We start from the raw sequence: 121,896 nt of genomic DNA, 5'->3' as shown, positions 1-121,896 counted from the left end.
GCTCAGACATATGTGCAGGAAAAACACTCATACACATTAAAAAAAAAAAGTTCAATTATCAGCAACCACGCGGTGGCTCACAACCATCTATAATGAGATCTGGTGCCCTCCTCTGATATGCAGGTATACATGGAGGCAGAATATTGTATACATAATAAATAAATATTTTTTTAAAAAAAAAGTCTAGCCTCCTGTATTTGAAGTCTGCTTTGCTTTACTTTTGCCTTCAGAATAAAGTTGAGGTTTCTCATAATGATATGTGAAGCTTTTAATGGCATGGCATCTTCCTTGTCAAGCATAAACTCTGGTTATATACTACATCCATGCTCAACCATTTGATGCCCCCCCCCCCCAAGAAATTAAGTGTTCTCAAACCTAACAGATAGTAATGCAGCACTCACCGTAGGTTAACCACGTCATACAGATACGGTGCATTCAACAGTGGGCACAACACTGACTAGGAGGCTGTTCCTTTGTAAGCTATTTCACTTATGCTAAGTTCTGTAGGGAAAAAAAATGATTAGGAAGGTGCTAGAGAGAAAGTATAGTGGGAAGGCTAGGAAGGAGTTTTCTCTAGGAAATATGTCTTCCTTAAGGGAGCAATGGCTGAAGGTAAGAACAATACAAGGGTTCAGCCATGCTATGAGCTGAGGTTCATGTGGGAATATAGGTGTATCTTCTAAGACAAAGAAGGCAGGAAGCAAGCCAGTTTGACTATAGTAAAATGAATATGAGACCTTATAAAATGAGGTTGGGGTGGGCTAATACTTCTTTATGGTCCTAAAAATCAAACGAAGCTGAGCATACTCTGTAGTGACAGCACTGGGAGGCCGAGTTGTCACGTATGCTAAGTGCTCTGCATTCTTAGCACCTAATCACTCTTTACAATCTTGAATGTTTTTAAATCTTTAGTTCTTTGAGACAAGGCCTTGAGCTCTACATGTGGCAGAAGATGAGCTGGGTCCTTGACCCTTGATGCCGTCATCACCAGGCGACGTAGCCTGCACCTGCTGTTGGCGGTCTGGGGACCTCCACAGAGGAAACCTCGGCTTCCTCCTAAAAAGAATTCATGGAGAAGCCAATGAGTCAGAGTTGGAGTTTATCGTGTGCTTTTTTTTTTTTTAGATACACATGTAAGCTTGGGAGTTAAGAGAGGGGCTCCAAGAGAGGAAACGCCACCGGAGTCACACGTCGTGGTCTTAGCAATGACACTGACACTACTTTTAAAGGAATTTTGTCACAGGGTGCTCCTCAATTGTGCTTCTGTTTCCACTGTCAACACAAGCTAATAGTATTGCGATTTGCCACAGACCATACTTAAGTTCATATACACGCAGGCCCCGAGTCCGAATTGTTACTTTTAACACGCTTATTTGAAGATATTTCTATAAAAGAAACACTGTAAATGTTGGCAGCCTTCACTACTGATGTTAACTGCTGTAATTCTTGATTCTCAGGGACGAGAAGCCAGCGAGCGCTCCTTTTTCTTCCCTTAACCCCATGATTTTCTGTGTTTCTCTCCTGCTTCCTAGGTTCTGGGATTGGACATGCACCACACCAAATAATCCCTGAAAATATCTTCTTTCAGAGGAAAAAAAAATGAAGAAACGGGAGTTTCTTCTTCGCCTATCCCCATGTAAATAGTCTGTCTACTTTATACAAATATGTGACACTGCCCCGGGACAGACGAGTCTCACTTCCCTCACTTGACGACGTGACGTAAAGTCCGTTGCTTTTTCAACAGCGGCGTGGCACCTCACGTGGGTCCTGACCAGCTGTCAAGAGAGACTGTAACACCCCTCGAGCATGCGGGTGAAGGCGGAACCATCGCACAGTGGTGGCGAATAGTAGCGCTCGCCATGACATCAGTTTTCAGGGACCGATCGAAGGCTGAAGCCTTGTTGGGTGCGCTGTGATGACGCACAAAGTAGCGGGCCTTGACCCCAGCCGTCGTGGCGCGTGGAGCGGAGCGGAGCAGAGCGGAGCGAGAGCTGCTTTGGAGGACGCATACTTATGACGCACTGCGGTGTGCGCAGTGACGTCAGCCGTCGCGGCCTGCGGGGTGGGGCGAAGGCTGCGGTGGCTTAAGTCGCGCGCACACGTTGCATCTCCTTGCTTCCAGCTGGACCCTGGGTTTCGTGCGCGGGGAAGGCAGCCTGACGGGTAAGACCGCAGCCTTTGGGAGATGGCGGCGCTGTGCCTTACGGTGAACGCTGGAGATCCTCCGCTGGGTAAGGGCCGCGCCGCTGAGCTGCGCCGGTTGCATCATCCCGGGGGTGCGGGGCAGGTGCAGTGGCGGTCACGCCTAGGGAGACTCACGCCCCGGGACGGGCCTGCCCTGCGGGGAGCCTGGCCCCCGCGTGGTCCCAGCCTCTGTCCACGCGAGGTGTCGTCTCCGAGACCCGCCTTCCCGGGCGTGGAGGGACAGGACGAGAGCCCTGGCTGGGAGATGCTTGGCTTCTCCCAGACACGACTCCGTGGGGGTCCCACGCGGCTTTTAAAGTGGAATCGAAAACCTGCCTGTCGCATTGTCTCCCAGTTCTCATCGGCTACCTCCCATCCCTTCCTCGCCTCCCAGAGAAGATCTTAATTCGGTTGCCGCCCCCCCCCCCCCCCCCCCGTGCATGCGTTGTCGAGTTAAAGGGAACAAGGTAGACTTTCCTGTCAGCACTTGGAATTTTAATTGAGACTGCCTTTGCGATGGTTGAAGGTAGTAATTACGGAAAGCCGAAGGAACGCTGCTCACCGATGCGACCGGGTGGTTTACTACACACCCTGTGGACGTAGTGAAGGCTCAAGTAAATGTCATCTTAACGTTCCGTTCAGAGTTGATTTTACAAAGTGGCCAACGCTATTGCCATATAGTTTAAGATTTCTGCCTTTTCATTACTTTCTGAAATTACGCAAAACCATTTAACCATGATGTGCACGGTGCAGACTCCGAAGTACTTTCTGATGTTCCAAAACTCAGCCCTTTAAATACTATTGGCCGTGTGTGGCGGATGAAATTTCTTACGATCTCAACTTTGACAGCAGTCTGAGCTTATTAGGATGAAAAGACGTTTATTTATGTATTAACGTGCTGGGATAGAATGCACGGCACTTTGAATTTTAGGCAAGCAACACCCCCCCAACCCTAAAAATAGAATGTAGTAATCATTTTGGAATGTTTTAAAGTGATAGCATTTTAGGATATTAGTTCCAGTCCAGGCATGATAACCTGACAGCAAACGCATAAGCTCTAAAAGAAATAGATTCGAATTTTGGTTTGAAATGGCACTAGACGATGTTGGTTAATCCTGGAGGCCTGAGTTCAACCCTGGCTGCTGGCTGGGGTGAAGTTGACCGGTTCCTTGATTTGTTTTACCCTGTAAGGAAGGAGGAAACCCATCCAGTGCTGGTTGCCAGAATTGAGTGAGACTACAGGAAAAGTTCTTTCACACTGTAGATGTTCAGTACGTGTGTGTGTGTGTGTGTGTGTGTGTGTGTGTGTGTATAAACTGCCACTGCCTTGAAAATTACTGCAGGGGACCATTAACTAGGTCTGTGTCCTTAGACCTCAGAACCACATTCCCCTAGTATTCTGGAAGAGAGTCTTAAATTTTGTTTTCATTTTGAACTTAAGCCAGCTAGAGATATATAGTATTTTTCTGCTTGCACCTCTTTCCCTCATTTAAAATTTTTATGACTTATTCAAATCAGATATGTATTCTCTTTAAGCAATAAAATTGGATTAAATGTTTAGAAAAGATGGATTATTAGCTTGTCACATTGTGTATGTGTTCAAATGCTTTCGAACTTAAAGAGGTGCACATAGACCTTTCCCTCCATCCTGCTTAAGAGTGTATAGCAGATTTGGTGCTTTTTGCACCCAGAATGCTTGATATGGAGTCTCTCTGCCTGACTTCCTATAAGAGCCGTGCATGGATAGACTTCTTCTGCCTGCCTAAGGCACAGGGTCCACTGCTGTTAATTGTTCCAGTGGTGCCCAGCAACCAGGAAGGACCATGCTTTGTCTGCTTCTTCATGTCCTGTTTGCCTGGTTTCTTTGAATGTGCAATGATTTATTAGCTTTCCCTTCGTTTTAATAGCTTTGCCTTGTGAAGATGACAAGCCTCTTACTTGTGTTTCTCTTAATTGGGCTGTTAGATGGTTGGGTTTAGGCCGTCCATTCTAGGCAGGGATGGTAAACCTAACCCTGCTGTACATTACAGCCCAGCAGTTGGTGTGTAATTTAATTTTCCCGTTCTCGTCTCCATCACTGAAGGTGGTGCTGCCTGCCTAGCCCGTCTGTCCCGCACCCCACTCCTGGTAGAGCTTTCCTTTGCAACTAAAGTCATTTTAATCGAGAGAACTTGGAGCCGTGCAGACATTTCTTTTTTAATGTACTTACTGATTTCAGCTTCCATTAGTGCATCCTGTTTCGCTTGGTTATTAAAGTGTATGACCTTCCAATTTGACATTTCCTTTTACATTTATCAGCATTTTTCTCATTTTAAATTCATAACAAAATCAATGTGAAATATTCCATTTTCTATTTAAAATTAATTTTGAGAATTAGTTTGACCTGAAATTTGCATTTATCTAAGTTCACTGATACTAATTTAATTGTATGTTTTAATATGCAATGGCATATATGTACAGACATGTGACATATATATATATGTTATACATCCATAACCCATAACAATAATGCCAAATATTTCCATTACAAATAGTTTCCTCTGTCCCTGGCATCTGGTAGCCAGTGACCTGATTTTGTCATTTTGCTTTTGCTTTATCCTTAATACTTCATATACATTGACTCATACCATATGCATCTTTTTATGCACAGGATAGAGCTTTTGTGATTCATCTTGTTGCCTGTAGCAATAGGTCATTCTTTTTATATGCTAGGCAAGACTCCATTATGGATATACTAAAATGTATCTCATTTACTTGGATTGCCTTGATCTGTTCCTCCAATTTTTGTCTGTCTTTTTAAAATAGGCTACCTTTATGAAATCTCTTGTTGTCATAGTCAGTTTTGTGCAGATTTAAGGTGGTACCTCCAACAGGGTAATTTTTAATGGGCAGAAGTTTACTGACTTACAGCTCTGGAGGATGGAAAGTCCAAGACTCAGTGGGCCAGTTGTAGTGATGTCTTGCTGTTTCATAGATCTTTGAGGAATGGGGAGACAGCACAAACCCCCTTCACTGTGTTGCTCCCCTTCACCCTTTTCTTATTATTGAATCTAGGATCTCAGGCATCCTTGACAAGCCTTGGTCTTTAGGCTTTAGAAATGATCTTGTATATCCCAGGCTGGCTTTGACCTCCTGATGTTCCTGCCCCAGTCTCCAGGGTGCTGGGAGTAAATACAGGCATCACGCTTAACTCTATAGGGCACATTTCTTTTTTCTTTTTCTTTTCTTTTTTTTTTTTTTAAGACTTATTTATTTATTCTTTATACAATGCTCTGCTTGCATGTACCCCTGCACACCAGAAGAGGGCACTGATCTCATAGATGGTTGTGAGTCACAATGTGGTTGCTGGGAATTGAACTCAGGACCTTTGGAACAGCAGCTCTTAACCTCTGAGCCATCTCTCCAGCCCAGGACCCATTTCTTAATATTGTGACCGGCAACTAAATTTCATCATACATTTTAAGAGAGAGGCAGACCTACAGACCATAGTCAACATAACTTACAGAGGAGACGAACACCCAAATCAGTGCACTTGCTTTCTATTTTAACAAGCCTTGCAAGATTAATGTGCTTTCCTTGGGTGGGGCCCTGTTACCAGTGGAACATAGAATTTCCACAGAAGTGAGTGTTGGTGCTGGTTGTCCATCCTAGCCAAAGTAAGGGTCAGAGCACTGGTGGTGAATTTACTCACTGTGTTAGGTGCTAAAAGGCAGCATTACAAGCTGTTTTAGAATTTGAGATCTGAACCATTTGACCTGCATTCACATGCCGACTGCTGTGTTTAGCCAAGGGCGCTGGGCTGGCTGTGTGATCTCTGCAAGCCTCGGCTTCCTTTCTGTAAGGAGGTTGCTAGAGAGATGAAAAGTTGTGTAACGGTGAAGCACTCGGCACGATGCACAACACGTAGTATTCAGATACAGAAGCCACTGTTCTAATTTCTTCCCTTCTTCTAGGGGAGGAAAGGAATAGTTTTAGTGTCACTAGCTGGAAGCTGAACACAGTTACAAGCAATGGCTTTTGGTGTGCTGCTTCTCTAAGATCTAAGATTAAACTCTGTGCTGGGGGTTGGGGCACCACACCTTACAGGATTTAATACTGGGTTATTGATTCATCCTTACTGCTCTGTGACTCGGGTTATAAATACTACCTTGTTTTTAAAGAGAAACTTCCATGCTGTCATTTTTAGAAGCTCTGCTGGCAGTGGAACATGTGAAAGGTGATGTCAGCATTTCTGTGGAAGAAGGGAAAGAGAATCTTCTTCGGGTGTCTGAGTAAGTGCTTACTTGCATATGTGTTTTCTTTTCTGAACAGCATTTAAAACAGAGCACTGAATTTTTCTGGGCTTATTGTACATGCTAATTATGTGGGTTGTTCCTAGAAAGATGTTTCATTTTGTGTGTGTGTGTGTGTGTGTTTTAAGTACATGCGTGCGCACGTGTGTGTGTGTGTGTGTGTGTGTGTGTGTGTGTGTGTGCACATGCGTAGACTAGAGGTCTTCTTCCTTAGTATCCTGAATGCTAGAATTATAGGCCTGCACTACCGTGCCAGGTTGATCACTGTTCTTAATGTTAAAGGGGACGGGATATAGCTAAGTGGTGAGAGGGTACTTATATTTTGCTTGAGGCCCTTAGTTCTCTCTCAGCACCACAAAATCAATCAATCAATTAATTAGAGGCTTTTTTCAAATACCAGGTTAGACCTTCAGGCCCTCACAAGTTCTTGTGATTCTGGGTGGGAGACTAATGGTCTCAGTCTTGGTCCTGTTAGCTGTGAGCTGTATCAGCGGTGCTCTGTCCGCTGTTCATTTGGTGAACATGATGTCAGAATCCACAGTTCTTTCTCAGGTGGATGAAATTATCCAAAAAAGACTTTATATTTACTTACTAGAGGAGACATTTTCATTTATTTGGGAACGGGATGGAGTGGACAGGGGTGAGACATGATCTCCCTCAGTAACCCAGACTGACCTTGAACTCGCCACAGTCTTGCCCCCAGGTGTGGAGGTGATGAGCTTGAGCCTTCGCAGGGTGCTTTACTAAAATAGGTATTTGGGATGGCCAGCAGGGTCAGCCTTGTGGGCAGTGTGTGTTTATATGATGCCCAAGACAGCCGTCAGCCAAGGCTTCTCTGACATTAAAAGTTTAAATCTGCTTACTGCTCAGTTCCACCCACTATAGACTCTGTTTTCCCAGGCCTTGTAAAGTTTTTTATTTCTACCTTCTGAAATCTCCTTGCTATTACTTTTCCTTTTCCTTTTCCTTTTCTTTATGGTTTTGTATCTTGTAAAGAATTGTTTTTGCTAAAGGCTCCCTCACTCTCTCACTTTGCTATTTTACAGCAACGATTTCCTTCCTTCCTTTCTTTCTTTCTTTCTTTCTTTCTTTCTTTCTTTCTTTCTTTCTTTCTTTCTTTCTTTCACATGTTGGGTTGGCTGTGTTGCCCAGGCTGGCCTTGAAACTCCTGAATTCAAGCGTTCCTCCAGCCTCAGGTTTCTGGGTAGCTGGTCTTCAGGGGCTCGCCACTGTCTGGCTTTGTTAGCCTTTTGTTCTGATTTGACATGCTTCCTTCCCTTGAAAGTTGAGAAAACCAGGCCCTTAAACAGCAGTGCATCCCTGGCATCTTTGCATCCTGTATTTTACTCCATTATTCTAAATCCTGTTACATTTTTATCACCACTAATAATGGTGGTGCAGGCTCACTACTCTAGCCCCAGGCGGGAGGACCGTGAGTTCAAGGCTAGCCCAGGATGTATGAGACCCTGCCTTAAAAAAGCAGAACAGCCTGTGAGTTAGCTCCTGGCTGAGAGACTGTTGCCAAGCCTGGTGTGCTGAGTTCATTTCTCAGGACTCACGTGCGAAAAGGAGAGAACCAACTTGTCCTCTGACTCCATATGCAAGCTGAGGTACACTGGTACTCAAAATAAATGTGTATAATTAAAAATAAACACATTTGTACTCAAACATATAAATAAATACAATCAAACATACTAAAATAACAAAATCCTAAAGCATGAAGTGCGTCATAGAAAATCTGCTCTAAAGTAAATTAAATTTAAGTGGGGATTTTAGAACAGATTAGAATTTGAAGCCGGGCCTAGTAGCACACTTCTTTATTCTCAGCACTCGGGAGGCAGAAGCAGGCAGATCACTGTGAGTTCGAGGCCAGCCTGGTCTACAAAGCGAGTCTAAGACAGCCAAGGCTACACAGAGAAACCCTGTCTCAAAAAAACAAACAACAACAACAAAAGAATTTGATAGAAACAGAGTATGATCAAATTACCACTTTTTTTACTATGAAGGAAGAAAAACCTGGTAAATATGTTAAGGTTTCCATTTCCACATTCGTGACTCTTACAACTTTTGCTGTAGCAACTGTAATTTACATAATGCTTAAATTCTAGGAGTGTGGTGTTCACTGATATCAATTCAATATTGCGCTACTTGGCTAGAGTTGCAACCACATCTGGTCTGTATGGCACTAACCTGATGGAACACACTGAGGTAAGCAAGGCATATTTATTTTTCTGTGCATGTTTTGTCTTGTGCTTTCTGATGTAGGGGAGCAGTGTTGTCCTCCTGTGCACTGACCTGTGACATTAGTCCTTATAAGAGTATGAACAGAACTTAATCATGGCCCTGAGGTAAGGAATGTTTGTGCTTGGTTTGTGTCTTAAAGCAGAGACCAGTTCTTTTCTATGTGGTCCAGCTCAGCCTGTCAACTTACTATGGCCTGTGCTGGCCTAGAATTGGCGAACCTCCTGACTCCTGAGTGTATTGTAGCTGTGTCCCACCCTGCCTAGTTTTATTGCATGCTTGTTTTCAGAAAAAATGATCTGAAGCATCACTTGAGTAGGCTTTTTACGTTGTCGTGCACAGGGCCTTGGGTGGGATCCCCAGCACTACAAAGGAGCAGACTTTTCAGCTTTTAAGGTTCCCTGTCTCTGTCCAAACCAAGTCTATTCTGGGTATTAAGTGCTATCTTCACCTTCTTGATTTTCAAGAATTGCAAGGTTAGATTGTCCTGTCTAGCTCATGCCATTCAGTTTTGACATTTACAGGCCTACAAAAATGAAGAGATTTGTCTAGGGTCACATACATGTGGGAGCTCATTTTCTTAAGTTAATGATCAGTCACAGCAAAAACAGATCATTTTTCAGTGCCATTCTGCAGATGCAGTTTTTCTCCTGTGCGTGTTCTACTCTAATTTTTGTAAATATCACAGTTCAGGAATTAAATAATGCCTTTACATCGGGTGTGGTGGTGCACACATTTAATCCCAGTACTCAGGAGGCAGAGGCAGGTGGATCACTGAGTTCGAGGCCGGCCTGGTCTACAAAGTGAGTCCAGGACAGCCAAAGCTACACACAGAAACTCTGTCTTGGGGGGGGGGGGGCCTTTTCTTTTTAGGTTTCTTTGGATAAGGTCTGGCTGTGTAGCCCGCTGTGTCCAGCCTCAATCTTCTTACCCTGCCAGGTTACAGCCATGTGCCAACATGCAGGGCAGAAAATAGGCTTTAGTTATTGACTTTTAAATCCCTTGTCTGTCTAGGTAGCTTAATTAGCTAGTCCTTTCTACTGTCAGTTATCAAACATTTTTTTTTATTCGTTCTTGATATGTGACCTCCGTGGACCTGGTTTAAAAAAGAAAAAAAATCATAGGAAAATAAACTGCAGAGATGGCATTTATTTAGGTGACATTTTAGACCCAAATGACCAAAATTGAACCCATGAAAATCCAAAGCACAAATCAGAAAGAATTAACTTCTGATTTCACACCCTCAAAGTGGAAGTTACAGTAGCTGAAAAGACCCTGGAGAAAATGCATAAAAGCTTTGCGCTGGAATCTCCCTAAGTGCTGCCTTTGAATTGAACCCATGTAATGATAAGTTGTATAATTTCAGATGAGAAAAGTTTAGGCTGTTTTGTCGCTCCACTAACTGGCATTCTTAGTGTGATCACTTTTCTTTCAAGCCTTAACGCTGGCGTTCATTTTTCTACCTTTGCTCACAGATTGACCATTGGTTGGAGTTTAGTGCTACAAAGTTGTCTTCATGTGACTTGCTGACTTCTGCAGTTGACGAGCTTAATCATTGCCTGTCTCTGAGAACATACCTAGTCGGAAACTCCTTGACCTTAGCAGATTTATGTGTTTGGGCCACCCTAAAAGGTATCAATAACTCTTCTTAAAGTAGTGGGATTTTAGTTTTTAGGGTTTGTTGTTGTTTGGGGTAGGAAGGATTCGTTTTTGAAATGGGGCTGGTCACAAACTCTTAGGCTCAAGTAGCCTTCCTGCCCCAGTCTCCCAAGTGAGTAGGACTATAGGGATGCAGCACTTTGAACAACTTTCACTCTTTTTTGGTCACAAAATAGATGAAAAGTGAGCTTTTTAAAAAATATGTACATTGGTGTTTTGACTGCATGTATGTCTGTCTGAGGGTGTCAGTTCCCTTGGAGCAGCAGTCACAGGCAGGTGTGAGCTGCCATGTGGGTGCTGGGAATTGAACCTGGGTCCTCTGGAAGAGCAGTCAGTGCTCTTAACTGCTGAGCCATCTCACCAGCCCCGAAGTGAACATATTTGTGTGTGTGTGTGTGTGTGTGTGTGTGTGTGTGTGTGTGTGTGTGTGTAGAGTAACTGAGGGGTGGTTAATCTGGCTTTCTTGTTCATGGTCACAGGGATTCTGTGTCCTCTGTTGGCCGTGGAAGTCATCTCTCTCCCTGATTTCTCTCACCTTGGGAGGTGTCATTCCTGCTAAAGAGACCCTCATCCTACTTGGCACTCCAACTGCCTTACCTCCCACATTTGTCTCCAACTTGGGAATTCTTTTTGCTCAGTAGGATTGTAAAGGACAAATTGGTGAGGTATTTGGAGTGTAATTCTTTTGTGGGTCCCTTTTTTCCCTTTGTACAATTCATTTACAACAGATGTGATGGTGTTTACGACAACCTGGGAAACAGTTAACTTGAAAAAAAAAAAAAAGAAAAACTTGATGAGATTGATACCTGAAATCTGTACTTCAAATTTATAGTTTGAAATGTTTTGATATAATTTATAGCTGTAGTATTTTCATCACAATCAAGATTGAATGTTCACAACACAGAATGAGTAGAAAGCTACAGACTCTGGGAGTCTAATAGTTTCACCTAGAGTAGCAAGGAAGAGGCTGAAACCTCAGTCAACCGTGTACTTCACATGTCATGGAGGCAGATACAGAAGTTAGTCATTTTGGAGTAAAGTAGGTTTTTATGACACGAGGTCACTGAAGTCATAAGACTAAAAGTCAGCTTTTGAAAGTGTAATTCTGATTGTATAGCTTATATTGATTGCTGGTTTTATATATATGTATGTATATGTATATATATATGGTTTTTGGTTTTTTGTTTGTTTGTTTGTTTTTTGAGACAGGGTTTCTCTGTGTAGCCTTGGCTGTCCTGGACTCACTTGTAGACCAGGCTGGCCTCAAACTCACAGCGGTCCGCCTGCCTCTGCTTCCCTGAGCTCTGGGATTAAAGGTGTACATCATCACACCCGGCTGAGAGCTATAATTTTTAAAAGTGTACAATATATAAGAAAACAGATTGCTGAAGATTACTTAAGATGATGTAGGCAGACAACATGTTTTGTGGCAGCTTTGGACCTATTAAAAGCTTAAGATGCATGAATTGGCTGAAGAATTAGGAGTCTATGGCTTACTATGAACAAAATCATCAGTGTGTAGGTGACAGGGGCTGAACTGTGTCTCTGTATACTAACAAGGTTACAAAGTAGGAAAACAATGGAGTTGATGACCCCGTTTCTGCACAGATGATTTAGAGATTAACTGCTTCCTGGTTTCCTTAGCTTGTATTGTTTTGTCTGGTTGGTCTGCTGTGAAATGAAACATTGGTGGTGGGAGGACAGGGTCTAGCATTGGAATTGACTTAGTCCTCTTGGAAGGCGTTTAGCTTGTTTGTTCTGCTCTGTTTCTTAGAACTAGGTAGCCCACCCTGTGAGCCTGTGCCCCTCCCTTCTGCCTCAGCCTCCTGAGTGCTGGGAGGACAGGTTTCATTGCAGAAGCACAGCTGGAAGCTAATCTGTTCACATAGCTGTAACTGTATCTTTGCTTTACGATTTGCCTAGTTGATAAAGATTTAAACGAATACATTCACTTATAGGGAATGCTGCCTGGCAGGAACAGCTGAGACAGAACAAAACTCTGGTCCATGTGAAACGCTGGTTTGGCTTTCTTGAAGCACAGCAGGCCTTCCGCTCAGTCGGTACCAAGTGGGATGTTTCAGCAAGCAAAGCTAGAGCGGTAAGCCTTTAAAGCGTTTACATTTTTATTTATTTGTCTGTTTGTAGATGCCCACGAGCACGGCAAGGTCAGAGGACAGCTTAATGGGAATTAGGGCTCCTTCTCCCTGTGGGTCCCAGGGACTTACTGCCTATCTTCAAGCACGGTAGCAAGTGCTTTTACATGCTCAGCCATCTCACTGCCCCTAATTTTTCTTTTTTTTTAAAATGCTGATGTTTCAGCCTAAGTGAAACTCTAGATCTGAAAAAATTATTATTCTATAGAAAGCTTGCTTTCTGGGCATTGGAATGTAGTTCAGGGTCAGGGTGTTTGGTTGGCATGTTCAGAGCCTGGTGTTGGATCCATGACATTGCCTTTTTAAAAATTCAATAAAGGCTATTTCCATTTTAAAAAAAAGCTTAGATCCTATTTCTGTACAGTTTTAGTATGCCTTTAACTGTCCAACTACATAAACCATGAACTTATGTCTAGAAGATGACGTCCCAGGGCATGCTCTTCATCCAAACTCCGTACGATGAGTATCACATTTTGTATGCATTGTTCTTGTTTTGGGTGCTGGGGATGTGTCCTACTACCAAGTGATACCCCAGTCACCTGATTTATGATTGTACTTCTTCCTCCACGCTGAATCATCACTGAATCTGGATGAATTCCATAAGAGGATCTCATGTACATTTCAGCAGCAGAAGTCCTCTTCCCAGTGAAGGAACCAGCCCCCCTCCTTAAGGACCCCATTAAGACCAAAGTCTGGAGAAATGTAAAAGCTGGCCTACCCAGTCCTCCCTTAAGGACCCCCATTAAGACCAAAGTCTGGGGAAATGTAAAAGTTGGCCTACTCAGTCCTCCCTTAAGGACCCCCATTAAGGCCAAAGTCTGTAAATCTTATCTGCTTGGAGAGTCCATTTTGTCCCAGGGATAGCCCGCCTGTGCTCAGAGTCCAGTGTAACTCAAGGACAGCGAGTTTGTGTTACAGCTTGTGTTTAAAACTTCCACTTTCCCAGGAATGTACTTAACCCCTCCCAACTAAGAAAGTTCCCATCGGCCCTGTAACGGCTTCAACCAATCACATACTGCAAAACTCATTTCTTTGTCTAAAACCTATAAAAGGCCCATGCCTCTGCTTCTTGTGGTCTGCAGCTTGACAGCTGGAGAGACGCCGTCGTGTCCGCTCAATAAATTCCTATTCCTATGCGTTTGCATTGACAAAGGACTCCGTCTCTTAGTGGGGACTCCGGGAATAGACTAGAGGTCTCTCTAGAGGCCTCAGTCTTACACCAGATGACAGTATTCTGTTTTGATCTGCTTTGCTTACTGGATAGCCTTGTTGCATAGTTTGCCAACTTGACACAGCTGGAGTCAGTCTGAGAAGAGGGCACCGCAGGTGAGAAAATGCTTCCATCTGATTGGCCCATAGACAAGCCTCTGGGGCATTTTCTTAATTGATGATTGGTATGGAAGGTCCCCACCCCCTGTATGGTGCCATACTTTGGGAGTTGTGGGCAGGTTTTCTGGGGTTGTATAAGAAAGCAGCGGGGAACAAGCCGGTAAGCGGCAGCACTCCTCCATGGCTCCTGTGTCATCCCCTGCCTCCAGGTTCCTGCCTTAGCTCCTTCCTTGCCTCCCTGCAATGGACCATGACCTGGACATACAGGCCAAGCAGTCGTTTTCTCCCCAAGTTACCTTTGGTTATGGTCTATATCACAAAATAGGAACCAGAGTAAGACACGAGGCATAGTCAGATTTGACTCAGTGACGGTTTTCTGCTGTAATAAGGTTTATGAGCACCGCTAGTTTGGATGTAGAGGTCATGGTAGATTCAGTTGATTTCACTAAAAATCTTTACTCATCTTCATTTTTCCCCCCAAACAATCTATCTGCAAGTTCTATCTTATATTGAGAGAGTTTCTTACTATTGTTGATTTTACTGAGGCCCCAGTAGCTCCTGCTTTATTAAATACCATAATCTTTTTATATATAAAACATATTTTACTGGTATATGGGTGTTTCGTCTGCACAGCTGGCCTGGTGCCTGTAGACTGGAGTCACAGATGGCACGGTGGCATGAGCCTCCATGTGGATGCTAGGGATCAAACCCAGATGTCTGCAAAGGCAGCACCTGGTCAAGTCATTGCCACCAGGGACTTCCAAGCCATTAAACATCCCCTTGTGTTTTGGTTCCAATCCGTTTCAGCCTCTGTGCTCATGTACCCAGCACCTGTGGACTTTATACCACTTTTCTCTTACATGCCTTTCTGTCTTTCTCTTAAATGGCATTTCTACTTATTTTTCAAGATTCAGCTTGGGTTTTACATTCTGTTGTGATTTTTCCTGGGAACATAGATCCTGCTTCATAACTTTTAACAGAACACTCTGACAGCATCCTTTAAATGTCTCTGATAACTGATGTTTGTTTTATTCATGTTCCCCACTAGATTTTGAGTCATCAGACCGTGAGGGTGATCTATTCATCATTCTGCTTGTGACCAGTATTTGATAAATGAATGTATTCATAAGCATTTAGCCATGTAAGTTTTTGCTGTGTATGTTTTGTTTTAGGTACCTGACAGAAAACAAGATGTTGGGAAATTCGTTGAGCTTCCAGGTGCAGAGATGGGAAAGGTGACAGTCAGATTCCCTCCGGAGGCCAGTGGGTAAGGAGGCGCCACTTCCTCACAGCCAGCCACACCTAGTGACAAGCTTCTGCAGTTCTCATTACTTACTGCTCCTAGGCTCATCTAGAGGGATGTATACAATTTTAAGGGTAAATCTAAAAATCCTCAGTTTAATTATTTACAGCTTATGGTAGTTTGTAGTTTTAGTTTATTAAGGCAATAGGAGAGACAATGTCTAAATTTTATTAGGAATTTTTAAAACAAATAAGAAAATACCCATAAATAGAAAAATCTAAATATTAATAAGAAAGTGTCCATATATAGAAAAGCTTAGGTTTTGCTTGTATTTTGAGATTTTGGCAGCCTTTTCTCGGTAAGGATTTGTATTTATACATACTCAGTCTTTTCTATTTATAGTAGATGTTACAATAACATTTATTTTTCTAAAATAAAGGGAAGGGAAATTTGAAAAGCCTATTGAGTTCTTTCCATGAATTTCCAGGTTTTCCAAACCTATTAGGTCTTGACACACACAGAACATAGTATTTGAGTAACTCATAAGAGCCCGCTGGCCCTGACCTGCGTTTCCTCAGGCTGAGTGGAACCTCTGCCTTTGCCTGTCAGTCTTTCTGTTCTCCTTGCAGTGCCCTAGTCAGGCTTGTGATAGGATCCTTCCAAAGGTACTAATACAAAAGTAAATCTCCCCAGAGCAGGAGTGTTAGGAGAGCATTGCACTATCATTTTGTGAGATGTGTGGGCGCCTAAGTTTAATTTCAGACCTTGGATTTTAAAGTCAAATCTTGCCTTACTGGCAGGTAATAACTCCCTATTTTCTGTTTAATAGTTCTTTATTCACAATTTGTTGCTAATTCCAGCTTGAAATTTTACGTTGGGATGGTGGGGTGATGGTGAGACCAAGTCTGATGGAGCCAAAGTTTATCTTGCACTTACTATGTAGCAAGTCTGGCTTTGAACTCCTAACCTTGCTCCCACCTCCCGAGTGCTGGGATAACAGGCATATGCCTCCACCCCAGCCAGAATTCCACATTTTCTAAGTTTGTCAGTTCAGATTTTAAACTGAATTCTAGATAGAAGAAAATGAAAGTATTTGGAGAGATGGCTTTTCCAGAGGACCCATGTTCAATTCCCAGCAGTTGCGTGCCAGCTTACAACTGACTATAACTCAGTTCCAGGAGATCTCATGTCTTTATGTGACCTCTGCAGGTCCAGGCACATAGCCATACATGCTAGCAAAACACCCATATACATATAAGTAAATTTTATTTCATTAAAATTTTTTTATTGTATGTATATGTGTGTGTTTGTCTGTATGGTCCCATTGTTCAGGCAAGTGCCCAAGGCATTGTGGGTGCTGAGAATTGAACTTAGGTCCTTTGCAAGAACAGCAAGTAGTCTAGAAATAATTTTTAAAAATAGAAATGAAGGAGAAACAGTATCTAAAAAGATCTACAGATTTGATCAAGGGGTGATTGATTGATAGTTGACAAAGTGAAATTTGCCATGAATAACACCGTACATGGTTCAATTTCCATGTACTTTTAGATCCCTGGTATTTTGTTACTGTGTTCTGTGAGAGGGGGGGTCACAGTTGTAAGTAGTGACCTTAATAGCTTGGCAAAAGATACTTTTAAGATAAGATTGATAGCGATGCCATTTGTACTTTTATGTTCTTTACCCTGTCATTTATTAAAACCCTAAGTCCCTCGTAACTGACTTTCATGCTGCTCTACTTTCAGAGGCCGCTCTCTAATACAGAGTAGGACTTGGAGTGTGACCCAGGGTCCAGTTCTAATACAGAGTAGGACTTGGAGTGTGACCCAGGGTCCAGTTCGCTTAGCATTCTTGCTTTTGATCACATCCCCAGATGCTGTTAGAAAGCTGTTTAATTTCTTTTCTGTGAGCATGAACATCTTTGTTTTCTCTGTAGCTGTGGCTGTCCTGGACTCTCCTTGTAGACCAGGCTGGCCTTGAACTCACAGCCATCCGCCTGCCTCTGCTTCCCAAGTACTGGGATCACACACACAGGTGTGTGCTACCACACCCAGCTCAAGCATGAAAACTTTTCCTCCTTGCCTTTTGTTTATTTCTCTGATGTTTTTATTTTTGAGACAGGTCTCTTTATCTGAGGCCACCCTCAAACTGCTCTTGAGTGTACTGTGTTGCTGAGGATGACCTCATATTCCTAACTCTACGTTTACTTCCATAGAAATGGGATTATGGGCATGTGTCACTATACTCATTTCGTGCAGTGCTGGAATTGAACTCAGGGCTTCGTGCATGCTAGGCAAGCACTCTACCAACTGAGCTACAGCCCTAGCCCTTTTCTATGTTCCCCTGGCTGAGTTGGTAGTTACTATGTAGACAGCGTTAGTCTTGAATTCATAACAATCCTCCTGCTTCAGCCTCCCGAGTGTTGTGTAGCCCACAATTCTGCAGCTCTGTGAACAAAGGCACTGTTACTATCTGTTTTATACGTGGTTTCAGAAACTGCCTCACACCATGTGTTACTAATATGCCAGACTTAAATTTTTGGCATCTGTTTCTAGAGTCCTAGTAACTAAAAAGTGTCCCTGTGTGTGTGTGTGTGTGTAAGTGAGGGAGACAAAACTATGGCAGGATGTAATACAGATCACTGCCAAGTATGCATTGTAAATCTGTTTGAGAAAGTTAAATCTTGTGACTATTTTAAGAGTCCTGGTTGTTTTTATGATATTGTATTCTTAGGACTTCACCCACTGTTCCAGATTCCTGTCTTTAAAACATAAGAGTTTTTTCCTGTTTACTCCCTATAAGCAGGAGGTAGACCCTCAAATGTCGTGAATAAAGCGAAGTACATTAACTAATAATAGGTAATCAGTGATCATAAATAAAATAAATTTAAACATTACATTTATTTGCTTATTTGTCAAGTGTATGCATATGTAGGCACACATGTGCCACATGTGGAAGTCAGTGGACAGGTTGCAGGAGCCAATTCTCTCCTACCATGGGAGGTCTAGAAGTTGAACTGACGTTGTCAAGCTTAGTAGCAGGTGCCTTTACCCACTGAACCATCTCTGAGGCCCTATACACGTTTCTTTTCTGGACAACAGTCACAGCAGTGTTACTAAATGCAGCACACTCATGACGTCTTCATAGTGTCTTAGTTTCTTTCTGGGAATTCACAGCCCTTTTATGTTTTAAATTATATTTTAAATTTTATGTGTATGGATGTATGGGTGCTCTGCTTGCGAGTATACTTGTGCTCCACATGTATTTTATGTGTATGGGTGCTCTGCTTGCATGTATACCTGTGCTCCACATGTATTTTATGTGTATGGGTGCTCTGCTTGCATGTATACCTGTGCTCCACATGTATTTTATGTGTATGGGTGCTCTGCTTGCGTGTATACTTGTGTTCCACATGTATTTTATGTGTATGGGTGCTCTGCTTGCATGTATACCTGTGCTCCACATGTATTTTATGTGTATGGGTGCTCTGCTTGCGTGGATACCTGTGCTCCACATGTATTTTATGTGTATGGGTGCTCTGCTCGCGTGTATACCTGTGCTCCACATGTATTTTATGTGTATGGGTGCTCTGCTTGCGTGGATACCTGTGCTCCACATGTATTTTATGTGTATGGGTGCTCTGCTCGCGTGTATACCTGTGCTCCACATGTATTTTATGTGTATGGGTGCTCTGCTTGCATGTATACCTGTGCTCCACATGTATTTTATGTGTATGGGTGCTCTGCTTGCGTGGATACCTGTGCTCCACATGTATTTTATGTGTATGGGTGCTCTGCTTGCATGTATACCTGTGCTCCACATGTATTTTATGTGTATGGGTGCTCTGCTTGCGTGTATACCTGTGCTCCACATGTATTTTATGTGTATGGGTGCTCTGCTTGCGTGTATACCTGTGCTCCACATGTATTTCTCAGGTCCCCGTGGATACTAGAGGAATGTCAGATCCCCCTGGGACTGGAGTTACAAAGTTGTAAACCACCATCTGGGTGGTGGCAACAAACCTGGGTCCTCTGGAAGAGCAGACAGTACCTTTTAACTACTGAGCCATCTCTCTAGCCCAGACAAAAATAGCCCTTTATTTTACACAAATTAATTTTTATAGTAGTCTTAGATATATAGAAAGTTGCAAGAATAGAAAGTTTCATATATCTATATCTATCTATCTGTCTATCTATACACACACATAAACACACACACACACACACACAAAGTTTTACCTTTTTTAACATTTGCTTTTGTTTTTTTGAGGCAGGGTTTCTCTGTGTACCCCTGCCTGTTGTAGACTCACTTTGTAGACCAGGCTGGCCTCGAACTCACAGAGATCTGCCTGCCTCTGCCTCCCCATGTGCTGGGATTATAGGAATGTGCCACCAAGCCTGGCTGCAATTTTTCTTAATGTTACTAAACTCTATACATTTGGGGCTTTTAAATTTTCTTTCTTTTCTGATACATGAATATTGCCCAGGATACCCATACAGTTCTTTGGTTTATGTGGAGTTGACTCATCAGTCTGGAGTGCTGTGTGAGTGTAAAGAAAACGGTCTGATGTAGGTCTGGGATATGATTCAGTGAGGCAATGTCTGTTTGACACAGGCAAAACAGTGGGTTCAACCTCTAGCACCACAAAAAAGCTTGTTTGTTTTCTATGTAAAATAGTACAAAGACGTAAGAAAGGTTGGCACTTTCTCCTCCCATATTGGTATTAGTTGAGATCAAAGATGTGTTTTCAAACTTAAAGCATTCACTGCAGCTACCATAGAAACTAATAAACATTGGTGAGAGCTATTTAAACTTGCTTCATACAGGTTTATTCTTGCCTCATGCCTTGTTCTCTGCCTAGTTGACAGTATCCTTAGCAATAAGATCTCAGATGCATATTCTTAAGTCAGCGTTATGTGGCCCAGCCTGCTCTGGAATGTGGGATCCTCCTGTCTTCGTCTGCCAGTGCCTTACCACGCTTGACTCAAGGCGTTGCTTCCCACCATGGCATTGATGGAGGAGGTCACTGCTGTGCAGTTCTGTTGCTGTTTTTTTATTATTAGCTGCCTGACCATGGGAACAAATAGTATTAAGATTCTGGTTTGTGGAGTTTGGTGCTAGATTTGGACCTTTGAGATCATGTAGTTGAAATAGTTTCATTGGCCTCTGAGAAAGCTGAAACCAAGGAAAGTAGTCAAAACTCATGGCTTTTTCTTTGTCACACTAATTTTTATTCTAGTTCTCTGACTTAGCATCACAGTGACGGTTGTCTCTAGTGCATCTCTCATAGCGTCAGGTGGTTGTTCCCAGCAAATCTGAGAGGGACACTGCTGGGCTCCATCAATAACAGTTTCCTCTAAATGACCATTCCTCTTGGAGGAAAAAACAGATTGTTCTTAGGGTTGTAATATTTATAAATATTTATAATAGGGTTTACGTAAGGAGTTGTACCTCATGGTTACATTGTCCATGTTCTAGTCTGTTGTCTCTGTCAGCGTCATGTTTTCTATTACAGCATCTGTTAGGAGAAAGTAAAATGACTGGGGAGTATTGGACACTTTGTCTAGTTCTTAGCTCCTCAAAGAGGTTAAGGGTAAGAATCTAGTTAAGCATGTTAATGAGTTTCTCTGTGAAATGTTTTTGTTTTAGTTACTTACACATTGGGCATGCAAAAGCTGCTCTTCTGAACCAGCACTACCAGGTTAACTTTAAAGGGAAACTGATCATGAGATTTGATGACACAAATCCTGAAAAGGAAAAGGAAGATTTTGAGAAGGTAATTAAAAGTGTAGTGATGACCCTTTTCTCAGAAAAGTTGATTAAATTAGAATGTGATCCGATACCTTCATGGTACGAGAATAAATTTGGTTTCGTAGCTGCCTTTCCCCTCCTCATCTGTATATTTCCTGCCTGAGAGCTAAGCCAAAAAATAAATAAATAATTGACCCTACCATACCAAAAAACTTCAGTTTTTTTTTCTCCTGTTACTGTACCGTTTACTTAAATACTGCATTTTTCTTTGAATACCAGTTTAACTGGAAGCAGGATTCCTTTTTGTTGTAGTCTGAAGCTTATTAATGAAATAAAAACTGCACAGGTATTGTAAGGTGTGGTTTCTAGCCTCAAGACTTCTGTCTTTGAAGGATTGTAATATATGCACTGAGGGTGGTGGTGGCAATGTCACAGCAGAGCCAGCTCTCAGAGTAAACACAGCTCCACCTTGAGATCTGCTTTCGCAGTTAGAAATCTGGAAGCTGGTGCACTGAATAGCTTTCTTCTTTTTTGACCTAACATTGTGCATCATCTACAATCTTTTCAGCTATTTAAGACTGATGGTGTGTTATTACATTTGCTCAAAATAAGTATCATGGGTTGGTAGTGTATAACAAAATGGCAGATACAGTGATGGCTACTTTTATTTTTTACTGCAGGTTATCTTGGAAGATGTTGCAATGCTGCATATTAAGCCAGATCAGTTTACTTACACGTCAGATCATTTTGAAACTATAATGAAATATGCGGAGAAATTAATTCAAGAAGGGAAGGCTTATGTGGATGACACTCCCGCAGAACAGATGAAAGTGGAACGGGAACAGAGGACAGAGTCCAAACACAGACAAAACTGTAAGGCGTGTTTTGTATCAGATTGTAATTGATAAACTTGCTTTCTTCTTTTCTTTCTTTTTAAAATCAATATTTCTTAAGGCACATATAAGGCTATTTCTTTCCCTTACTCTTATGTGTTTCTATGTTTGTCTAAGGCAGTCTTGCTGCATGTAGCCTAGCTGGGTTCAAACTTGAGCTTCTCCTGCTTCAGCCTGCTCAGTGTTAGGGTTAGGGGATGTGTCATCATGTCCTGCTTGCGGTCCTCCTCCTGTTTCCACCTGGGGCATCAATCCAGAGCCTGCACATGTTAGGCCGCTGAGCTTACCTCAGTTCCTGGCCTAGCTTCTTGTAGCTTTATCTGCACTAAACCTTAGTTCAGTGTCCTGTCTCTAGCACCTTACTTTTTGTATGCATTCCCTTGCATTTATTTCATTTGAAGGATCTTTTCTGCAACGTTTACAGTTATTTTAATTGAAATGCTTAGCAGTCTGGAAATGCTGTGAGCACTAGCAGTAGGTACATGTGACACATACAGCACACATGTCATTATTGTGCTGTGCTGGTGCACTGTCACTTGAGTAAATTCTATACTTCTTGCACTTGCTTTCCACGGCTACGATCGGATCTGACAGAAGCAGCTTAGGGCCCAGAGCTGTAGGAGGCAGCAGATGCTGCAGTCCACAGTTACAAATCAGCAGCTCCGTCACTGTTTGCTGGGAGCTGACAGCATGGCTCATTTATGTGCTGGTGACTTTGGAAGCATGGAGTGGGATCAGATTGATACTGAGCTGCTATTATGCTCAAAGGTACACCGTGGTCTTGCACCAGAAGTTTCATAACCTTCTAAAACTGCCATCAGCTAGGGACCAGGTGTTACCCATAGTAGGCATTTCACATTACAACAGTCAAAATTTGTTTTTTCAAACAACAAATAGAAACAACAAATAGCCCAGTCTGATACTGAACTTGCTGTCTTGCCTCAGCTTCCTTGTGTTGGGGTTACAGGTTATATAGATTATATACCTCACTATATCCAGCCTAAGATACTGCCTTGCCTTGTCTGTCTTTCTATCTGCCTATCATTCTGTCTGTCTGTCTATTTATTTATTATGTATACAGTGTTTCGCCTGCGTGTACACCTGCACACCAGAAGAGGGCACCAGATCTTATAGATGTAGATGGTTGTGATCCACCATGTGGTTGCTGGGAATTGAACTCAGGATCTGGAAGAGCAGGCAGTGCTCTTAACCTCTGAGCCATCTCTCCAGCCCCGCCTTGCCTTTCTAATTCATGACTTCTCCCTGAGCTTACAAATCAAGCTTTTTTGTTTGTTTTTAGAGACAAGGTTTTTCCTGTGCTGCCCTGGCTGTTGTGAAACTCACCTGTAGGCCTTGAACTCAGGCATGTGCCTGCTTCTGGACTCCAAAGCTGGGGTTAAAGGTGTGCGCCACCCCCTCAGGCACAAATCTAGCCATCTTTATTCAGTGCAATATAGAACTCCTCACTATATTTAAATCTAAAGCATCTCATTTGGGAAGCATAGTAAATTTAAATTGTCATAGTAAACTTTTTCTAAAAACTACATTTTAAAGGGAGGTAAGCGGACTTTGAGAATTATATTATTATTTGAATGTAAGTGAAACGTGAATTGCAGCTTCAGAAGCTTCCACAGTAAAGTACTGCTTAGCAGTTCTTCCTTGTCCTGACGGAACAAGACTTTGTGTTGTGACATAGGTAGAGCTGGAGTTACCCAGTGCACAGAGTCCTTCTGCACCTACTCCCTGCCTTGTGCCACCATCTGTTTTCTGTCTTCTTTTATTTTCTTGGAGCCAAGCATTTCCTGTGCTACAATGCTTGAAGAGACATTCAGGGAGCCCCAAGGCCAGGCCAAATTGCTCTGCCCCTGGCTGTGATGCAGCAAAGGAAAATAATGATTCTGTTTTAAAGACCCTGTGTCAGACCTGGGAGGGGCAGAAGGGCTGACCATTTACTTGTGCCTTGATGGGAATAGCAGATGGGAAGGAAGGCGTTCCTTTTGGTATGCCCTACTATTGAAATGTATTGCCTTTACCTTTTCTGCAACATTCATAGAGAATATTTCCCAAATATATTGAGGTTTGTTTGCTGTTTGTCTGTCTGTTTCTTAGAGTTTGAGTAGCTCTACCTGACTTAATATTCCTTCCTCCTGCTGGGGATTACCAGCACAGTGTTCTAACATACCCAGCTATTATGTCACAGTGTCTTTAAACTAATGGAACATGTCTGCAATACAAAAAGAATTTATGTAAGTCAGATAAATAAAAACATACCTGTTATATTACAGCTGTTGAGAAGAATCTACAAATGTGGGAAGAAATGAAAAAAGGGAGCCCGTTTGGTCAGTCCTGTTGCCTACGAGCAAAAATTGACATGAGTAGTAACAATGGATGCATGAGGGACCCAACCCTTTACCGCTGCAAAATCCAGCCCCATCCTAGAACTGGAAATAAATACAAGTAAGCGCACCCCTTTGCTATGTTGGTAGCCTTGTTTTGCTTTGCTCCTGTGTGAACATGGGCGGGGAGGGGATGCAGAACAGTTGAGAAGCCAATGCCTTTGTTCTTCACAGGTGAGTTGGCCAAGTGACCTTTTCAGAAGATGTGCAGTGGCCTTTCAGGCGTGGCTTTCTCACTCACCTATCCAAGAACATTTTCATCTGTCAAGTCCTTGACACTTTGTATTCCCTGTCTGTCTTGACTAAGTTCCTAAGTGTATATCTTTAGATAAGGATGTTTCTCTTCTGATAAAAAATTTTTTTCTGAGCATAAATTGACACAAAAATCAAAGTATAAAAATTTACAGAAACCCAGAGAAGAGCATGTGTGTTTAGTTTTAAAGACCCTGGTTCTAAGGTTTGAGCTCAGGGCCTCATGCTTGCCAGACAAATGTCCTACACTAACTAACACCCCTACTTTTAGATTCCTTCCTTTAAATAGAATATCTTTCTTTTTTTGTTGTTTTTTGTTTTTTGTTTTCTTTTTCTTTTGGTTTTTTGAAACAGGGTCTCTATGTAGCCTGAAGTCTTCCTTTGTTATATAAAATAAGCTATAGACTGTTGTAGTAACTTTAAAAAAATCTAATAATGTTTATCATAAAATTAGCTTATACTTATTACAGCACTATTATCTAGCCTGCTATCAATCAGTAAAAGACACAGACACCTGTTGTGTTTTAGACTAGCCTCATTTTACCTGGGACTGGGCAGATACTAACCCTCTAAACTAACCTCATCACTTCCCAGCCCCCATCCCAGGCCATCTGCTTTAATCATTCCCTCCTTAATTCCAACGTACGTGCTGATGTTCTGCACCTGGGCTGCTTTCCTGCATCCACATTGACCCAACCAAGTGCTTCTCTGCACACTACCACTGCACTGCTCTGCTTCCTTCCTGGTTCTTCTCCTGTGCCTGTCTCCTACCCAAAATCCTTCTCTCTCAAACACATCCCATCCCCACCCCCCAGCACACGTGAACCTTCCTCCTGCCCTGCCCAGGCTGTAGGCCTTTATTCAGCCAATAATCAGGAATAATTTTTAGGCAATACTTACAGCAATACTTGGGATACATCACAGTTTGCTCAAAAACAGTAAGAATCTTGGGGGCAAGCAACTAACAGATGCAGAGCACCAGCAGTAGACTATGTTCTCTTTCTTTTCTTTTTAATAAACTTTATTATAAAAAACTTGCACCAGGCCCAAGTTCTATACATCTGAGTCTCTATGGTTAGAACAGCCATTCTGAAGCTGTGGAGCTTCACATTGGATTTTACAGTTTCACTATTAAATACCTTTTTATGTGCCTATCCACTGCCAAAACCACAAAAATATGAAGAGCTAGGACTAGAAACCCTGTCTCAAAAAACAAACAAACAAAAAACAAGAAAAATCCAATCCCCTCCAAAAGAATTTCTTGGCTATCCTAGACTTGCTCTGTAGACCAGGCTGGTGGTGCCTGAAACTCACAGAGATCCGCCTGCCTCTGCCTCCCTGAGTACTGGGATTATCTATATGCGCCCAGAGCAGAAATTCTTTTAGTGGTTGGTTGGTTGGTTGGTTGGTTGGAGGTTTTTTTTTCTATTTTGGGTTTTGGGTTTTTTTTTTTTTTTTTTGGTCTTTTTGTTGTTGTTTTTTGTTGTTATTGTTGTTGTTGTTATTTTGGGCCCCCTCTCTTTCTTGATGGTGGTGGCATATGCCAAGGACCTTCTTCCATATGCTAGGCAAGTGCTCTACAGCTGCTGTAGGAAATGCTGTCCTGCTGGAATACAGCTGGGCAGATCCATGGTACAGAACTTACCTAGCATTCAGAAGACCTTGGTTAAGTCCCTAGGCACGGGGTTCAAAATACTTCATCTTAAATGACATCTTTTGTTGCCTGCCTATCTGCCTGCCTGCCTGCCTTTCTTCCTTCCTTCCTACCACAGTTTATTCCTTCTTTCTTTGAAGCAGCCTGCCCATTCTGTAGTCCAAACTGGCCTTTAATTTTGTTGATTCTCTTGCTATAGCTTAAGTGCAGGATTGCAATTGTGCCATATACACTTTGTTCTTGAATATATTTCTTTTTCTTTTTTTCTTTTTTAACACTTGTGTATCATATGTGCCAACACACATGTGCCAATCAGAGGACAGCTTGAAAGCGTTGATTCTCCTGCTGTGTGGGTTCTGGGAATACAGTTCAGGTCGTCAGGCTTGGTGGCAGATGCCTTTACCCTGTGAGCCGAGCCTTCTTGTTGTCCCTCGGGTGCATATAACTTACAATACTGTAAGACCCCTGGGAATTACTAAGGCTACTTAAAAGCTAGTTTATTTGTTTTTTTTAAAGCTAGATTTCTTGAAAATTCTATGTATAATGTATTGTTTGCTGTTAAAATATATACTGGTGATAACAGAAATAATATATAGATTTTGCCAAACTAATACTGAACTATGTATTGGATTGCAAATTTGCTGACTTACTGGGCATAGTGGTACAAACCTATAATGTCCAGTATGCTGGACAGAAAGAAGTGGTCTTAGCTCAGGGCTAGCCTGGACTATATGGTGAATCCCAGGCCAGCAGGGCTAGCTAGTGAGACTGTCAGAAGTAGCTGGGGCTGGAGAGAGCCCCTGTGGTTCTGGCACAGAAAGCTCTTGCAGAGGGTTAGGAGTCCCACACAGCCACCTGTGACTTCAGTTCCAGGGGAGCCACCACTCCCTTCTGGCCTCAGCAGGCACTGCAGATATACAGACCTATACATGCCAGCAGAACCCCGAAGACACATAAAAGTGATAGCTAAAAAACAACAAAGTATATCAAAACATTCTCCACTTTCTTTTCTCTTCGCTGTGTGTGTGTGTGTGTGTTTAAATAGTATGTGTTATATATGCCAGGTTGGTCTGGAATCTAGTGATTTTTCTGCTTCTGTCCTCTCAAATGTTAGTATTATAAGTAAGCTACCATATCCATAAAAAAAAAAAAAGAAAAAGAAAAAGAAAAAATCAACTCTTAATTTGTAAAGAGTTATATTTTAAATGAGTATGGGTGTTAATGTTTAAGATGGGAAAGATAAAATAGTCTATGTTTATTCAGAAAACCATTCTCTGTTTCTTTTTAGTGTCTATCCAACATATGACTTTGCCTGCCCTATAGTGGATAGCATTGAAGGTGTTACCCATGCCTTGAGGACAACAGAATACCATGACAGAGATGAGCAATTTTATTGGATCATTGAAGCGTTAGGCATAAGGAAACCATACATCTGGGAATACAGTCGCTTAAATCTCAACAACACAGTGCTGTCCAAAAGAAAACTCACGTGGTTTGTCAATGAAGGGCTGGTAGACGGATGGTAAGTCTGACATCACCTAGAGTTACAGAGCAGTAAAGCTTTAGCATAGCATGGGGTTTGGTGCTTGGTTTTTCATTTTGTTTGTTTGTTTGTGTTTTCTAAAATTTATTTAATTTCTATTTTATGTGCATTGGTGTGAGGGTGTCAGGTCTCTTAGAACTGGAATTACAGACAGTTATGAGCTACCATGTGGGTGCTGGGAATAGAACCTGGGTCATTTGGAAGAACAGACAGTGCTCTTAACCACTGAGCCATCTCTCCAGCCTCTTGATTTTGTTTTTAACTATATGTAGGTGTCAGATTTGACTAGGAAATGATGTAGTGGATAGAAACGAGAAATGCACTTAGCTACATCCTCTGGGTGTAGATCTTAGCATTAATACAGAGTGGTTATAACTGTCTTTTATAGAACTGGTTACCATCAGTCTCCACTCTCCACTCAGAGGTGTGCCTGTGAGGTTTTCCTCTCGGCTACATGCTTTTTAGGTCCCATTGGCTCCGAGTTGAGGTAAGGGTGAAGTGGTCTCAGCCTCAGAGTTCAGGGCCCATCTTATTAGTAGAACATTTTCCCAAAAGAATCAGAACATTTCTGTAGATAGGAGTAAAGTCCATGGAATTTTTGTACGGAAGCTTAGTTTAAAATTGGAAATCAGCTGTGTGCACTGGCACACGCCTTTACTCCCAGTACTTGGAAGAGAGAGGTAGGAGGATCTCCGAATTCCAGGCCAGCCTAGTCTACAAAGCAAGTCCAGGACAGCCAGGGCTTGTTACACAGAAGTACCCTGACTCTGGGGGAAAAAAACTGGAAATCACCTGTAGTCATGTATTTATATAAATGGTGCTGATATATCTGGATTTTAATGATTATTTTGCCTGAATTAAGAATGTGTACATTGGTTTATACTATAAGCATAATGGTTGCCAGGAACAAACATCTATAAATCTGTCACTGAAGACGTGAAGGAGGAGGATCCTGAGTTAAAGGCTATCCTCTTTAAAAAAATAAGACACAAATAGTGATCAAGATAAAGGCATATTATGTATTAGGTATATGCTCAAAATTTTCAGTTTTATTATAGAGCTAAATTTGATTAAAGGTAGGTTTATCTTGGGCATTATCTTTGTATAAAGGGTATAATTGCAGCTGTACTGAAAATTTCAAATTCCTGTCAAATCAATAGCTTTAATATATATTCTTGTATATACATTCATAAAAAGTTGACATGATTCTATGTCTTGCTTGGTTTTATTTTATTTGCAACAAAGTGGCCTATATCTTGCTGTATAGACCAGGCTAGCTTTGAATTTACAGAGATCTGCCTGCCTAAGGCATATCATTTATCTAATTTGAAATAGGGTTTGTATAGCTAAGGTTGCTCTTGAACTCACTGTGTAGCTCAGGCTAACCTGCCTCAAGCTCGCAGGTGCTGCTGTTACAAGCCTGTCCTACCACACTTTGTTCTAAATGTAATTTGTTATTCATTAGGAATCGTTTCTATGTATCTAAGGGATGTATCTAAATGTGTCTTTGTAACAATGTGCATATGTCCCAGGGATGACCCTCGGTTTCCCACAGTACGTGGGGTTCTCAGAAGAGGAATGACAGTTGAGGGGCTCAAGCAGTTCATTGCTGCTCAGGTGAGTTACTGTTTCTTTTCCAGCTTCTCTGAGTTTCCAAGAGTTCCTAGTAAGATCCCTCTTGTCATTATTGCCGTTCTTCCTAGCTCATGTTTGCGTGTGTTGAGTTATGGTTCACTGTTAGGTTTGTTTTTACTGAGGTAAGACTTCACTCTGTGGCTCAACAGGACCTTGAACTCCTGGTGACCTTTCTGACTAAGTTTCTGGGTATGGAGACTAAAGATGTGTAATTCCATGTGTAGCAAGGATGGATTACCTAACTCCATCTTCCCTTCTCACCATGTATCCCTAGTTCTCTTGGAAAGTGCTATGTAGACCAGGTTGGGCTGTAGAGGTTTTCCTGCCTCTGTCTCCCTAGCATACATGCCACTGTGCCTGCCTAAGAGTAGGCTATTTCTGAAGGGAATACATTCACGTTTATGATAATAAAATATTGGGACAAATGCAGGGGAAGTATTTCCATGCAGTGGAAGGTTGAGTGCATACTCTGGCCAGCCTGCAGAATGACTTCCAACAAGAAACTGTTAGGACTACACCCAAGATTTAAATTTCAGTGGAAGTAAATATGCAAGCATTTGTCTTACTTGATATTCCAAGCGTGCTTGACTTGAAGCAAAATCTTCATCTTCTTCTTTTTTTTTTTTTTTTAGTTTATATTTAGCACGTGGGCAGACGTATGTACATGCGTGTGCGCATGCATGGATATGGGAGTCAGAGGGCACCTTATAGGGCATGTTCTCTCCTTCCACCATGTTGGTCCCAGGGATTGGACTTAGGTCATTAGGTTTGGAGGCATACAATGTTACCCACTGAACCATTTTGCCAACCTTATACTTGGCATTTCTTATTCTTAAACTATTTTTATTGCTTTTCTAGGGCTCCTCAAGGTCTGTTGTGAACATGGAATGGGACAAAATCTGGGCGTTTAACAAAAAGGTACATAGCCCTCTTCCTCTGCAAACTCACTGGTGTGCTAATGACAGAGCAGGCCCTCTGAACAGTGTTACCACTGTCAGTCTGTAGGAAAGTGGAGTATGGTCCTTTAGTGGATAAGGGCACTAAGCCTATTAATCGCCCCAGCAAGGAACAATTATTGAAGCAACAAACTCAAACTTACGGGAAATGGTGGTAGTTTTTCCTTAAATCTTTCATGAACACTCTGCATTTCATTTTTCTGCTTTCAAGCTGCGAGCTCTCTGTAAGAAGGTATCACTTCATACTTGTATTGCCTTAAACATAGCTTTAGCATCGTACAGTGACAACCCGAGGGGTCATACAGCCTTGAAGCACAACCACATGTCTGTAAAAACTTGCTCAATCAAACCTGTTGACGGTGCATCATCCCTAGTTTGGCAAATGTGTCCTCTCTTCTGTGGCAAAGGGAGACTTGGCTAGCTGTTTCCTTGTCTGCGGAGAGGACATAAGAGTTTAAAAATTACATAATGTATTGAGCTGTAATGAAGGTTTACTTACTACAATTGCTGTGTTTCAGCTTTAAAATACAACAGCAAAACTTTCTTAATTGGAAAATCAAACCAGGAATCATGCATACTGACCCTGTTGATCCCTAATTGGAAGCAGATGCTTGGACACTATAATAAGGCGAATCATTAGGATGCATGCTCTGCACTGCAGCTTCTGTGATTGTGTTCTGTAAATTCTTCTTTGACATTGCTGCTTGGTTGTGCTGCTGATGTCTTGCCTCAAGTAGTTGCTTGTCTCGCATGTGTCTTGAATTTATTTAGGTTTTTTGTTTTGTTTTGTTCTTAACTTTTTATATATTAAGGAATTATTAATTGGTTCTTTCTGTTGCTGCAGTTACTAATAACAGTAGAATTTACAAGGAAGTTAGTATTTGTGTACTTTTTAAACCCACCCTTTGTAGATCTAAGTTTTAATCAAATTATATTATGTATTTATTTATAATATGTGAAATGTATTTCTCAGGGTCACACGATTCTCTGGGCTCTTCCTTTCCCTTTTCTCCCAGCAGAGAAGTTGCTGAATTTTCAGATGACCCCTGTGGTGCTTGTCCATACTCTAGGCCAGTGCAATGAATGCTACCTTCCTGTGATTGGAGCGGGGGGGGGGGGGGGGGGGGTTGGTTCTGTTTTCTTGTAAGAATTTGGTTTCCTCCTGTGACCTGTTTTATTGTGCCTGCTCCCAGATTTATTGACTCCTGGTTGTTGGAGGTTCTGTGAGGTTCCCACGTTCCCTCCAGCGCTCAGGCACTGCACATGCTCTGTAGCTCGCCCTTGGAGTCACCTCTGCCAGGACCTTTGGGCTGCACTGATGGTGCCCACTGTTGTTCTGGAGGCAGAGCTGTACCCAGATCTCTTCTTATCATCCCTGAGACCCCTTCTCTGTCAGTCTGTGGTGGCACACCTAGTCCCTGTCCCTGGGTAGTTTAGTTTTGTTGTGTGGGGTCTCTGTGGTGCCCAGCTTGTCTCGGGTGCTAGGGATCCTCTCAGTCTGCCTAGGAGCTGGGGCCATAGGCACGCATGCTCCCTCCAGTCTTTCCCACCCTGGCATGCAGTGCACGTGTTCTACCAGTGAGCTCAGCCTTCTCTCTGGACATGTGCAAACATAGGCCTCTAGTCTTATCTTATTTTCTCCCTTGATTTATGCTTATACTTTTTGGTAGATCTATTTAACTTTTCTGTTGAATTTCTCATTTTTACTGTCGTATTTCAAAGATTTTCAAAATAGATTTCTGTTCATACTTCGTGGTTTTCGCATGAGTAGACGTGTGATGTCATTCTGAGTTATGTGCTCATGTTTACTATTGGAGTACATGGGAGTGAGCAGGAGCTGAGCTTTCCTGGAGGATGAGCTGGTGGGCCAGTCACAAGAACTTAACTTAGCTTAACATTATTGGAAGATTTTCACTTTAAAATTTTTATTTTATTTTTATGGGCACAGATAATTTGGTCTCTATGTATATATGTGCACCCCATGTGTGCCTAGTGCCCACAGAGGCCCCAGACCCTCCAGGACTGAATTAGCAGCTGGTTGTGAGCTGCTGAGAGTGCTGGAAGTGTTCCCTAGGTCCTGCGGAAGAGTAGTTAGTACTCTAAGCCCTGAGCCATCTCTCCTCCCATGTAGTGACTTCAAACTTGAAATCTCTTTCAGCCAGCAGTTTTTCCAGAGGAGTTTTTATTGTTGTTGTTGTTGTTTGCTTTTGTTTTTTGTTACTCCTTGAATGTGAAAGTCCCGGCTGTGAGGCCTCTAGAGCTAATATGAGAAGGACTTTTACACCATCTTCACCCACTCCTCTTCTCCCTCAGTTGTTGTCCTTCGTGTGTGTGTGTGCCACCCTCTACAGGCTCATGTGTTTGGACACTCAGCTCCTAGCTGGTGGTACACTTCTGGAAGTTGTGGCTATAACCTCTAATGGTCTGTGTCTTACAGCCAGGCCCATCTCTTAAATACTCTACAGCCATCATAACAGCTCCATTGAGCAAGTGCTTAAGCATAAAACTGGGAAGGTTCAGATGCACCCTGTGATGGCCTTCGGGGCTTCCTTTAGGCCCCTCTTGCAAATCCTTAGATTCTTTGGAGTTATTTGAAAACCACTGATCCAGACCCTGAGAATTAAATAATTTTAGAGTTGAAAGGGACTTAAGTATCCTTCTTCTCTCTCGCTTTCCTTCCTTCCTTCCTTCCTTCCTTCTTTCCTTCCTTCCTTCCTCTCTCCTTCCTTGTTTCCTTCCTTCCCTTCCTTCCTTCCTTCTCTCCTTCCTTGCTTCCTTCCTTCCTTCTTTTTTTTTTTAAGATGAGGTCTCTCAAGGTTGCCCAGGCCAGTCTCAGCTCCTAAGTTGAAGTGGCCTAAGTTAAATCTCTAAAATTAATAGTTGTGATCTACTATTTGTGGCTATGAACTCTAATTTTTTTTACAAAAAATCATGGTTCTTCACTTGATACATTTTGAAGAATGATTTTTTAAAAACAAATTTCTATATTTTGCTTAGATCATTTGAATCTTGTTTCTCTAGGGTAGCCTGAGAACCTGTGCAGATAGCCACTCCAGGAGATTAGCCAGCTACAGAAGTGCCCTTCCCACTAGGCGGGAAGTTAGCAGACACTACAAAACCATGGCTGGCCTTGAACTCACAGAGATCATTCTACTACTGCCTTTTGTATGCTGGAATTAAGGCTTATGCCACCATAACCAGCTAGAAATCACGTTTGACAGTTTTGCAGGTGAGGAAGATAGCTACAGAGAATGATGGAATTAAGCTTCTCAGAGTTGTGTAGTTTTTTATAAGACATTTTGGAGGCTTAAAAATTATCTGACTGGCTGGGCATGGTAGTGCATGCCTTTAATCCCAGCACTGGGGAGGCAGAGGCAGGCGGATCGCTGAGAGATTAAGGCCAGCGTGGTCTACAAAGTGAGTCCAGGACACCCAAGGCTACACAGAAAAACCCTGTCTCAAAAAAACGAAAAAACAAAAAACACCAAAACAAAAAACCCATATATATTTTTGTTATCCATTCATGCATCCCTCTCTCTATTTGTGTGAGGAAGGGTCTTCTTAACCCAACCCGCCTCCCTATACAAGGACACCAGGCCCAGCTCTGCATTTACTTTGTGCTCATTTTTCTCCCTGGTATTTGGTGTCCGAGCACTTCCCTTCTTGTCCTCAATCAGTGGATGCTTTTCACTGGCCCCAGAAGAGGAGGCTACTAGTATTTTGGAGCTCAAGTGCGTTGTAGCACAGTTACTCATTCAGTCAGTCTGCAAATATTCACTGAGTGCCTGTTTGTGTCAAGTACGTGCTGGAGTTGGTATCGTGGTTTTTCTGTGTATATACACATTGAGTGTCCCTTTTCCAAAATGTTGGAGACCAGTGTGTTTCAGATTTCTTACTTCAGGGTAGAGACCCACATTGTGTGTGGCATGAGGCTCAAGAGGATTGATTGTTTTTTTACACAGAGTTGCCTTATTATAGTGACCTGATGCTGTTCTGCTGTAGATGGTGCCATGGTACTTACCTAATTATAGAAACCAGACTGAAACTCGTAATCCCTTCAATCGAATGTTTCCAGCAATGCAAAGCTAAACCCAAGTTACCTTTAGATCTTAATTTATAACCCTCACAGGATTTCTGCTCATTTCTAATACTGCTAGATTTAAAGAGTATTTTCAAAATATTTCTGACTTGATTTCTTTAGTTTCTTTTTACCTGTCAGTATAAACATTTTTGGAAGGAAAGTAAATCTTAAATCTTCTGTGTCTGTTGGTTTGTAATTAGCTTTTAATTTTTAATTTTTAAATTTTATATGACAGTTAAATAGTAAAGAAATGAACAGATAAACTAAATATTAAAGAGTTAGCAGATTAAGAAAATTAGTAAATGCAGTAACAAAGGAAACCAGTTAGTATTCCTGTGCTGTTATATATTTTATTTATGATGTGTTACTGCATATTTCAGTGTGTACATGAGGCTGTCTGTTACAGGTCATTGACCCGGTGGCTCCAAGATACGTTGCATTACTGAAGAAAGAAGTGATCCCAGTGAATGTCCCAGACGCACAGGAGGAGATGAAGGAAGTAGCCAGACACCCCAAGGTCAGGTTGCCCTGCATTGTGACCACTGTTTCCTTCTGTCAAAGAAGAGGACACTTATGTGATATTTTCTGTTTCCTATTATTTGTCAAGATTTGATACAATTGGAGCAAATCTTTGTGTGGATTTCTTGTGGAAGGAACTTATTTTACCTGTAATACCCAGCACATGACAGACTGTTAGACTCAGTCAGCACGTACTTTTTGTTGCTTAGACACAGCTTGTTTAATGTTAGAGAGATGTTTCCTCTCCTTCTTAGAGTCATTCTGAAGTGTTCATATTCCTGTCTGTGTGTGGAAGCTCTGGTCCTCTCCTCTCATCATTACACTGTTGTCTCTCAACCATTAGACCCCAAAACACGTGCGCACACACACATGGTTGTCAGTCTAATAAATGAGTAGTAAAATACCAACTATTTTGAAAGTTGAAGAACTAATGAAGAAGGCATTTTTTTTCTTCATTGTCATCAACTAAACTTTATTGTTGTAAATTGTTACTTTTCTAACTCAGGATGAAAATGAGATTAGGACAAGACTAAATCTAAGCAAACGTATGTTATGCTCCTTTTTTCTCTCCAAAAGGGATTAGGGACTACTTATGCATGTTTGCAAATATTTTTTAGTTATTTTATTTTTTGACATTATATCATTTCTCTCTTCCCTTTCCTTCCTCCAAAGCCTTCCATAAATCCCTCCTTACTCTTTCAAATTATGGCCTCTTTTTTCATTAAATGTTTGTGTGCGTGCATGTCTGTGTTTCTAAATACATGAATATAACCTCAGTCTGTATTATGGCACTTGAGGGTGTGTGTATACAGTCAGTGCGCTCTTTCCTAGGGAAGACTGTTTCTCCCACTCTCAGCGTTCCCTAGTTGCCTGTAGTTCTTTGTCTATACTTGCGGCCTCATGAGCTTTCCCTCTTCCACGTTAGCAAGTCCGTTGTGCATCCTTGGTCAGCTCGTATTTAGACAGTAGTGTTGGTGACACTTCACGGGGGTAGCTTTTCTGATGTTTCTAGGAGAAACAATGGCACAGCAAGCTCCCTGTTTCCCTGGCTCTTAGAGTCCTGCAGCCCTCTCTTCTACAGTGAACTCTGAGTCTTAGGTGACTGAGTTGTGCTGTAGAGATGTTTCAGTTGGGACTGTGCTCTGCGTTTTGACTGGTTGTAGTTTTCTGTAGTGGTCTCTGTCTGTTGCAACGAGAAGTTTCCTGGATGAAGAGTGAGCTAACATATCTGTGAGCGTAAGAACAAACATTTAGAATATACCTAGGGACTACGCTAAGTTACTAAAGTATCAGCTATAGGTTCCTCTCCGAGGCCCATGATTTCAGTGTCTCCAAGTGGCTGGTTGTGTTTCTGTTACCAGAACGATTTCTCTCTTTGTTGAGTGGGCCTTACGTCCAATTAGAGAGCTGTTGGTTACTGCCAAAGTATGTATGCCACTGACGCACCCTGAGAATTATGGTGGCATACTGGTTTATAGGCATCATAGCTGGGCAGGAGTGTTGCTTGCATGGCACCTTCTGGTACCTTAGGCTGGGCAGTCAGGGGCAGTAGTGAATAGTGTATAATGGCAAAAGTCCCTTGGACAACTCTGAGCAACAAATCAAAAGGTGGCTTCTCGTGCCTGCTGTTCAGGTTTTTCTTAGGTAGTTATATAGTGTGATCTTTTAGGATCTTTTCAGACATCTGTATTTCTCTCCCCACGTCCCCCCATTATAGCCTTCTCCTCGTTTTTCATTTCCACTTTTGGATAACTTGTACCGTGCTTTTGCCTTCTCTTGTTCCCTCACTCCTATAGTGAGCACTTTTATTTTTCCTGATTTTTGCAGTTTACTCCAGACTATGTACTTATGTCTGAAGACTTGGAGCTAGGAGCCTCAAATGAGAGAGGCATCTTTAGTGTTAATCTCTTTCTTCATGTGATCCATGTAAAGCAGGGCATTTTGCCTGCCTATATATACATAGTACTTTCTCAAAGTTTGTCTCCTAAAACACAAAGCTTCACCCTTCTCTGCCAAGGCGGCACCTGCTGTCTGATAGTGTTCAGTGAGAGCGACTGTTTTCTCTTTTGATACAAAACTAGTGAGACCGAGGCACAGTCCAGTTGTGGGGGAAATAACTATGCTTTTAGCTCTGAAATTAATGATTGGTTCAGACTAAGAAGCATCGGGACAGGCCCCCTGGTATAAGCTGTTACAGTGTTTGGGAGTCAGAGATGGTCTTCAGGGTGCGGGTCTTTTTGCTATGAATGTGTGCCTGTACAACGAATGTGAATGTTTAAATTCAGAGAACGGAATTGGGAACTCAGGTAAAACTTGCCCTTCCTAGTTTAGCACAGCTTTTACCTTTAACACAGAGAACTCTGTTTGTTTAAAGAATACATCAGGGAATGGAAGGATTCGCATGGTGCACTCAGGGTCCAACAGTTCAGTGTTGCTTAACTAACTCATATCCTGCTTGTCTGTTGATCATTCAGAACCCTGATGTTGGCTTGAAGCCTGTGTGGTATAGTCCCAGGGTTTTCATAGAAGGAGCAGATGCAGACACTTTCTCCGAGGGTGAGATGGTCACATTTATAAACTGGGGCAACATCAACATTACTAAAATACACAGGTAAGAGTTTTGTGTTTCAACTATGTGGGGAAAAGTCTTCCATTTTTATTTATGTATTAAACATTATCTCATTTAGACCCTGACTGAAGTCCTTGACACTGATGCATTTTTATTTTACGTATATAAATATTTTGCCTGCATGAATGTTTGTGCCCTGTGTGGCGTCTGATAATCTGTAACTAGAGTAATAGCTAGTTCTGAGCTGCTGTGTGTGTGCTGGGAACCACTTTAGATATACAGACATTATGGGTTTTTGTTGGTTTGGTTGTTCGATAGCATCTCCTTCAATAATTCCTGAAGGGTCTTTTGGATAGGGTTTATATATGAATCTTTATATAGTTTATTATTAGCCAGACATTTAAAGTGGATTGGCCAATGTTAGTGGAGAATTTTACTTTCTAGTAAAAATTGTGTGTAACAGATTTTTAGATTCTTTAAATGCATTATGCTTACGATTTATATGAATTCTGAAGTCTTAGTTATGTAGTATTAACATACACTTGCCTGTGATTGTTAACTGTAGCATTGCATGTTTGTAGTGCTTAGCATAATCCTGGTGACTTCAGGGCCCTAAGAGTATGTTCTTCAATGGATGTGTACAGATCTGCTCTCTGTGAATTACTAGCATTCTGAAAGCATTTGTTACATTCATGTAAGTAATGTCTCTCAGATATATGTTAAAAAAGGAAATAGATGGGGCTCAAGAGATGGCTCAGAGGTTAAGAGCACTGTCCAGAGGTCCTGAGTTCAATTCCCAGCAACCACGTGGTGTCTCACAACCATCTACAATGAGATCTGGTGCCCCCTTCTCTTGGGCAGGCACACACAAAGGCAGAATTGTATACATAACAAAATAAATAAATCTTTAAAAAAAAATTGAAATGGATGTTTGATTTGAATTTTTCCTAAGAGAGTTTGCTATCCACTTCCTACAGAATAGCAATGCGTTTCTAGCAGTTTGCTCTCTTTTGATACTTTTCAATCTTTTATGTAGAAATGCAGATGGGAAAATTACATCTCTGGATGCAAAATTGAATTTGGAAAATAAAGACTACAAAAAGACCACCAAGATCACTTGGCTTGCTGAGACCTCACATGCTCCCCCTATTCCTGCCATCTGTGTCACTTATGAGCACTTGATCACAAAGCCAGTGCTAGGAAAAGAGGAGGACTTCAAGCAGTATGTCAACAAGGACAGTAAGGTGACCCGACGAAACCAGATCTCATCCTGTCTTATGCAAACTTAGCATTTTGAAAGCTAATTTTTAATGGTATAATTTCTTAGGTAAAATTGAAAGGGCGTATAGAATTTATTTAAGTGTAAAGATGTACTTGGGCTCATGCCAGTAATCTCAACATGTGGTAAAAGTTGAGGCAGGAAGATTATGAGTTCGTGGCCAGCTTGGGCAGCATACTAAAACTGTCTCAAAAACAAATATATAGCTTGGTGATAGAGTATTAGCCTAGCATGTACAAGCCCTGGGTTCAACTTCTACACTGAAACAAAATAAATGGAAACAAACAAACAAAAAAGGTACAAAAAATAATGTTCCCATTTTATAAGGCAGGTGAAATACAGTGAAGTCAAGTAACTTGCTTGAAGATACAGTAAAAGGTCGAGGTGCAGTAAAACCTGTGAATGCTGTATGCAGAGCCTTTGAGTGCTATGGTACCTTCCAACTGTATTTCATAGTTATGCTCGGAGATTATTTTCACAGGACTGCCAGTTAAATTACGTGCAAGGTTCCGTAGAGCTTTTTAGCTCTTCAGTGATAACTGTGCTGGCCTGTGACCCTGGCATCCTGGAGCTAGTGCAGGATAAGGGCCTGCTCCAGGTTAGCCTTGGCTTCATGGCGCGAGGTCTCACGCGCCCAGGGGTCCTGTTCTCCCTGCCCCACAAGGATACATTCCCACACCCATCTTTTTTATGTGGGCTATGGGGATCTCGCTCAGGCTCATGCTTTTAAAGCAAAACTTTTACAAAGTGAGCCAGTTTCTCAGCCCTCAACTAGTAAACTTCTGTTTTAAGTGAGCATGTTCCAGTTGTTGGAATACTGCTTGCATTTTATAGTTCTCTGAAGTTCTACTTTTTTTTCTTTTCCTTTTTCTCCCCCCCCCCCCACTCTGGTTTTTGAGACAGGGTTTCTCTGTATATGTAGACCAGGCTAGTCTTGAACTCATAGAGAGCTACCTGCCTCTGTGTCCCGTGTGCTGGGATCACAGGTGTGCGACACCACGCCCAGTTTATTCTACTTTTTAAAAGTACATTTGGTTCTGTATAATTTTCATAGCATGAAGAGCTAATGCTCGGGGATCCGTGCCTTAAGGATTTGAAGAAAGGAGACATCATACAGCTGCAGAGGAGAGGGTTCTTTATATGTGACCAGCCATACGAACCTGTTAGGTAAGTGTCTGTGTCCTTTCTTGTGTTTCTTTTATGGTCCTGAGGTTTGACCCTGCAGTCTCACAAGCAGCCGGTTACATAAATGAATATAGCATGTAAACAAAATGTTTGAAGTTCTCACAGTGAATAATTTAGTAATTTCTGCTCAGGCTCATTAGATCTTCTAAATTTAATAGTTCAGACTTGATTAATTAATAAGCAGTGTACACTGGGTGCTATTACGTCACTCATTTCTAAAGGGAAACAATTGCAGTTCCCCAGGGGAGGTGACTAGATCTAAGACAGTGCTGGCAGCGGTGGGAGTTGAAAGCAATGCCCCCCCTTCCCCAAAACCGTTGGGAGTAGCTTGTGCGTACAGGTTGACACCTGATGTGGCTTTGTGCCGCCCTGAGTCAGTAGGACCAGAAAACCATTTCCTCCCTTCACTAAACAGAGGACAGTCTTGCTCAAGACTGCTTAGGTTAGATTGTCAGACAAGATGACTCTAGACCAGCGCTTTCTACAGGAAAGACCAAGACTGAATAAATCAGGCCTTCTCTTAGATAAGTGGCATTGCCACAAGCCACAAGAATGTGCTACAGTTTGAAAAGCATTAACTGTGTACCATTGAATTTATCTAGTAATTCAAGTTTAATTGCTATTTAGTTAACTTTGTTCAAATAAACTTTTGGCTATTTTCTTTTTAGCCCATATAGTTGCAGAGAAGCCCCATGTATCTTGATATACATACCTGATGGGCACACAAAGGAAATGCCAACATCTGGGTCAAAGGAAAAGACCAAAGTAGAAACCTCAAAAAAAGAGGTAAGTACTGACTTTTACAGAGAGCTCTGAAACCTGTGAATTCTATGTCCCAGGGCATAGAATGCGTCTCTTTAGAGAAGGTTGTTTTTCTTGCTTTTGAGATTCTAAAACTCAAAGTGACACTAAGTGCTGCTTTTTGCTTTGTTCTTTGTTTCTATCATCCTTTCTGGTAAGATTTTTATGACATTTTGGAGACCACCATTTTTTAAAAAGTTATTTTACTATACCAAAATACTAAGAACATTTTGGGAGAACTCTTCCCACCCCTGCTGTAAATCTTCTTCCCCGCACTCCCTCTTCTTTCCTTTTATTTTATTTTTTTTAAACAGGGCTCTTGTCATTTGTTCTTTTCTATCATGTACTACCCTATATAGAAGAGCCTCCAGCCCTTAAAGTCCTGGAAAGAGGAAAGGAAAGCAGTACTGTAGTGTTGTGGTGGGAAATAGTTCACCTTTAAATGGTGAATGTGAATGATTCATCTTAGAGCTGGTGTTTGATTATCTTTGCAGGAGTGAGGTAGTAAAGCTGTCTGGCCAGCTAGGTAAGAGCCACTGCACATGCAGATGCCTGCCTTGTTCTCCTCATCCAGGCTGCGGATGTGGAGATGGGGACAGATGGACAGGGGGAGGGAGGAGTTGTAGGGGCAGAGTTGTCAGATGTCCTTATTCAAGACTCATTAATCTCAGATGTCTAAGTTTAAAAACAAAGCAAAACAATAAAATACTTATGTCTTAATTGTTTAGCCATTTGAAAGAAATTATACATATAAGTTGAAGACTTCTAAGTGTCATTCTGAAAACGTTTTGTTTTTAAATACTGATTTTTATTTATTCTTAAAATGATATACTAACTGAAAGAAAAAAATAGTGCTTTCATTTCTTTCTTGAACCTTGGATTGTGCTTACTTCCTGTCCATGTTGATTTTGCACAATATTTGCTTTTTAAACACAGCAGCTGTGCAAAGCAGAACCTTTTCCTGAGTTGTCTCATCAAAGGGAGTGTAGCACTTGTGTTATGACTGAACTGCTGTGATCTAGTAGCACAGAGTTTAACAAATGTCAGGCATTGTTTTGTTTTCCTTGAATATTTAAAAGGTGCCATAGTGCTGCTGTAAACTTGGTGACACCTTTGGATATCCTAATACAGGTGGGATCTGTTGAAAACTGGTGTGATGACAGAAGGTTATATTGGTGGTATGAGCAGGCTTGATCCAGCAAGAGCTAGGCAAGGACAGGGGGTAGGAAATAGAAGGTGCTTTCAGGATGTGTAACTAGGATGAAACAGTAACTTCTAGATTTGTTTTGGGTTGACTGGGTAAATAAGTAACCTCAGGCTGGGAAGACAAACACGTAGTTCCTTAGAAGAGGAGAGCTTGGAACTGTTTACAGTGAAAATGGCACACTTTGCAGTTGGAGCTAATTTGAACAGACTGAAATCTGAGTTTACCCAGAAGGAAAGAGAAACAACAGTTTCAGTGGCAGCATCCTTGTAACTATTTTGTGGAATTGATCAGACACCAGCAATTTCAAACATTTGGCATTCTCTATTCCCTGCGCTCTTTCTCTGTACTGAGAATCAGACTCGGGCTCATAATGCAGGTAAGTGAGCTATGTATCCTGAGCCCAGGGTCCCTGAGATGTTTAAAAATGATTTGCTTGTTAGCTTATATATTTTTTTATTTTTTAATGATTGTTTTGCTTGCAAGTATGTCTGTATCACTTCTCTGCCTGGTGTCCACAGAGGACAGACAAAGGTATTGGATTCCCTGGAACTTACAGATGGTTGTTAGCGGCCTGTGGGTGCTGGAACCCAAGTCCTCTGGAGAAGCAATTGGTGCTTGTAACCGCCAAGTCATCTCTCCAGCCCCCATAACTTTGTATTCAATAGTTATCAAACTAAAAATTAAAATTGTTTAAGTTCTTTTGAGGCAGGATCTGGCCATGTTGCCCAGGTGGTGTTAGAACTAGCCATTTTCTACCCCCTCTGCCTTACGCCATGCTTGTAAGAGTGTGTGACTGCCTGGCTTGATGAAATGGGGAAGTCTGTAAAAGTTGCTGATTCACTCAAAATAACAGTTAAAATTAAAATCCAGTTGGTAAAAATTTTGAGGGGGCGGGGCGAACTGCAGAATCTTACAATGTATTCCAGGCTAAGTAGTTTCATGTTTCTCTTGAATTGGTCATCCTGCGTCAGCTTCCTGAGTGCGGGATTACAGGGATATATATCACCATGCTGTGTTTAAAAATAATGGCTTTTTATGAAAAATAACTGTTCCAGAGCAAAGCTTGTAGTTAGAAGACTGGAGTCATTTTGAATGTATGCAAATCCTTTTGTTGTTAGTGTTTCATGTGTGTGTGTCTGTCTCATGTTGTGTGCCCCTCCTCTCCATGGTGGTGGGGTGGGGTGCAGTTGTTTTGTTTGAGATGGGTTCTGACTATCTAGTGCTGGCTGGCCCAGAACTTGCTATTTAAACTCAGCTGGCTTGAACTCAAACATGATCTTCCGGCTGGAATTAAAGACATAGGCCATCGTGCCCAGCTTGTAAATCTCTTTAAGTGCCTCTGAAAACTTGAACTGAACACTCATTAAGAGAATGAGATCACAAAAGACTTTAGTATAATTTGGCAATGGACATAGCTATGACCTTCCAGGCCTTATTTGAAGGAGCTCAGGAATTCTGAGGTCTGAATACCAGTCCTTCACTGGTCCCATGTGGCACCACCTTCTTACCTACAGTCTCTGAGATACACCACTGTTATAAGTGATTTTGAGTGTCTGCCATAATGGAAGTTATAGGGCTGATATTAAAGAGTTTACGCTTAATACGAACCACTGATGCTCTTACTTGATGTCATTTAGATCATAGCTGTGACCACGAAAGGCTAAACTGAGCTGAACGTCCAGAGAAGTTCATTCACCTGGGTACCAGGTGATGGTGGCTCTGTGGTAGATATGACCTCTAGCTCGGCAGTGTTGACGTAGGGAGGCTACTTGTGTGAACAGCTCAGACCTCCAGAAATAAGGGTGTGGAAGAAATGTGTTCAGTAGGCAAAGGAGAAGCAACATTGCCTTCATGATAGGCCTAGAAGATGTCAGAGTCAAGTCGGCTGTACACTGTTGGGAAGACAGTTAGAAGGTTGCCCATCACATATTCAGACCAACAGACCCACTTCTAGGTGGAAGGAGTTTTGAAGAATGTATGTAGGGGTATGCTTTGAAACAACAAACACTAAATGATTCAAGGGCAGTTGATCAGCATTTATTTTTACTCAGTATTGTAGTGAGAGATGTTTGTAGTCTTCATGGTTTCCTTTTGATGTGTGGATCCTTGAAGATACTTGTCCCCAGTAGAAACTGTTATTGTCAGAATTGAGGGCTTACTGATGCATGGTGCGTGTGCATGTGTGGGGGCGGGGGGTCGGTTGTGTAGTCTCAATGCGTTCTTTGCTGATAAGTAATTAAGACTTAACTCAACTTTTGAAGAATATTAATGACAGTGCTGAAGGTCTGCTGGATGACTTTTGACGCATTTGTTTATATTTTTTTATCAGCCTAAATGGGTTAAATATCCTTAGCTTTTCTACCAGCATACATAATTATTTTATGTTGAATCTCCCATGTTGTAATGGTGATTTATTCTTGACCTGAATGGATGTATTATACTTTGGTCTTCTAAAGATAAAGATAAAGGTTCTTATGGAAACTTCTTACCTCCCTCAGGTTTTACAGTGATGAGAATGCAACAGTGACTGTTTACCTCTCCCATTGCCTGCTGCGGGGACAAGGCTTTTAGCTGATTCATCTGAGCTTTTGAAAGAATCGAAAAGCTTTTACAAAATAATATGAAATATATTTGATATAAGCTTGTGAAGATGTATATGAATTAATACTTTACCTTCGGCTTTCTGCATCCATAGACAGGCTCTGTTCCTAAAGAAAAGCCAGCCCCTGCTCTGGGTAATACTTGTGCTACAACTGAGGACGCCGCCATGCTGTACAGCAGAGTGGCGCTTCAGGGGGACGTGGTTCGTGAATTGAAAGCCAAGAAAGCGCCAAAGGAAGATGTAGATGCAGCTGTGAAACAGCTTTTGGCTTTGAAAGCTGAATATAAAGAGAAAACCGGGCAGGAGTATAAACCTGGAAATCCCTCCACTGCAACAGTACAGAGTGCTTCTAAGTCACCGTCAAGCACTGTGGAAAATACAGCTCTATACAACAAGGTTGCCACGCAAGGGGAGGTGGTCCGAAAGCTGAAAGCTGAAAAGGCTCCTAAGGTCAGTGTGCTGGAGTCAGGAGTGCATCATAAGCAGCCTGTGAGTTCTGAGTATTTGAACATAGTCACCTCTCCCCAGGAAGCAGGTTGCCGGCTACCTGTTTAAATACATTATTACAGCCTGTTGTGTGCCAAGACTGAAAATAAACTCATAGTTGAGGCTGGAGAGAATGACTTGGTGGTTAAGTGCATATTGCTTTTGCAGAAGATCCAAATTTGGCTTCTAGTACCCATGTCAAGCCATTTACAGCTCCCCCTGTCCAGCTCCAGGAGACCCAGTATCCCAGGGTCTCAGTGTACACCTGTACTTATGTGCACGTAACCTATACAGAGATACACACATATAATTAAGGAAAAAATCTTTGGGGCTGCAGAGATGGCTCAGAGGTTGAGAGCACTGACTGTTCTTCCAAAGGACCCGGGTTCAATTCCCAGCACCCACATGGCCGCTCACAACTGTCTGTAATTCCAGTTCCAGGGGATCCCTCACCCTGACATGCATCCTTTAAAAGGGGGAAAACATCTAAATGTTCAAAACCCTCACAGTTAGTAGAGATGAGGGACATCGTGACATGAGTGTAACCTGTGTGATGTGTTTGAGTTGGTGTGAGATGTATTTGTAGTCGAGATTGATGGGGAAGGAGAAGGCAATTCAGAAGGGATATTTGAAATATCCCTTGTAGGCTGGAGTACAGCTGGGTTTGTTTGTTGGTTTGTTTTTGAAATGATGTCTGTCTGTGCATCCCTAGCTGTCCTAGAACTTCATGTGTAGATCAGGCCGGCCCTGAACTGACAAGAGATTGCCTCTGTTTACAGAGTCATGGGACTAAATGCCTAGAGGTATCACTCAATTTAGAGTCTATGTTCAATAGGTGTGAATGGATTGATCCCCAGCATAGCGCACACACATACATCCCTGAAGTAATAGAAGCCTTTTACAGGTGACAGTTTGCTCAAGGGCATTGTGACTGTGGGACTGTGATGCTTAGCCCTCTGTGCTTTAGGAGTCTTGTTAAAGCGCAAGCACCACGCTGCTCTTCTTTATGCGTCACAAGGTCAGGGTATGCAGAGAGAGACAGTGTGTCTTTTGTCATCTGACAGTATAAAGAGGGAGCGGTTTATCCCCACTCATAGACCAGCGCCTGCAGCCCATCATTCTGTATGTTGAGGCTATGCCTGATCCTTCTAGGTCCAGCACAAATGGCTCTTTAAACATTTTTTAAATTAGATTTATTTATTGCGTATCTAGTGTCTGAATGTTTTTTTTTTTTAGTCAGCAACCATAAAATTGCAAAGGCTTTATGAACACTGAACTTGAGATTCTACAGCCCCGTTCAGCAAATGATGAAATGTTATTGGAACACTGTGAGCCACATCAGTGGTCTGTGTTGTTGCGCTCTGTTCCGTGCTGTAAATGTGGAGTTGGGTAGTGGAAGTTTAGACTCACAGAGCCTGATTCCTTCCCTAGAGCAGAGGATATTGAAGACTTAAATTGCTAATAGTTACTGCAAACTAATTCTGAGCTATGCTGTACTGTATTTACTGGTAGAGTCATGACTACTTTGGAGCTATTTCTTACAGGCTTTGGTAATTCAGTTAAACACAGATTTCTAATTAAAAGACCCTTTAAAAAAATCCTATGGATTTTTCTTTTTAATTCGCTAATTCTAGATATTGTAAACATGGGCCACGGCTTCAGCTGGACTCATCTCTGGCTCTGATTCCTAGTCCCTCCTACCCACCAAGTGCAAACCTCTGCTTTGGGGAGTGGTTATTACTAACACCTGTAAGTACTGCTCACTTACATGTGCTAAGGAGAAAAGGTGAATTTTTTAGGGAACAAATTTGTCATGTCCTAGCTGTTTTGAAAACTTCTCTTCTTAGCATTTAAATAGTTTAGAGGACTAGTTTTTCTTTTTTGATGATTTCACCATTCTCCATGTTGAAAGGCTTCCATCTAGTGGCTGCTGCAGAAATAGCATGCCATATATTTAACATTCTAAATGAGACCAGATAAGCACGGATCTTTCTCCATGTTCGTCACCTCCAAATCTTGAATTATAATTTTAAGATCACTTTTGCATACCTCAGAGAAATGTTGTGTGGGTTGTTTCCATCATCATTAGTCCACACGGATGACTATCTAAAACTGTTCGTGTGGTCCATTTTCATAAGCTCAAGTCTCTGTCCATGAAGAGCTTAATATGTATTAGCTCTGGGTGTTGCTTATTGTTCCAAGAAGTAAGTACATCATATAGTTTCACTTAGCAAATTGCTTTTAACCCAGAAAAAGTTAAAAGCGTCCTCATCCTTCAATTGTACAATATGTATTGCCAGAATCAAATGGAAGTGATGCGTAACATGTGTTCATGTATGGTGTGCGTGTGTGAAGGTGTGCTTGCCAGATTTTGGCTTGAGGAAGCCTCCTTTGTGTGTATCTCCCTCATTTTTTGAGAGAGGGTCTCACTGGAGCTGGAGCAGACTGTTTTGGCTGGAATGTCTGGCTGGTGAGCCCTATGTACACTCAGATCACTGTGTTGTGCACTTAGGAGGCTAGGAGCCCTGTAGTCAAGATTACAAGACATGGCTTCTGTCTTCATCTTACTGTGTAATTGGATACAGTGTGTAATTTCTAAGGTTTGCTCCTTCTGTAAAATGTAGATGAAAATGAGGGTTAAGTAAGACAATCCTTAAAAGGCACTTGGCACAGCATCCGGCATAGAATACCTTGAAGTGAGAAATATTTTTGTTAATAATTCTAGTTTCCCTTGAGAGATTTGTAGGTACTTTCTAAGTCATCAGGAAAATTTGCATAGTGATTCGTAGATTTTGCTCTTATTTTGGAATTACGTATTTATACATAGGCTCTTGGTAGAATATAGTATCTTTTCAATAATGTAATAGATTGTTTACTTTTTTCTTCTATAATATTTCAAAATATGTTGTCAAACAGGAATTTTTCTTATGAAACTACCATTTAACTTCAAACTCAAGTGAATATTTAAACTTTATTTTACTGTTATGAGAGGGGGGAAGGAGGGAGAGAGAGAGAGAGAGAGTGTGTGTGTGTGTGTGTGTGTGTGTTGTGGGTCATATGTGGAGGCCAGAGACAACTGTGGGAGTCAGTTCTCTCCTGGGTCAACTCAGGTCATTGGAACTTCTTTCAAGGAGTATTTTGCAGACATATGTACAAGGATGTCCCTTGGTTGGTGTTTTTTTTGGTGTTTTCCTCCATTTTCATTCTCTAGCTGGTGATGTCCTTGCCATCCATTCCCTACCTTCCTTCCACTTCCTTCTGTCCCTCCCCAACCATGGACTCCTGTTCCCTTCTGTCCCTCCCCAACCATGGACTCCTGTTCCCTTCTGTCCCTCCCCAACCATGGACTCCTGTTCCCTTCTGTCCCTCCCCAACCATGGACTCCTGTTCCCTTCTGTCCCTCCCCAACCATGGACTCCTGTTCCCTTCTGTCCCTCCCCAACCATGGACTCCTGTTCCCTTCTGTCCCTCCCCAACCATGGACTCCTGTTCCCTTCTGTCCCTCCCCAACCATGGACTCCTGTTCCCTTCTGTCCCTCCCCAACCATGGACTCCCGTTCCCTTCTGTCCCTCCCCAACCATGGACTCCTGTTCCCTTCTGTCCCTCCCCAACCATGGACTCCCATTCCCTTCTGTCCCTCCCCAACCATGGACTCCTGTTCCCTTCTGTCCCTCCCCAACCATGGACTCCTGTTCCCTTCTGTCCCCTCCCCAACCATGGACTCCCGTTCCCGTTCTCTGTCCTTCAGCATTTAACTGTGATCTTTTCCTCCTGAATGGAATTTTCTTGGGAAATAACCTTAATTCTAAAGTAATAGCAACATGGGTCAGGTTGGGAGTACAGACAACCTGTACTCTCTTTGTTCACCCGGACTCCAGTCCCTTTTTCCCTGAGTCAGGGTCACACTGTGTAGGCCAGGTTGGCCTTGAACTCAGAATCCTTTTGCCGTAGCTTCCCTAGTCTGGTATGAACATCTTCAACACACCCAGGTCCTCCCTTTCCATTTACTCCCACTTGGATGTTCCTGGGATGGCAGACTGCAAAGTTTGTAGGCAGAAAATCAAAGTGGCCAAGGAGAGTGAGTGCTGTCTCCTGGATGCAGGGTCCTTGAGGCTGCTGTAGTGCTGCTCCTGCATGGCTGAGCTGTGACCTCATCTGGAGTCCTCCCTTGCTCCTGTTGGTTTACTCCGCTAGCCTATGGCAATGGAAGACAGATGGGGAACTCACTGTGGAGGACTCTTTTGTTACTGGTTGGTGTCTCAAGGTTCTCAGTCAGGTGTTGGTTTGTGGTAGAATTTTGAGGTCAGGCATCCATCTTGAGTCCTGCTGTGTCACTGTCTTCTGTGGTAGAATGTCAAGTGTCTCCTTGCTGAGGATCTCATTCCTTCTGGTTATGTTGAACTATCAGATATGTATGCATGTAATGTAAGACTTCATACTTTCCCATTTCCTTTTAATTTGCGAAAGTGGTGTGTGGAGACAGATCTTAGAACTCCATCAGATAACAAAACCGAAGGGTGCGTAGATCCCTTATGTAAAGTAGCACAGCATTTCTATAGTGTGCGCATGTCCCTCCATGCGTCTGTGTGCTTAGAACCCTCTTTGCGTTACTTGGAATACCTAATCTGATGGAAATAGTTGTTCTGCTTAGGAAATAATTATGGATCTCTACATTTTCAAAATAGAGCAGTATTTTGTTCAACTGAGTCTTGTAATGGCTTTTACAAAGGAATTATTGGTTCAGGCTTTTTTCTTTCTTTGTCCATTTTTAAATTTTTGTTTCTATTTTTTTGTGATGGTATGTATCATGATGCAAGTTTTTGTTTTCAAATATTTTTGGTCTTTGAATATTCAGAGTTCTAGATGTAGATGGCTAAGTATACTTGGATCATGATTAAAGACTTTGAAATGACATTGAAATGCTCATACATTTTGTGAAATACTTATCTTCCTCTTCATTTTCAGGCTAAAGTAAATGAAGCTGTAGAATGTTTACTCTCCCTAAAAGCTGAATATAAAGAAAAAACAGGGAAGGAGTACGTACCTGGCCAGCCCCCATCCTCTCAGAGCTCACATTCACATCCCGTCAGCAGTGCTGGTCCTGCTGGTCCAGACACCCCAGAAGCCAAAGTGCTGTTCGACAGAGTGGCTTGTCAAGGAGAAGTAGTACGAAGGCTGAAAGCTGAAAAGGCCTCTAAGGTCAGTGTAGGGTTTTCTTTGTGTGGTTCTGTTTTACTTAACGTATGTAGCCATGTTAGCTAGTGTCTACTGCTAAGACGGTGCACTGCATAGATCATTTGTTTTCTAGTATTCTGGGCTAGTTTTGTTCCTTTTATATCCTTTCATTTATTTTCTAAGTGTATTTTAACATTTTGTGTCTACAGCTGTTGCCCTTAAGTAGTTGTTTGTGAGCCTCGCAAACCTGGATGTGGTATTAGTTAATGTATGCAGGGCAGCAATTCGCACTGCCTGACGTCTTCCTTTGTCCCCCTTCTTCACACTGAAGGATCAAGTAGATTCAGCTGTACAAGAACTTCTTCAGCTGAAGGCACAGTTCAAGTCGCTGACAGGAGTTGAGTATAAGCCTGTGTCTGCTGCAGGGGCTGAAGACAAAGATAAGAAGAAGAAAGAAAAAGAAAATAAATCTGAAAAGCAGAATAAGCCTCAGAAACCAAATGATGGCCAAGGGAAGGACTCTTCTAAAGGCCAAGGCAGTGGGCTGTCATCAAGCGGAGCAGGAGAAGGCCAAGGGCCTAAGAAACAGACGAGGTATTAAAGCATGCCTCTGAATGCATTTGGGTCTAAAGAGATTTTCTGTTTAAAATAAACACATCCTGGTTATTATCACCAGACAGAATGCTCACACGCTGATGTCAGCAGATAACTTTTAGTTAACATTAAAAAATAGGTAGCACATCATCTTCTCACTTTCAGAAGTTTCTGTATTCTCCACCTTTTTTCTCCACCAAGGAAATGAATTAGTCACCATTGTCACAGGTTAAGCATCCATCTCCATGTTCTGTTGTTGTGAAAAGACACCATGACCAGGCCAGCTTACAGAAGAAAGAGTTGGAGTCTTGCAGTTTCAGGGCATTAGAGTTCATGAGCATCTTGGCAGGGAGCATGGCAACAGGAAGGCAGGCAAGGCACTGGAGTAGGAGCTGAGAGCGTACATCCTGATCTCCAGGCAGAATGAGAAGGAGACTGAGCCTGCCATGGGCCTAACCCCGGTGACACTCTTCCTGCAAGGAGGCCACCACCCCTGGTCCTTCCCAAGCAGTTTACCAACTGAGAACCAAACCTTCAAATATTTAGCCTGGGGGATGCTCAGCCTTTGAAGTCTAGATAAACATTACAAAGTACAGAAAGCTCTCAAGTCTGAAGCAGTTGTGATCCCACAAGTACAGAGTAAGGGTCACTAAACTAGTCAGGTTTGTTGTGTGTCTGTTGAGAGAATGGCTATACATATATGTAAATATTCATTTTATGTGCAGCCTAAATACACATTGCTTTGTGGATTTGTTTGGTTGTTTTCCCCAAATGAAACTTTAATAAGAAGTAAATAAGAATTTTGTTCCCAATAGGATTTTGAAGTTGGTAGTTTAAATATAAAAGATACAAATATAAAAATCACTGAAAATGAAGAAAAACTCCTCTATTTTGAGCTTATAGTCTTATTTTCAGTCTAGCCTGCTGTGGTTTAGATGTATCCCCAAAGTACATATGCTGGGAACTTAGTCCCCCAGTTCCTGGAGATAAAGTATCTAAAGGTGGAGCCTTTGCAGTGAGTAATTAAGATAAGCTGAGCTCAAGAAAATAGGGTGCTGTGACGCTGTGGATGGCTTTAAGCCAGAGTCGCCCAGCTGGCAGCTTCCTGTGTTCTTCCTGTGTCATCCCAGCACAAGGTTTGCCTCTAGAGGGCTTCCTCCACCCACAGGACTGATGCTGGCGATTGGCTGTTTGGGCCTCCAACACTAGGAGCCAGCCAAGTAGCTTCTGTTCTAGATTTCTTGGTCTCAGTATTTTGTTGTCAAAATAGAAAACAGACTAAGAAACAACCTAAAAGTTGTTGCTAAATGAAGGATTCATGTTTCTTTTTACATGTTGGCAGATTGGGTCTTGAAGCAAAAAAAGAAGAAAATCTTGCTGAATGGTATTCCCAAGTGAGTATGCTTTCAAGTGGCTTTTATATTGGCATTTCTTAAGTTTGCCTTTGTGTTTGGATTCTAAAGTCTAGGGAGAAAGGTAGTCATAAATGATAAGATCCGCCCCTCCCTGCTGTGTGTTCAAGCATGTACAGTTGTATGTGTATGTGTACATGTGCATATGTGCATGTGGAGGCCAGAAGACAACCTTGGTGTTACCATCATAAAAGCCATTCACCTCCTTTAAGACAAGATCTCCCTTTGGTGTGGGCTCACCAGTGTAGGCTGTCTGTCTGGCCAGCGCACCCCAGACACCCTGTCTTGTCTCTCTTCTCCTTCCTTCCCCAGCAGGAAATTAAAAGTGCACATCTCACACCACCACACCTGACATTTTAGGGTTCTCAGGAGCGGTCTTCATATGTGCAGGGCAGATATTTTACCTATTCCCATGCCATCTCCCATGATGCCCATTACAACTGTCATGTGTCAGATACGGTGAGACACTCCCAACACTTGGGAGATGAGAGCAAGAGATCTTGAGTTCCAGGCTAGTTGGCCTACCTAGTGAAACTAGAAATAAAAATTAAAGAAGGCTAAGGCCACGCTCAGTGTAAGTCTGCAGACTTGAGAGTCCTATTGTGTGTTGTCTCTGCGTGCCTGAAAGTGTTTTCCCTCCATATGAAGGAGGATCTTTCCAAGCTGAGCATGGTGGTGTAGGCCTGTAGGAGACCGTCTTTGTCTATGGAGTGAGCTCTAGGAGCCAGGGATACACAGAGAAGCCCTGTTTTGAAAAACCAAAATAACAAATAAATGAGACTGTTTGCTGTTTCTATAGATAGGGGCTTTGCTTACCACATGCTCTTACCCTTGCACTAGAACACTGGTTCAATTTACAAGCCTTTCTCTTCAAAGGTCATCACAAAATCAGAGATGATTGAATACTATGATGTGAGTGGCTGCTACATTCTCCGTCCCTGGTCATACTCCATTTGGGAATGCATTAAGGACTTCTTTGATGCCGAGATCAAGAAGCTTGGCGTTGAGAACTGCTACTTCCCCATATTTGTGTCTCAGGCAGCACTAGAGAAAGAGAAGAACCACATTGCTGACTTTGCCCCTGAGGTAAGCTGGAAGAGATGTGCTTTTGTGTTTTGCAGTTTTCTCTTATAAACTCAGATATATTTTCCCTAGAATTTAACATCCAATGAAAAGAAATGTGTGGCTATTACTTTTTCTTTTTAAGTCCTGTTTCTTCTACTCTTATGGCAAGTTTGGGCAGTGACTTTCCCATTCCCTTCTAGTGAGAGAGTAGCAAGAGTTTGAACTTTATTTAGTTGACACGGAGAACAACATGAAAGTTGTATGTACTAAAATGCCATTAAAACTATGTCAATAATGTTTTTATCTTACTAGGTTGCTTGGGTTACAAGATCTGGTAAAACAGAGTTGGCAGAGCCAATCGCGATTCGTCCTACCAGCGAAACAGGTGAGAACAGACCTGAAATGCAGGAGAAAGCTCGCCCTGTTGTCAGTCGTTAGAGTTGAGTGTCAGTGTTTCTGATGCTCACCTTCTGCCTGGGAAAACAGAGTTTGCTGGAGGGTGATGAAGACAGAAGGAAAGTTTAAGTCATAGATTTTATATGTTAAGCCATTCTACTGCAGAGTTCCTTATCAGGATGTAAGCCTAGCTTTTTAAAGAAAAACACTTTATAATTTAGGTGCTTTATTTCTTTTTATGCATTAAGCCATGACTTCATAGGGAATGTGCTCCAGCTTCACATGCATGTGGTCAAAGGGACAATGCGTGTTTCCTAGAGAACACACAGCACGTCCTCTCCTCTTTTCCTTGGTCGTTTTGGCAAGTCACTGGAAGATGGCTGCTGTGGCTAAAAGGGTTTTGTTTGTTTGTTTCTTTTAGTCTATTTTGTTCAATATTCTGACTTTTCTGAAGGAACTGTATTAGAATTATTCTTGGGACTGATGGTATTATTCATTAGATTTATATTCCTGTAGAGATTTTTGTTGTTTTGTTTTTGAGTTGTAGAGTTGTGGTTGTTGTTTTGTTTTTGAGGCAGGATCTCACATCCAGCTCTAGCTGACCTGGAACCTGGCATTTAGGTCAGGCCAACCTCAAACTTAGAGGTGTCTGATTCCCAAGTCCTGAGCTAGAAGCTGTACCACTGTGCCCAGCTTCCCTGGGATGTTTAGTGCACATTCCTGTGAGTGTGCTGTGCTGTTCTGCCGTGGGACAGCAGTCACTGGGTCAGATGACTTTCCTGGAGTCACACTTAATGAATGGGAGTTGCTAGGGTCTGAGGCTTTGGACTTGAAGGTAGTATGCTCATTATTTTAATATTTCTAGTGTGTTTTTCATATTATTTTAACTCCAGTTGTTTTGTTTTGTTTTTTTCTTTCTTATACCAAATTAGCAGTTTTGTTTTTCTGATTGTAGACAAGTCATTGTTCATGGCAGGAGTTTGCTTCATTGAATGGATAATCCATGAATCTAACTAAATTTCTGATTCTGACACATAGATTATTTCAGGAATAGCATTACCATATTTAAATTTGATAGTGAAATCTCTGAGGCGAAGGAGAGAATTAGAGAATATGAAGACTCAAAGTAATTTGACGTAGAACATGGCATACACTAGTCTTCACCCAAATAGAACGTGGAGACCATCAGCACTTACATGCGAACAGTGAAGCACAAAATTATGATCATGTTAGGTAGATGTGTCTGTCTTCAGGGTTGTATGATTTATGAAATAAGTAATGTCATTCAGTGAACCAGCACACACACTAGAACAAGCACACTTTAATTCGTACTAACCACATTGCGAATTTAACTCTTGTCAGCCTTAAGGAGGAAATCAAGTCATAAATGTCTATATTTTCTTCACTTTCAGTAATGTATCCTGCATATGCAAAGTGGGTGCAGTCCCACCGAGATCTGCCCATCAGGCTCAACCAGTGGTGCAATGTGGTGGTAGGTGCATTTGCTCTGTTGGGCCTGTCCCCATCTGTGCGTATTGTGGCTTTTAGAGCACACTTTCTTTCCTTTGAATGTGAAAGTAGTTTCTGAAGTGTTTTGGATCACAGTAATTATTTTTGGTTATTGATCATGTAAAGTTGCCGATACAAACTGCAATTTTTTCTCTACTGACTGGCTTTGTCTTGCAGCGCTGGGAGTTCAAGCACCCGCAGCCTTTCCTCCGCACTCGTGAGTTCCTGTGGCAGGAGGGGCACAGTGCTTTTGCCACCTTTGAGGAGGCAGCTGACGAGGTAGGAGCAGTCCTGCTATGCCCAAGTCTTTAGGCCCTGTGTGTGTGTGAGTGTGTGTACGCGCAAGCACATAATAGAAGCAGAAAGTTAATTCAAGAGTAAACAGATTTAAAGACTGTTGGCATTTACCTCAAATTTACTATTTAAAAATTTTTTTATAATTTTTTAAGGTTTGTTTTCCTTCTGATACTGTATGTCTATTAAGCATTTCTCCCCTACATTCTGAATTTATATACACTTAAATGTAACTCAGCCTCACTGCTTTTTTTTTTTGACATCTTTCTTAAGTCTCACATTATAATTTAATGGTATGGCCTGATAAGTTTTTATTATTAGGCTTATAATTATTACAGCAGTATTATTTTAGTTAGTTAGTTAGTTAGTGTTTTTGAGACGGGTTTCTCTGGGTAACCTTAACTGTCTTCACATTATTCTCTGGACCAGGCTAGCCTCGAATTCACAGCGATCCGTCTGCCTCTGCCTCCTAAGTACTGGGATTAAAAGCGTGCGCCACCATTGCCCGGCTACAGCAGTATTATTTAACCTGCTTTCATAATCAATAAAGACACAAATATCTGATACATTTTAGAATAGCCTTATCGCCTGGGGCATGGCAGATATTAACCCCTAAGTTCCTTTCCATTACCTCCCAGCCTCCATCCCATGCCGTCTGCTTCTAATAATTTCCTTATGGGCTACCTCCCATCCTTAATCCCAACATGCTGGCTAAGGTTGTTCATCTGGGCCATGTCTTTCATGTGGAACTTTAGAGTTCTTTCTCTTATTTCTTACCCAACCCTGTTCCTTCTCCTCCAGTACCTGTCTTTTCCTCCTGCCCAGGATCTTTCTTTCCTGAGCCACTTCGGCCACACCTACCCCGTTTTGCTCTGCCCAGGTTTAGGCCTTTTAATCAACTCATCAGGAATAATTTCTTAGGCAAGGTTAAACAGCAATACTTGGGGTACACGACAGTTTGCTGATAAACAGTAAGAATCTCAGAGGGGCAAGCAATTAACAAATACAGAACACTAGACCGGACTAAAGCCGATTTCCCCTGATTAACAAATACAGAACACCAGACCGGACTACAGCTGACTTCCCCTGATTAACAAATACGGAACACCAGACCGGACTATAGCCGACTTCCCCTAATTTTCTTGTTGTTTGTGAAAAAGTTCACAGGCAATTTGAGATAGTGGAGATTGACAACCTGTAATGATTAAACATGCCATAAATGTTGTTACAGGTCTTACAGATCCTTGAGTTATATGCTCGAGTATATGAAGAACTCTTGGCAATCCCTGTTGTGAGAGGAAGAAAGACTGAAAAGGAGAAGTTTGCAGGAGGAGACTATACAACCACAATAGAAGCCTTCATATCTGCCAGCGGGCGCGCTATCCAGGTATGGCAGTGCTGCGACCACACCTGCCTCTCAGCACAGCTCATGGCAGCTCCAGCGCTTTCAACAGTTTCTGCTACTTCATTTGGACAGCCAATATAGAAAATAGTATTAAGATTTCAGAAAGTAAAATCACAGCATGTGATCACTCCCAGAGGTAGATGAGACGGATACAATGAGCATACTGAAGGGGCATCTGCACTCTGTTCATTGCAGCGTCACAGCCAAGCAGAGGCAGCATCACCTGGGAAATACAGTGCACATTTCCATAGTGGACCATTTAGCCATAAAAGGAATAAATTCTGCCGTTTGCAGAACCATAGATGAAGTCGGAGCTGTTCGTGTGAAGTGAAATAAACCAGGCGTCAGATGATCTTAATTGTCTGTGAGCTCTAAGAATGTGATTGTTTATAACTTGAGAATAGAATGGTGTTTACTAGAAGTTAGAATATGAGTTGGTCAGAAGGCTCTAAGTTTTAGTTCCATAGGAGCAGAACGTTACCTTGACTAATGATGGTGGCAGACATCTGTAGTCACAGCACTCTGAGGGTCACAAATGTGTGGCCAGTGTGAGCTACAGAGTAAGAGATTATCTTTGGGGAGAAAAATCTGGCCTCTTAGTGTACAGGAGGGTAACTATCTGATTATAATGCATTGTACATTTTTATTGGACATTTTAAACTTATTTTTACATACACATTTATATTATTGCACACACGCGCGCGCGCGCGCACACACACACACACATATATATATATATGTATGTATGTATGTATGTATGTATAATAAATTACCCATAGTGAGAAGAACCACGAAATCATATTCTTTAATTCTCTCCTTCGGCTCAGAGATTTCATTATCAAATTTAAAGATGGTAATGCTATTCCTGAATTATATAAATGTTACATTCATAGTGTTTTGGCTATTTGAATTTGGCTGCCTTGAAGAAAGCATTGTACATTTTTTAAACGCTCAAAATATTTTGAAAGATTTTGTTAGAAAGAAATTATGGATTCTTGAGAAAAGCCTCACCTGGTTTAAACATTTTAACTTGATTTAAACATTATAAAATCTGTACATGTTGCCTCATTATGTTGCTTTAAAAAGTGAATGAAAAAATAAATACTGTGTAGCGTGCACAGAGCCCTAGGTTTGATCATCAGTACTCCATTAAACTGGCATCATGGAGCACACCTCACCTGTAACTCCCCTGGGAGGGGAGGCCAGAGGATCAAGTATTGGAGCTGCCCTCAGCTCCATAGTGAGTTCTAGGTCCATATGTACTACGTGAGTGCTTCCCAAGCACAGGAAAGAGGCGGAGAGAAGAGAACAGTGGAGGAGAATGTCATGTGCTTTCTAGGCCTCTTGCGCATCCCCACATCAGTGAGGTTTGGTTTTGTCCTCAGTTCACAGGCATGAGCTCCTAATAAGTCTTACGATTAGTTACTCCTGTTGAAAGGGACTGCCTGGAACAAAACAGTTTGGTTTTCTGATTTGGTTTTTTAAAAAATAGTTCTGCTCTCTTGACATGTCAGTCATACTTGTATTTTAAGCATTAATGTCAGAGTGAGATAAAGCAGTACATGTAGTGGTATTTTAAGTCTGTGATCTTGTACTTATTTTCCTTTTGGTTTGTCGAGACAGGGTTTCTCTGTGGAGCTCTGGCTGGCCTGGACTTGCTTTGTAGACCAGGCTGGCCTCGAACTCATAGAGATCCACCTGCCTCTGCCTCCCGAGTGCTGGGTTTAAAGGTGTGCGCCACCATGTCTGGCTTTGTAATTATTTTCAAAGGCATAATACTTTAAAATTAAAGCCTGTATTTCTCTCTTTATTTTAGGGAGGGACATCACACCATTTAGGGCAGAATTTTTCTAAAATGTGTGAAATAGTTTTTGAAGATCCAAAGACACCAGGAGAGAAGCAGTTTGCTTACCAGTGCTCCTGGGGCCTGACCACGCGAACTATTGGTGTGATGATCATGGTCCACGGGGACAATATGGGCTTAGTCCTACCACCCCGCGTAGCCTGCGTTCAGGTAAGGAAAGGGCTTCTCTTTATCGTCTCTTTGGTAATTATAGACCATGTTTACAAAGGACATTTGAAAGGGTAGATTTCTCTGATATAGAAATAATTGAAAATACCACTATATTTTATAAATATGTATACTTTTGTATTATTTATTGTTTCAAGTATTTTAAAAATTACTTAAATTTTTTTTATTAGACATATTCATCTTACTTTATGTGTGAATGTTTTGTCTGCCTGTATGTCTGTGGACCACAGTGCATCCTTGGTATCCATCAAGGTCAGGAGAATGCATTGAATCCTATGAAACTGGAGTTAGAGAAGGGTGTGAGCCGCCATGTGGGTGCTCGTAACTGCTGAGCCACCTCTGTAGCCCCAAAACTTCCTTTAAATATAATTTATTTTATAGTATATTTTATTATATAGAATTGTTTAAATAGAATAAAGTAGTTTAAATGAACATGCATTTAGTGTTAGTAAGAGATACTTAACTGATTCGTTTGTGGTAAGATTTAGTTATTGGAAAACAGACCGAGGATTATGTTAGCAATAAAGCAGCTCATGTTGGAGCCTGAGAAGGAAATGTCTCTGAGCCAAACCTCCAAACCAGACTAGGAAGCAGTTCGCATCAGCTTGCTGTGGTCATGGCTTAAAGACCTGGGGCTGGAGAGATGGCTTGGTAGGTAAGATAGCATACTGCTGCTCTTGCTGGAGACCCAGGTGCAATTCTCAGAGCCCACATCTTCCATTTACCGCCTCCTCTAAGCCAATTCCCCGGGGATTCAGTGCCTTTATCCACACTGGGTACATGGCATCACACATCTTTAAATCTAGAACATTAGAGGTAGGGGCAGGCAGATCTCTGAGTTCCAGGCCAATCTGGAATTTAGAGAGACATCAGTTAAGGCGATTCTGTCTCAGACAGACCCCAGCAATCTGCAGGACAGTGTGTCTTCATTTGTTCTCTTCATGTAGATTTGAACACCTCAACTCCTAGTTAGTTCAGTTTTACTGAGTTTTTCCCAGAATGGATGGAAGACTATGTCTTGAAAGTTGAAGTTTGGAGATGTAGCAAAAGATGGCAGAGATGAAGATCTATAGTCTTCCCAAAGATGATAAAAAAGGAGAGGGAGGAGGGTCCAGTGCTCCTCAGGTGCCAATGGAGGTGCTGAAATAACACCAGGTGATGTGACATTGGCAATGGTCACACACAAAGGAGGGCAGAAAGCAGCTCCCCTATAGGAGAGACATGGAAGGGCATTGCGGCACGAGCCAGAGGAGGATGAGAAGTAACAGGATGCAAATGTGGACAAATTCATTTGCAGCTCAGAATTTACATCACTACTAACAGGTTTTCATGTGCCAGTGAGAGTCTTTGAAGAAAAAGTGCTTTTAAAACAATGCATTTCAAGAAGTTACTGTGTGTGTAGTTGGATTTTTTTAACCTGTGATGTAGGATAATTGTAAATATTTAATGGTTTTGTTGGTGGAGTTCTGTTTTGTTTTTAATACATCATCCCAGCAGCAAACTCTTTAGGGATTCCTGTCAGTAGTATGCCTTGGCTTGTTTAGGATGCTGCGTGTTGTGGATTTTTTTTTTTCCTTTGTTTTGTTCTATTTAAAGATTTAGTTTTAGTGTGTTTGCATACATGCATGCCTAAGTGTATGTCTCTGCATCATGTGTGTCCTGGACTCTCAGGAGTTACTGCTTGTGGTGGTTGTGAGCCACCATGTGGGTCCTTGGAATGAACCCCAGCTCCTCTCCAAGAGCAGTAAGTGTTCTTAACCACTGAGCCATCTCTCCAGCACCATGTTTTTAATTGTAATAAAATTAGGTATATTTAAAAGATTGTGTTATTGGCAGAGTTTAGCTTCTGTGTGGTCATTATTGTAGGGTCTAAATGATTTGGTACTGTAGATGTGGTGTGTATATGGTGTGTCTTTGCCTGGCTTCCAGGTGGTGGTCATTCCCTGTGGAATCACAAATGCCCTATCTGAAGAAGACAGAGAGGCACTGATGGCTAAATGCAATGAGTATCGGAGGCGGCTGCTTGGCGCTAACATCCGAGTCCGAGTCGATCTGCGGGACAACTACTCCCCAGGCTGGAAGTTCAACCACTGGGAACTCAAGGTATGCTTGGTTTGCGCTAGGCGGATGGAGATCTGCAAACATAAGGTTCCCATGTCTGCAGTGTAAGTTCTTCACTTAGACTACGTTCTGAGCACGCTTCATACCGTGTAATGTGGGTTTCTAGGGTCTCTGTTTAACTAGTTTCTGTGGTGGTCAGGGAGTATGTGCTTGGCCTGCCTTTGATTCCCAGCACTATGCCTTGTCTCCCTAAATGTTGTGAAAGACAGATTATGTTAGAATAAAAATGATCTTGAAGTTTGTTGATACTAAATAAGCATCATTTGGTGGGTGTGTTGCAAAGCTTTTATCTTGAATTAAGTCACTGGCACAGTGAGGTTTCCGTGATAATGGAGTCATCACCAGTTCCTTCCACATCTGCAGACCTAGTCCACATGGCTACACATCAGTTCATTGTTGTTTTTAACTCTGTGTGTACAAACTCTAATTCTGGCTTAATGTTTTTGATATTTTCATTTACTGCACAGCTTGATTATTAGCTAATGCATACCCTTGGTTTTGTTTTTTACAAACTTAGCATTTGCCATTTTTTTTTCCAGCTATGATAGACTATTAACTCAGTCTAGAAATTAGAGAAGTCAAATAAATATATATCAACCTCCACAAAGGAGTAGCTGGGACATGTCCTCAGAAAGGTAGCTGAGGACCTAAGAATGGATGCTTGATACATTGGGTTATTCAGAACAACCATCTCAAGTTACAACGCCTCTAACTTTTACCATCCTGTTTTAAAATGGCTCCTAAGCTAACCCTGTGCTGGGGTTAATGCTGATGCTGACTTTGCTTCTGTTTGTGTGTCATACTTTCTTCACGTGCTCCCTTACCTTCAAGGAAGACCTTAAAGACAGATGTTCTGCCCTTTGTAATTTGTCTTTACTGGCAGTCATTTTTTGTTCACCTAGAAATAGCTGGTGGATACCAGCAGCTATTTCTCTAAGCTGGTTTAACTGTGTCTGAGTGTATAGTCTTAAAGGAGAGACTGTTGTTGTTAGCTTAATCAGAATGAATTAAAACTGTTGTCTGCTTCTGAACTCATCTGTTTCTCTTTCCTCTTTCTCTCCCTTCCTCTGAAGATGTGGCTTATCTCTACCACACAGGGTCTCTCTGTGCAGCCTGGGCTGTCCTGAACTGTCTTTGTAGACCAGGCTGGCCTCGAACTCACAGCGATCCACCTGCCTCTGCCTCCCAAGTGCTGGGATTAAAAGCATGCACCACACCTGGCTCTTAAAGTAGTTTTAAAGACCTTCAGATAGGATTCCAGGCCGTACAAATGCACAGTCTCCCTGGACCTAAGGGTTTCAGTCTCCTAAGAGATCAAAACGCACAGACTTGAAAGTGTAGGAGTCTCAACCATGTGTGGAACCACTTCTTAAGTTCCTTGATGGAGACCTGATGGCATGGTGCTTCTCAAACTTCACCCCGAAAGCCAGCAGGCTGAGCGGCACTTAGTAACTCCTTCAGATATGAGTCTCAGCCTGTCCTTAACCTACAGTCACAGGAAACTGTGGTGAGGCCTGGCAGGCCGCGCTGTAGCAAGCCCTGCAGGTGATGTGATGCATGCTATGCTTCCGTCTAGAGGCATCCCAGCGAAAGCACATGGTTAGCATTAGTGAGTCTGGGATGTACTGGTGAGCTAGCCCATCTCAGTGTCTTGGGTGTCAAGATGCCCCCATATTCCTCCATGTAACACGTGAGGAGTCTCTAAGTGGTTCTCCATCAAGTGCCTGCTTAGTTCTGACCACACAGGCAGTGGACTCTGCTTCTGTACTGGACTAAGCTCAGTAGCGTGTCAGGAATGTCACTTGCCCTTTTCTTGTTTGCTTACAATTGCTTTTTGGCTGTTACATGATCTGTAGCCGATAAAGCCATGAATAGTCTGTGCAATTTTAACTGCCTGCTTTGTTTTATAGGGAGTTCCAGTCAGACTTGAGGTGGGGCCACGTGATATGAAGAGCTGTCAGTTTGTAGCTGTCAGACGAGATACGGGAGAGAAGCTGACAATTGCTGAAAAGGAGGCTGAGGCTAAACTTGAAGAGATTTTGGAGGACATCCAGCGTAGCCTTTTCAGAAGGTAGCTCTGTAGCTTCACTGTGTCTCCTTCCTTCAGTGTTCACCTGATGTTTGAGGTACAAACAAGAGATTTGGGGATTATTGCTACTGAGAGTAGCCTTGCAGCCACTGTGCAACCACCCCCACCCCCCACCCCACCCCCCACACACACCCCGCACACCCCCAGCTCAGGGGCTACTTAATTTTTTACTTGTAGTTTTGACCTGCAGTGGGTTTTCCTATGTGTGTGTTGCCTGTGAAACTGTGGTCTGTCTGTTTTCTTATGGAGTTAACTTGAGATCCAGGCTTGTAACATTAATGTGAGGGCTTAAGTCATTGGTTTAAGTGCTGGGTACAGATTGGTGGAACCCAGGAAGCTTTAGTAAATATCAACACTTTCCCTGAGATGCTAATTACAGTGTGCTGCAGAGCAGCCAGCAAGTGCAGTGTCAGAGCTTCCCAGTGATAGCAGGAGAGGTGTTCAGTGCATACTGTTCTTGCAGAGGACCTGAAGTTCCTTCCCACAGCCACACAGGCGGCTCACACCTGCTGTGACTTCCCGCTCCATGGAGATCTAGAGATGCCTGTGGTCTCTGTGGCACTGCTTACTGTGTGCATGTCAAACTTCCCACCCCTGTAGGCTTGAGATGGTGCCAAAATAAGGTGGCTGGCTCATGTGTGGTCACTGCGAGTAAGAGAATTAGTACAGCGAGTTCTTCCAACTTCCACTTACCAGTTCATGGTGGGATTTTTTTTTTTTCTTAAGAAAAAACTGTCATATCTGTAAGAAATTATGTATGTTCTGATTTATTTTGGTAGGGCTTCTGAAGACCTTAAAACTCACATGGTTGTATCCAATACATTGGAAGACTTTCAGAAGGTACTAGATTCTGGAAAGGTAAGAGACTTCTTGGCTTTGTTTGTTTTCTGCAGGGCAAGGGACTGATCCCAGGGTCTTGTCTGTGCAAGACTGTGCTGTACCACTGAACTGCATATGTAACACTTTTCAGTAAATGATATTTTAAAAGTTCCTGAACTTATACTTTCTATTACTCTCTTTTTAAGCCAGTTAAATGAAAGGATTGCACATTATTCAGCTTTATGTATTATTGGAGTGAATCACTTATGGACTTTAGTATCTAGTATACGTGTTAAATACGCAACCAGTCCTCCAGATTACAAATGAGAAATCCATGGGCCAGAGTCTAAACAAATCAGCCCATAGCCCATAGACAGACGGCAAGAGGTGGAGTTTTCTAACACAGTTTAATGTACTTCCTCCTCGGATTTTTAGAATTTCTTGTTGAGAATAAAAGACTTAAGTTTCTTATGATGATAGCCTGATACTGTATCTCTTGTTACAGGTCTGAGGAATTAATCCCTCTCACTCTGTGTATTGATCTGTAAAATGAATGTTAAATAGATGCTCTCAAAAACCCTCTCAGATCCCCACTTCTGCAGTATACTTGGCTTTGGTTTCCCGTTTTCGTGATCTTTCACCCTTCTGTGTTCTATAATGTTCCCTTGACTCATGCTTTGTGCTTTTAATAGAAGAATAGAATTTATACGGCTTCTAGAAGTTACACCATGTGCTTTCCTTTCTGTATAGTTTATTTATGCATTATTTTCTCTTTGCTTCATTACTTTTTTCCCGAGTATTAAGGACTAGATTTACAGGTTTGGTGTGATGGTGCCAGGCAGGCACTTTACCACTATGCTGTAGCTCCAGGCCATTTTTTGTATTGATAAAGGTCTCCTTACATTGTCTAGGTTGGCCCTTGAACTCACTGTACAGCCCAAGCAGCCCTTGAACTTAAAATCTTTCTGTTTCAATCTCCTGAGGAGCTTGCATGACAAGCTTGTGCCACCAGACTAAGCTTGCTCCATGGAGCTGGGTATGGTGGTGCACGCCTTTAATCCCAGCACTCGGGAGGCAGAAGCAGGTGGATCGTTGTGAGCTTGAGGCCAGCCTGGTTTACAAAGCAAGTGTAGGACAGCCAAGGCTATACTGAGAAACCCTGTCTCGGGGGCGGGGGGGGGGGGGAATAGTTTTCATTTACCATCATGATAGGATTAGTCACTTTTTTAGAACAGTTTACTAATTACGTAAGCATCAATATAATAGCTTATATATAATATAACTAGCTTTTAGCTGATACATTGGTTTCAAAGGAAGAGTCATGAAGTGTTAGTCATATATTTCGTCCTAACATTAGATAAATTACTATAAGGATTTCAAATTGTTTAAAGAATACATAGGACAGTAAATAGATTCTCGTATTCAATAGTCAGTGCCTCTCCCCTCTTGCTTCATGTAGATTCTCTTAGGTTTCCCAACTGACCATCAAACAACCTTTGAGGCTATTGTAAATAAAACTTCCTAGGAGAGGAAAGGATCTTTGGAAATTAAAATTAGGTAAAACTTTGCTTTTTTCCCCTCTCTACTCTTATTTATTGATATAAAAGGCTGGAGACACAAACTTGCTCACTGACTTTCAAGTACACTCTTTCTACTTGTCATTTGAGGCTATTTGCTGTATTTATAGTGCTGGGGGTTGAGTCTCGGGCTTCAGGCATGCTGGACAGGCTACTTGCTGCAGTGAAGAGACAGGCTCCCGTAAGTTACCCAGGCTGGGCTTGAACTCAGTGGTGAGCTAGGACATCTTTGAACTTTGGATCCTCTTGCTTCAGCCCCAAAGTAGTGAGAATTCCCTACCTGTGCCACCAGGCTCTGTTAGGACCACTTATGAGTCCAAAAACATTTTTTTCATGTGCTACAACCATTATTATTTTACATATTACACAGTATTATAAATGTACTTTTTATGCATCTTGTTTACAAATATTAAGGGTTTGCAACTCTCATACAGAGAAGTAACTGTTACTTTGGCTTATATCTTGAGTCTTTTGTCTTCGTTTTCATGGCACAAAACATTTTTGTATTAAAACTATTATGTGTTGTCACTGATCTCCACCCCTTTCTCTCCATCTATTTCCAGGCCTGCAGGGCACACCTAGAAATGTATTACTTCTGTAGTCTTGGAGGCAGTTTATCAGAATAGCAGTGAGTAAACTTCAGGAATTAGACTAGTACATTCACTGAGTGAGCATAAGAGAATTGGCCGTGTTCACGAGATCCCAAGTGCATGGGAGGCTTTACAGAGGAGTGTTTTGTTTTGTTTTGTTTTGTTTTGTTTTGTTTTATTGACTCTGCTGTATAGATCAGAACTTATGACCCGTGCAGGTGAACTCTTAGTTTTAAGAATGCAGAACACTGATAACTCATGAAAAGTTGGTAAGCAGCACTGATGCTGCGTCTGCTCACAACCCCCGCCGTTCTCTCACATCTCCCCTATGAGTGTGTGTGCGTGCCATAGCCACAGAGAAGTCAAAGAAGCCTGGCGAGGGTTGGTTCTCTCCTTCCACCATGTTGCTCCCTGGCTTGAAGGCAGACACTTTGACTTGCCAGCCAGGTCTCCAGCCCTCTATTCCCTCGTAGGTTTCCACTGTCCAGGCACTCTTCCTAACATTAGCATTAGCATTGATTTCCAGACGTTACATCATTGCTGTTGCAAACAGTTCCCGTGTGACTATGCAGAACAACTGGCAAACTTAATGCTGTGTGTCGAACATTTTATCTTACTGAAAGAAAATCCAGGTTAGAGATTTTCTCCTTTCTCCCTTTCTTTTCTTCTCACCCTCCTTTTAGAGGCCTGCTGAGGACTGCGCAATGTCTGTGTGCTTGCTAGTAAGCTACCCCTCAACTGGTGTCCTGCCCCATTTTGTTTAACTTCTATTTTGTACTTGTTTTGTACAGACCTTGTCAGACCTTAAACTTGTGATCCTTATGCCTCGGCCTTCCAAGTAGCTGGGATGACAGGACAGTAACACTGGGTCCAATTCAAGAATTTTAAATAGGAAGTGAATTTCAGAATTTCAGTAAAATATCAAGTCTTGATTCTGCCTATTATTAAACAGTCCAGGAAAAAAGAAGAAAGCTTGATGGTTGATTTTTGATTTTTGTCTTTTACAAGCCTCTTCTGTACTATAAAAGTTATTGACTTACCCCGAACATGTTAGAAGCATTTGGGATCGAGTGAGGCCTGCCTGAACGTTAGATGTTACTGTTGCTTTACCGTGAAATCAGTTTACTCTTAGTCACCTCTCTTTCACCCCCTTGACAGCCAGGTCTGTAGAACAGGCAGCAGTGTGGACCTGAAGAGGAACTGCAGCAGAGTTCACCATGTCACAGCCAGTTTATCTTGACACTTGAGGGTGTTGGAAAGGTGATTCGTGTCTAGTTTTATGAGTGTGGAGTTTGGATGGTATAAAAACCATTCTTTCCTCTCTTGTGTACTTCTGAGCCAAATTCCCAGTGTGCTTGCAAAGGACCATGGCCCTAGGTCTAGGACACCCACCCCTTTTGCTTGAAAGGTAAAAAGAGAACTCAAGTAATCCTCTCTAGGAGTTATAATGGCAGAATGCTTTTTCTTTGCTTATTAGGTGGCACAGATTCCATTCTGTGGGGAAATTGACTGTGAGGACTGGATCAAAAAGACAACTGCCAGGTAAGTAGAGCTCCATGTAGGTAGGCCTGCACTGAGAAGGACGCAGGGCATAGCGGTAGTGACCGGACTTCTTGTCTCTTTAATTCCAGGGATCAGGATGTGGAACCTGGTGCTCCATCCATGGGAGCCAAAAGCCTTTGCATTCCTTTCAAGCCTCTTTGTGAGCTGCAGCCGGGAGCCATGTGTGTCTGTGGGAAGAACCCTGCTAAGTTCTACACTTTGTTTGGTCGGAGTTACTGATGGAAAACAAAGCCTCTATCCAGTCCTAACTTTTTTAAAACCAATGATACTAATGTCTTCTCAGATGCAGTTTTTCTTTTTCATTTTTTAAAAGTCCTAAAAAGAGGTCACAATGAGATAAACAACTATTCTTATGCCTAAATTAACAGTGGAAAATACTTTTCTGTAAACAGCCTGGGTAATAAATACCATGAACTAATTCTATTTTATGTAGTCAGTTTATCCTGCAATAGCAAAATCATATATACAAGGATGGTCATCGAAAGCCAGGTGAGCACAGGGGTAAGCTTGCCTTGACTGCCCCATCTTCCCCCTCGCGACAGGTCTCACTGAGCTCACAGAGGACGAGCCTGTAAGCCTGGTGTGCACATCTCACTTCCGTCTCACCACACTGATACTTAGGATCTTGTTGTTAACTGACCCCTGTTGCATGTTGTGTACTCTGCTCCCACCAAACATCTTCTTAGTTATGTCTTTCATTGGCTTTTCTTCCTGGCCACTTCCTTAGGTATTAGTATGCCAAATTCCCATACTTGGCCTCCTCATAATCGGTAATCGGCTCTTGCCATAGTGTCAAACTGCATTACTACGCTAATAACTCCCAGTTCCATCAGCAGTTTGGAGTTCTAAATTACACACTGAGCTCTCCTATGATTTGTGTTTCATCAACATCTTGGGTCAGCATGTCCCCCAAATCTCATTTCACCCCTCCATCCCTAGCACCTTTCTTCCTGTTTGGAAGATTAGTACTGACAAAATATACTCTGTCACTAACCTAGGAGCCCAAGCCATCTCAGGCAGCCCCTCCTGCAGCACAGAACTGTTAGGCTGCTGTTGCTGTGATGGGCTTTAGGTCTTAGACCTTCATAGGTGTGTGAACACCAAGCCCGGCTTCATGTTTTTAAGAGTGTTGTTGGCTTTTCCAGTTCCCCCTGAAATCATTTTATAGTTCTCATCACCGACAGACCAAAATGTAAATACCTTAGCCTGAATCTGGCTTATTACCTGTTCAGTATAACACAGCCCTCTACACTACCACAAACTAAATTTCCTATCTGGCTGTTTGTAAGGCCTTTTGTACCTCATTTGGAGCCTACTTAGTAATTTCTTTTTTCTTTAACATTTTAAAACATTTATATATGTATAGCATTTTAAAAACATTTATTTGGTGGGAGAAATGTGTGCTTACCCTGGCATATGCAGAGGTCAGAGGTCAGCTCAATGGAGTCAGTTATATCTACCACGTAGATGGTGGGAATTGAGCCCAGGCTTTGACGCCCATGTCTGTCTGCTGAGACTACCTCACTATGTAGCCCAGGATCCTCCTGCCTCATCCTCCTCTGACAACTTGGTAAATACCTTATTTCAGCACGTCATTTCCAGTTCAGTTTCTTCCGGTGAGAACAGAAAAGTCTTTTTAAAAGGTTAGAATTCTGAGCCATGCTTCGAAGAGTGAGTACATCTCAGTATTTATAGAGAAGGGAGGGAATGTGATGCAAAGGCAGCTCATGCTACCTGTAGCAACAGGGAGTGTTCCAGGGAGGCAGCTTAAGTACAGCACACAGCCTGAGAAGAAGGCTCAGTGAGTCAAGTGCTTGTGGGATAGTCTGCAGACCTGTGCTCTTCCTGTAATCCAGACTGCTAGGGTAGAGACAGGAGGATCCTGGAACTTACTGGCTCACCAGTCTAACCAGTTAGTGAGCTCCACTATCAGCACGACCCTGTGTGTCTCAAAGACTAAAACAGTAAGCACTAGAAGATACCTGGTGTTGAACTCTGGCCTCCACCCTCAGTGCAAGAGAGTAAATGCAGCATGCTTATCTGAGCCACATACTGTCCTCTGAGTCAGTTTCTACTGGCTACAGCAGTGTGAATGCTATGTCCCATTCTGCCATCCTTAGACCAGAGTAAACTGTTTCTTGAGAAATGGGGAGAAGTCAAACACCTGCTTCCAGATTCCTCTGCTTGTAGAATAAGGTCACTAGAACAATGCTTAGCACTTCATATATAGTTGATACAGACTCCCTGGGGCCAACTGAAAGCTGCTGCTAATATGTGACTTTCATCATGGTAAGTTTTGTGCTTTAAAAAGCATATGTGTTGGTTTGGAGAAAAACTAGTAGAAACTAAAGAGATGGCATTGTTTTGTTTTGTTTTTCTGATGTGTGGAAAAACATAAGACGAAGGTCATGTTTTTGTATTTTATACTGTGACCCTGGGTCATCTGGGAGGGGGAGTGAGCCTCTGGAGCTACTTTTATTTTTAGTTTGTTTCTTTATTGTTCAAAATTAATTAATTTATTCACTTTACATCCTGATCATAGCCCCCTCCCTCCTTTCCTCCAGGTTCTGTCCCCCCATATCCCTTCCCCTACTTCTCAGAAAAGAGAAACCCTCTTCTACCAACCCACCCCAGCACTTGAAGGCACATAAGGCCTGAGCCCCTCCTCTTCCCCTGTGGCCTGGCAAGGCAGCCCTGCCAGGGGGAAGTTATCGAAAAGCAGGCGACAGAGTCCATGCCAGAGAGAGCCCCTGCTCTCCTTGCTACGGGACCTACATAAAGCCTGAGCTGCCCTGTCCAGTCCATGCATGCTTCTTGTTTGGTGCTTCAGTCTCCACAAGCTCCGCCTGCGCGCCCCCCCCCCCCCCCCCCTGGTTAGTTGGCTCTGTTGATCTTGTGGAGCTCTTGTCTCCTCCTGGTTCTTCTATCCTATCTCCTACTCTTCCACAAGACTCCTGTACTCTGTTCAATGCTCGGCTGTGGGTCTCAGCATCTGTTTTGAACAGCTGTTAGGTGGAGCCTCTCAGAACAGCTATATTCAGCTCCTCTCTGCAAGAATGTCAGTAGTGACGGGTTGGCTCTCTCCCACGGTGTGGGTCTCAGGTTGGTCCAGACATTGGTTGGACATTCCCTCCATCTCTGTTCTGTTTTTATCCCCTGCACATATTGTAGGCAGGGTAAATTTATCCAAGGGAGGATGCTTAAATCTAATTCAGAAAGGGAAATAGAATAGACAGTGGAAGTGATTGAGGGGGAACAGGGTAGAGGAGGGAGGGAAGAGAGAGATGAGGGTTGATACCAGATCTGGGGAGAGAGGAGGAGAGGGGGCAGAGGGCCAGCAGAGAGAAGAGAAACCATGGGTGGGGGCATCTCTGAGACAGGCTTGAGACCTATGACAGGGTAGGCTCCTAGGAGGATGTGAGGGTACCTCTAGCTGAGACTCCTAGGAGCAGGCGTCCTGGAGATGGAACAGGCCACCTTCTAACTGGACAGGACTCCTAGTGGAAGGAGAACATCAACCCACCACAAAAGCTTCAACCCATCATTTTATTTATTTATTATTATTAAGCTTCTGATGAGTAGAACTAACACTGAAAAGCCTGGAGTTTGGTGCCCCCTTTCCAAAGCTGTCATTTAAAGTAGCTCTAGTTACGGTAAGATAGAAATTGTTTACTAGAATGACATCTCGGATAAACTGGCTTGTTTCTAAAACTTGGGATCAGCCAAATAGGAAAACCTTTTTAGACCTCATATCTTTGCAGAGCACTAATCTGCTAGGCATGGCCCTGTTGGAAACCCTACTACTGGAGCCTCAGGCAGGAAGATCATGACTTTGAGGTCATCTTGGGCTCTGCAGTGCGCTGGAAGCTAGCCTGACCTCATAAAACTACCAAACGGAGAAGTGCTGCTACTGCTTTTGTTTGTATGGTTGGTTTGGGTTGTTTGTTTTGTTTTGTTTTGTTTTTAAAGATTTATTGATTATTTATACAGTGCTCTACATGTACACCTCAGGCCAGAAGAGGGCATCAGGTTACATCATAGATGGCTGTGAGGCACCATGTGGTTGCTGGAAATTGAACTCAGGACCTCTGGAAAAACAGTCATGCTCTTAACCTCTGAGCCATCATCTCTCCAGCCCCTGGTTCGTTTTTTGAGACAGGGTTTCTCTCTGTAGCCTTGGCTGTCCTGGACTCCATTGTAGACCAGGCTGGCCTCAAACTCATGGTGATCCGCCTGCCTCTGCCTCCTAAGTGCTGGAATTAAAGGCGTGTGCCTGGCTTGCTGCTGCTTCTTAAGAAGGTATAAGATCTATTTGCTTTAAATTGACAGCCAGAAGCCAGACATAGCTGTCCCTTGATATCTGTGGAGGATTTGGTCCTATGATCCTATCACCAAAGCCCACCAATGTTTAGGTCCCTTATATAGATGGCAGAATATTCACATGCAGTCTGAACTCCTGGCATACACTTTGAAATTCTCTCCAGGTCATCTGCAGCATCTAGTGCTGTGTAAATAGTTGCTACATTAAGTTCAGTTCAAATGCAGTTCTCAAGCTGTCTACCTGCGTCTGCTTCCTGAGTGCTGGCATTAAAGGTGTGTGCCACCAGTGCCCAGCTTTCAGTTATTTTTAACTTGAAGGTGGTTGAATCTTTAGATGTGGAACCCATGAATTTAGAGACAGACTACATGAGCTAAAGTCACAAAAAGCAGAAGACAAGGCAGACATATTGTTGGCCCTCATCCAAGGGCCCACTCAGCACCTGGGTTGCAGGCATCTTTGGTGGTTCTAGATCACATACATGAAGGCTTTGGGGGAACTGGACAGCAGGAGCAACTCATTGCACAGATCTGAATCTGGAATTGAGTACAGAAGAATGTTTAGTGAAACAGCTGAAAAGGTATGTTGACCAGCTGTGAAAAAAATCACTCCTGGTTATTAGTCATCTGTCACATAGCCAATGGCACCCTGCGTAGTACCTTCAAGAATGACTAGGGAGACAGACACTGCTACCTTTTCATTTTCAGACAACCTTTGCTCTTAGCTTGCCCCTCCTACTGTCTAAAGATGATTACCAGAACCTGTATGGTAGCAGGAGAGAGCAGACTTCCCACAAGTAGTCCTCTGACCTCTGCATGGGCCCAGCTAGCTCCCATTCAATAAATGCAACTAAAACATTTTAATTTAAAAAGGCTGAATAGTAGGTGGCTATTCCAAAAGTAGGCCACTGTCACTTTAGATGCTGACAACTAATGAACTTGAACAAGCTGCAGGTTCCTAAGGTATAAGCTTTTTAAAGGTGAGAATCCAAACATGTTGCATCAGTTAAGTCATTACTTGGCTTTCTTATTGAAACATGTGTCTCTAGCTCCTCCAGTTTGAAAGTCTGAACCTTTCCTGACCATTGGGGTGATTTTCTTGCCTTTCTTATGAAGACAATTGGAAGTAGGGTAGCTTACTTGGGGGTTAATGGAAAGGATACACACACACACACACACACACACACACACACACACACACACACACACACACACACACGACTGTTCCTAAGTATTGTGGGAATTTGTTATAGATGTGTGGGAGAGCGTAGGCAGGGGCAGGGCAGAAACATCTGGGAGAATCCAAAATGAACATGACCAGACTGAGCTGGGCCATGTGGAGAAGAGAACCGGGTGCAGCATGCAGGACACCCAAAGGAGCCCAAAAGAATGGGTAACCAAAGTGGTTGGATCATATAGGGGAGGAATAGACCAACCTCCAGGACTGCAGAGTTCAGGGTAGTGGGCAGGAGGACCCCTCCCTTAACAGGGTCTGAGGGAGGCAGGGAGAACCTGGTGGCCAGGTCTGCTCTGATATGTTAAATAGGTACCTCAGTTTGAAATGTGAGAGAGGCCAGTGGGCAAAGCAGTGGGAATGGCCTTTTACTTGGGATAGCTCTGGATTGACAACCCTAGAGTTACATTTCACACAGATTGCATTCAGAACTACACACCTAGGAGACACGACAGGGCCACTGATGCCAGGTGGCTTACCTTATTAAAGCCATCACTGCATGCTGCCAGAAGCTGGAAAGGCTGTGGCTGTAGCTCCTACAGAAAGGAAAGACAGGAAGACCTTTCATTAAGCTCATCCAAACAAACAATTCTCAAGTCCACACCTGAAGCCAGTGACTCCCAATTCCACAAACCCAGGCTCACGTGACATCTCTTGCTTAATTGCCCTTTAAACTGCTTTATGGCTTTATAGAAGCCTATAAAAGGTGATTTCCAAATATGAAAGGCTGAAGGGGAGAGTTATCCAGGAGTTGTAATCTCTAAATCTGTGCTAGGAGCTCTTGCCTTCCTAAGGAAGAGAAGCTGCCACAGCCATGGGGCGATACTCGGGCCGAAGCTTCCGCCTGATCCTCATGTGCGTGGTCAGCGTCGTCCTCTTCGTGCTGGAGCTAGTGGTCGCACACATAGGCAACTCCCTCTCCTTGGCCTCCGATGCCTTCGCCGTTCTCTCCCACTTGTTGTCAATGATCATCGGGCTGTTTGGCGTCAGGGCCAGCAATATCAGGCAGCACAGGAAGAGCACATATGGCTTTCTCCGGGCAGATGTCGTAGGGGCGTTTGGCAATTCCATTTTTGCCGTGGCCCTGATGTTCAGCATCCTGGTAGAAGCCATCAAAAGGTACATCAGCCCGCAGAAGACAGAAGAACCCCTGCTGGTTCTCAGTGCCGGAGTCATCGGGCTGCTCTTCAATATCCTTAACTATGTCATCTTCTTAGAATGCTGTTACTGCTCAGGCACCAGGCCCCAGAGAGACACCGAAGCAGGTAACTACCTCCCTGCAGGTGCAGCGGCAAGCCTGTTGAGTCTGGCAGGTGCTTTCCCCCTTTGAGGGGCCTCTAAAGGCGCTGTTAGCAGAGGCCTTCCTTTATGCGAGCCTCTTGTTCCTGTGACTTTACAATAGGATTGCGTTCAGTCCGAAGTTCCTTGTGAACTACATGCTTTAGATGTGGCTCCTTAATTTTTACTCACAGAAAATAAACGTGTGTTCAGACAAGTGGGGAGGGACCACAGAGCAACTGAAGAGCCTCCCTATGTGACTCAACTTGGGCCATCCAGCTGCGACATGGCTAGGTTTGAATATAATGTTAATATGTCAATGTCTCCATTAAACGTGTTTTTACAATGCTGGGTTTCCAACCCACTCAGAAAAGCCAAGATGTCAGACAGCAAGTTAGGAGCATGTTAGACGGATGTGACAGAACGCAAGGAGAGGAACAGGTTTGTGTAGAAAATCTCATTTGTAAGAAGAAACGTTTGCATGTGGTCATGAGCATTTGTTCTTGAGAAGACTGGGAAATACTTTTAAATCTTAAAACAACTTTAAGAGGAGGTACCAAGTTAGCTGGATTATCTGTCACAAGATTAAACTAACTCTTGGAAGAGAATAAGGAGTACACTTATTAAGTGGAACCATGTTTCTTTATTCTCATGAGAGGGTGTGGGTGTGTGTGTGTGTGTGTGTGTGTGTGTGAGAGAGAGAGAGAGAGAGAGAGAGAGAGAGAGAGAGAGAGAGAGAGAGAGAGAGAGAGATTGATTCTCAGTGGTTCTATATTGTGGGCAGAGCAGATCGGCAGGGTCCAGCCCAGGGCAGTGGGAAGAGTCTTAACTGCATTTGTTTTCCCATCTGCCATATGGAAATAGAAGGTTACACACACACACACCAAAAAAAAAAAAGCTACCTGTTTTAGCACTGGGCAGAAACGTGGTATAGGCTAAAGGCTAATTATTTTTTGGTCACATTACAGAATTTAGTATCACTTATTCTTATTTAATAGTTCGGGAGCCTCTTCCTGTAACTGCATTCTTCAGTGGAGTTCTACCATTTCTGCTAAAGAGAGTTGCTAAGTCCTCTCGCCGTCTCTGTTGACCAAGCGCCTGTGTTGTTGCTGACTATAGAGGTGAACAATTATGGAATCTAGATCTGTATCCACCTTAATGTTGAAAATTAGCCAGGGCTCATCTCTTTTAAAAGACACTTAATCAGTTAACTTGAGACCTTATGTCTTGGCTATATTAAACACCACATGGAAACTGCCACCTAAGGGTCTGGCATGTACATGTCTGGTGTGCAAATGTAAGGCATGAAGGCTGTTAGTGTTGGCAGGGTCCCATCATCATCAAGCTAGCTATTGCTAGCAGTTCTAAATTTGCTTTTATTCTGGAATACAGTATAGCAGGAACAGGAGACTCAGACCACATGAAAACTGGCGCACACAGGTGCAGTTCTACTCTACAAACCAAATTGGTTTTAGCTACCTGGCTTAGCTCTCGCTTGGGAATGGTATGCTCCAGTGTGTGTCGGCCCTAAGACACTAGTCAGAGGCTTGCTGCAGTACTTGGCCCTGGAGTTTCGTGGGCTCCATTCCATGGTGTCTTCTGATGAGCATATTCTAGGCTGAGCACTAAAGCCCGGTGCTGGCGTAAGAGCCACAGACATTGAGATCGTTCTGATTCTGTTAGCTTTTGTGTTAACTTAATCTTCTATTACGATTTCAGTGTTGGGACCTGCCAGTTTGCTTTAGGGTACCTCCTGGGTTTATTGCCGTTGACATATAAAAGCTTGCATTTATCAGTGTTGGGAAGCCGCAATTTTATAAACTATTAGCCCAGTATCAGTTGGCTCATATTTTAAGAAGGGCAATGATTAATTCATCCATATTAAATAACAAGAGTTATAAATTATAAGGTGAGAAAAAGTCTTTATAAGTTTTAGGCAGTACCTGGCTACATAGCCTAAGTTGGCCTCGAACTTGTGATCCTGCTCCTTCAGTCGGCCAAGTGTGTACTACCATGTCAGGTAAGGGAAGAAAATTCTATGTGTGCTTTAGAGCTAATTGTGAACAGAATCCAGGGATCCTTCCCCTTTGTGGAGTCTGAGCTAGGGAGGGGTAGAAGCACATGCATGCAAAACTTGCAATAGAGAGGCTGCAGCAGCAGGATAGTGAATCTGGAGAGCAGCCCAGGCTCCATACATTTCAGGCCAGCCTGGACTACATAGGGGGACCTAAGTGGTGAGTCTGATCTGTCTTAGAAAAGATCTAAAGTAGAGAATAAGCCCTGGTACTAGAAAGTAAACGGGACAGTTATTTTAGCTCAAAATAAAGGCCCATGCGAGTCAGGGTCATGTTCAGTCCCAGTCTGGGGTATGGAGAGCTAGCTTCCGCGGGTACACACACCTTTCAGCAGAACACTGGAGGCTGAGTACCCCACACATTCAAGAGGCCGAGGCAGGAATGTTAAGTATGCAAAGCCTGAGCAACAGATGGAGACCCTGACCCAGTTAAAATGAATGAAAAAATACATGATTAAAATTTAACTCTTTACAAAGGCAACTTGCAAGCTAGGAATAGTGGTACACAGCTATAATCCCAGTATGAGTAGAAGAAAGCGGAAAGAATCGGGGAAGGAAGGGGGGGGGCAGGAATGAGGAAGCCAGGGAGGTGACACTGTGTCTTCTCTGGTCTAGATCTGCATACTGGCCTCACCTCTTCACCCTTTGCTCAGTGTCCCTAGCCACCCTCATGCATAAAGCCATCAACATTTTGGACTTTCAGCTTAGTTTGTTTGCCTTTCCCTTAAGTTTGTATTTTCACTCTGCCTTTCATTTTGGCTAAAAATAGCTCCAGCAGCTCCTGAAGTCCTTCGCATGCTGTTTCGTGTCAGTGAGGGCCACACAGCGCTCCTTCTTGCCCTAAGGCTTCCACATGCCTTGAGCTCCTCCCTCCTTCCTCTCTCTGTCCGTTCTGTGCTCCCTCGCCTTGTCCTCTTCTTTTTGAGGGGTCTTACTCCACAGTTCAAGCTTGTCTGTTCCACTTCTTTCCACCTCAGGGACAAGGGTACAAGTGTAGACCTCATATTATAAACTACTTACAGAAAAATGTATATATAAATTTTATATATGATGTGTAGAGTATTTATTTTCTGACAAGCATCTTTCCTTGATAGTTATTTGATTTTGTTTTGATTTTCTCTCTTCTCTCCACTCCCCCGCCCCCGCCCCCAACTCCTTGTCTTCCCTTCCCTGGCTTTGGTCCCTGGCATGACACTTTCTTTGCTCCACATGCAGCATAGGCAGTGGCTGCACGGTGCCTGTCAAAGGCAGCCTTGGCAGGAGGTTTCAATGCTCTTCTGATCTGCTGCTTATACAACTTCTAGATGGTCCTTACTGCTTTCCCACGGACGGTCAGTAATGGAAGCAAACAGGATTCCTTTCTTGAGAGGGAAGTCAGGCTCTGGGTTTAGGGGAAGCAAGGAAGAGCTTTCCTGCTTTTCCCTGGATGGCAAATACTACGGAGTAGGTTAGACACAAGAAGCTTCACACACAGGCTGCGTGTGGTGGCTCACCCTGTACTCCCGGCACTTGGGAAGCCGCGGCAGGAGGAGCGTGAGTTCAAGGCCATCTTGAGCTATATTGTAAATGTTGTAGAAATAGAAACAAAAAAGGAAAGAAAAAAAGTGCGTACTCAGAGAACCTGGTACTTCAAGCTGGAGAGGGAAGCACTCCTGGGCAGCAGTGCTGGGCGTTCAGCAGCCATTTTACGGAGCATGGGGTTTAAGGTCCTAGAAGCAATCAGTCTCTTCCCTGTTTATGTTCACAAGTTTGGAGAAGCCCACTCTCATTTGAAGATCCAGTGGCAGGTGTGAGCACACGCCCTAGTGCTCTCCTTGTCTCACACCAGATGCTGGTGAAATTCTCAGCATCCTTTTCTCTGTTTCTGACACATGGCTAACCTCTCATCTCCCCTTCTGTCCCTTAGAGAGTTCTGGAGCAGTTGCAGGGGTGAGTAGCAAAGATATAAGGAAGATTAGGAAACTGGTCTTTTCAAATGCGAGCTCAAATTCATCAGAAGGGAAGGGAAACAGGAGCCAGGCTCCACATTCTTGGATATGTCACTCTACTGTGTGGAGAATTCTGTTATCTGCATTGAATGATAATGAAGAGTTTGTTGGCGCCATGAGTGTGTACTTACACAGCTCACGCATCTGCAGTTGGAGAAATGTGCTTTGCAGAACAAGTAACTAGAGAGAACATTCTCTGTTCTCATTTTTTCATGTAGGTTCCAAAGGAAAGGCCGAAACAAAGGGAACTAATTGCAGGCGTGTACAGCTAGTTGGCAGCGGTCACAGAAGAACACTGGGAAAGGACAGTTGGGTTATACAGGAATCCTAGCTCCAAGCTGAGTGTCCTCCTGAAAGTTTCTTAGACCTCAGTTCTTTTACCCCTACTGTGGGACATCCCCACCTCATGGATGCTGTGAAGACAAAATTGTATCACAAATGCAAAGTGTTTAGCCGTAAACTTATAGAGCACTCAGTGAAGGGTGGTGGTGATGGTGCCAGATTGCAGTGGTTGTTCAAGAAAACAGTATAAATGAGATAGTGGTAAGAGCAGAGCCAAACATGACAGCACACTGGAGAGGAAGGGGCAGGAGGATGGTGAGCTTGAGGTTACTCTAGGCTAAAGGCAAAGAGAAGCAACAAGGAGGAAAGAAAAAATCAGTAAGTTCCCCATGTGGCAAGTCTGTTCGCATGACTGTGGCATGGCGGCCCACCTCATCCTTGGCCAGCGTTCTGATACTTGTTTGCTATCCGATGTATTTTGATCAATGCAGACCCCTCACCTCCCCTAGGAACCACACAGAACATGTGTGGATGCTGATGGGGTGCAGCAATCTAGGACTGTTACAGCCCCCAAACAGCTGGACTGCTGCTGTTCAGCAGCCACACCCACCTCTCCTACCCTCACTCCACCTCCCTGCCATGGAAACCGTTAACCTGACCTCCATCTTGGTACTCATCTGATTTTAAGACTGCTCTGTTAATACGCTGGGAAACCCATGCAGCCTTCGAAAGTGGCTTTTTTTTTTTCTTTCAGGACAATGCTCTTAAGATCCACTAAAGTTGCTCAGACATCAGTGGCCAGTGGCCTTCATATTAATCAGTTGAGTACTCTTGGCCACTCAGCTAGTTTTCATTGTGTATTAAACCACTTTCATTCAATGAAATTGTCAGAGGCGAGGGCTCACGTTGGGTATTTTCAATTGCTGGGTTTTTAGTCTTTTAAATTTTTTCCTCTGTGGTCCTTCTTTGCTTTTTAAAAATGTTTTCAGAGTTTTGTCCTTGAGTTGCCTGCTGTATTTTTGAGGATCTGGTATGTAATTCTGTTAGTAGTTGCTTTAGGTGTCACTGTCTAAATTTCTGTGGGAGTGAAGCTAAACACACCATTTTATTTTACTTGATAGTTTTCACTCCCATGCTCTGGTCTTTGCCTCCCTCTCTTTCCTTCCCCCTTTCTCTGTCCCACCTTCTCTTCCTCTCTTCTCCCTCCCTCCCCACTTTCTATTTTCTATGGCTCAGGTAGGGCTCTTTCTACGATTTTATCTTCAAATTTGGAGATACCTCATTCTGCTGTTGAGCCCACCCATTGAGCTGGTATGTGTTTGTTTCTTAGTGTTAAGGTTTCTGTTTTTTTTTTAAACTTTGTGTTTGTGTTGTGTACACATGTTCAGGTGCACATGTGTGTTTGTGTGTGGAGGCCAGAGGTCACCCTCCAGTGTAGTTCCCGAGCCTCCGTCCATCTTGGGGCTTTGAGACAGTGTCTTTCACTGGTCTGGAGTTTACCGAGTATTCTAGGCTGGCCAGAGAATGTGAGGGTCCTCCTGTCTCTGCCAAGCCAGCATCCAGATTATAAGTGTTCCAGGACACCTGACTTTTTACATGGGGTCTGCGCTGGAGCTCCAGTCCCCACACTTGTTAGGAGAGCCAGCCTCCTTGGCCTTCTGCTTCTTTTTATACCTTGTGTTCCTGCTGAGGGTTTCTTTCCCTTTCTTTCAAGTGTGTCCATAATTACCTGCAACGCACTGCTATGATTGACTAATTTAAACAACCAGAGAGTTCTAACACTTCTGTCACCTCAGATTTAGTGTCTTTTACATTCATGCTGCAATTTCCCCAGTGTTTGGTAGGAAGAAGGATTTCACGTTGGATCCTGGCGTTTAGGAATTGTGAGATTCTGGCTGTCTTCCCTGACAGGCTGGTGACAAATGCTGTTCCTGCCAGTTGGTGGCAGAAGTCCAAGGTTTGTCCCTGGGCTTCTGTGAGTTGTCAGGGGCAGGAGTCCAGTCCCCTCATTAGGACCTCAACACTGCCACATGGCTGGGAGGAGCTTTAACTTTAACCACTTGTTTAGTCATCTTTTTTATCTTTCCCTCTTTGTTTTTTTATTTTTTATTTTTATTTTGGGGATGAAATCCATGGCTTCACATATACAAGATTTTTTTTCTTTCTAATAAGCATATATATATATATATATATATATATATATATATATATATATATATATATATATCTAGTCCCTTTGTGCCTCAGCACCTGAGATTCTTGCACATCTGATTGTGCTGTTGACTGTGTTTGGTCTTCTAACTGTATTGCTTTCTGACTTTCTGTTTTTGAGGCAGGGTTTGCTGGTGTAACCCAGGCTGGCCTGAAACTTGTGACTTTCCTTTCTGTGCTTCCTGAAAGAACTATAGATGTGTGGCACCACAGAGAGCTTATGTGCTTTTTTTAATTGTAAATTAATTTTTTATTGTAAATTAATGTTCAATGAAATTCTTTCTGAGACTTTTTGTTGAAGTGTAGAATATAAACATATTTTAAAAAGAGTTTTAAAATGATTGTGCATATTTTTATTTGGTTTAAAAAATCACACAGAAGGGTTTTGCCTGTGTGTACATGTGTCTCTCCTGCACGTCTAGTGCCCATAGAAGCCAGAAGAGAGCATTGGATCCCCTGGGACTGCAGCTACAGAGGTGAGAGTAGCCATGTGATGATGGGGATTGAACTAGGGTCCCGTGGGAGAGCAGCCTGTCCTTTAACTGCTGAGCTATCTCTCCAGCTCTATGCAGGTACAAGTGCAAACACACATTTGGTCCCAGAACTTGGGAGGCAGAGGCAGAGGCAGAGGCGGTCTGGTCTACATAGTGGGTTCCAGGACACCTAGGGCTTGCCTCAAAACACCCAAAATCAAAACCCGACAAGTTCTTTGTGCAAAACTTGCTAGGATACACTTAAACACTATTTGCCCACTATTGCTTGTTGATGTCACTTTGTCTGCAGTAGACATTTTGCCTACACTCACTCCCATATCACCTTCAGCTCCCGGTCAGATATTTTTCTCTCTGCCAACAACAAAGGCTAGGATATAAAATATCCTAGATGTGCCCTTACAGAGTAGTGGTATTCTCTATATTTGATGGTTGTGTTGGAGTTTGAATTTCCTGTTGAGGGACCCAGCAACTCTCCACCTTGCATGCATCTTAATCATTTATGCTGCGTATAACGATGTGGCTGTCAAAACTAAGAGGTGAGATGTTTTTCTTTATTGCACTGATATAGGTATTTTGAAGTCAGACTCCAGCCTCAGCTTACCATTCTAGATTTCTAATTTTACTTTAGTTTTTGGCTTTTAAAAGTTTATTTATTTTAACTTATGTATATGGTGTTTTGCATGTACATCTGCATTATGTGCCTTCCTGGTGTCCTCAGAGTCTAGAAGAGCCCATTGGATCTCATTGGAGTGGATTTATAGATAGTTGTGAACCACCATGCGGATGCTGGAAATTAAACTTGGGTTCTCTGCAAGAGCAGCAAGTCCTCTTAACCACTGAACCATTTCACCAGATCCTGGCTTCAGAGTTTTTGTTGGTTTGTTGTGGTTGTTTTGGGGGCTTGTTGTTATTTTGTTTTTGTTTTTGTTGTTCCAGACAGGGTTTCTTTGTGTAGCTTTGGCTGTCCTGGATTCACTTTGTAGACCAGACTGGCCTCAAACTCACAGAGATCCTTCTGCCTCTGCCTCCTGAGTGCTGGGATTACAAGTGTTCGTCACTACACCTGCCTCCAAGTACTTTTTTTTAAAAAGAATTTTCCACCACATTTTTCTCCTGAGGTCATAAGGTTTGGCGAAGTGACCTAAAGGGAGAGAATTTATTATAGATAAACTTAGTTTCTCAGAGTCTAGCATTTCCTGCAAGCCAGATGCTTAGGGCTGCTGACAAGGATCATTTTAGAAACTTGGCAGTGTTGGGCCTGGGGAGCCAATTCAGCAGGTAAAGCGAGTGCAGTGCTCAAGCAGGAGGACCCTGGAATCCCTAGCAGGCATACCAAAGGCCACCAGGCGAGGCTGCCCCGCACCTGTAACCCAGCCCTGTGGGATCGACAGAGACAGGACAACTGGAGGCACTGGGTTGCTGGTGCCTAGCCTAGCCCCAGATTCAGAGAAACCTTGTCTCTAGAGAATACAGCTGAACATGATAGATCAGGAAAATGTCGTCTTCCCTGACCTCTAGTCATATGCACCTGCATGTGTGAGGTGCATGTGCATTCATGTGCGTGCATGCATACAAGCGCAATTCAGCCAGCCTGTGAGGAAATGTGCTCTCTGGCTTTGCCTTTGTCTAGAAATTGGAGGGGTGTGTGTGTGTGTGTGTGTGTGTGTGTGTGTGTGTGTGTGTGTTTTCCTCTCTCTAGACAACCAGTTTTCTCATGTTTTATGTGAGCCAGAATTGGTCAAGGACTAGGCCTGCATAGTATTCAGTTCCGGCAGATGTTAGCTCATGGTGCTGTACATAGATTTCCTCCATGTGACCCAGATCTTTTCCAGAGAGTTGTACTTAAGTCCTCTGTGTAACTGGAACTTTCCCACACAATGAGAGAAGAAGGAAAGAGGGACAAGAAGGGGAAGTGAAAGAGAGAAAAGGAATGGAGGAAGGAAGTTAGGGAGAAGGTGGAAGAAGAAAGGAAGGGGAAGAAGAACACAAGAACGAAAAAAAGAAATGGAGGGAGGATGGAATATTGAGTTTCTCCTCTACTTTTTACTCCTGTGCCTCTCTGTCCGCTTCATCTTCCTCTCCTTCAGAACCTGTGGGTCCTGTGTGTCTACTTCTTCAGGAAGTGGTTCCCCCTCTACATACCAACACACACACACACACACACACACACACACACACACACACACACACACACAGTTTCACTGTTAGGCTCAGCATCACTTGTCTGGGACCTTTAAAGCTTGGTTGTCACTTGTGCTTCTCCAAACTGTCTCTGCATAGCTTTTCAGCACTGCGTGTCCATCCTGCGGTTGGCAACAGGCTCTGCCTGTGCTCTGCCTGTGCTCTGCCTGCCTATGCTCTCCCAAAGTCTCCGCTGGGTGCTAGTGGCCAGTAGTTTAATTAAGCCCTGCACTTGGCCTCCTTCCTGCTCCACCATATGGACGGCTGCTGCTTTTATTGGACCGTCTTCCTCTTCTTTGTTGTTTTCTGGGTCAGACTTTTGTTTTTCAAACATAGATTTTGTTGTTTTCTAATCACAGGGAGAGGAATGAAGTCCATGTCTTACTGATTGGCCAAAAGCAGCTGCTGTCCAAACAAATCCTGTCAGCTCTCACCCTGAGCTAGATAGTCTCACTCAACAGGCATTTTCTAGTTAAACCATCGTCTACCCTAGGCCTGATTCAAATGACCATTGCCCTGCCTAGGTCCCAATCATTATTTCCTGTATGTGCCCTGATAGTCTCAGTTCTGTTTTGTTTTGTTTGCTGTACCTTGAATATGTTATGGAAATTTCCTTAAATAGCTCCAAGTTCCACAGATGCCCCTGTTTAGTGGCCAGATGACTCTCCCAGTTACTATGTCTAACAAAACACCTCAAATTTATACTCAGAGATTCTGTAGTTTTGGGGTTTGGAAAGAACACAGTACAAACAGCTGGCTTGTACACAATGTCTGAGGTCTCCCCTAAGGCCTGGTGTACTAAGGATGCTCTGTGGCTGGAGGCTGCAGTCACTTTACCTCTGGTACCTAGGTTAGTAGGTCCGCCATTCAGGACTGACCAGACAGCCTAGCAAAGATGACCTCCGCACGGATCCTCACCTAGAGCAGCCTCGGGGCATGGTGGGGCGTGGCCTAGAATTCCAAGCACAAGTGAGCACAAATTGAAGCATTGTTGTCTTTCCAAACCTGAGGCTGTGGTGATGGCATGAGGGAGTATTGAACTCCTAGACCCCATATCTGGGTGGAGGAACATGAAAGTCGCTGTGTGGAAGAGAAGGCGGATAGGAGCCATCTTCAAAACCCATTCTGCAAAGTTCCCCTGTGGACATTGGTCACATCATGACCTCGTGCAAACTGTACTCATCAATGCTACAGATTCCTGACAGCCCACTGGGCATGGCAACTGTCCAAGTCCAGGATCTTATGGTCCTAGATGACTCTGGGATTTCAGACTCCACAGATTAAGTTCCTTGAGTGTTTGTCTCTGGCTGGAAGGCGCTTGAACTAAAGGATCTATGCACACACAGTGCAGATCTACCCACGGCAGTGAGGAGACAGGCACAGGGTACTGGAGCCATGCCCCAACTGTGTTTATTTAGCTAGCATGCACACCTTTAGGGGGATGACTACTGATCACTTCCTGAGGCTGGTTCTCTCTTATGGGGTAGAGGATGAGCTGCAATTCAGAATGCTCTCTGAAGCCTTTCCTTTCTTTCTCTAAAAGATCCTCTGGTCCCCAGGCTGACCTGATAAAATTCCCTTCAAAGAATTTTCAGAGATGAGCACACTTCTTTTTCTTGTTTGCATTTCTCTAGGCCCAGGAAAGCTAACTTTTCCTCTAGCTCAATTTGTTGGATGTTTCTGGACTTACCTTTACACTTCCGTTGTAGCTAAAATTGAAGCAAATAACAACAACAACAACAATAATAAGTCTCAGAAGGAGAGAAAGATTCTGCTATAAGCAGTAAGCTGCTGTGACCTGTCAAGACTACTATGTGGCATATGCTTATATTGGACCTGTGTGGTACCCTTGTTCCTGCCTCTCTCTCACTTCCATCCCCACAGGCTTCTTTGGGCTCTATATACTCCTCTTTATCTGCCTTCATCAGAGCGTGGTGGAGAATTAACCTCATCTGCCCACTCCCAGACCCCCCTCCTTAATACCCAAGGACGCATCTTGCTTCAGCTATTTTCCCTCTCTAAGAGTTCAGGTCTTTGTGAGGAGGAGGCAAGTCTGAAAGGGAAATCCCAGAAGAGACGTTGTAAGGTCCTGATGTTCAGGTCTTTGTGAGGAGGAGGCAAGTCTGAAAGGGAAATCCCAGAAGAGACGTTGTAAGGTCCTGATTCTCTGTGGAAATAGATTGGATGGATGCCCAGAAGTCCTCCCTCTGGGTACCTCTTTTTCTGGGTACCACCAGTCACTGAGTCCTTGGTGTCAGCCTCGCTGTGCCTTACAATCCACCACCCCACTCCTTAAGCCCGAGTACTGTAGTCTTCAGCCTCTTCTATTGTCCTCTATTGTCTACTTTGCTGTGAAGTTGTTTCTTCTGGCTTCCTACTTTCAGTCACCTCTCCCTCTCCCTTTCACATCTTACTGAAAGTTAACCAGGTGTGCTCTTCCTGGGCTCACTCCTCATTACCAGCTCCCTGTGGCCTTCATGGTACATTTCAGATTCTTCAGCATGGCACACAAAGCCCTCCATGACAATGCCTGTGATCTGGTCATAATTATCATCACACACACAGTCCAAGGTATCTTAACCACATTTTCATTGTCTTAGCTATTTTTTTTTGGTTTTGTTTTGTTTGTTTGGGTTTTTGTTCTGGTTTTTTTTGAGACAGGGTTTCTCTATGATAGCCTTGGCTGTCCTGGACTTGCTTTGTAGATGAAGCTGGCCTTGAACTCACAGAGATCCGCCTGCCTCTGCCTCCCAAGTGCTGGGACTAAAGGTGTGTGCCATCACTGCCCAGCTCATTGTCTTAGCTATTAAAGTAACTATCAAACAGAACAGTATGCTGGGTATTATGCTACATGCCAGCAATCCCATCCCTGAGGAGGTGAAGGCGGGAAGATCAATGTTTGAAGCCAGGCTAGGCTGCAAAAGGAAACCCTGTCGCAAAAACAGATGGACCCAGGGGATTGAGATAGCTCAGTAAGCATTGGCGTCTGCTCTTCCAGAGAGCCTGGGTTCTTGATTCCCAGAACCTACATGGGAGTTTACAACCGTGTGTGTGTGTGTGTGTGTGTGTGTGTGTGTGTGTGTGTGTCACACACACACACACACCAGAGCTTATTATCTGTAAGGCTTAGGAAGCCAATGACTGATACAATGAGACTGAAGTGTAATTTAAAGCTGCAAGCACTACGCTGGGCAGAATCTAAACTGCTACTAATCTGCTAGTAAACTAAAATAAACTACACTAATCCTCATAACCTGCTATCTCCCAAGCACTTGCCAATCTCATCCTCCTATGGCAGCTTCACTCCACCAACTGTGCACTCTCAACTGTCAACTTCTGGCTCCTCTTCTTCTCCTGAAAGCCCCACTTTCCACTTCCTGTCTTTCTGCCCAGCTCATTGGATAAACAGCACTTTATTGACAACTGCTACATCCACTCAAGGCATTCCTCCACAACACACACACACACACACACACACACACACACACACACACACACATATACACAAGGGCTTTATGTGCTAGACAGGTGCTGTACCTCAAGGCCAAGCCCACTTTAATTTGAATGCATTTCTTCTAGTTTTTAAAAAAACATTGTTTTAGATTATTTTATTTAATGTGTGTGAGTGGTTTGCCTCTATGTGTTTGGTGCCAGAGGAGGCCAGAAGAGGGCATCAGATCCCCTTGAACTGGAGTTACAGATGGTTGTGAGCTATCACATGGATGCTGGGAACTGAACCTGGTTCCTCCAGAAGAGTAGCCAGTGCTCTTAACCACTAAGCCACCTCTTGAGGTTAATTTTCCTGCTCCTCCTCCTTTTTTTGGTGGTACTGGGTATTGAACCCAGTGACTTGTGAATGGTAGGCAGTAGCTCTACCACTGAGCCACATTCTTAGCTCCTTCTTCTAGTTCTTCAGTGAAAGCATTGAACATGCATCTCTGCCTCAGCCTCCTGTGAGAACAGAGTGAGCTCATGTCATCCAGGTTTCCTTCACTCATCTCCTAAACACTCAATCCTGCAAGCCTCTGCCCCAATTCCAGGAGCTGGGACAAGGTGTGGAGTGATGAGCCATGGTGGCAGGGTGTGCCTGCATCCTGACTCAGTGCCAGGAAGACTTCCCAGAGTCATGGGTCTCATCATATGGAGAGGGAGAAGAACATTCCAGGGACAGTGGTGGCCTGTGTGGAAGGGGTGCTGTCATGTTGTAGGGGTAGGGGTGAGGCTACGGTATTGGAGGTGCAGAGGTGAAGAGGCAGGCATGTATGGGCCACTTGTGTCAGACTTCGGTACCTGCACATGACTGAGCCCTGCAGATAAGAGTGGCTCAAACACGGCAGCAATGTAATTACTTTTTGTGTAATAGAAGTTAGGAGGAAGGCCTTTCGCAGTTAAGATGGGTTCCAGATCATCAGAAATGGAGGCTCTCTCCTATACCCTGCTTCCAACAACTACCCCAAGTGGATTTGCTTTCCACAAGGGAAGGCCCTCACATCTTCATGGTGTAAGATGCTTGTTAGAGCTCCAGCCATCACTTCCAGCTCCTTCCACTTAAGGAGACTTTTGAATGTTCCACATGGACTTTCTATTGACAGTTTCAAGGTCACTCAATCATGGGGCTACAGCTAGTTGCAAGAGCAGACAGAAAGTAAGGTCTTAGTTTAGTCAGCAAGCACAAGTGGGGAGCATGCTCAGCAGATGTGCTAAGCCAAGAGTCAGGGTTCATCTCCTACAGGGGGAATTGGGCACATGAGTAAGCAAGAAGTCGCCTGTGGTGTCAGGTCAGCACACCAGCATAAGGATCTCTCAAATTTAGTGTATTCTGAAACACTTTGAGGAAAAACCTTCATTGTCCTTAGTGCTCTGTACAAATCTATGACTTTAAAAAACAAACAAAAACCCTCAGCCCAGCAGTGGTGGTACAAGACTTTGATCCCAGAACTCAGGAGGCAGAGGCAGGCAGATCTCTGAGTTCAAGGCCAGCCTGGTCTACAATGTGAGCTGTAGGACAGCCAGGGGTACACAGAACAGTTCTGTATTCAAAAACCAAACCAAACCAACCAACCAACCAACCAACCAACCAACAACAAAAGAAAATAAAAGAAAGAAAAGAAAAAAAATCTCAACAGCCAATGACACAGGGCCTCCATGTTCTGTGTCTGTGTTAGTGTTGTCATTCCTGTAACTTGTTCCCTACAGCTGCAAGGATTTAAAATAGTCTTATTTTTTGTTGTTAAATTATTATTATTATTATTATTATTATTATTATTATTATTATTATTATTATTATCATTATGATGATGATGTGTGTGTGTGTCCGGGTGTCTGTCACAGTGCTCGGGTGGAAGTCAGAACAAGCTGTGGAAGCCCATTCTCTCCTTCTACCTTGTAGGTTCCCAGGATTGAATTTGGTGCCAAATTCCTTTTCCTGCTGATCTATCTTATTAGCTGACTTATTTATTGTTAAAGTCACATCTGAAAAACTGAAATATAAAAACAACATGCCAATATAATAACCCCCAAGTTTATGAACTATACTGCATCAAGTTTCGGGCCATAAGGAAGTGAGTTTATAATCCAGTGCTGGGAGGTGAAGACAGGAAAACTGAGTTTGAAGCCAGCCTAGGCTACACAGCAAGACCCATCCCAAAATGAAAACAAACAAAGTTAATGCTGTTTGATTGGAACAAAATTATTTTTTTAAAAAAAGATCAGTTTGGTATAAGAAGAAAATATGCTCTGGACACTCTACGCCTAAGCCAGAGCTAGCAACTGCCATTTTCCAATTGTGTGGTTCTTGGCTTTGTGGATTAAAATTGCCAGCCTTCAAATTCTTCAGCAATAAAACATGATTTAATATGTTCAAAATACTGCATGAGGATACTGGGGCGGGGGCGTAGAATGAAATAACACCTATAAAGTACTCTGTTAGGACTCCAAACAGTAGCTCAATAAACACAAAGCTGTTGAAATACACATCGTAAAGACAGCCTGTGTGTCTGTCAGGTCACTTAGACAGGCATATCATGTAAGTTAGGCAAAACATGTTTATCGGGGCTGGGGAGATGATCCAGGCAGCGATGTGCTTGCTGTGAGGATCTGAGTTTGATGCCAGTGATTATATGAATTGCTGGGCACATGTGATCTCCATGCTGAAGAAGGAGGGAAGGGGTGGGCCCGGGGGGTCTCTGAAGCTCCTGGCCAGCCAGCCTGGCCAATCAGGAAGTTTTGGGTTCAGTGAGAGACTGTGCTCTCTCTCCCCCCTCCCAGCCCCCCCAAATTAGAACTGATTGAGAAAGTCAGTCAGCAATACTCCTATTCAAACATAACACGTGCATAACACACACATACACAGCCATATACATATCCCACTTTCCTACAGAGTATTTTGTTGGCAGTGTCTGGAACACTTACCTTTCCTTGTGGGCAGGAACTGGCTGGGGACAGGGACATGAGACACCTGTGACAACTCCTGGTCCTCAGCCTCTGGCTTTCTAGTTTCTACTGTACTGCTCTTGGGCCAGCAAGCCAAATCTTATCTGCCCTTGGCTGGGAGAATGGCTAACCAGGATGCACAAGTGATATGCTTCTGCTGATTTCTGGGTTTTCTCAGCTGTGAATGAGTAAGGAATACAATTAGTAAGGAAGGAACACGTTAGCCTTGCCAGGCCTCACTCCTGTCAGTTTCCTTTTTATTATTTTCTTGCAATGCCTGGACTTGAACCCAGGGCCTTGCATGTGCTAGTCAAGTGCTCTACCACTGAGCTATACTCCCAGCCCCACTCTTGCTGTCATGTATCAAATATTTTAGAGGTTCCATATTTTGAAGACAATACCATCAATATACTGGGAATTGTACTTGGATTCATCTCTGGTGTATATTAGCATTTTATCTGTTGACTAGTAGTGATTCTGTTACATGTGTACCGCACGACTGCTAATCACACCACGATTACAGCATTTGTTGAGTGCTTACTGTATACTAGGCACTGTTACAAGCACTTCACACACTAATTTGTTTAATCCTTACTATTCAATCATCACTCCCCTCTGCAGTAATAAAAATAGGCCCATGCGATTAAGGAATTTGTCCAAGCCTGTGTCGCTTAAGTTTTTTTCATTTTTATCTTCTTAGTTCTATTATATAATTTATAACTTATTATTTTTTAGAGAATTTCCTCAAGTTTTCAGTGTAGGGATATTTATCCTGGATTTATTTATTTATTTATTTAAAGCTCTCTCTTTTTCTCCTCCCCCCTTCCCCCCATAGACCTGCCTACAAATGTTGAGGTTACAGGCATAAGCTGTCTGCCTGACTGAAAAGGGAGTATTAATAAGCTCCTTGCATTTGGCGGGTTTATCCAGTAATAAGATAGGACCAGATCAAGGATATTTTAATACCACTGAAAGGGACTTTCAGAGACTATGAAAAAAATGGAGGCATACTTCATGATTAAGATAATGAGTGGGGCTAGAAAGTAGAATGTTAAATAGGCAGCCCTGGTTAAACACAGTAGGCCACGAAACAAAACCAAAAGAGGTGGGGGGTTGGGGGGTTGGGGGCGGGGAGGTTGGAAAGGTGATTCAACAGATGAAAGTGTTTGGCACCAAGCTTGATGGTCTGAGTGTAATCCTAGAGACAACCATGGTGGGGTGAGGGAATGCCCCAAAGTTGTCCTTCGACCTCTGCTTGCAAGTCATACAGCGTGCATGCCATACACACACTTAACACCCCTTCCCCAATAAATGCATGTAATAGAAAACTAAACAAAAGGGCATGATTTGGCGGGCAGAGCTCAGAAGGCAGAGGAGAGCTTCTCAGGGCATAAGAGAGTGGGGACTGAGAATAATTAGAATACATTATATGCATGTATGGGATTGGCAAGAACAAATTTAATCCAAATTATTTTTAAAGCTGGATGTCTCAGTAATAGATTCCTATCACAAGCTAATGCTCTAAAACGGTCGAGACTGAATAGTTACACCACCATTTACTTGGTGGAGGCGGTTAAAGCCTATGATGAGACACGGATGGAGCCTTTGCCTTCAGACCCCTCATAAACTGAGATGGGAGTGAGGCACAGCGGCTTCACATTCCATACCCCACTGAAGTGACCACCAGCAAATACCCTTTCTGAAGGGGCTGCTGCGCAGGACACGTTCCCTTTGAGTGAGAGCCTCTTAGGGCTCAGCCTGTTTTGAAAAAAACAAAACAAAACAAAACAAAACAAAAACAAAAACCAAAACATTTGGGTCAATCGATTAAACTAAGAGTATCGGGTCATCTATGGGGCCAGTAGAAATTCTCTCCGACAGATTGTGAAAGGAGACCAAGCCTGGCTTCTTGGTTGGCCAAGGTAGATATTTTGTGTCTACCACAAAGTACCCCAGCCTTGGGGTGCGGCACCAGTGCACTATGCTTAGCCTTAGAGCAGGGTGCGCCCTGGCTAGACTGCCTAAGGCTCTTCTGTAGAGCTACTGTGCTGTGAGGGAGTAGCAGAAAGGATTCAAGCTCTTTGTGAAGAAGAGATGGTAAGGCTTAAAGCAATGAATGAGATACCATTTAAGCAAAGGAAAAGCAGCAAACACCTTTAAGGGCAGTTGGCTCCAGCTCATATGGAATCTGCCCTGCAACACGCATATCCGCACGTAGGCAGGGGTGCGCACTCCCAATACAGCCCAGGTCCTTATCAGCGGCCTTCACAGATCTGTAGTGGCCCAGGGGTAGGGGAGGGGTGGAGCAGGAGGAGCGGGGACCCTCGGGTACATCCCTCTCTAAGAGGGTGGAGGTGGGGATTTAAGAAGATTGGCATCCCGATGTGCCTCTCCTCCCAGCAGCTTCCCTCTCCAGGCCAGACCTAGAAGGAGACACTGGCTGGTGGCCACCTGCCAAGTCAGGCTTGGGAGGCGAGGGGGGAGGGGCAGGGGCCCCGGGAGGTGGCCTTTGCGATACTGGGGCCACTCCCGCAGACTCTGGCCCTGCGTGCGAGAGCTGGCCGCACAAAAGGCCCTGGCGGGTCAGGGCGGGCCTGCGGCGGGTGGTAGGCTCCAGACCCCCAACCTGTTGCGGGGTACAGTGGTCTGAAGAGATGGGCCGCTACTCCGGCAAAACGTGCCGGCTGCTGTTCATGCTGGTGCTCACCGCTGCGTTCTTCGTGGCTGAGCTGGTGTCTGGTTACCTGGGCAACTCCATCGCGCTGCTCTCGGACTCGTTCAACATGCTGTCTGACCTGATCTCGTTGTGCGTGGGCCTGGGCTCCGGCTACATCGCGCGGCGCGGTGCCCGAGGCTCCGGCGCCACCTACGGCTACGCGCGGGCGGAGGTAGTGGGCGCGCTCAGCAATGCAGTCTTCCTCACCGCGCTCTGCTTCACCATCTTCGTGGAGGCCGTGTTGCGCCTCGCGCGGCCCGAGCGCATCGATGACCCCGAGCTGGTGCTCATTGTGGGCGCCCTGGGGCTGGCAGTCAACGTGGTAGGGCTGCTCATCTTCCAGGACTTTGGAGCCTGCTTCTCCCGCTGCGCGAGGGGTCGCCGGACCCGCCCTTCGCAGCCGCCGCACCAGGGAGACCCTTGTGGCGCTCTGGGGAGTCCCCAAGGGGCTGCGCCAGTCTCGGGCCCGGGCTCGGACACAGCAGTGACTCTCCGGCGGGGCTCGGCTGGAAGAAAGCAGCAGGAGGGCGCGACGGTGTTCTCGAATGTAGCAGGTGCCTTTCGGTTGCATCCTTCAGACCCGGACCGCTTTGTCCTTCCCTCAGGCCTTTCTCCTCCCTTCTCCAGGCATTGGGCCCCTCTTACTCACGCACTCCCTCATTTTCGTTTTGTTTCCTGACTGATTAAAAAAAAAATCCTCTTGGAAGCCTGTTTTGTCTTTCTTCTAACTTCTGTCCCTCCTTCCTTCCCTGTCTTCCCCCCTACACACACTTTTCCCCTCCCTTCTTTCTTCTTTGACCCTGCAGTCCTTACCCTCCCCTCTCCTTGTGGCAGTATTGATCCTGGAAATCAATTCTTACTATTGGGCAACAGAGAGCATTCCCTCGCCCTCCCCTCCCCTGAGGCTACCTGGACTTGTATCCTCCCCTGACAGACAGACAGACACATCAATGTCAAGACTTTCCTCTGCCCCTTAGGTATTGAGGATTTGGGGGATAGATGTAGGCTTGTACTTGTCCTGTTTTAAGTTTGAAAGGGTGTGTGTGTGTGTGTGTGTGTGTGTGTGTGTGTGTGTGTGTGTGTGTGTGTGTGAAGTCCAAGGGTTAACTGGCTTCCTCTGGGTTAAAAGGCATGTGTCTGGGCTGAGTGCGGGAGAGGTGGGGACTCCCATATGCTAAGAGGAATTGAAAATAACGGAACTGCATTGTGAGTTCATTGGTTCTTTTTGTTTGTAGAACTTATACACAACACAAGGTTTCTTCTTTGAATGCAGGTGATTCCCTGAACACCCAAAACGAACCAGAAGAGACGATGAAAAAGGAGAAGAAGTCGGAAGCACTGAATATCAGAGGTAGGCTTGTCCCTGGGCTAGCTCGCTCGCAGGACTTCTGCTTGGCTTTTACTAAGGCAGCGGGGCTGGGAAGTAGGTCGGTTACCTGCAGACTATGACCCTCTTCTCTTGCCTAATCATTGCATTGATTCCGAGGGAGAAGCTAGTTGCTAATGATTTATCTTGGCTCTAATTTAGCCATGCTACAGCTGCCCGCCCCTGCGTGGGCAGATCAGCGCCATGTTCTTCTGAGTTACACATATGTGTCATGTTCTCCTGAGCATCACCTAACAGTATCATAACCATGTGATTGCTGCAAATGTATCACGTTCTATTGATCTCTATATGTCCGTACCATGTTCTCCTAAGTCCAACATATGAGTACTGCAGTCTACTGAGTACCAAATATGTTCGTGGCCTCCTGACCTCCGCATTATTAGTGACATGTTCTCCAGAGCTTCATATATCAAAGCCGCCTTCTCCTAACATGTGTATCATGGTCCTCAGAGCCTCACAGACCAGTGCCATGTTCTCCTGACTCCCACACATGTGTCATTCTAGTCTCATATCCACATGTGCCATGTTCTCCTGAGCTCTGCACATCATTGTCATAATCTTCTGCTCTTGGCATTATCAGTGAAATGTTTTCTTGAGCTCCACATACGAGTGCCATGTTCTGATCCACGCATACCAATACCATGTTCTACTGACCTCCACATATGTGTCAGTGTCTCTTCAAATCCACTTATGTACCAAGTTTTCCTGATCCCTACATACCAATGTCATATTCTCACGAACTCTATAACTCCGTGCCAGGCTGGTCTGATCTCCACACATCAGTGTCATGTCTTCTGTGTCCACATGTGAGTGTCATGTCTCCTGTGTCCACATGTGAGTGTCATGTCTCCTGGTGTCCACATGTGAGTGTCATGTCTCCTGTGTCCACATGTGAGTGTCATGTCTCCTGTGTCCACATGTGAGTGTCATGTCTCCTGGTGTCCACATGTGAGTGTCATGTCTCCTGTGTCCACATGTGAGTGTCATGTCTCCTGTGTCCACATGTGAGTGTCATGTCTCCTGGTGTCCACATGTGAGTGTCATGTCTCCTGGTGTCCACATGTGAGTGTCATGTCTCCTGGTGTCCACATGTGAGTGTCATGTCTCCTGGTGTCCACATGTGAGTGTCATGTCTCCTGTGTCCACATGTGAGTGTCATGTCTCCTGTGTCCACATGTGAGTGTCATGTCTCCTGGTGTCCACATGTGAGTGTCATGTCTCCTGGTGTCCACATGTGAGTGTCATGTCTCCTGGTGTCCACATGTGAGTGTCATGTCTCCTGGTGTCCACATGTGAGTGTCATGTCTCCTGTGTCCACATGTGAGTGTCATGTCTCCTGGTGTCCACATGTGAGTGTCATGTCTCCTGTGTCCACATGTGAGTGTCATGTCTCCTGGTGTCCACATGTGAGTGTCATGTCTCCTGTGTCCACATGTGAGTGTCATGTCTCCTGTGTCCACATGTGAGTGTCATGTCTCCTGGTGTCCACATGTGAGTGTCATGTCTCCTGGTGTCCACATGTGAGTGTCATGTCTCCTGGTGTCCACATGTGAGTGTCATGTCTCCTGGTGTCCACATGTGAGTGTCATGTCTCCTGGTGTCCACATGTGAGTGTCATGTCTCCTGGTGTCCACATGTGAGTGTCATGTCTCCTGGTGTCCACACATCAGTATCATGTTCTTCTGATCTTCACATATGTGTCATGTTCTCCTGATCTTCACCTATGTGTCATGTTCTCCTGATCTTCACCTATGTGTCATGTTCTCATGAACTCTGCAACTCAGTGCCAAGCTGGTCTCATCTCCACTTATTAAGGTCACATTACTGTTATACTTGACTTTCTAGACTTTCTATTCTCATGATTACTGACATGCAATGCATCCTATTTATTTTATGAAGTGTGTGTGTGTGTGTGTGTGTGTGTGTGTGTGTGTGTGTGTGTGTGTTGCTGGGGATGGAACCCAGGGCCTTGTGCATGCTAAATACATGCTGTAACATTGGCCCATACCTAAAGCCCCATTGCAGCTTATTTTAGCTGATTATGATTTGTTTTGAGACAGAGTCCTCTTCTGTAGCCATGGCTGGCCTGGTACTCAATATTTAGCACAGGCCGACCTTGAACTTGTGGCAGTCCTTCTTTCTCAGTCTCCTCACTGCTTGAATCAGAGGTATTTACCACTGTGTTTGGTGTTGACTGATGTTGCTAAAGGTGGAAGAAAACAAGGAGGCCCACTACCCAAGCCTTCGTCCTGGGTGGCACCATCCAATGTCTTTATTGCTACAGTTATTCGTGGTGGGAATTTGCTGAGAAAGAGACTATAACCTGATTAAAACTCTTACTTCTAGGCTCAAAGTAGGGGTTCTGATGAGCCCATGAAAGGCACTAAGGATCCTCCTTCTTATCCCACAGTCAAAGTCAGCAGTGCTGAGCACTGTCCGGTATCTCTCGCACTGGACACTGCTGTAGCGAGCATTTCTCTGTTGTAGCTTTTGGTTAGATATTTTTACTGTAGAGTGATTTTAGCTTAGTTAATTTCCAGCTTATTTGCTTTCCTTCCTCCCTCCCTTCCTTCCTTCCTTTCTCCCTTCCTTCCTTCCTTCCTTCCTCCCTTCCTTCCTTCTTTCCTCCCTCCCTTTCTCTCTCCCTTCCTTCCTCCCTCTCTCCATCTCTCTCTTCTTCCATCTGTCCCTCCCTCCCTCCCTCCCTCTCTCCCTCCCTCCCTCCCTCTCTCCTTCCTTTTTTTCCATAAGAGTTTCACATCTGATCATCAGAAGGGACCTTTAGGAAAGATACAGAATATAGCAGTGACATATGAGGCTCTAAAATTCTAAAGGAAATAAATAAATAAATGCAATTCAGTAAGGAAGTTTACCTTTCTAACTATTGTGATAGCATTTTTTTTTTTTTGAGATTCTGTATAATGAAAATTCCTTTTAATTCATCTTTCTTCTCCAGGCTTAGATACACACACATGATACACACACATGATACACACACATGATACACACACATGATACACACACATGTCTCCTCCTCCTCTCTCTGTTTCTCCCCTTCAATCAATCATCTGCATCTATTAATTACCAACCAGCCAATGCACTTAGCATGTATCTATCTTTATGTAGTATTTATCTACCCTGCTGTCTCTCTCGAGGATGCTTGTGGCTAGTCAGAGCCTTTCTCCTGGAGCCACAACTCAGGGGAAGGACCAGAGAATTAGATGGAGAAAGATCTTGGGGAAAATGGACAGTTCCTCCCCTCTGCAGATGAGGGGACATACTCCGAGAGCGCGGTGGAGGTGGGCTGTAGTCTCAGCTCTCTTTTCACACGTATGGCTCTTTCTGTGGTCACACATGCCTCTGGCCTCCAGAATGGATGCTGGCTTGCTTCTCCAGTGGGCATTTCCCACTGAACGGCTGCGTCTTAAATGTCTGTAGGCAACTGATTCTATAAGCAGGACCCAAGTTCCTTCCAAGTATCTGCAGAGGAATTATCTCTGATGGAGTTTCCCGAGAAAAAGTTATTTATTAATTTATTATTTCTGTGTGTATGTGTACATGTGTGTGTTGTGCATGTGTGTACACATGTGTATATATCTGTGTGAGTGAACATCTGTGTTTGTGTTGTGCACAAGTGTCTGCATGCATGCATCTGTGTGGGCACACATGTGTGGGAGCATCTGCATGTGAAAGCTGGAGAAGGATGTTCAGAATCATCCTAGACTGTTCCTTCATCCCGGCCATTGAGGCAGGGTCTCTCAGTCAAACCCAGAGGTCATCCATACACATAGACTTGCTAGCCTGCTTGCTCTGGGGAGTCCCTGTGTGTGCCTTCCCAGCCTGGAATTACAGATTTGCTACAACATGGCTTATGAGTGTGCTGGCTAGTTTTTATGTCAATTTGACACAAGCTGGAGTTATTTGAGAAGAGAAGACCTTGACTGAGAAAATTCCTCCCCCTCCCCTCCTGTGGGCAACCCTGTACTATATTTTCTTGGTTGACAATATGTACCGGGGCCCAGTTTACCGTGGGCTATAAGAAGCCATGAGGAGAAAGTCAGCAGTATTCCTCTGCATCAGCTCCCGCCCTTATTTCCCTTAGTGATGGACCAAGCTGCTTTTAGTCTTTGTCACAGCAGTAGAAAGCAAACTAAGACATGTGGCAAGCACCTTAACCAGGGGACCACTGCCTCAGCCCCAACGCCATTTCCTCAAGCTCACCACTCCTCTCATTGTAATGGGGATAAGAGACAGGGTTCATCTTTTGTGCGAAGAGCAGGGGGGGGAACACACTCTTCTGAAGTTCTCTGTAGTGGCTGCGTTTTCCTAATGGGATCAAGGATGCTGCATTAAGATGTAGTCAGCAGCATCACATACACAGAGGAATGGCAGTGTGCCTTCACTTGAAATGACATCTCCTCTGATGAGATATTTCTTCACAGTCGTTTGGTTTCCCCAGAGAGAAGCTCTCATCCTTTCCCAGTGCCTTGTGAATGTGGCACTGCTTTCACACTAAGTCAGTGGCATTGAAGGCTGGGGTTCCATACTGGGTTTCAATTTTGGTCCAATTGACAGTATTGGTATATGCCAGTTCCAGGGGACAGTGGTTGTTTTTAATTGAATGTCAGCATGTGAAGGTCAAGGGCAGAGGTCTCCTGTCTTTGCAAAGTAACCCTTGTGGGCAGCACTGCAACTAACTGATCAGGAGACTGAGGCATCCGGGGAGACCTTTGTCTCTCAGGACACCTCACAGGATCATCTTTGGAAATCCAGGCTTTTGCAGCACTTCTTCCTACACATTACTCCCCCACCCCAGCGCCTGCTCCCCACGCCAGCCCTGTCCTCTCTTTCCCATATCCCAACACAGCTGCCCAGGTGAGCGCGGTGGATGCGCTGCTCAGCTGCACATGTGAGAGGGGTGGACACGCTGCTCAGGCAGTCCCAGGCTTTGCCTCTCGTAGTTTGGTGACTCTGGCTAAGTGCCTTCACCACCAGCCTCCTGCAATGGCGCCCACCTGCCAGTGCTGTGGTGAGGCTCCCGTGCACGCTGGCATGAACAGAGGACTCTGCAGTTATTGCTTTCACCTCCAAGTCAGTGCTAAGCGGGACCTGAGCCTTTGTCTCACACATACACCGTGGGGACCAGTTTCTGAGGGAAGTGAGGTGTGGATCATCAGCCTTATCTCATGCATGAGACTCTTCTTTCATAGGCTTTGTGGCTCACGGGCCCAGCCAGCATCAGGGTCTGAGGCTGCTTTGTCTTCCTCTAAAGGCATCTTCTACTCTCAGCCTCCCTGGACCCCTGCCTGTGTGGCACATATTCTCCCCAAGGCTGGCTCCTGCTCTCGGTCTGCTCCTCAGAGACCCTCAGGACCTCCTCCTCCCTGACACAGTCACTGCCATACTTAGCTCAGGATTTGGCTTTGTGACTGCACTCAGTGGGTAACCGTAACATTAGGCAGGTACTGTACATTTCGAAAGAGCCAGAAGAAAAGACTCTGAGTTTGTTTTGTTTTGTTTTGTTTTGTTTTTTTAAACACGGGAAAGAAGGGCTCAAGGGTGTAGATCTTTGACTTAATATTACATTCTATGCACATGTATCAGAATAGCACAGGAAGTGTGTTCATGTTCAATATATATATGAATATATATGCTGGGATTAAAGGTATGTGCCACCACACCCAGCCTTCAGTTTTTATCAGTTAAGATGAAACAAAACAAAACAAAACTATCTTAGCAGAGAGCGGGGTGGGGGTCGGGGGGGGGGGGAGTTCTCAGGGTAATGCCCCATCCCCCCATCTGCACTTTCTCTTTGACTAGGAGACACACTGGGATTTTACATTTCAAGGTGTTAGCATCTGGAGTGCCTCTCTGGTAGAGTGAGCGTTCGCCTAGAAGGCTCCTGAGTTCTGTGTGTGCTGGGATGGAAAGCAAAGCCTTTAGTGTAGACTGTGGGGGACAGAAGTGTGAGAGCCGCTGTTGTGGGGATTCTTAGTGGCCAAACAGAGGAAACCTGGCATGGGAACAGGAGCTTTGGACAGGAGCAAACGGTTCTCTATTCAGACTCTCTGGCCCCCAACTTTCTCTAACACTCTGTCTCTGTTCTAAGAGGCTCGCACTCTGTAGCCCAGGTTAGCCTGAAGCTAGCAGAGGTCATCCTTAGACTGGGATTATAGGCCCAAGCCACTTCTCTGGCTTTCCCCTCTAGCTGTGGGTCTTTGAGACACCACTGCCTGCCTCTAAGAAGTGCAGGGTGTGACCCCCATTAGACTCAAGTGAGGCTAAGAGCCCTGAGACAGCAAGCCAAGAATGCAGATGAGGCTGTAGGTTTTCCTGTTTGGTCAGCAGCACTGGGTACTGTCCCCAAGAAAGCAAAGGCTTCCTTAGCTCTTGTTAGGGGAACAGGTGGGTAGGACAAGTCCTGGGAAGGTTTTTCATTTCTCTCCAGTGCCTGGAAACAGGCTGGGGAGGACCAGAGAAAGTGCTGGAAAGAGGGGGACTGTCTCATGCATATATATTGATTCAGTCAGTGTCCTGTTGCTGTGACTAAGCACTCTGTAAAAGGCCGGAACTGTGAGCAGCTCATTTCAAAGGCCTCCCAGGTCAGACCCTTCAGTGTTGTCCAGGGGTGAGCAGTTAGCAATTGGAATCACTGTCAATTCTACTGAGTCAAGTTTTTGGATACCTGGGGTGACTAAGCAGACCCTCATTAACCATGTGTTTTCTTCTAGAAAGATCCCCCCCCCTTTTTTTTTTGGTTTTTCGAGACAGGGTTTCTCTGTGTAGCCTTGGCTGTCCTGGAACTCATTTCGTAGACCTTGAACTCACAGCAATCCTCCTGCCTCTGCCTCCCTGAGTGCTGGGACTACAGGTGTGTAACCTCTGCACCCACCCCTGCTGAGTTGGCTCTAGAACAATCCTTTAACAACTCCTATTTGCATTCAGATCACTGGGGCAATCTTGTTCTAGTGCCCACTTGGATTCGATGGCTGTGTGATCTTGGGCAGGTCACTTAGCCACTCAGTGCCTCAGTTTCCTCATCTGTAGTGTGGAGACGGAGTCTCAGGTACGCCTTGGTGTATGGGGCTCCCCTCCCTCCCTTCTGCCTCTCCCTTTTCCTTTGGCATCTGTTAGCATTGTTGGACATATGGCTCATTCCTGCGCTGTGCGTTTTGCTGTTTCTGTCTCTTCTAAAAGATAGTTTTCTTCAAGTTTGGCTCCCTCCTTCCCGTGAGGACTGGCTTAGTGGGGGTGGGGGTGGGGTGGGTGTCCGGGAGGGTGTTTGACTCCCATCACGAGCCCTAGAAGTTCATGTTCCCTGATGAGAGCCCCCACGTAAATGCTCAGGCTCTGCCGTGCTCTCTGTGGCGTTGCTGGTTGGTTTTGCTCTCTGCATTTCTAAGCACATATAACAGAAATTGAGTGTTCTTATTATTTTATTTTAGACTGGGTCTTATTACGTAACCCTGGCTGGCCTATAACTCACAGAGATCTTCTTCTGCCTCCATCTACCTCTGCCTCCAAACTGCTGGAGTTAAAGGCATGCTCCATCACACACACACATTTTGGGTCAAATACTCTGTGCCCACTGTTTGGCCTGGCACAGCTCCTTTCTGCCTCCACCACTGTCCTGGAATGTCACTCACTGCTTCTGTGGAGTAGCAGATTCTGGGTGGCTTTTGGATACTCAGTCTTAAAAGCTCAGGCATAGTTTTTCAAATGTTTGTTTGTGTGTTTTTCTGAGACAGTATGTGGATTAAGGAGGCCGAGAATTCTCTTTGTTGCCCAAGTTGGCCCTGAATTTTCCATCCTCCTGCTTCAGCCTTCTGATTAGTTTGATTGTAAGTGGGTACCAAAATGGCCAGTCACAGGTGATCTTTTAAAAATTACATTTATCAGGGGCTGGAGAGATGGATGGCTCAGTGGTTAAGAGCACTGCCTGCTCTTCTAAAGGACCCGGGTTCAATTCCCAGCACCCACATGGCAGCTCACAACTGTCTGCAACTCTAAGATCTGACACCCTCACACCAATGCACCTAAATTAAAATTTAAATAAAAATATTTTTAAAAATTATATTTATCACATGTGTACATGTGTAGAGGTCAGAGGACAACTTGCAGGAGTCGGGTCTCTCCCTCTTTGTACCGTGCGGGTCTCGGGGATCAAGCTGCAGTCATCAGGCTTTGCAGCAAGGGCCTTTCCCTCCGAGCCAGCGCCACAGGCTGTCTGCTTATGGATACGATGACTCCAAGCTCTTAATTAGTGTGGTTTTGTGGGGTGTGCAGGGTCACGAGATAGAGACCCACAGATCAAGACCCACATGGGCTTGAGACTGTTTCTAACAGGTGCTGCTGCTACTGTTGCTGCTGGGGCTGTTGCAAGATTCTAGTGTACCTTTCTAGAATGCAAATACTTTATGTCTACATTTTTAATTCCTCTGACCAGATTCCACTGAATTTACTACTTTCTAATTTTAATGTATAGCTACAGCCCAGCCTCTAGATCTTTGCTGAGGGTTGAATCTTTTCTGAAATTAATTGACTAAAGACCTTTAGAATCTACAGCTTTAATCTTACATGTAGAGTTTTAATTTTTATGTGATTGTGACAAATGGCTTTTTGTGCAGAGGAAACTTCAGCAGAATCCTGCTCTTCAGGTCAGGCCTTCTTACACTAGAGCCACGGAGATAATGACTGTCCAATGCAGTGTCTCCAGGGAGAGGGGCGTGGCCTGGGGTCGTGGGAAGTCAGAGAACCAGAAGACCGACTCTGGATGGGTCACAGTTCTGTCTGAAGCTGCAGTCTGGTGGCAGAATGCTTGCCTGGCATGCATGAGCTGCGGGCTCTGACCCCTGGCACTGCAACCATAAAAACAGCAATAAAAGATGATGGGACCTCCATCATGCTGAGCTCATCAGGGACTCTGAAGGGGAGCCCCGCCCCACACCTGATCACGTGTATAATAAAGACACAAACTTTGAAGCCAGGCACAGTGGTGCATGTCTGCAACCCCAGCACTGGGATGCTGAAGCTGGCTAAGATTTGGAGTCTGAGTGCAGCCTGGGCTACACAATGAGACTTTATCTCTACTACAAATGAAACAAAAGATCAAAATAACTCGATGTACAGATGCTTGTCTGAAAGAATAACACGTTTGTTCAGCTGTTCATGACGCCCTTTGATGGAGAGTAGGCGATAGTGATGTGGCAGTATCGGACGGTGACATAGTAGGTGGCAGCTGGCCCAGGTCTTTCTAGGCCATTCTTCTTCCTGGGTTCTGGGTAGCTGGTCTGAGATTTTTGTTAGATTTTTTTCTTTGTAAAATATTTTTAAAATTTGAAATTAAAATATAATCATAACATTTGCCCCTAAAAATAATTTTTTAGTGTGTGTGTGTGTGTGTGTGTGTGTGCACACGTGCGCACGCGCACACATGGGTATGCATGTGGAAGTTACAGGACAGATGCCATCTTGCAGGAGCCAGTCCTATTACTCTACCTCTGACCCGGGAATCGACCCCAGGCTGCCAGGCTTGGTGGTAGGTGCCCCCACTTGCTTGAGCAAGTTTGCTCTGGCCTGAGATTTGCTTTCTGAGTGGTTGCTATTGTTATTTTGTTTGCTTTAAGATGGTCTCTGTGTAGCTTAGGCTGTCCTCCTGCCTCAGCCTCTCAAATGCCAAGATTATAGGCATGCATCCCACACTGGTCTTGTTTTGAAAAAACTCTGACCTGGTAAGTGTCCTAACAGAGAGCAGCAGTGGATGGTGTGATCTTGGAAGTCTGGATCACTGCTCATCATGTGGTTTCCCACACTCGGCGCTCGGCTTTATTGGCCTGTCTTCCTTCCTGGCAGGTGTCCTCTTGCATGTGATGGGAGATGCCTTGGGGTCCGTGATTGTGGTCATCACGGCCATCATATTCTATGTACAACCCCTGAGACCTGAAGACCCATGTAACTGGCAATGCTACATTGACCCCAGTTTGACTGTTGTCATGGTCATCATCATTTTGTCATCTGCCTTTCCACTGATCAAAGAAACTGCCGTCATCCTGCTGCAGATGGTCCCCAAGGGAGTCAACATGGAGGATCTGAGTAAGTGGATTATGTGTGGATGGGGACCACTGACGAGTTTCCATTGTGCCGTCTAAGGGTCATGGTCACAGCACTGTTTGGTTGGCGTGCTCTGAAGCACCATGGAGCATTGTGTGATGGAGGCATGCGTCAGGTGGTTTGCAGTGTGCCATGGTGACTCATAACCTCCAAGAACCAAAGGTCTTAATCACTTGCCCCTTCTTGAGAATGTAAAGCTTGGGCAAACCCCACTTTTGGGCTATTTGACCTCATGACAAAGGTATATTTTAACTCTACTAAGGCCATTCTGCAAGACCTTGATTTTTATACTCCTCTTTCCCCCTTAAAAAGACAAGCCATTCATTTGTGGTCTAGGTGATGTCTTCTAGTTAGTGACATTCACAAGCTGGGAAGTTAGTGGCACATTACACTCACTGTAAAGAGGCAGTGTTAAACGGCCGCTCCCATGTCTGGAGAGAAGCCGTCTCATTTGCTTTGCTCAGAGAGAAGCCAGACTCTCACGTCAGTTATGTGCCTCAGAGGCACTTTGAATATATCCCTAGAAGTAGCACTTCTGGTAAGTGCTTTTGACCCATGTTGCTAAACTAGCCCATCTATCTGTCTGTCTGTCTGTCTGATCCATCTACTTATCTAACTTGATTTATCAATCATCCATCTATCTACCTATGTACCATCTATGAATTACTTATCTATCTACCATCTGCCTGCCTCTCTTATTGGTCTTATCTATTTTATCTATCATTGACCTATCTATCTATCTATTTATCTATCTATCTATCTATCTATCTATCTATCTATCTATTCATCTACCTATCTGAGAAAGGGTCTCCCTACGCTGTCCTGACTGGCATGGAACTTGCTATATAGATCAGGCAGACTGGGACAGACAGTCCACGGGTAGCCCAGGCTGTTTTAGAACTTTCTTGAACTGGTCTTGCACTTGCAGCCTTTCTGCTTTAGGCTCTTGAGCTACTTGTTATAGGCTAACACTTTGTGGTTTAGAAAAGCAGAGGAAAGGCTGATTATGGGAAAGTGGTTGGTTGGGGGACCGTTCTTTTTCCTGATGACCTTGGTAAACACGCAGCCTTGGTGGTCATGACAAGGCACACAGGTCCCTCTCTTGGTTCCAAGTTTCCATTCCTGCACTCACTGTTGGCTGTTGTTTACTCCTGTCTGTTGTAGTGGGCAAGCTCTCTACTGTGCCCGGAATCAGCAGTGTACACGAAGTGCACGTCTGGGAACTGATAAGCGGGAAGGTCATCGCCACCCTGCACATCAAATGCCAGAAGGACGTTGGGTACCAGGATGCCAGCAGAAAAATCCGAGAGATCTTCCACCATGCTGGAATCCACAGTGTGACCATCCAGTTTGAAACACTGGACTTAAGGGAAACCCCGGAGCAGAAGGACTTCTTGCCGACCTGCAGTGCCGCCTGTATCTCCCAGAGCTGTGCTAAGAAGCTGTGCTGTCCCCCGGGGTCACTGCCGCTGGCTCTCGTCAATGGTTGTGCAGAGCACAATGGTGGGCCCGCTCTAGAGACTTACCAAAGCACAGGGGATGCTCCGGAAGTGGCCATTGATATGGCTTTGGATGGATGTCCAAGGGAGCAGGGACAGACTCTTAGCAAGACTTGGGAGGGACAACATCATGAAAACAGCACTCATTTTTAGTGGGGTCCCACACATGTCTGGAAGGCTCTGCTTATGGGAGGAGCTTTGTGGGTGTTTGCCCTGTCTGTAGGGGGTCAGCTGTTTGGGATGCTAGTGAAACAAGCCTGCTGGTCTTCATGTGGCGGATAACCCCTTTCCGTTACTCTGGGCATCTCACACTTCTCTGTGATATGGATTTCCTAAAGTAGACTGCCTTAGTGTATATATCAGGAGTGCTGAAGGCTGGCACTCAGCCACTGTGACACAGGACTCAAAGGCAGCCTTGTCTGTCTTGCGGTGCTGGGGAACTGAACATGGGGCTCGTGCGAGCCAAGGAACAGCTCTGCTACCGAGATGAACCCTGTGGTCCTTGTTTTTAAACCCATCAGAACTTCTAGCCAACTCTCAAAGCCCAAGTGGGTAGAAAAAAAATTAAAGCAAATCAAGTATGGCTTCCTGTCTTCCCCTCACCATAAAAGATGAACGTCAGCTGTTTGTGGCCTTGCAGAGTTCTATATTGCAAAGTCTGTTCTTAAACCAATGAGACACGGACACCTAATAAAAGCATGCAAAATGCATAGCTATTAATGTGGAAAACCAGAATGCTGCTTAAGGCAGGAAATGCTCTCAAAGTGTTAGAGGGGGTAGACTTTGTAGGGTGCAGGGGAAGATCAGAACCTCTTTGTTTTATGAGGGGTCAGGTGGATGTTTACTTCCGGCTAGGAGCTTACCTGCAGCTGTGGTATATCGCTTCTCAATTCTTACTTACTATTTCCCATCTCTGAGAGTCTCCAGATAGGATTGTTGCCGCATATAGTTCTGATAGGGATTTTCTTGTCCGGATTTCCTCGAGGTCTTCTCTTTATGATCACATTGATCTGTGTAGCATTGATGAGGGGGAGCTGAATATCCGGGGACAGGAGAATACTCATTCCTGGCCAAAAAAATACTCATTCCTGGCCAAAAAAAAAAAAAAAGCTAGTCTGCCTTTGCTTTAATTAGGTATATTTTAAAGTACTTGTTGTAGATGCCAAGAAATAACTGGATGGAAAAGTTGATATCCAAGCAAGAAATGAAAAGTAATTTGGTTGCTGATTTTAGTGTGTTTGGAGGCTCTTCGAGTTTTATGTCGGTGTCCCATGTTAACGAGTTCAAAGAAATCATGTCCTGATTTAGACACAGAACTGAACTGTATTGGTAGGAGAAAGTGCAGAAATGTCTGTCATGTGTTTTACTCCTTGTTTGAATATCCCTGTTTAAATCAAAGCCTCATGGGTATGACGTGGGGGTGCCTGACTGATGGAGCTGGCATCTTGTTTGACAAATTCCAAGGCTGGCTGAAAGTGATCTTGTCCTAGACTATAGTTTTGATCCTATTGAGAAACTGCACAGGATTCATCAGAAGTGGACGGTCACAGAGAAGGCCACCACATTTGTCAGTGCTAGCATCACTTCAAAGAAAATGCTTTTATTGGGCATGGTGCCACATGCCTGTAGTCGCAGCTACTCTGGAGGCTGAGGGAGGAGAAGAGTCACTTGAGCCTAGGCGGTCAACACTAGCCCAGGCAAAATAGTGAGACTCAGGGGTTTTTTGTTGTTTGTCTGTTTGTTTGTTTTTTAAAATAGTAGTCTTAAATTTGGAGGCTGATGGGTAGCGGGGATTGGGAGTTCCTTAGAAGTTGGTTAGATCTAAATCAACCACCTATTAGTAAATAGAAAGTATCTAAAACCTTCAAATTCTCAGATTATTGTGATGGATTCTATGTAGTTTATAAGCTAGGGGAGGAGCAGAGACAAAGTCTCTACTTTAGGCATCAAGCCTCTGATGTAGATTCACAGAGAGCAGAGGACTCACCAGGAAACCCAGCGCGGCGCTGACCCCTGAGCAGGCTCCTCCACAGAAGCACTATTTCATGTCTTAGTTGAAGCCAAAGTAGAAATTTGTCTCTAAATTCCAAATCTCAATTTATATCACTCTGACTTATTCTCAAAGGAAAAAAAAAATAATTTTACAGTTTTCTTACTACTAGCTAAAGGAGTGTATTTTAGTTTGCATGTAAATAACATTCTTTCATTTCTGAAGTCTTTTTTTTTTTCTGAGAAGAAAATACATTTAATTCCAATATAATTAAATCTAACCTCAGAAATCTAACCTCTTGATTGACACTTGGAAAGTAAAGTATAGACAGCAGCCAGTATGAAGTGTGGCTTTTTGAAGACAGCCAAAGCTGATTGTCTTGTTTTGAATTCTCTGAAGGGAGAGTCTATTTTCCCTCCCTGAGTCAGCTGTGCACTGGTGAACAAGACAACACAGTTTCTTTGAGCTTTGTGACCTGATGTCCTGCATGCCTGGGTTCATTCTAGAACTCCCCCCCTTAGTCCTCCCTCCTGCCCTCCCTCCTACCCTCCCTCCCCTCCTGCTTGCCTTCTGTGTTTTCCCCCTGAAGCCCGGGTGATCAGCTCCAGAGCCTTCAGGGTTGTGAGGCGTAAGTTCTGCTATTCAGCTACATCCCTGACCCTGGGACTCCGTTTCCTAACAATCATTCCACCCTCCATGGGGTAGGTCAGGCTTAGGGGTCCTGCATGTGGACTTGTCCTCCATCCTTCTAGGGCTTTCCACGCCCTCCTGTCTTTGTTGCTCTGTGGACACTTCACTTGCTTCTAGCACTAGTTACAGGAAGCGATCGCTCCGCTTCATTTCCCAACTTCTAATCTTAGCTTTTAAAATGAGGCTATTTCTTGACATAATTAGGGACTCCAAGTTTCAATGGAGTGGGTGTTAATCAGGAATGTCTCCATTTTGACATGTTGGCACTCTGAGTTGGGTGTGTCCAGGCCATATTACGAATGACAGCCTATTTAGTAGCATTCTTGGTTTCTCGTCACAAATCCCAAATCATCTCTCCAACCTTCTAGACATTGACGTGTGTTCCCTAGGGAGACGTTTTGCATCCTTCTCCACTTCTAACCTTCCAGCCGTAACCACATTGAGACATTATTGATGGAACTCTCCCCAAGCCCAAGCCCAAGCCCAAGCCCAAGCCCAAGCCCAAGCCCAAGCCCATCCATTCTGCAGGATTCATACCCTTCCTCTCCCAGCCTGGTCTGGAATGCTCCATCTAGCAGCCCCAGGCTTACAGGCACTCAGCACCACCCTTGGATCAGGATTTACTGTTTACAAGCAGTGTCTTTAAAAAGTCATTTGTCATGCTGAGGCCCAAAGCCAGACCCTTGTTACCAGGCATCCACATGACCATTGAACTGGCCCTGCAGCCAAGCAGTAGTAACCCAAGGCAGAGGTCAAGTTATCCTCACCCACAGGGTGGGTCTGAGTCAAGCCTTTCTACATGAGATTTGAGGTTGGCTACACTTTTTAATTTGGGTTTTGAATTCAGTTAGTAATCATTGATGGTGTGCCTTCTGTACAGCTCTGTCCTTGCCTGATCTCCTGTCACCTTTTTGTGCTTTTGAGTTTATATGCAGTCAAGTGATCACGAACGGGGAACAAGGTTATCACACCAGGAAGTTTCTTAAACAAAACCTGTGTTAGACCCAAATCGTCAATGTACAAAATGTTCTTAGAATTTGGAAAAGATATACTGCTTTCCGACACGTCCACTTCTTCTAACCACCCCCACCCCGGGCTTTTCATACTTACATGGCATTGTCTTAGCTAAGTGGGGCTGGTGCCTTTAGTCCAGAGACACTGGACCTCTGAATTGCAGTGAGTGCTACCCGAGATGATTGTCAACGGAGAGCCATCCTTTCCTGGAGGCCTGAGGTTCTGTTACATTATTGTGGAGTTTTGTTGCTTAAAAATGCTCCTCTGTTCTCAAGAGCAAGATTGCCAAAGGGTAACCATTACATTTGGGGGCTGGGTTGTTGTTAAAACTTTAAAGTAAAGAGTTTCAGTAACTTCTTGTTAAATACATATGAATCCCCCACAATGGATGTAAATATACCTACCTGTTGCAGGTGAAAATGTTCAATGGTGCTGTAAATGAAATGTTCTGGAAACTAGAAACGCCAGTCAGGTGTTTGTGGAAATTAAACAGACAACTCAAAGCAGATGAATTCCTGGAGTCTTTGTCGTATGTGGCTAATTCGTTACTTAGTAAAAGAGGGTCCCAGCTGGTTGATTGTGCTTGCAGCTCCCCATCAGCTCTTACAGCCCATTTATTAGTTGTCTACAACTGTAACTAATACCTGAGATAATCAATGTATGGGGAGACTTTGTATCATTTTGGCTCAGAGTTTTGGAGGCTCTAGTCCATGAACAGTTGCCCCTGCTGCTTGATGGGAGCCTGTGAAGGAAACAGGACATCATGATGGAGCCTGTGAAGGAAACAGTGCATCATGATGGAGCCTGTGAATGAAACAGTGCATCATGATGGAGCCTGTGAAGGGAACAGGACATCATGATGGAGCCTGTGAAGGGAACAGGACATCATGATGGAGCCTGTGAATGAAACAGGACATCATGATGGAGCCTGTGAAGGGAACAGTGCATCATGATGGAGCCTGTGATGGAGCCAAGCAGCTTCTCACCTCATAGCTGGGAAGTAAAAAAGCAGGGGAAAGGGCCATTTTCTCACTCTTTGCTTTACTAGCTTATCCCAGAGCTGGGAGATCTCCCTGTAGGTCCCATCTCTTAATATTTCTAGCACCTTCCAATTTGTACCAGTTTGCATTGATATATGGGCTTTGAGAGGAACATTTTCCCAAGTGGAAGACCATGTCTCAAAAAACCAGAGAATCACCGAGGAAGACAACTGACATTGACTGATGGCCTAAACACACACACACACACACACACACACACACACACACACACTCAGAACACATACTTGCATACACTACAGTCTGCATTCTTCTAAGCATCTTGCCTGACATGAGCCTACCCCACCCTTGCCTGACACTCTGAGCTCTGTTCATGGGTGACCAAGGACTGCGTTCCAGCTGCTCACAGCCACTCTGAAGCCAGATATTTGCCTCGACTTTAAAGCTGGCTTTCTGTCCTTGGCGCTGAGCCCCTTCTTTCCCTGCAGCTGATAAACACCACACAGGGACACCTGAGAGCTCTGCCGTGTGGGAGGGTGACTAGTCAGAAAGTGTATTTAACGTGGAGTGGGGGGTGGGGAGTGGGTGTGATACTGTGGCCTGCATGCCAAAAAGGCATCTCATCTTTTCAATTACATTTACCAGGGCTGGAGAGATGGCTCAGCAATTAAGAGCACTTGCTGCTCTTGAAGACAGGCAGGGTTTGGTTGCCAGCACCCACGGGGAGGCCCACAGGCTCCTGTGACTTCAGCTCTGCAGACCTGAGCTATTCTGGCTTCCACCGGCACTGCACACACGTGCTGCCCTGCACACTTATTTTTACTGGATGTGTGTTTGCCAATTATATTTCCCCCGTTGTTTCCTCTCTGGGGCTTCCTCTTGTCTATCTCTTCCTCCTCGATGTCAGCTCTTACCTTGACCCTGCTGTGGACTACAGAATTAGGCCTCACACTCCTGCTCAAGAGTAATCAGATCCTGGCCTGCCCTGTGTGTGGAAGCTGAGCCATATCTTGTCCGGTATGAGGCAAAAAGCGGGATCTTTTCCTTCTCCTGTTTTCATGTAGAGGGATTTTTAGTTCAGAACACTGCTTCTCTGGCAAGAGATCACATCTAAAGACCTAGGTCTGTGGGATCCAGCAGAAATGCGGACAAGGACAGACAGAGGCAGGCAGATCTCTGTGTTCAAGGCCAGCCTGGTATAGAGCAAATTTCAAGTAAGGAAAAATCTTAGGTTTCAGGTGTGGTGCTTCACAGCTTTAATCCCAGCAGCCTGGTCACAGAGGCATGCAGATCTCTGACATTCTAGTCTCTGTTGTCAAGGCAATTCGATGGAGAGTGAGTTGAGAGGCAGTGCAGTGGAGTTGAGGTCTTGGTAGTTTAGTTTGTGGAATTCAGAGGCAGCATTACCAGGAGAGTTTTACAGAGACAGGTTAAAGAGAAAACAAGCTAGACACAGGTGAAGACAGCATGAGCCAGAGAACAGAAGGACGGGTTATTAGAAGGAATTAGAACAGGTTGCTGGAGTTTGAGGTCAAGCAGAGCGACTCAGTCAGAGAAGCCAGTTTGGATCCGTCAGCTTGGAGAGAGGAGTTTGAAACAGAACAGCTGAGTTGAACCAACCAGTCAAGGTGCAGAAAGGACTAGAAAGGGTAAGAGGCTGCGTAAGAGTAAGACGGTGAGTGTCAGAGGCTGAAAACATTCTAGGCCTAGATTAGAGTGTATGGAGGCTAGAAGCTTCCAGGACTAGGTTAGGTTAGTCAGGCAAATAAAAGGTACTTTTACATTTTCACCACAAAGCCACATATGTCAGGGACAGAAGAAGGGTCGCCAGTTTAGAGCCAGAAGACTCCACAAAAAGTACAGTTGCATGGGACTCAGACTTTTCTGCTCAGTTTTTCCAGGGAGGAGGCCAGAGCTGGGGCCGAGGAACATTTAAGAGTGGGGCCTCAGTCCAGGCTGCTGAGGTTCATGATAATGGGTAAGTCTCTTATCACTGTCAGAAAACTGCCCCTTGGAGAGGATCCTGCCAGAGGGTTGCAAAGTCACCGCCATAATCAGGTCCTCAAAGTCACTCAGAAAGAAAGTAGGACAGTGTTTTTGGGAGGAGAGACGTTTATTTAATATTTGTGGTGTGGCTTTTGCTTTTAGTATGGAAATTTGCACTCACTAGCATGTCCTAGGCAGAGAGGCCTGACTCGACCCATGATGCCCTTGAACTTGGGTTGTAGAAGACTCTGGAGAGGAAATATTATTAAAACAATCAACACATATTCTGAAAGATAAGTTATGAAGTGGGTTTGAGCACTCCATCTAGGTTCAGATCCCTGTGCTTGCACGTTAGCTCTCTGACCATCAGGAGTACATTGTCAGAGAACACACAAAAGTCTCAGCCTCACTTACGCATTACACATATGGGGAAAAGCATCGCTTCTGCGTAGTAAGCGGGAGACTGAAAAAGGCCAGTATGGGCCGGCATGCATGTGGAGCACATGGCCTCCTTAACAATAATGCTAGTGGGTACCACTACACACGTGATTATTCCTAGTTTAACTCACTACTTGCAGTGGCAATGCCAGCATGTTTAGCATAGACCAATATTCGATTAGGTATTTGTTTGTTTGTTTGTTATCTAGGTGACAGGTCTCAAGTATCTAAGGCTGGCCTCAAACTCAATATGCAGCCCCAAATGACCTCAAATTCCTGAGCCTCTACCTCTGCCGACCCAGCGCTGGGATTACAGGCAAGGCTGGATTAAACACCTGGCCTGCAATTAAGAGTTTAAATTCCCTGAAGGCAGAGGGTACCATCAAAGAACAATGCAGACTCGATTGGATAAATTCGAGTTTACAGGTAGGAAATCAAAATATTTGCTTTGCTGAGGGAGTATTTCCAGAACATACCAGGCCTCAGGCCAGATGCCCTTCCCTCACCGCCACACACAGGGCACTGAAAACAGTCAGATCTCTGATGCAGAGTTCCTGAACCCGGGGCTCCCAAGCCAGGGGCATCAAACACTTCATCTGACCCTGGGTGGCCCACCGCTCTGACAAGGCCCCACAGCCAGACACCTCCAGGAACATGCCTGGGTCAAACAACCTGGGTTCAGTTTCAGCACTTAAGGATGAGGCAGCTTGGCAAGAGGGAACCCAGAGGATGGTTGTAGGTTTCATGCTCCTGCGGGGTGATGTGAGCCAGGCTTCCTGACAGCAGGTCTTTGCTCTGGCTTGGATGCTGCCCCAAGTGAGACCATTTCTATGACTGGGCGTTAATAAGCCTGAAAATGTCAGGAAGGGAAGAGCTGGGGGCCTAGGGAAAGGCTCAAGTCTCAGCTGGAGGCAGTGGCCACTCACATTTTTCATGATCGGGTTGGTGTCCGGTGGTGACATGGGCTCTGTTTTGTGTTCACGAATGATTATAGCCTGAATTTGCGCCTTGCCCTTTGTTGTCATGGTCACTAGTTCTATCTTTCGTGGTCTTTACTTAGTTATTTTTTTATCTTAGACAGAGAGTCTCACTATGGGTCCCTGGCTGCTGTAACACTCTATGCACACCAGACTGTTGTATAGGATGATCCTCAGAGCCACACTGCCTCCATCTTCAGGAGTTCTGCTGGGTTATGGTCATCACAGCCGGCCCTGATGGCTGCTTGCCTTATAGATGGACTCGGTGGGAGGGCCGTGGAACCTGCACCTGGGTACCCAACCACTCTGCCTCCCAGGTATAAGCAATTCTACCCTAAGTGCACTTGGCCACCTCAGGAGTCTGGGGGAGGGGCTAGAGACTGTAGGCGGGGAAGGACTGAGGGAGGGATCTTCTTTTGTGTGGCTACAGGGAATGCAATCATCCTTGCTTGACCTTTTTCGGTGGAGCACCCACACTCCCGTGCGTGACCTCTCCCCTGTGCTCGGTAAGGAAGCCCCGGTGGCTACACATTAGTTGCCCAGCAGGAACCTTGGTGGAACAGCACCTCAGTTTTTCCGCTCAGAAGGAGTGGTAGACATTGTTTATACCTGCTGCTCAAGGACAGCTGGTCCCAAACTCACAGAAAGGGCGGAGCCACCTACGCCCAGTTTACATTGGTTCATTTTAGTGAAACAGCTGATGAGATTTTAATCCTGGCTCAAAAACCACTTAGAAGTTTGTGACTTTGGCACGTCATATCCTCCATGCCGGGAGAGATGACAGGGTACTGTGTGAGTTAAATGAGGTGGTGTACCTGGTAGTGTCAGAGGTGAGTAGACACCGTGAGCTCGCTGAGCACCTCTGTTGGGTTCTCCCTCCAGCTGTCTGGTTTTTTCTTTTTTGTTTGTTTGTTTGTTTGTTTTTAGGACTTAGGTCAAATGCATGGTCCTGTTCTTTCTCTTACGGAACTATTAAAAGAATAGCATCAAAGCCAGGCATGGTAGCAGACAGCTGTAAATTCAGCACTTAGAAGTCTGAGACAGGAGAATGTAGAGTTTCAGGACAGCCTGGGCTACATAGTGAGCCCTTGTTTCAAACACCAAAAACAAGCCTGTGAACAAAGAGGGCTTTAACTGTTTTAACCTGGCAGACTCAGAAGGTTATTTTTCTCCCTTTGTTCTCACTTCTCCTCATGCCTCAATCTTCCATTGCAGACACCATCATGGCTGTTCGACATAGGAGAAGCCACAGCGAGTCATCGCCAGGCTCCTCACTGTGGAGGCACTCACACAGCTGGTAGGAAGTCAGACTCATTCAACACCCAGGAGCTCTGGCGTCCGCCCCTGAGTGAAAGCATGGCTGCAGACTGCAAGGCGCAGGCCGCCCTCTTCCCGCCTCGATTGCTTCATTCTGGTCTTTTGTCTTTTGACACAGGTCATGCATAGGGGGCTCCCCTTATGTCCAGAGTCATGCTCACTGAGATAGCTGGGGCTCCCTTGAGGTAACAGTATGTGTGTGGGGAGTACATGTCCTATCTCCTCTTTGCATCTGTCCAGGCACAGGCTGCCACAACCCCATCCCTTTCAAGCCATCAAATTTGAAACAGATGTTTTCATCACTGTTGCTCATTTGATAAGAGTGTCCTTTGTTCTGTTTTGGAGGTTGGTGCTGTCTCCTGCTGTCTTTTCTCTTCTCTTCTCTTTTCTCTCTCTCTCCGTTCTTTTTAAAGCCTTTTTTAATATATATATATATATATATATATATATTTTTTTTTACATTTCTTACTAAATCCAACAGAACAAAATAAAGCACATGCAAAGCATTTCAGAAGATTCCAAACAGCAGAGGGAAACAGCTTAATGCAAGCATCATGTATATTTTGCTTTTCAGCTCGATTTTCAAATAAGTTAGCAGGACCTTCTGGGCGTTTTCAAGACAGGACTTGTTTTTGTTAACACTTAGATAATATTCCATTTTTCAGAAATACCAACTAGGTAGCTGCCCTTCTGTTGATGTACTCTACCTACTTTAAAAATTACCTGGACTTATGTATGTGTGGGTTTTTTAAAAAATTAATTTATTCTTGTTACATCTCAATGGTTATCCCATCCCTTGTATCCTCCCATTCTTTCTTCCCTCCCATTTTCCCCTTACTCCCCTCCCCTATGACTGTGCCTGAGGGGGACTTCCTTCCCCTTTATATGCTCATAGGGTATCAAGTCTCTTCTTGGTAGTCTGCTATCCTTCCTCTGAGTGCCACCGGGTCTCCCCCTCCAGGGGACATGTGCCAGCTAAAGTACTTTTTCTTTATACCTTTTCCCTCTGTCTGCTTCTTAATTCAAGTATGCGCTATTTAAGTGAGCTCAGGAGAAGTTAACAGCATCAGCTTTGATCTTGCGCTTCCCTGTTTTCACGCCAAGGGTGCTTACTGGTACTCCTAGGCCACGGGGTTATTTCCTCTCTTTAAGTAAATAGCATATGTTTTGAGAACAGAGATAACATCCTAATAATAATAACAACACCAATCGGCGCAGAGATGTCCTCTGAGCCTTCACAGGAAGGTCAGGGAGTGCCGGTGTGCGGTGGGATGGAGGAATTGGGTTGGTAGACCTCTTCTTATAGCATTCTGTCTTCAGCACACAGGCTTTGAGAAATTATAACATGGAAAAAGAAAAGCCACTGGTGGAGTGGGGGTAGGGGGGGTGGGGGTGGGGAGGTGAACTGAAGTTCCCAGAAAAAAGACACAACTGTGGAAAGAGTCTATAAGGCTGTCTGGATAAACACTATGGTGACCACAGAGAGCTGGAATTGTTGCCATCCAGAGCCAAACTGGCTTGAATTTTGTTTATCCCCCAAATAGCTATCGATTGCCCACCTGTTTCATCTAACCTCGTTGTGACTATGAGCTGAAAGCCTTTCTGGAGTGTGAACTGGGCTTCCGCAAGCCCCTCAGATTGTCTGTGGCCTACAGCAGAGCCTCTTGCTCTACTGTAGCATATGGACCTGACGAGTCCACCACTGTGCTTGCAACCATGGCCAACTTTGTAACTTTCTTTGTTCTGTTAACTCTGAAAATGCGATGAAATTGTTCCCACATTGGGACATGGCATTTAGGATAACCAGGTGTCTCAGGGTTTCTAATGGGATAATAAAAATACCGTGACCAAGAGCAATTTGGTCTTTTTGTTCTTTTGTCTTTTTTTTTTTTTTTCCTAGAGCTGAGGACCGAACCCAGGGCCTTGCCCTTGCTAGGCAAGTGCTCTACCACCGAGCTAAATCCCCAACCCTGGAAAGAGTTTATTTTATCTTACCCTTCCAGATAACAGTCCATCACTGAGCAAACTCAGTGCAGGAACCTGGAGGCAGGAGCTGATGTTGAGGCCACGGAGGGGTGCTGCTTACTGGCTTGTTCCTCATGGCTTGGTGTCTGCTTTCTTATAAAACCCAAGATCACCAGCCCAGAGATGGCACCACCAACCATGGGCCCTCCTATATCAGTTTTCAATCAAGAAAATACATCACAGGCTTGCCTGTAGGCCAATCTGGTGGGGGTATTTTCTCATTTGAGGCTCCCTCTTTCAAATTGCTCTAGCTTGCTTGTGTGAAGTTGACATAAAACCAGCCAGCACACCTGGACCCTGTGTTCTGGGGCCATGGTCATTCATCTTTGGCTCCAAAATAAACTCCCTTTTATTCCCTTAGAGAGGAGAGTTGCATTTTTTGTATGAGGTGGAAGAAAGGTGAAAAAGCTCATGAAATGGCAAGTTAAGCTGTAAGATGAAGGCTAAAGCTCAGGAAATCAGAGAGAGTGACTTTGCAGAATCATGGGTTGGTAATTAGTATTTAAGTATGAGAGCCGATTAATTATCCTTATCAAAACAGTGTTCATTAGAATCCATAATTGCCTTGCCATAAAAGAGGGCTTGCGTTGTGAATTGCTGAGCAAGCAAAGCCCCTTGACTTTAAGGTGACATGGAGCAAGCTCCTCCCTGAGGAATGGGGACGGCTTGGGGTAACTTCAGCCTGGCTTTGGCAAGTGAGCTCTAGGACACGTCTGGGCTACAGACACCATCTTTCCTCTTATCGTGAGCATCCCTAAGCATTTGGAGATCTGTGAGTCTGTCAATCTGTCCTGAACTGCAAGTTCATACGGTATAAGTTATGAAAGATTGATTTGTTGATTCTTAGGGGACTTTAGAGTCTAGGAAGTGCACATTGTGTGCCGGCCCCTGCGGGAGAGATGGAGAGGAGGCCTTAGAAGGAGAAGAGATGGAAACAGGGCGGGGCTGGAGGCCCTTCCAAGACCAGCTTTGGGACGAGAAAGCAAAGACGGAATTTAGTTGACCCTTGTCCTTGGGACTCCATGGATGCTAGTTCACCTGACAGGAGCACGATGAAGGCTCTGGGATAGACTCACAGGAGACAGCTGTGGTAACCGAAGCTTACATATCAGCCTCTTGCCATCACCCAGTCAATACTGAATACCTCAAATAAGTTTCTAGATGATCTGACTGTTTAGCCCAGGGTGGTCTCCTGCCTCAGCCTCCCAACTCTGTGTGCCATTACAGCTCGCCCCACTCTCAAGTCTTACTGTGGGAGAACCATATTTGTGTCGGGGGAAAATGTACGGCAGTGTGGAGAGGACATGTTTGTAAAACTGGAGAGCATGCGACATCCTCCCCCTGGGGAGTGATGACATCCTGAGTGAAGTACTGGCGCCTTCAGGACTGTGGTCCCCCTTGGCTATTGTTGTTGTTGTCTGCATTTTGCTTTTTTCTTTTCAGGTTTATTTTAGAGGATATATAATATTTATCAGATATTTTCCATTTTGCATTTCCTTAAACTTAAGTAAAAAATTTTAGTTAAAATTATGAAATGTATTATTATTTCTGTGTGTGTGTGTGTGTGTGTGTGTGTGTGTGTGTGTGTGTGTGTGTGTGACACACATGGAAATCAGAAGACAACTTGTTGGACTTGGTTCTCTCTACTGTGCAGCTCCCCTGGCATGGAACTTGGCCTGTCAACCTTGGCAGCAATCACCTTCACCTACTAAGCCATCTTGCCAGCCCCAATTCAACTGTTCTAAGTGATTTTTAAGACCTCTCCCTCCACCGTTAAGTTTTAAGTAGGAGTTTTTAGAAATCCAACTCCAGTGTTTGGGGAGAGTAACTGTTTTATGAATGAATGACATTTAAAAAAAGGTGAAAAATGGGGTGTGGCTTCCACAGAATAAACATCAATTACTATTTACCATGTGACCCTAAATTAAAAGCACATTTAAAATGGCAGCTCTTGGCTAAATGAAAAAGAAAATAGCAGAAATAGGAACTGTGTCCACATTTGCTGTTGGGCTAACCACAGGTTTATCCTGCCCCACGTCCCCTCTTTCTCACCTGGCCCCTGTGGGAAATGCAGATGCTTGCCTTCCCAGCAGCACTTGGGCATTTTCTAGCTTGGGAAAGAAAGTTTGGGAAAGGCTTTTGTTTACACAGGCAGGTAGACAATCCAACAGACAGACAGATAGATGGATGGATGGACAAACAGACAGATGGACGGGACACACACACACACAAAGTGGGAGGGAGGAAGGAAGGTTTCTTCTTGCTTTAATGCACCTTGACTAGGATAGCAGTCTTGTAATAAAAAATAAAAGAGCAGGACAAACAAAACACAACCTCGGCCTGCAAGCCTTGATCTCCTCAGGCTGCGGTTTGAAAGTGGGTTCCTGCGTCCACAGATCGGTCTTCAATGAGGCCTTATAGATGATGTAGGAGCTCCAAGAGCCAGAGCCTAATGTGAGGCTTTTGGGAGAGGGCCCTTGGTGGTGCTTCTGAAAGCCTGGCCTTTTCCTCTTTCTGGTCCCTAGCTTGTGAGGTGTGCACTTTGTTTTATGTCACACTCATCACTAAAGCCAACCTTTTTCTGTGATAATGTAAATGCCTCACGTATTTTGTTATTCTGACAGAAAGCTGACTAATAAAGCTGTTCCGTGAATGTCAGCAGCTAGATTCTTAAATCTATGTCAGCCAGTGTTATTTAAAGATATTTCTAAAAGTGATATATTATTTGAAGATAAAATAGTGCATAGCATTCTGATTTTCTTTCTCATTGACAAGCACCAGCCTATTTACGGAATTATAGCAGCTGATAGTGACCTTAGGGAGTGCATGATTTTGGCTTGTTTTCTATTCTTCATGCATTTTCAAATGACTCTTTCCATAGTCACAATGTTTTAATTGGTATTCGTATATGTTCCATGCAGAATCATGTCTGTTTGAGTTTTGAGAATGAGCAAATGTATTTCTGTGTGGATCAGTGGGGTGGGGGGTGGGGGGCACGGGGGGGGGGACTCATTTTAAACTCTGACAGAAGGAGGCAGGCAGGAGTTCCATTTTATAGGGAGAATCAGACTCAGATAAGCACTTTCCCATGAAATTCCACAACACTACAAGATTAGAATAGTAGTGAATGTACATTCTAAGAAGGATGCTCATGCATTTCTATAATCTCTTAATCAGAGCAGAGCCTTAGATTTATTTTGCCTGTTTAATACATCTCTCACTCTGTAGCCATCCCCTTCCCCCTGCCCCCCCCACCCCCCCATCCCACCCCCAGCTCCCATGTGTGTGGGAGGATAGGGTCTCATCTTATAACTCAGGTTGGCCTTGAACTCACAATCACTCCTGGTTTAATTTATTTTCAGGGCTGACAACTGAACCTAGGATCTTGTGCTTTTGAGGGAAGAAGTCTGCCATAGGATTGTGTCCATAGGCTCCTCCCTCTCTTTCCCTCCCTCCCTCCCTCCTAGGGAGCCAGTGGTCTGAACAAGGGTTTCTTGGTCTTCTTCTCCTTGACTATTGTGTTTCTCTGCCGGGGCCTCTGTTTGTACAGCTGCGCTTGTGATGAGTGTTTTGTATCTATTCTTACAACTGTACTCCCTGTAGCTTCCCTCTGTTTGTTTCTCCTACATTCTTTGCACTGGGAACTTTACAGTCTGTTCTGAAGACCACTAGTATCCGTGTGTGTGTGTGTGTGTGTGTGTGTGTGTGTGTGTGTGTGTGTGTGACGGAAGCCCAGGAGGAACCGAACAATCAGAAATGTGTGGAGCTGTTATGAGTACTTGGGAAATTAGTTAAGTTCAAATTACAGACAAAATACAAAGGCTCCTCCTTGGTTTCACCTCATGTGAGTCTCTCCGCTTTCTGTTATTCTCAGGGTTTTGTTTTTGTCTTGGGTGGAGGGTGGGGCATCTATAAAACTTCAAGGCCGGTGACTACTACAGAAGGGTTAGGAAAAACAAAAATAAAAAAACAAAACAAAACAAAAAACCCCCAAAAACAAACCCAATGGGCACCAGTGTGCATGTAGCATTGAAGAAAGCTATAAAAACGCACACTGGGCTGGAGAGATGGCTCAGCAGTTAAAAGTATTAGCTGCTCTTCCAGAGGACTTGGGAACTGCACTGCAGCTCATAACCATTTGTAGCTCCAGTTCCAGGGGAGCTGGTGCCATCTTCTGACCTTGGGCACTAGGCTTGCACACAGTGCACAGACATATGTGCAGGCAAAACACTCAATGCAGATAAAAATGAAGGGGAAAAAAAACCCCTCCAAAACCTTGGCCCAGGGCAGGGAGGGGAGGTCTTGGAGAGTGGGCTCGGGTGGTTAAGAGCATCTACCTTTCTTGCTGAGGGCCTGAGTTTGGTTCCTAGCACCCACGTGGTGGCTCACAAACACCTGTAAGTCCACAGCCATACGGTGCACAGACATGCATGCTAACACTCGCGCACATAAAATAGGGGGATGTAGCTCAGTAAAGTGCTAACTACACAAGCCTGAGCCTGTGGGCTCTACCCCAATAGATCCTAAAACCGCCCGTAATCCCAAAGCTTGGAAGACAGAGACAGGGGCAGTTCTCGGCCTTGCTGGCTAGCCAGCCCTGCTGAGTCAGCGAACTCTAGATTCAGTGAGAGTCCATCTCAAAAAAATGAGGTGGTTCTGGGTGTGGTGGCAGATCCCATTAACCCCAGCACTTGGGAGGCAGAAGCAGG

The 121,896-nt window shown here is 44.0% G+C and overlaps 2 protein-coding genes across 4 annotated transcripts; both read left to right on the top strand.

Moving 5' to 3' along the window:
- The first annotated feature begins 2,018 nt into the window (after nucleotides 1-2,018).
- EPRS1 (glutamyl-prolyl-tRNA synthetase 1) lies at nucleotides 2,019-67,972 on the top strand. Of its 2 annotated transcripts, XM_084799358.1 has the most exons (33): nucleotides 2,019-2,231; nucleotides 6,371-6,455; nucleotides 8,585-8,684; nucleotides 10,193-10,349; nucleotides 12,335-12,474; nucleotides 15,031-15,125; nucleotides 20,748-20,874; nucleotides 21,530-21,722; nucleotides 24,028-24,199; nucleotides 27,333-27,566; nucleotides 29,120-29,204; nucleotides 30,081-30,140; nucleotides 30,390-30,410; nucleotides 34,666-34,776; nucleotides 37,253-37,389; nucleotides 38,384-38,591; nucleotides 39,681-39,793; nucleotides 40,480-40,597; nucleotides 44,515-44,871; nucleotides 49,874-50,107; nucleotides 50,415-50,677; nucleotides 52,020-52,071; nucleotides 52,966-53,175; nucleotides 53,467-53,539; nucleotides 54,963-55,042; nucleotides 55,237-55,338; nucleotides 56,585-56,740; nucleotides 58,575-58,772; nucleotides 60,720-60,893; nucleotides 62,822-62,982; nucleotides 63,780-63,858; nucleotides 67,464-67,528; nucleotides 67,618-67,972. In XM_084799358.1, exons 1-33 carry the CDS (start codon nucleotides 2,186-2,188, stop codon nucleotides 67,766-67,768), a joined length of 4,557 nt encoding a protein of 1,518 aa, XP_084655484.1. In that variant the 5' UTR covers nucleotides 2,019-2,185; the 3' UTR covers nucleotides 67,769-67,972. The 2 variants fall into 2 exon arrangements, with proteins under 2 accessions (XP_084655484.1, XP_084655485.1); XM_084799359.1 differs by lacking the exon at nucleotides 30,390-30,410 and having other exon boundaries at nucleotides 2,020-2,231.
- Nucleotides 67,973-73,642: 5,670 nt separating this feature from the next.
- SLC30A10 (solute carrier family 30 member 10) lies at nucleotides 73,643-109,952 on the top strand. 2 transcript variants are annotated; one of them, XM_084799379.1, is made up of 4 exons: nucleotides 73,643-74,365; nucleotides 94,030-94,107; nucleotides 103,996-104,235; nucleotides 105,418-109,952. In XM_084799379.1, the coding sequence occupies exons 1-4, from the start codon at nucleotides 73,915-73,917 to the stop codon at nucleotides 105,903-105,905; spliced, it is 1,257 nt and encodes a 418-aa protein (XP_084655505.1). In that variant the 5' UTR covers nucleotides 73,643-73,914; the 3' UTR covers nucleotides 105,906-109,952. The 2 variants fall into 2 exon arrangements, with proteins under 2 accessions (XP_084655505.1, XP_084655504.1); XM_084799378.1 differs by lacking the exon at nucleotides 73,643-74,365 and adding an exon at nucleotides 92,585-93,310.
- Nucleotides 109,953-121,896: the final 11,944 nt, after the last annotated feature.

The sequence above is a fragment of the Acomys minous genome (genome assembly GCF_964271855.1).
Source record: "Acomys minous genome assembly, chromosome: 1".
NCBI classification, from domain to species: domain Eukaryota; kingdom Metazoa; phylum Chordata; class Mammalia; order Rodentia; family Muridae; genus Acomys; species Acomys minous.
The sequence above is the reverse complement of the archived record's forward strand: the minus strand, read 5'-3'. Positions and strand labels throughout refer to the sequence as shown.

Excerpts from the sequence above, each read along its gene's own strand:
- SLC30A10 (XM_084799378.1), top strand. The coding sequence starts at position 92,695 with ATGGGCCGCTACTCCGGCAAAACGTGCCGGCTGCTGTTCATGCTGGTG. Across the intron at positions 94,108-103,995 it reads GGAAGCACTGAATATCAGAG|GTGTCCTCTTGCATGTGATG; the intron begins GTAGGCTTGTCC and ends CCTTCCTGGCAG. Across the intron at positions 104,236-105,417 it reads AGTCAACATGGAGGATCTGA|TGGGCAAGCTCTCTACTGTG; the intron begins GTAAGTGGATTA and ends TGTCTGTTGTAG.
- EPRS1 (XM_084799358.1), top strand. The coding sequence starts at position 2,186 with ATGGCGGCGCTGTGCCTTACGGTGAACGCTGGAGATCCTCCGCTGG. Across the intron at positions 40,598-44,514 it reads TAGAAACCTCAAAAAAAGAG|ACAGGCTCTGTTCCTAAAGA; the intron begins GTAAGTACTGAC and ends CTGCATCCATAG. Across the intron at positions 53,176-53,466 it reads TTGCTGACTTTGCCCCTGAG|GTTGCTTGGGTTACAAGATC; the intron begins GTAAGCTGGAAG and ends TTATCTTACTAG.